This window comes from Hibiscus syriacus, unplaced genomic scaffold, assembly GCF_006381635.1.
Source record: "Hibiscus syriacus cultivar Baekdansim isolate YM2019G1 unplaced genomic scaffold, ASM638163v2 tig00110356_pilon, whole genome shotgun sequence".
Taxonomy (NCBI): domain Eukaryota; kingdom Viridiplantae; phylum Streptophyta; class Magnoliopsida; order Malvales; family Malvaceae; genus Hibiscus; species Hibiscus syriacus.
The window spans coordinates 605432-725437 of NW_024062700.1; the positions used below are offsets into that span (position 1 = coordinate 605432).

The window sequence follows — 120006 nt, forward strand, 5'->3', positions numbered from 1 at the left end:
AATACTATATTAAATAAAACCATGTTTATCTTCATTAATAATAAACTTTTAATTATTTGGTACCATAAATTAATTAGTATCAATTAAATTGGAAAAAATTAGCAAATAATAATAAATATTATTACAAGGAAAACACTAATTAAGAAATTACGGGTTAAATTGAAACCAACTCAACTTATAATTATTCTATAAAAAAAATCTAATCCCAAACATAAAATAATATTGTATTTGACGACCTAATGACCGATTATACTAATTATAAATAATATAAATAGGAGGATTAACGGCAATGAATAGTACTTATATAAATAATTAAAACAATAATTTAAAGTTAATTCTATTGAGTTTGTCTTTGCCTGCTGGTATTAGGCACCGCATCAACATTGAGCTAACGTCAATATATAATAAAATAAATAAACTATAATGTGTGATTGCTAAAGATGAACCGTTTTGGTATTTATAATTGTTATTTGATAGGATATGTTTGTAAATTTTATTTAAATTTTAAATTATTTTTTAAATGTTAAAGCTTAAAATATAAAACTTTAAACTTTAAATTATAAATATTAAAATAAATAAATTATAGTAAATAGATTTTATAAAGTTTTCATATAAAAAATATAAATTCACTATTTTACACGAATCATACTATCTCATTGGTTAATAAATTATTGTTATTTGTTGAGATTTTAAGTTAGAGCATGATATTTATAAGATCGTATGAATGTTTATTGTCAAATGATTCATATTTTTTGAATATATATTATTTTGTATTCACTCATATTAATAAAAAATAATTTAATAATCAAATAATAAAATTTAATCCAAATTTTATTTGATTAATATAATTATTATTCTAACATTTTAATAATATATTAATTAAATATTTTACGATTTCAATATCACATAAATGTTTTTTAATAGAAATGATAGAGTAGAACTAAAAACACATAATTTTAGAAAATGTTCTCAACATTTGAATAAATAATTATTTTAATTTAATTTTTAGAGTATTTTGACCTTTTATGTCTTATTTTGAGATAAGATGATCTACCCATAAACAAAAACAATTTATTAACAAATGATCGCGAGAATTTTTATTTTAAAATAAAATATTAAGAATATAAATATTTAAAAAAAATTAAAAAATAATATTTAATCAAACTTTATGACACTTGTTTTCTTGAAATTTTAGTGGCATGCTAAAGCTTAAAAGATAAGGATTAAAATTGACTTCAAATGTAGCATTTATTTATTTATTGAACTAGAATGTGAGGCATATTTTTAACACTGCATAAATTAAAACAAAAGGAAAATAAAAGGGTATGGTTGAGTGACGGGCAGTGAATTTATCAGAGCCCCAAGTGCCAGAAAGAAGCGGTAGAATATAGTGAAAAGGTAGAAAGTCCGACCGTTTAAATTGACCTAAAGTTGCGGGACGTAATTGTCGGAATCAACTGTCTGAATATCCCGTTTCGTTCCCTTTTTGATTATTTTTCAATCAATCAATAGTCCTTTTTTTTCTCCAATTTCCTATTTGCTTTGAAGCACTATGGGATGCGTGCGGACTAATTTATTAAGAATATAAAAAATAAATTAAAGAAAATATCTAAATAAAGTAATTGGAAAATTAAATATAATGGTAAGGAAAAACAAAACAAAAATCATTAATGAAGAAACATATTGAGAGAATTCAATTTAATTTTAAAACAGCCGACTTTTTTTTTCAATTCTAGGCGTTTTTATCAAAATATCATTTTCAAACTCATTAATTATCTGTAATAAGATAGTTTCTCTCGTAATATTACCGATATAATATTTTTTATGATAAAGCGTAGATCACCAATCATGCCTTTGCGATATTTTATTTGAGCTGACGTCACGTAAGAGAAGGTACGGATCATCATCCGCTCTTTCACTAAACTTCTGACATATACGAAAAGCACGGATCATGAAACGCGTCTTTTATAGGAAATATTGACATGACATCACATGAGAATGTGTGTTTCAAGGAGCATGCGTTTCAATGTCTACATCATCCCTTAAAGCATTTTAAAAAATATATATTTAAAAAAAACAAAAAAAAACTATAGGATTAAACATCGTAATTTTATACATATTAGTTCCATGAGTTGAAGAGTTTAATGAAGTTAGCTTATATATGCCTATTATAGTGTTTTTGTTATGTTTTTGATAATGTAGGATAAAAGTTAAAAATAGATAAATTTTTTAATACAAACAAGTATAAATAAGTCTAGATCATGTATTGTCGAGTTAGCTCAACTCAAAAAGTTTAAAGTTAAATTAGTTTTATTAATTTAAAAGTTTACGAATTTAAAATTATCAAGTTTGAATTTGACTCAAAATAAATTAAAAAATTGAAGCTTAGTTCCAACTAATAAATATTTAAACCCAAAATATTATCATATTTAACTCGATTGAAGTTCAAGCTCAAACTTAAACTTCAATCTAAACCTTAAGGTCATAAAAATCTTATAATGTTTTTTGAGCCACTTACGAATTTTTCGAGTATGATATCGAATAATTTATTTTGGTTCATTAAAAATTAAAATGGAATCCATTCGGTTAAAGTATTAACAAAATTTTGATGAAATAAAACTCACGAAATTTATGATAATTGTCATTTCATACACATGCCTAAACTATTAAGATTTCTTAAAAATATTAGGTCAATTATTAGCGAAAACATGATTTTAAATTATTAATAATAAAATTATTATGTTTAAATTTATTTTATATAAATTATTCACATTTGATCTTTAATTAATCTCTAACATATGAAATAAAGAACTATTAAATTTCAGATCAATGGGGTCATGGTAACATTTAACTGTGATAATTAAATTAAATTTTAAATTTTCTTAAATAAAACATAAATTATAATAAATTAGAGGCAGCATTTTCTTCTTACGTAGAATTAAATTCAAATTTAGAAAAAGAAAAGAAAAGTCCTTTCTTCCCCACCAAATACAAAACCCCCTCCGCCCTAAACAATGGCTCCACCACCATCAGCAGAATCTTAGCTGGATGCATTTCTTCGGTTAGAAATCAAAATTTATATCCACTGATTCGATTTTTTTTTTGGTTATAATTTATTTAACTTAAAAAATATTAAATTTGATATCAGTCTTCCTCCTACTGCTACTAGGGATGGCATGGGATCCGAATGAGACATGTTCTAATCCGATCCGATCTGATCTGATGAGATGAGATTGAATTTTTTTTAAAAAAATCGAATTTAAGTCGGGTTGGGTCGAATTTTTTTAAAAGTGATATTCGAATCAGATCGAATTTGAGTTTAAAGTAAAAAATACCCGACTCGACCTAAAAAAAATATAATTTTACTTTATATATTTAAAAATAATTATAATAATAATATTTTATATATTATTTTTTTAATTAAATTATTATTTTTATTAAATAAAAATAATATATTATTATTATTTCGGGTCGAATTTAAATTTATCTCAAAAAATTAAATAGAATTCAAATCAGATAAATGATATAAAATTTTCATATCAGGTGGGATTGGTTGGCCAAACCCGACGCATGCCCCCTGCTACTGCTACTGCTACTGCTACTGCTACTGCTACTAAAGTCTTCAACTACAACTATGCCCTGATTCTGATAAATCATTTTCTTGTATGTCTCCCTTCCCCTAAACCTCCAAAACCCACCATGTTTTCCTCTTCCGTCTTCTTCTTCTTCTCATGGTGCTTGTTGTCATCATGCGAAGCGCTTCACGTTTCTAGCCGTAGGATCCTCCACGAACCTTATTCCACCCTTTCCTCCGATCCACCGTCTTCCTCTCCCCCTTCTCCTCCCACTACCAAGTACCCTTTATCTTCTTCATCCGTCACTTCTCCTCCCGGTTCCCCTTTCTTCCCTACCTTTCCTTCAGCTCCTCCTCCTCCTCCTCCTTCTACTTTCGCTTCCTTCCCCGCCAACATCTCCTCCCTTGTCATTCCCCACACTCCTGCCCCCAAGCATAATTCCCAAAAGCTCCTCGTCGTTGTCGTTTTTGCCGTCTTATCTGTCTCCATTGTCGCCGGCGTTATCGCCTTTGTCTTCTGCAGACATCGTAGGCGAGGGCATAATTGCTTTGACGATAACAAGACCGTGACATCCGACAACAGCGGCGGATTAAATATTTACCACAATGATGATAACAATAACAATGGCAGTATTGGTGTTCGGAAGCAAAGAACGACTTCCACGACTAGTTCAGAATTCCTCTATTTGGGGACAGTTGTAAATTCACAAAGCCGGTTCGACGACGTTTCTAATGATTCTCCGGACAATGCCGGGTTGGATCCGGGAAAATTGTACTCTCCGGAGCTTCATCCATTACCGCCTCTGTCTCGACAGAACACGGGTCGGAACTTTCGAGACGTTGAAGTGGAATCGGTTACAGAAGACGATGGTGAAGAAGAAGAAAAGTTTTATTCTCCGAGAGGATCGTTGGGGGGTCGAGAGAGTTCGTGTGGAACTGGATCCGGGTCAAGAAGAGTATTTACGGCGATTGATGTGAAAACAATTGAGTCTGGCAGTAGTTGTTCCTGTTCATCTTTGAGTTCGGGTTCACCAGCCAGGTTTCAGTCGCTCAGTATTTCTCCCCCGGTTAGCTTGAGTCCCGGAAGACCCGACCCGAAATCTCCAGAGAGGATTTTAATTGATTCCCCACGAATTTCAAACATGTCCATTGATGAACACATACGATCACCGTCGTTGTCTATGACCTCCACATCACCAGATAGAGTGCTTGGAAAAGAATCAGATGATTTAAGCTTACGATCTCCTTCAGTATCTTCGCCAAACAGAGTATTGATCGAGAAGCTCGATGCATCCATTAAAAATTTCAAGGATTTCGTTCAAAACATGAAGGCTCCATTGATTTTAGCCTCAGCTGGTGGGATTAATTCACCGGTTAAAGACTCTCCGATTAATGATTCTTCAGTTTGTTCAGCTTCTACTTCACCAGACAGAGCTTTGAATGAAGATAATCAGTCTCTTTTACTATCACCGGCTTCGCCATCGCCACCGTCACCAAACAGTATTTTCGAGGAAAGCCCAGAAATGTCTCCTTTGAAGGTTGGATTTTCGGATTACAGTAAGGCTCCTTCTTTGTCATCTTTAGCTTCTTCATCACCCGATAGGAGTTTGGAAAAATGTCCTGATGAATCTCCTTTAAGACTTAGCAAGGCTTTACGGAAGCCTATGTTGTCTCCACCGCCGCCGCCGCCACCGCCGCCACCGCCGCCACTTCCATCGCAACGACGGCTTTGGGAAAAAACTGTTCCATCAGTACCTTTTTCACAACAGATATCGATGTCACCTCCACCACCTCGACGACAATGGGAAAAACCTCCTCTTATACCATCTTCAACGCCGTTTAAGATTTCTCCACTCGAAGTTCCTACAAGGTCCGAGTCCGAGGCAGTGGAGGAGTCGGAGGAAGGCTCAAAACCCAAGTTAAAGCAATTACATTGGGATAAAGTGAGAGCCAACTCTGATCGTGAAATGGTGTGGGATCATCTCAGATCAAGCTCATTTAAGTACGATTGGGATCCTTCTTCAATTATGGACTTATTTTTTGGTTCTTTAATGCTATTCTTCTTCTGTGTTGAATAATTTGTTGAGTATTGTTTCTACAGGTTGAATGAGGAGATGATCGAAACATTATTCGTCGTAAATACTCCGAATTCTAAACCGAAGCAAACAACTCCGCGCTCGGTTGTTCCATCACCAAACCAAGAGAACAGAGTGTTGGATCCCAAAAAGGCACAGAACATTGCGATTTTGTTGAAGGCACTGATGTGGACCGTCTGCTTGAAAGTTTATTGAGAATGGCTCCAACAAAGGAAGAAGAATGTAAGCTGAAGGAGTACAAAGATGATTCGCCAGTTAAGCTTGGTCCTGCTGAGAAATTCTTGAAGACTGTTCTCGATGTACCCTTTGCCTTCAAAAGGGTGGATGCAATGCTGTACATAGCCAACTTCGAGTCTGAAGTTGAATACCTTAAGAACTCTTTCGAAACTCTAGAGGTAATTTGACTCGATTCCATCATTCTATCTGTTTTGCATGGAAGCAATGCTTCTTTCCTAGGAACACTGTCAATGTTTCATATATTTCATTGGTTTTTCCTTTCCACAGGCTGCTTGTGAGGAATTGAGAAATAGTAGGATGTTTTTGAAACTTCTAGAGGCTGTCCTCAAGACCGGGAACCGCATGAATTGCGGGACAAATCGAGGCGATGCGCAAGCCTTTAAACTTGATACACTTCTTAAGCTTGTTGATGTCAAGGGTGCTGATGGTAAGACCACACTCCTGCATTTTGTTGTACAAGAAATCATAAGAAGTGAGGGTGCTCGTCTTTCGAATACCAACCAAACACCAAACTCTGCTTCAACCGAAGACGCCCGGTGCAGAAAGCTTGGTTTACAAGTTGTTTCAGGTCTCAGTTCAGAGCTCACCAACGTTAAAAAAGCTGCCGCAATGGATTCCGAGGTACTCGGTGGTGAGGTCTCTAAGCTTTCTAGAGGCCTTGAACACATCAGTGAGGTTCTAAGGTTAAATGAAACAATGGGGTCATACGAGAGCAAAGAGAAATTTTCGGAATCGATGAACAGATTTATGAAAATGGCTGAGCAGGAGATTCCAAGGATTCAAGCCCATGAGAACGTGGCATTATCTCTAGTGAAGGAGATTACTGAATACTTCCATGGGAACTCAGCAAAGGAAGAAGCTCATCCATTTAGAATCTTCTTGGTGGTGAGGGATTTCCTTACGGTTCTCAATCTAGTCTGCAAGGAAGTCAGCATGATAAACGAACGAACCATTGTTAGTTCGGCGCATAAATTCCCAGTTCCAGTGAACCCAATGATGCAACAATCTTTCCCAGTTCCGGTGAATCCGATGATGCCGCAATCTTTCCCCGGATTTCAGGGGAACCCACACGATGGTTCTGATGACGAAACTGCATCACCTTAGTTGTTTTGAAGCTTGCAACATGTCAAAACATATGCGTGCTAGGTCCTAGTATTCTTTCTTCTTAATTTTCATATCTGTACAGTCACATATCCTTGTACAATATTTGGGGAGTACTTGTGTTCTATAAATGTAGTCTGGGAGAGGCTATTTTATTGGAAAGAACTAAGGCAGCCCTGCTGAATTGATTGGGACTTTATGAAGCCTATTGGTCACTAAAGCAGATTTTCTATTATATAGATGCCATATGTAACATAACCCATAATCTATATATCTTTTAAGGCTATTTTTCATATATTTTACAATGACCAAAGGTCATTTTTCAAATATTATTTGGTGAAGAATATAAAACGTAACTTAGTGGTTAGGCCCATCTTCACTATGGGTTCTAGATTTGAAATTTCACCCCACCTAACTTAGTGATTTTGTATATTTTGTGAAGAATATTTTAATGATTAAAATGAAAATTTTCCTGAGTTGGAAGATTGATTCGAAAAATAAGATGAGAACTACGTTGATTCATTTAAAGTTAAAGGACTTTAAATGCCTTTTGTGTAAAATAATTAAATGATGAACAGTAATATTTGTGATGGTAATTTTGCCTTAGAAAGCCGCCCTTGGAAGCGCTTATAGATGGCTTTATCTGCAACTCAACATCAAGAGAGAATTCTAAGTCAATTTGTTATTTTTAGCCATTTTCCAATACGTAAAAATTTTAAATATCGAGTGATTATAATATATATATATATGACATAATAGTTACACCGTTCATAGTTATCTATCTATATATTCAGACACCAGGGGACAGGACAGCAAGCAAAACTGATACTGAGTGAATAGAGATGACAATGGGAGATGAGAATAAACCCAGAAAACCCCAAGTTTCAGTATTTCCTTTCCCACTCCAAGGTCACATAAACCCCGTGCTCCAATTTGCAAAACGCTTAGCCTCCAAAGGCGTCAAAGCCACCCTTGTCACAACAGTCTTCCTCTCCAAGTCCTGGTTTTCCGACGCCTATATCGACCTTCAGACTGTCTCCGATGCTTCGATGAATGCGGCTATAATGGTCTCCCAGCGGCGAGGTTTACCTGCAGACGTTCTGGTCGGTGGGTCCTAAGAGTTTGGCGAGTTTAATAAAGAGACTCGTTGATGCCGGTGACCATCCTATTGGAGCTATCGTCTATGACGGGTTCTTGAGTTGGGCACTCGATGTTACAAAGCAGTTTGGAGTTGCATCAGCTGTGGTTTTTACTCAAACTTGTTCTGTCGACTCCGCGTATTACCATGTCAATAGGGGACTTATTCAGCTGCCACGCAACTGCCACTGAACAGTACTGTCTCTCTCCCTGGATTGCCACCGCTTCAAGTTTCGGAGCTGCCGTCTTTTATTTCGGATAATGGATCGTCCCCGGCTTGGTTTGATGTTATTGTGAATCAGTTCTCCAACGTAGATGGAGCTGATTGGGTGTTTTTCAACACCTTTTACGAATTAGAGAAAGAGGTGCTGGATTGTATGTCAAGTTTCTGGAACGTGTGGACAATAGGACCAACGGTTCCATCAATGTACTTGGACAAACGACTCGATGGCGACATAGGCTACGGCGTGAATCTCTTCGAGCCAGAAACTAGTGCTTGCCTAAGTTTGCTTGGCTAGACGGCAAGCCGAAGGGCTCAGTCGTGTACGTCCATTCGGAAGCCTTGCATCGCTTGAAGTCGAGCAAATGGAAGAGCTGGTTTGGGGTTTGAAAGCTGCAGGCTGCAACTTCCTGTGGGAAACAGCAGAGAAGGCCAAACTTCCAAGCCGTTTCATTGAGGAGACTAGGGAGAAAGGCTTGGTGGTGACTTGGTGCCATCAATTGGAGGTGCTGTCTCAGGAGTCAATAAGTTGCTTTCTAAGCCACTGCGGCCTTAATTCCATTCTCGAAACGTTGAGCCTCGGAGTCCCGGTGCTGGCGATGCCGCTGTGGACCGATCAGAATCAGATCATGAACGCAAAGCAAGTGGATGATGTATGGGGCATTGGGATTAAGGCTCGCCAAAATGCGAAAGGTTTAGTGATAAGAGACATGATCGAGCAGTGCTTAATGGAACTAGTAAAAGGAGAAAAGGGCAAAGAGGCTAAGAAGAACGCAATAAAGTGGAAGAATTTGGCCAAAAATGAAAAATGCAATGGAAGAAGATGGAAGTTCAGATAAAAACGGAGATGAATTTGTCAAACATGTTATCATCCACATCGTTATATGCATTTTTATGTTAATATTGATGATGTTTATTCATTGACAATAATGATGTTTGTATATATCATTTTTTCGAGTTATTTTATTAGATTTTCATTTTTTATTATATGATTCTATCTTTTTTTAGTGACATGGTTATGTATTTAAATAATTTAAAAAATTAATCAAAGATATAATTAATCTACTCTAATTTTTATAAACTCATCTCGCAATTTTATTATATTTCTTTATTATTCAAACAAACCATTTATTATTCCGCAAATGTTCTTTTTATTACACTAATTTAAAATTCAAAATTCATTATACTCTATAACTATTTTGTTAATGGGCCAAGCCCAGGACGTTCAGTATATTCCGACAGGACAGATAATGTTATCTTCGGTGTAAGAAAACAGGGGTCAATATCTTTGCCTGAATCAAACTTGAAGAGCACCCCTCATTTTCACTGACACCAGTGCTTAATATAAAATCCTTGCCTTTTACCTCACTTTCCTCTCTTTAGGGATTGAAGAGTACTGGCATATCAGCCTCACCTATCCCTACTTTTTGAAGAAAACCCGCCCGAAATGAATTGATAATTCAAGTTTCCGTCGAGTTAGGTCACTTTGTTGCTCCATTTCGCTTCGGATTAGTCAGGTAGTTTCCTCTCTATTTCTCTGTTCCTTACGTTCTCACACTTCTCTCCGGATCGGCACTATTTTCATGGAATTTTCCTTTTCTTTTTAAGCTTTCAGGGTCCTTCGTTTTGAACTGCCGAATTTCGTGTTTTTATATGCTTTGTTTCTGCAGTGAAAAACTGAAACTTTTACACTGTTCTGGTCGTGTTTCTTTAGTTTTAGGGTTTGGTGGTTTTTTGTTGGTTTACTGTTTACGATCTCGGACACGGCGTTGTCTTTCTGTGAATTTGAAGCTTATAAAATCTCTGGTGAGAGCATCTACTTATTTATTGTAAAATTCTATACTTCCGAATTATTTTGCTGTTTAGTAAGTGATTTCTTTTTTAGGCTTTCTAGGGTTAAGCTGCAGATCTCTCTCTCCCTCTATATCTCTTTCTCTTTGTGTTGACAGCTTATTTATGGCATTTGATGTAGGGTTTAACTTTGGTGTTTCTAGAAAGGAATATTTACTTTGAACAATAACGCTCGATTGTTGAGTGGTAATTATATTATTTAAATTTGGAAACATGCTAATCTGTTTGATTATTATTGAGTGGTCCTTATTGAGTTAGGAGAAATTGAGAAATGTAGGACTTTGATTTGCTGCATGAAGTAACATTTTTTTGTTTGAAGAAGAAATTTCTTTCTGATTCAAGGTAAACTTGTGGCTTTCTGAATTAGTTATTGGTGATTAATCAAGGAATGGTTTCATGTTTGAGGACCAATTATGGAACACAGACATATAGAGAGAGAGAGAGTGAGAGCGAGAGGGGGAGGGGGGAGGGAGAGAATTGTAGAGAATGTCTATAAGAGTGCTACTATTCTTTTAGAAAATGGGTCCAGTGAAATTGTGATTGTAAATTTTTCTTGGCGACTTGCCTGTTGTGTGAATGGTATCTCTTTTTGTAGAAGGGTGACCAGTAACATTCTGATGGTAATTTTGTCTGGGTCTCTGCTTTATGATAGCTTGAGATGCATCTTTGTTCCTTTTTAAAAAAAAAAGATAGACTGAAGGATTGTCACTCATTTTATTGTAATTTTTTTATGTGCTGTGAGTAATATAAGTACAGCTTCTACAATGAATTAATTGATTTCAAGCAGCAGACTCTCCTTGATCCCTATCCCACCTTTTTTGTGAATATTAAATGCTGATATTTTTTAAGTATCTATGTAGTCTGCATACTGCAAAGTTTAGAAGGATGTGTACCTATGTCTTCATTGACTTTGTTATTTATCCTGAAGTGTGGGAAGTATATGTCAATAAAGGTAGAAAATGTCATTAAGGAGTAATCTTAAACTCTTGGGAATTAAGATGATTTGAAGAGTTCCTTAGTGTCTGCATCTTGGGTTTCACCATGTTTTCTGAAGTTATCTTATTCCCACCAATTGTTGTTGTTGCATTGTTGGTGAACATTCTTGTTGCGAATATTCCTCTCACTTTAAGGGCAACATCTAGTACCATGGCTGCTGGCGTGCTTTGTGCAGTCTTTATTCATTTTATTGGGGTGTTAGTTCATAGTTAACATAAAATAGTATGTATCCATGACTTTATTTTTGGATTCTAGAAGGAAAAAATGCATTCTTCTGTACCAGTATTTCCTTGGACAGATGCTCAGTGAGATATCCTTTTGGGGACTGCTATGGAATCTATATACGGTTCTTAAAATGGATTATAATTGTAGCTGTTGACAACTTGACGTTTTCTTGATATACATGTGTTCAAGTTGTGGTATTTTCCGATAGTTATGGATATAACTAAGTCCTTAATTTTGTTGCTTTTTATTTCATTTTGATCAGTTGATTAACTTATTATTGGTGTACGGAGGCAATGTTCAATTTTTTGAACAAGAAAATGGGTTTGGTTATGCTGAATTTTATCTTCCATGTTATTCTGTTTCTTAATTTATATTGCGTTCATCTTTCCTTTTGGTTCAAAGGATTGTGATCTTTAGAGAATCTGTTTGGTTATACATCCTTTCTCTCATACTGCATTGGGGGATCTGACGCCTAGTCGCCTACTGATTTCTTTCTCCTTCAGTTTTTATGTCATGGAAGATACACAGTCAGTTGTGACACTTATAGACTCGACAGCCTCTAAGATACAGCAGCTTCAGAAAGCATTTGCTGAACTTGAAAGTCAGCGTGCTTTAACACTTAATCTGAAATGGAAAGAACTTGAGGAACATTTCAGTGGTCTTGAGAAGTCCTTGAAGAGACGCTTCCATGAGTTGGAAGACCAAGAAAAGAAGTTCGAGACAAAAACAAGGAAAGCTTGTGAAATGTTGCAGAAGCGTGAAGCTGCTGTAGTAGCCAAAGAACAAACTACATTGGTCAGGCTACAAGAGAAGAGAGATGCAGCTGTTTTTGCCATTACGAATGCTCTAGAGAAGCAAAAGAAATTATCATCTGAGCAACCTGCTGATGTTGACTGTAATGGAGGCAGTGGTGAACTCTCAGTTGAGGAGAAACCACTTGATTCAGTAGCTACTGAAAATAACTCCGAGGATATTAAAAGTTCTTTTGAAAATGGAAATTTCGAGGTGAAATCTTATCCTCAATTAGTTAAACTATGTGAAGAGATGGATTATGAAGGACTGCAGAAGTTTATTTCAGATAACCGTAAGAACCTTGCTGCACTGAAGGAGGAAATTCCTTGGGCATTGAAAGCTGCAGCAAACCCAGCTCGATTGGTCCTGCAATCTTTGAAAGGATTTTACCTTTCAGAAGTGCCAAATGCAGATGGAAAAAAAGACTCAAATCTACTGGGGCTTAGGCGAACCTGTATTATGTTGATGGAATGTCTTAGCTTCTTGCTATCTAATCTGGATATTGTTTCTGTTTCTTTTCTGATATCAGAAGATATTAAGGACCAAGCAAAATTAATTGCCGAGGAATGGAAACCGAAGTTGGATTCTCTTGACATGGATGCTAGTAATGGTAACTCATTGGAAGCTCATGCTTTTCTGCAGCTTCTTGCCACTTTTGCTATTGCTTCCAACTTCAATGAAGAAGAACTTTCAAGGCTGATACCAATGGTCTCCCGTCGTCGACAAGCAGCCGATCTATGTCGTTCCCTTGGCTTGTCTGAGAAAATGCCAGGTGTAATTGAAGTTCTGGTGAATAGCGGAAGACAGATTGACGCAGTTAACCTGGCTTTTGCATTTGAGCTGACACAGCAGTTTTCACCTGTACCTTTGCTGAAATCCTACTTGAAGGATGCAAGAAAAGCTGCTTCACCTGTCAAGCTTGGAAATGCCTCTCCCACTGCCCAGGTGTGTTCTTTATCCCACTTCTTCTAGGTGATTGGTTTGCCTAGTATTGATTGAATATATTTCAGTTGAACATTAACTGAATGTTTGACAATCAACACTTATTTTTGTTTCAATTGTTTTTCTGCTGCATTATTGAAAATGAATGAACTACTTTCTTCTGAGTTTTCAGACTGAAGTTAGTGAGCGAGAGTTGCCTGCTCTAAAGGCTGTGATCAAGTGCATTGAGGAGCATAATCTTGAAGAGCAATACCCTGTCGATCCACTTCAGAAGCGGGTTCTCCTTTTAGAGAAGGCTAAGGCAGACAATAGGAGGGCAACTGAAGCTGCCAAGCCTCAACCGAAGAGGCCTCGTGCCAATGGTGCTGGGTATGGTCCTCGAATCGCTAACGTAGCTGTTGACAAAACATTCTATCCTAGAGTTACTGATAGATACATGCAGTACGTGTATGACAGACCCTATGTTTATCCTGGACCTGTTGACAACTACAGCCACTCTCTTGTTGGTTCTGCCACCTACAACTTCTCTCCCAACCATGGCAACTACTTCGGAAATACCGGTATCAGGTTTCGGTTCTTCACTAATTAACAACAAAAAAGGTAGCCCCTCTCACTTTAGCTGTTAGCCTTAACCTTTCAGGTGCAGTGTATGAATGAATTTAGTATTTAAAAAGAAACAACAAAAAATGAAAAAAAAATGCGTTGTTAATTTTAATATGGTGTAGACCAAGATATTTTGATCCTCTAATATATGCAGTCTGTTTTATATGTATACCCCTGTTTTATGCTTTTTCTCCAAATTTCGTATGGACTCTGTTTGGATTGCCAGATGGAGGAGATGATATTCCTGAAGGAGGAATGGACCAAGGGGTGTAACACTCTAATCCGATCCTACTCGAAATTTGAAGGATTAGAATATTATACGGAACCACCGAAGTAGGTAATATTTTTTATTTATTTAAAAATCATATATTTGTGAAAAGAAATTAATAATAGTAATAATTTTTTTTTTATATTCCATGACATTTTAAACCAATTAATACAACACAAAGTTTACAAATTATAATAAATAAGGATCCTATGAATACATATGCTCGATAAAAGTAATCAAACAATATTCTGTGAGGAATGTTGGAAATCCAACGATGACAGTGCTCCTCGAACGACTCAATATATTAGCATGCGAACAGAAACATCCGAACGTTGAGCTTACAAAATCCAGTAATATAATCACTAATTTGAAGCAGTATATGAATCTCATAAATAAAAGCATGCATATGGTGATAAGTAGTAAGTACATGTAAGATCTTATTCAAGTGTCAACTACTTAAAGTTTAACAATTTTATTGCTATGGTTGGAGCCTCATGCTTCCCTTAGTCTTCTACTAAGAGCCTTGCCATGAGTATTCATATGTTAGGTCTCTAATCGAAATATCAAACAATGACAAAATGAAATAAGCATGATACATATCAAAACATCGAATATATATATATATATATATATATATATATATATCATCGATTAAAAGAAATGACTTAGCACTAGTATTAAAGTACCTCAACACTGATATAGAAGTACATTAACATTGATACTAAAGTGTCTTAGCATTGTCGGGGATATATCCAGATATTTCACATACATATACTTTAGACTTTCGTCATGCATACAGATAGCTCGGGTGTCTCTATCGTTTTTCAAGTGTCAAATAAAGGTACAAGTCTTATGGTTATTACACCTATATCATTATTATCAATTGCAACACAAATAGATGAGATCGTCCCCTCACTATTATTTCGTTCATTCTCTCTCTTAAAACGTTATGAAAGGGCTTTCTGGGCAATGTTTTAGGCCTATTTCGACTTAGGCAGGGGTTTCGAAATTATCCTAAGGGATTTCGAAGATAGGGAGATTGGAGACCACTATTGTAGATTACCTTGTTTCTCATGAGTGAAGCTCTCCAATCACTCCTAAGACCATCCCAAGGTCCCCAAATGTTATGTAAAGCTTATAGAAGTTACTTAGGATCATCAAGCACCCTAAAAACACAATCTTTACAACAAAAACTTCATCTAATCAAAGAATCAAACAAAAACACCAAATATGCTCAAATACCCAAATCACCAACAAAACATACTTTCTCTTGCCATAACATGAAACTATAGCTTTTGCAATACCAACCAAGTTTGTGGGAAAGCATAAGATCTACTTAAAGGCTGAATGGAACCTAGAAGAAATTCTTGCCTCAATCTTAAATCTTAAAGAAGAAGATGAAATGAGAAGATGTAGAATAAAGAAGGAAGAGAAGATTAGTAATATAGAGAAGAAGAATATGAAGAGAACGAGGAGAGAAGAAAATGATAAAAGCTCAGCTTTTTCCCTTCAATTTCCAAGTCCCAAAAAACCATACCAATGGGCTAATTGCATTTTTTGTTCTCCCTCTTTTGTCTCTAATGCAAAAATTCCCTCTTTATGGCAATCAGGCCCAATGCACATCCAAATAAACTCACACTTGATCCAACGACTTTAATTACAAATTTTGTGTGGTTCATATACCTCTCGAGTTTATCCGAAACTACAAATTTGAGGTATTACAAGGGGAGTGGGTGAGGATAATTTTCTCCTAAAAATTTCAAATTCTTATATACTTTTAAATATTTTCTTTATATTTTTAATTGAAAATCTGTTTTCATCTTCCTCCCTTAAAATTTTATAAATTTCTTTCCCTCCAACATAAAATATCGTGTGTTTTTCTATACTCATCGCATATTAAGTGATGAGTTTATTTTCGAAGTTCGGCACGAATCCTTTGAAAGTAATTATAGGTTGGGATTATTTTTGTTTTTAAAATTTTAGGTTAATTTTGGATTTGAGTAGATTGACGTATTTGGGTTGAAATGAATAGAGCTAGATATCATATGGCTAGCTCCTACAAACAACAAATGAAATGGAATCATGGATGATGATCGGTATCACACATAACGGCTATTGAGGTTTATCAAATATTTTGTCAAAATATTGGTTTTAAACTAGCATTTATATTTGATTTTTTTTTAATGCAGTAAAGTTTAGATCAGGGGTGGCTCTCCCAGTCCAGTGTCAGGGCATACCTAAGACCCAATTGGGATTTACATATGACTTTACAGATTACCCACCAAGAATAACGATGATGGGATTCGAACTTGATCTTACAAACTCAAATTCTTGAATCTCAACCACTTGTGTCAATACTCATTGACAACATTTATATTTGATATATTAATGGGTGTACTGCCATCACCGAAGTGAAACAAATTATGATACATTATCAAAACGATTATAATTTTTTATTTTTTAATAATTTTTTTTATAATCATTGGTATCTAATTTATTGATCGATTAATTCATATCAGATACTGTAGAGACAGAGACGACCATAGATTCACATATGATATTACTTAAGAGATCTAATATCACTATACTAATTGAGATGGTTTATTTTTTAATATTTTTCTGAGTTGGTATATGATAGATGGATTGACAACGGATAAGATTCTCACATTCCCCCTCCAATTAAAAATCTGCAAAGGGAACACATCATCTTTATTGACCACAATTTTTCCCATGCATCCATACTCTTTGGCCTCGTCTTCTTCTACAAATTTGAAGTTTCTCAAGTCCCTTCGTTCTTTTGATTTTGATTAAACTTATGGCTACCACTTGCTCTCCAATGGCAACTCAGCTCAAGAGCAGCTTTACGTCATCTGTTACAAGAGCAGTCCTAGTTCCCAAGGGCATTTCCGGAGCCCCATTCAGAGTCTCACCCGGCCGCAAGACCCGGACTCCATGCTTAACTGTCAAAGCTGGTCAATAAGACAAGGAAAAGCAAAAGCTCCTTAAACCCATCAATGGCGAGAAGTTAAGCAACTGAATAAATTTCTTTCTTTTTTAACCATCTGCAGCGAACATTCCAAGTGATTCAGCCCATCAACGGTGACCCTTTCATCGGAAGCCTCGAAACTCCGAATCACATCAAGCCCTTTGATCGCTTGGTACCTCTCCAACCTTCCGGCCTACAGGACGGCAGTGAACCCACTTCTCAGAGGCGTCGAAGTGGGTCTAGCCCACGGCTTCCTCCTGGTGGATCCATTCGTTAAGGCCGGTCCTTTAAGGAACACAGCCGTTGCAGGTCAAGCCGGTTCATTGGCAGCTGCAGGTCTGGTCGTGATGCTCAGCATTTGCTTTACAATGTATGGCGTTGCATCGTTCAACGAAGGAGAGCCCTCGACGGCCCCAAGCCTAACCCTGACTGGGAGGAAGAAGGAGCCCGACCAGTTGCAAACGGCTGATGGATGGGCTAAGTTCACCGGAGGATTCTTCTTCGGTGGAATCTCCGGTGTCGTTTGGGCTTACTTCCTTCTCTACGTCCTCGACCTTCCTTACTACATTAAGTAGATCGTATCTATTCTTTTAACTTTGTTACTTAATGTATATGTATTTTGGACGAACCATCACTTGTTGTCATTCGTTTGTCTTATGTTTGGGATCATTCGTTGGAATTCAAATTTATATAGGCTACTTCTCTACATTTGGCTTACATCGATAGTAGACGACGAGGTATGATGAATCCTTTTCCTCAATCTCAACGAAGAGTTTTATAATGAATTTTATTATCAACGTCAAACTTAGGGTTATGATTATTACTGATAAGATGACGGGTTGAATAAATATAAATATATAATTTGATTTAGATAAATCATTTGAAAATATAAGAAATCATGTTAAGAAAAAGTGATCGAATGAATGATATAAGATGTCGCACGAGGTTAACCCTAGATCATATAACAACTTAGTAGGTGGTCTATTGAAAATCTTTTAACGTTTCAAAAGTCTACAAAAATTATTAAATGTGGACAGCAAGAATCATCTGCATTTAGTACAACATAGAAAGGTCTATCAACATCTGCAAAACTCCATTGATGTTTAAAAGAAAACCTTCAAGTAGAAATACCCATTAACCAGACAGTATTTCCATTACCAAGGCAGGATGATAAAAACAAAAAGACTAGTAGCATTTAAGGAGAGAGTAGGGGTTGAACCATAGGCGTAGGTCATAATGAGAAGAAACAGCAGCAGAAGCAGGGGGGCTCGAGGCAACTTGTGGCCAACATCACGACGAAGAAAGTTGAACTTGTTTTTGTAAGTGCTAACGGAGGAGGGTAAGCCGTCCTGGATTCGGGTGAGGATGAAAAGGACAAGCAAAGGCAATACAGCGAAGATCAAATGCAACTTCATGGCCCATTTCTCCGACTCAGACTTGTAGTTGGAAGCTGATGGAATCAATAACAAGACCAAAAGGATGCACCAAACTTTGATCAATGGCCAAGGAAGTTCCATCCACTTTTTAGCTTGGGTTTTTGGTTTTGCTTACCTATATTCTATATAACAAATAAAAGGGTAAACTTCACTCATCATCATTTTTATTTTTGGCCCATTTTATTTTGGTCAATAATTTAAAAAAATAATGTTTTGATCACTTATGTTATCTTTTTATTACACTTTTATCATTAGGTCGCTAATTCATATGAGTATGATGAAGTGATATGTTAGCAAAAATAGTTCAAATATAATTTTATCCCTAAACCATAGACACGATACAAATTTGACTTTAAATTTTAGATAAAATTACTATTTTAACAAATAAATTTTATGTAAAATATCAATTAATTTGACCATCGAATTCAATCTAAGTTCCTACACTCGGGTTGTCGCTCATCACTATCATTTTCCACCGTAAATTGTCGTTACTGATCACCATCGACCCTCGTTATCGATGATAGTTAGATCCCAATTTTTTTTCATTTACATATTTTATCATATTAACTTAAATCTAGTGTCTATTTCATGAAAAATCTATTGACCTCCATAAATCTAATCTATAACTCTGCACATTCCTTTAAAATAAAACATGATAATAAATTTAGCATTATATTATTAAAAATAGAGATAATAAAAATTTAAATCTATATTAGAATACATTCACATTATAACTATAATAATTTAATTTATATAAATTTTGACAAATTATATATTACAACTGTTTTTTGTCTTTATTTTGTTAATATGTAAGGTACTTCAGGTGTCATATTTTTCATTAAATTAAAATATAAATTTATAAATTAAGTTGTATTTCATAATTTATATTAATCAATAAATAATATTTGTTTCAATCATTGAATTTAGGGTTAAACGTGAGAATTTATTTCAAAGATGTGGACTTTTATGAAGTTGCTTTAAAAATTAATAACAATTTATAAAAATTTAAGAGGTGTGAAATCATATCATTAATAGAAAATACAAAGAAAATTCTTATATGAGATGTAACATCCTCAATACCGGGTTAGTGACCAAATTAAAATATTTCGGAATTTGTTGGTCAAAGTAAAATAGTTGAATAGTTCAATGATTTATTTGAGGATATTTTCTGAAAGTTTTTAGTAATTATCTAAAGAATTTAAGGGCAAAATGGTCATTTGACAATAAAGATATTTTCCCCCTTAATAAATATGAATCACGTGGGGTGGGGGAAAAAGTTATCTGAAAACTCTTTCTTCTTCTTCCTATCCTCCCGTGGAGGCTCCAAGGCAAAGGTGAGTTTTCTAATTAATCAATTATGTGTTGATTTTATGAGTTAGTTTCGATCATTAGATGATAACTAAGCTTAAGGAAAGCTTAATTTGTTCTAAAACAATAAGATGAAAGATATAGTAGAGATTAAAGATTTTGAGTTCTTGAATGAAATTTTGATATAGAGTTGATAAGTTGAATTTGAAGTTAAATTTGACTTGTCATCATGCTGATTAAGGAATATATGAAGTGTTAGAATTGTATTTAGAACATATTAAAATTTGAGTATGATTCTTGAATTACATATGAGGGATAGGATTTTGAGGTTAAAGATGAGTTCCATGGATTAAGTTGGTTTAAGTAATGGTGGTTGGGTTTAATGACATGATAGGGGTTTAAAATAGAAGAATTGAGTGAAGAATTGATGATTTTCGGGCTTAAAATACAATTTCTGGGCATAGGGAATCGGTACCCTATGAAGGGGTATCGATACCCCCTTTTGAACGACAATTTCAGTATGTGCAGGGGGAACAGATTCCCCCTGGGGAGGTATCGATTCCCCCCTAAATGAAAAAAATGGAATTTGATTCATTAAACGGTTTAAGTTATTAACATCAAGTTTAAAGTTTAGGCTTCTGATAGTTGTTTTGAAATGATATATTTATGTAGATATTGAGCCTAAACAAGTTCCGGAATAATCAAAGGATTAGGATCGAATAAAAGTAAGGCTAAGGTGAGTGCAATTTATTTTGTACTTAAGTTCTTGAACAAACATTGGCTTGCGATGAGCCAATAATGGAGTTACTATAGTAAGAAGTAACTTTTATACATAGAAATGGATATATATATATATATATATTATATATATATGCTACATGATTTACATGTTTACATGAAATTGCACTAGTGATATATGATGTATTGGAAACATATGAGAACAGAGATGACATGATTTGTAGGATGTATGAATTCATGAGTAAAGGCATATTTGAATATAATTTGTATGCATTAAATGTCATGTGAACATAAGAGGATAGAGACTGTTATATGATATGAGAATAAGTGATGAAACACAAATGATATATATGTTTATATGAATCCATGCAAAATGATATGAGCTATGTGACATATGAATATGAATTCATATGAAAAGTGATATGAATTACATGAAAGAAACTACATGATTACAAACATATATGCAGAAGCTATGAGCTTATATGCGTATGTGAAATGATAAATAATAATGCTCATGTTATATGATACGATAGCTATACGTATAGTTGGCATGCCAAGAGTCGAGGGTTTCATAGGTCTTTCGGGACAATACAGTGGTCCTTCGGGACAATACAGTGGTCCTTCGGGACAAATTTCATATGCCACTCAGTAGAACTTATACGAGCTGTGGTGACAACATTAGTGCACAACCTCAATGTACTTACATACCTTCAGTTCTCACCAATGTACCATGGGCTAATAAAGAGACAATAACAAATACAATATATAAGATGCATATGCTTGTTGTGATATGAACGGTATTGCATGGATTATAGGATGCTTTGTGTTATAAGACATGTATAGAAATGTTCAACACATGCTTATATGATCACAAGGAATTAGTAACAATAATATGAGTATCGAAAAGCATATTAATGATATATGTTTTTATATGATATGATAATATTGGCATATGTATACCTTTTGTTTATATGAAATGATAGATGGTTATAGTTTATGTTTTGCATGCCTCACTAAGTCAGCGACTTAGCGTGTGATTGTTTCACGCGTAGGTTCCGAGAAGAGGAAGATTGATAAAAGTTATGCAAGACAAGTCAGTTTCTCATTTCCAAAGATCAGATCAGAAAATAAATGTATAATATGTATTTTGTAACAATGATAGTGGTTGGCATGTAAATAAAGGTTTAAATCCGATATGTTTTAATCGGTTTTGTAAAATCATATAATTAAGTTTTGTAATGGTTATATGTAAATAGAGATTTTATACGAATTTATAAGTTTTTTGCCGAAAGTACTGTAGCAGGTACTGTTCATACCGTATTTTACTGTTCATAAATATGTTTTTACCTCAAAATTTTATACAAAACACAATTGAACAATACATGATCGTATTTTTCTTAATATAAGTTCAAATGTTTTGATATTTTGTAAGGAAAAACGTTTTAAAAAGGCAATGTGACATCTCAGACTCGTATTCGGGTCGGATACGGGTTGGGGTGTTACATGAGAAATTGAATTTTTCAAGTGTACATCGTCCTCGAACACTTTACTCAGTTCATCCAAAATTAAATTTAATTAACTTACTAGTAGTTGAAATATAAAAAAAAAATCATAAAATTTAAATATCATTTAAACTTGTGTTTAAAAAAATCAAGAACCAAGTGGCCTCTATAGTAAATGAATTATTGTTATTCCTTGAAGTCTTTGATTCCGAGTGTGAGACTTCAATGTCGAATGGTTGAGAGTCATCTTTGAACATATATTATCTTGTATTTATCTCAATTTTTTTTAATTTTAATTAAAATATATTTTTAAAATGAAATAAATTTTAGATGAAACCATTTGAAAAACTTAATAATGAATTAAAAAAAACTAAATTTAAAATAAATCTAACCTGAAATACTTAATCTTAATTGAATTTATATGTTTTAATTCTATCAACTATCAACCTATAATAATTGAATATAAACAAATGAGTTATGATTTATTTAAATTCCGTAAAACTCTTTTAGTTTTACATTTTTTAAGACCATTAGATTAAAGATAATTAAAAGTTGAAATTAATTTATTATTTTTTCAATGAATATCTTTCTTATTTTCTACCGTTAATTTTAACATTTAATTTTTTTCATCCAATGATCCTACGAAAAATATAAAACTATAAGATTTTTACACATTATAATTAGATTATGCTCATTCATATATATATGATAAGAAGAAGCAGTCAATTCAACCCACTATGATCCAACTATATAATAAATGTTGTTGCATCAACTCATAATAATTGAGTATAAGTAGGGATATAGAATTCGAATCTGACGAGTTTTGATCCGATTCGACTTATATTTATCCCTAAATATAAGCAACTCACTCTTTTATTTTTTTTCTTTTATTTTTTTTGGGAATGAAATATCATTGTTTTCCATTAAGAAAACCTTTAGTTATACTTTTAAACAATATCTACACTTAAGTGAAGTTTAATTGGAGTACGCATGTTAATGGATAATGTCGTAATCCAACCGTTTGAGGTGCAACTTCTTTTCAGCCCCACCTCACTCACCACCACGTGCCTCTCACATTCACATTTGTCTTCTCACCAACCCCGGAAAATGACCCTTCCATCGTCCTCTCCTCACGTTTACATCACCCGCCTTGAACCCAGAGTGGCATTTAGAGCAGCAGCGAAAATATATATTTTGGTCTTCTACTATATATTGGTTGTCTGGTCTCTTTAATCCTATAACTAGAATTGTACCGCCCGAAGAACGTGTCGATATACTGACCGTTGGGTCAAACGGCGTTTATCTCGATCCCAGAAAACGAGGCGGATTTCGAAACGGTACCTTCAAAATCTCATCCTTTAAGCAAAACCCTTAATTAATATATCGCTAATTAATCCTTTTTAATATTTATCTTTTTCTGGGAACTGTACTGGAAAGCCATTGGAATTCTCCTTTTATATATTGCCCGAAAAATCTCTCTCCTTTTCACTTTTTTTCTTTGGAAGTATTGCTCTTGACCATGCTGCAGTGCAAGTGGCCAAGTGGGTGTTTTCTGTCTTATCTGCTTCAATTTTTCTGGGTTTTATTCGTGCTTTAATTTGAAACTTTTTTAAGGTTCTTTGGTGGTTGATAAATTGGTTCTGGATCTGGGAATTAAGTTCAAGGTTGTTCTTCATAATTGTTTCTCTGAATTTTTTTTTCTTAAAGCCTCTTTTCTAAGTGAATTCTAAGATTAGGGTTGTTTATTGCTGTTAGGTTTTTAGCCTATGTTAACTATTTGTGCTTTGAAAAAACTTTGATTTTTGGCTTTGTTTCTTCTAGAAATCTTGTGCAAAAAGTACAATCTATACAAAATTTTGGGTTGTTTCCCTTGTTGGTTAAGAATATGTGGTTGAAACTTGAAACAAACCCTTGATTTGTTTTCCTTTGCTTTATCTTCTTTAAGCTTTTATTTGTCAAATTCAGCTCTTCAATGTACTTTTGAAATATAATGAAACGATATTGTTGACTTTTGAAGTTCTAAGTATAAAAAATTGCAGATAACAAGAAGTTTGATAAGTTTCTAGAATAGTTTTGTCTTTAATCATTAAGGCTTTGTAATATGCATGATCATCACTCATATGAGTCCCCTCTTGCTTGTCCAGTCAGCTAGAAAGATTCCAGAATCTTCGGTGAGCTTCTGGTGAGGAATTTGCTTACCAAGTTATCATCTGTCATTGCATGTGACATGGATGTTACATACAGTCATGTTGTCCTAGGTACGAGTTTCTTTAGGAACTTGGATTTCAAAAAATGATTTTGGATACTTGTAACATACATGTTACATGCATGATTATAAACAAAAGTTTTTGAAGAAAATGTGATTTTTTATAAATAAAAAAATTCACTCCCATGACAATAGTTAATGAAATTCTTGAACTATGCTGGTACTATTCATGGACATGAAGATTGTTTTGCTTGGACTGACATAGTTAATTATGTTCATGAAATGTAAGACATTGATGGCTTTAGGGAAATGTTATTAGATGTCACTATGTCTATAGAGTACAGAGATATCGTGCATAGAGAGGATAATGTTGTTTTGAATGGTTTCTGCTTGTAATTACATGAGTATTGGATGTATTTCTATTGCATTGGCGTCAATGGTAACGCAATCTATGACATTCTATGGTAAGAAACCATTGTGATTAGAGTGTCTTTTCTATCAAGTAATAGCTACCCTGCAATATCTTCTTATTATGTCCCTTCTTTTTTGCAGATTTTACTTTGAGATATGATACATTATCAATTGACAACGAGAGAGAGCACGCTCGTAGCCATTCATGCTAGGTCATGGATGCATACAAGCGTGCTCTCTATCGTTGTCATGTGATTTGTACAGATCTTTTTGCGGTATCTATTTGTTGCAATAGCTAGCAGCCAACAGGTGGTTTCGACTTTCTTATTCATCTTGAGTTCCTTTATTTAATCAAACATTAATAATGAAGTAATTATTATTCTGAATATTAGGAATGGATACATGCACGTAACCTCGGAACCTTGTGAGATTTCCGATATTAATGCTCGAGTGTGAATTTAAGGGATTGAAAAGTTTTAAATCAAAGCATCTATTATGTCTTAGGATGCATTGATTAAAGTTATGTTCTTAGGATTTTGCGGTGTATCTTCTATATAAGGAGAGTATATATGTTCCTTTCCTCATGTATACTAGATTTTGTTTGTTGTTTGTGGTTTATTTCACAATGAAGTTAAACCATTTTGCTATTTCTGATCCATTATGACAACTTTAAGCATATGGAATTATTGTTTAAGGAAATTTCTCGGTTTATAAAATCAATTTGTCCTAGATTCCTATTGTAGTAATCCTTCATGTCTGCTTTTCAATTTCTATTCTTGTTTAGACCTTATTGTTTCTTTGATTCAATGTTCTTTGTAAGCTGTACAGGTATCAGATCTATATGTTATTCCGTTGTACAAGAACTTCCTCAATGATGTCAAAGAGAAGTTTGCGTAGGTAAATTCTTTGCCATGCTTATTGGATGTAGCTTATAGTGTCCTATACCTTTTACTTGTTTTTCTTGAACAACTGAAATATAACCCCCGGCTCGATTTTGATACTATAGTCTCGATGTTTTGAATTTGATCTTTTTTGATGGGCAGTTATATAATGATACTTTTGTGAAAATGAATAGTTAGGGTGACAATAAATAAGATATGACAACTTAAAGTTTGGTTTTGAACAATAACAATTGAATATAATTTCCATGACCATTAATTGAGAGACAAACAAGTATATTTTTATGCAAAAATGGCCTATGCTCGAGGGCAGGAGTATTCTAGTGATTTCCCCCTGGAATAGGCCTTGTTGTAGTCTACTAGGCATCATTTTCGGTTTCTTAAGTTTTTAGGGCTTTAATTTACCTAAATTTAGTCTTGTTAAAACTATAACGAATTGGGGATTGTATTGTAAAACTTTGAAAGGAAATTAAAGTTTCTACTTTCTAGTGATTTTATACGTTTAGCTTTGCATAAAAAAATATTGCTTGTTTTTTTTAACTTGCCGTTGACATTGCCGAAGTTGGTTGCAGCTGCCGACAAGTTCAGGTTGGTTACAATTGCATTTTCCTTCACTGTGACCAAAACTGAAACGAAATTACAGATACCAAAATAAAAAATTTAAACATTTTCCAGAAAATTAAGTGTATCAAATTCTTATAAAATAATGATATTTTTTGTGAAAATTTTGAACTTTTAAGTCAGACGGGTTAAAAAAGAATGAAGTCAAAGGTTTAAAATTATTGATAAAACTTAAATATTCAAAATTAAATGCTAAAACAATGCTTTTGGGGATGAAAGCGGTGTTGCCAGCATGTAGGTTTTGAAAAGTTATGCGGATTTAAAAAAAATTGTCTCAATCGGACATTGGAACATAAAGTTATGACCTTTCAAACTTATGTAGTATACTAAGCACACTTTCCTCCAGCATGTGTGCTTAGTAGTACCTTTTGTTGTCTTTGCTCTTTGGTTCTCTCTTTATTGCTAGGGCATTCGACATACAGTTCATAACACAAAACAGACAAGAGGGGGTATGTTTTTCCAAATTTCTTCTGCATAATGTGAAGTTTAGCCTATAAGGTATTAATTACATGCGTTAGATAATAACTCATGTTTTTTATCTGTTGGAAATTGCAGGTTTCAATGGGTATTTTAACTTCTGCCTTGTAGAGCATTTTCTAAATGTTTAGGATTTTTTTTTGTAATTGTGTTGCATTTTTATTGAAGTCCTTATTTGACTAAGAATGATAGCATTCTACATTTATACCTATGTTCTTTTATTTTCCTTGCAAATATGAACAAGTTTATGAGATTTGATCAGCTGTTATGTTTTCAAGGACTTGTCATCTACCAAATTCTAACTAGCCCTAACCCTACTTCAAAAACGACCATCAGATTTCAATCCTAACCCTAATTTTTTGTTTACAGTCCTAGCATGATGCCTAAATAGTTTTCTAAGTTTTGATATTTTCACAAGGATCCATCCTTTTAAATTACCTCAATTAAGAACCTAGAAGCTATAGAAATCTTTTGTTCATCAAAAGGAAGCAATAATGCTGGAGTACCTATTATAAATATAACAAAAGCTGTGGAAAATCACTTAAGCAATAGCAACCAACAGATGAAATAATTAAGATAAAGAGGCCCTCGTGAAATAGCAAATCAGAAGATTAACTCGACTAATATTCCCTAAAAAGATCCCAGCTTTTACATAGAGATTTGGCCTTTGGTTAGGGCTTGTTAGTTGTTAGCTATATTCAAGAGGCAGTTGAATGTATCAAAATACCTGAACTAGAACCGGTTCTTGTATCCTGCTTCAATCTAAAGGCTGCGGCTTCCTTTGCACAATTTTTTTTTGATAGAATAAGGCCTCATTAAAACCCCCTTCATATCCTACATGTTATAAACATAACATGAAGGACCTAGGAAGGAGGAAAAGAGTGCTTTATTAATGTGAACAATAATACACCTCCACACCTAAATCCTAACTACTAACAACATAACCTTTAAACCAGAACTCTGAATACATAACACACCCTAAACTCCCTTAATAAAAACAACCAAGGCAGAAACACCTTTAACCACTACACAAACCCAAAAATCAACCTATACCAGCTTTTGCTAATTCATCCGCTTCCCAATTTGCAGCTCTCGAAATATGCCTTGTGATAATACCCTTCCTTTCCACACGAGTAGCTATATCCCTCACCAAGGATTTAAACAAAGAGGGAATGGAAATCCAAAGATTCTTGTTTGTCATGATTACATATTTTTAGGCTTTGGAATGAGAGTTTGTATGCTCTTTTGTGGCTGCTTTCTTACAAGGCAACATGATCAAGAAACCTCCCATCGTTGTAGTGTTTCATTCTCAAATCTCTTACTGATAAACACGGTAGTAGTAAATGCCTTTGTTTCATCTCTTTATTTAACCCCATTTTCTCTTGGGGAATTCAACTCCAGTAGTAGCTGAAACCATTTTTTATAGTGTTTATTGTTGCTTGAGAATTGGTTTATTGATTTTGAACTTTTAGGTTTACTACGCAATGTGTGGAACCGAAGCGAACATTTATTAGTGAAACATCCTGGTTAAACTAAATCTAAAGATTTTAGAGCAATCCCATGGTTCTCTACTTGAATGTATGTAGATGACCATTTAGAAGTTAAAGTTCTTTGCTGAGAATTGTTGAGTAGGTTCCTACAATTGAATGACATGACCCGTCTGCAATCATCTTGGTTTATGCGTGGACATGGAGGCTTTTTGATAAGCAGCTGAAACCATGCTTGATAGTCTTTTGCAGCCCTAAATCTTCTACGTGCCATATTTGTATATTCTTTAGCTGTTCAGCTTGAACTGCCTTTGGGAGTATGTTTTTGTAGTTCTCGGTGACTGAGATTTTGTTGATATGTTACCGGTTCATGCATATAAAGGCTGTTGGAGGTCATTAATCAGTGTTTTCTTCTATATTTATGATAACATTAAAACTTGATACTTTCTGAATAGCATTGGATTCAGCGTCTTTCGGTTTATACTTCAACATATTAATATTTTGTTTGTCCTGTACAGATACCTCGGGTTTCTGCAAAGAGGACAGTATAATTGATTTATATCAGATGGAAGAAGGATTCTTAATCCGTTGTACTTGGGAATTTAGATTAAGCATGTGATTTGATTGTGTTACACATGATAACAAGTTAATGCAGCAGTTTCATTTGTTTGAGTAGCCTGGCAAATTTTGACAAGCGAAATGCTTTGATTTTAATTAATTTATGTCATCTGATGTGATGCAGATATGCAGTATACATCTTTCAAGAGTCTAATTGAAACTGCTACTGTTTTCTTTTTTAAAGGTCATTATAGTTTTAATTCCTCTATTGAAATTAAATTAAGAATTTAGCCAATATATAATGTTTTAGTAAAATGTGCGGGTTCATGGATTTTTTTCTCAGGAGACAATGATATTAAAGAGCAGAAAGATCTAATATGTTAAAGATATACAAGAGTAAATCCAGAATTTTAGTATAATAAAAGGACCAAATCCAGAATTTGACATTTGTAAATTAAATGGACAGAATAATCATTACAGAAGTAACAACGATAAGGTCAACCTCGTTCTAGTTTATATCTTCTTGTCTTAATCTACTTATCTTCAAGGACATTGATTTGATCCCTGTTAGGATCATCGACACTGTAAATTCATCTGTTTTCCAGATCCGATCAGCAACTGAAAGACCATCGCATGAACGACAGTTACTCCAGAAGACCGACTTCAGCATCCTCAACTTCTTCATCTTCCCCATCACCATCTTTGTTGGCCTTTTTCTTACGACCCCAGGCCAGCATAGCCTTGAGAATGAGCCCCCTTTCAACACCGACATCGATGTAGCTAAAAAGCTCCTTGTCTTTGAGGTTGTCTCCTTTTCTCGTCCCTCGTAGCTCAGGGTCTAATGCTTGCCATCAACATGTTGAGCAGCAAAGATGCTGAAGTATCAGGGATCGCATTAGCCTCAGAAATTTGAGGGTTGGGATAATGTGATCGAGATCTGGTTGGGGATATTGTTCATGCGATGGCGGCGCTGGTCATCCTGGTTTCTTCGGCTCTCTTGTTTATATTTCCACTGGTGTTTATGCTTTCTGGCACTGAAATAATGTGGTTTTGTTGGGATGGGGTGGGGGGGATGGTGGCCAATATAAACCTAGCATTCTCAGTTCTCATAACACGTACAATTTCCTTTACGGTCAATTGCTCATATAAACTTTTACAATGTACCTATTTCAATGGTATAACACAGTTCTTACACAATGTGGAATGATAACAAGTTCACTAGAAATGATACAAGGTTTTCCAGGAAACAATGCCATATGCTGCTCCTGATCATAATTTTCTCTCCAACCAAGCAAAGGCCATCTGATTGATCTCTGATCTACTATGTACCTATTTCAATGGTATAACACAGTTCTTACACAATGTGGAATGATAACAAGTTCACTAGAAATGATACAAGGTTTTCCAGGAAACAATGCCATATGCTGCTCCTGATCATAATTTTCTCTCCAACCAAGGAAAGGCCATCTGATTGATCTCTGATCTACTATTTGCCAGTGACAGAGACTTTGAATTGCAGATTCATTCACCAAATCATGGAGCTTACTTCATTCTTTTCCCCCCCACCATGTTTACCTGGATGAATAAGGCTATGCTTAACATAAAGAATACTATTTTACTTGAATAGTAAATCGATGTTGCACCAGAGAAATTAACTCCCTGAGCCTGATCCCTGCAGGGCAAAGAAAATTAGAGACGTCGTTAACAACAATACAAAGCAAATTACAGAAGATACTAAACTGTGTTACTTTGATATCTTACTTCTGTAACGATGATAGGATGCCACAATATATAGAATTTTCTGGTAACGGAACCTTCGAATTATCGATCTCAGGATTCACAACGCTTACATAGGCTTCTTGGCCTAGATACCATGAATCGAGATTCTGAGCACGGAGATTCCAAATGCCTGCATTGTCGAGAGAAACTAAAATTGCTGTCCAGGCTCCAGGAAAGACCTGCAACCAGATATAATGTTAGAAGTGGTTGTCCATACATCATATTTTGAACATATAGAACTGTTCTGCAAGTTCCATTGAATTTGTGTTTTCTTCTTCCTCAAGCTTTTTGCCAGAGTATTTTCACTTGAAAGCATTTGAGATCAGCACCACAAGGTAGGGATATACCTGTGTAGTAGAGCGTGCAACGCCATCCCATTTGTTGTACGTGCCTCTGCTATTCTCAGTCCATACCCCGAAATCCATACTATGAAAGAGTAAGAAAATTGTCAATTTCATGTATCCCCGGCATCCATGGATAAAGAAAGATATCAGAAGCTAAAAGCTCACCCTACAACAAAGAATGCATAGCCATCCAGATGGTAACTTTGAACACTAGTGTCATTGTTCTATAAACTCCGCAGGCCTATTGAGGACCACATACACCTCTGTCACAGTAATGTCGCCATACTTGAAAGATCCTTGTGGGTTTGGACGTGCAGCACCAGCAGAGACATTCCACCTATAAATACACCAGGAAGACTATAATAAAGTGATATTTTCAACTACTTTATATTTTAATCAAGGGTTTCTAAAGCATACATTCTTTATAACAGCTAAAATAAAAAGATACAAAATGGGCTAAAACCTTATCGATCGTGCTTGATTCATTGAGAAATATGTGTCGTAATCATTAGGAGGATCGGGAAGAGGACCTGTAGCAAGTCCCTGAGAGTTAGAGTAGTGCAAGATAGAGACTCCGTTAAGTTTAGCCCAGTCAGACGAGTTGACAAACCGAGGACTGGCTACAATGTAATAATCACTGCTAGCATTCTGATCCATGGTAACCAAGAATGAGTACGATTGACCCACATGAATATCCATGTTCGAGTAGTTTTGCTGAACCGTGTATGATCCTTCAGTCTCAACGAGAAGTAGGTTGTGGTTTTGAATTCTGAAATTCAAGCTAGTTGAAATCCCCACATTGTGGACCCTAAAGCGGTACGTTTTTCCTGTCTCAGATTAAATAAAAAACATAAGGCTATAACAATAAAAATTTATTCCTCCAAGCAAGATAATGTTCTAAGAACCTTAACTACAGCAAACCAAGTATTTATGTACCTGGTTCGACATTTATGATCTGGTAAACAATCCCGTCTTTAACAAGGGCCGGATCATAACGGTACGGACCCAGTCCATTAATTAGGATGCCATCAGGAACACCAAGGTCAACTCCTTTCTCGACATCTTTCCTTAATCCCTGTTTTTCCACGAGAAATTGTTTAGTACCAGAGAAAAGGTAAACAAGATTATGACAGACACCAGACGCATTGAGAATTTTTTTTTGCAGACCTTGTGACTCTTAGTATACCAGTCACTAATAAAGATAGTAATATCACCGTCAGGCATCCCAAATGGTAGCGGAATGACATCTCTGTTGTTTATAATGATTCCTCCGTAGCCGCCTGCTGCTCTTTGGAAGTTTAAGGAAGGGAAGTAAAAGAAACTCCCTATCTGATCTTTGACCTGAAACTCGTACGTCCAGTTCCAACCAGCAGGAATAGGACAATTAGTCCCTAAAACACCATCTTGCCAAGAGTTTTTCCTATGTTGTATACCATTCCTACATTAGAATAAACAAATATTAAGATTAATATCACCTTTTTTTGTTCCTTTTTGACATTTTTCTCCTTTATTCGATCCTTCTTAATCGTACCATGTTAGCAAAAGTGGCTCATCTAGATCATTCTTGACATTGACAACAACATTCCAATTTGTAGTGATGTTGAGGATTGGTCCAGGAAACTGCCCATCGATCCCTATCACCTGGAGTAATGGTATTAATTTATATATACATACATATATAGGTCATAACTCATGGCATGATTCGAAGTTCTACACAGGCAAGATACCGACATTATTGACAATAACTACCAAAAGCTAAGGCTCCCTATATATCAAAGATAGAAGCAGAAAGCAACATGTTAAATTCAAATGTATTACTATGGAAATAATTATGCATGCATACTAGAAATTTTAAATTTTGATTCTAGAGAAGGTTTTCTTGCCATAATTTAACTGCAACTCTAAAAAAAACCCAATAATTTCAGTCCTTGTAGTTACAACCCATACATTCAGCAGAGAAAAATGGAAATCCGCAGACAAATCAACATATAATTCACAACATGCATGATTCATCCAAAACATTAACACTCATCAAGCTTTATGGTTTAAGCAAACTAAACAAAATTCCGACCAAACCTTTAAAGAGAAAAAAAGATCAAATGTTTAAACAAGTACATCAATTCAACAAGCAAAAACAAAGGTGCAAGAGAAGATAAGGAGGAAAGAACCTGTTGTTTATCACCAAGAGGAGAAGTTGTGAGGTAAGAGACAGTCCAATCATAGAAGACATAAGGGTCACCTGCCAAAGAACCACACACCAAATATCCCAGCACAAAGAAGAAGAAAGAAACCTGAAACCCAGAAACCATTGGATCTCTATCTCCAAAAAGAATAGAAAAAAATTACAGCTTCTCAGGGTATCTTATCTTCTTTGCAGTAAAGACAGAAAAAAATGGGTTTTCTTTCTTTTCCCTGGGAGTTGAGGAGCTGTAGTAATATATAGGGTTAACCAAATTTCTGAAGCTTTTGTAACAAGGGAAAGTGGCAATGGCAACGGCAGGAGGCCATGTTTAGAATTGGAGACAGCTCGGTGGCGCTTGAGGTCTCAATTAATTCTTTTTCTGGTTCTGGGTCCCATTTTTTTTCTTTTGTCTAATGATTAGACAAGCGACTCACCATGAACAAGTACTGCTACAAAGCATAGATTATGCATTATTGATTCATAAAAAAAAAAGATGGAGATTTGATCGTTGTCTTAAACCATTTAGCAATTTCAAGATGTGGGCCAATAAAGCGGCAATAAATGAAAAAAGTTGGGATTCCAAATTCTTCTAACCCACAGATGAGGGAGCTTTTCCATTGCAGTTTGATCTTTGGGTTCAACAGTAATGAATCTGGAGGCTTCATCTTCCTAAAGTAATATTGTTTCCTGTCACTTCTCTATAGGGGTGAGTAAAAACTCGAAAAATTAATTTTTTTTTAATTTTAAGTTTTTTTGAATTGAGTCTAGTTATTTATAAATTAAAAATTTGACTAAATACTTTTACAATTTTACGATTTAATCCCTAATTTTATTATTCTTTCAATTCATCCTTTATTTTAAGTAATTTTTTTTATCAAATTTGAACAGTACGCTTCTAAACTATCATAGAATACATATGTATTGTCAACTCTTCTTTTTGATAATTTTTTTTCTATTGTCCAATTTAGCCTCTCAATTTTTTATAATTTTTTTATTTCTTTAATTCATTTTTTATTTTAAATTCATTTTTATTAAATTTGAACCACGTGCTCTTCAATCATTGTAGAATACATATATACTTCCAATTTCTCTTTTTGATAACAATTTTTCTATTTTTCAATTTAACCCCTCAATTTTTCATAATTTTCTTATTTCTTCAATTCATCCTTACTTTAAGTATGTTTTTACCAAATTTGAACCACCTGCTCATATACCACAATAGATTACATATGTAACTTCAATTCTTATTTTTTACTAAAAATATAATTTCTCTTTCTTTTTATTTAGTCCCTTAACTTTGTATTTTACTCAATTTGGTCTTTGACTACAATTGTTCACAGATTCTTTCCTTTCATCAATTAATTTGATTGGTTAATTCAATTGAAATTGAAGTTTAAAAACTTATAAGGCTAAATAATATATAAATATATGTCATAGATTAAATATTTAATAATATCAATTAATTCGGTTAACTAATCAATTTTGAATTGAATTAACTGATAATCAAAATTTGAAAATCATTAATCGTAAAGTGATTATACTTAAAATTAATGACTGATTAACTGATTTTTTTTTTATTTTGATCGATTAGTTTAGTTAAAATTGAAGTATGAGCACACCTAGCAATGAGATAATTTTTCTTAAGTATTTATGAAATGTGAGAGTTGGAATTTAAATAAATTATTGATGGTTTTGAATAATATAAAATTTTAAGATCAATAAGGTAATTTTACAAAAATATTTATAAAATATGAAAGTTTTAATTAAAATAAAGAGTAAATTATGTGTTATTTAAACTATTAATTTTGGTTTGTTTTAGTACACAAACTTTCATTTTTTTAAAATTATATCTAAAGTTTTGTTTTTGTTTCATTTTAGTATCTTGTTCAAAATTTAACGCTAAATTTTGAGAAAATTTGAAAGTTTAGGTACTAAACGAGTTAAGTTTTTAACTGTACGGTATAAAAATGAAACAAAAATTAAACACGAGATATGATTTTGAAAAAAGATAAAAAATTAAGTGCTAAAATAAACAAAAACTGATAATTTAAGTACTAAATGTATAACTTACCCTAAAATAAATCATTGATAACTGATAACAAGTTGATTTAGTGGGAAGAAAAAAGATATCGTATCTATTAAGTGAGGGTAGAGATTTGATTCAAAAATTCATTACAAATCGATTTATATTTTAAATCTTAATAAAAAATATAAGTTCTCAAGTTATGTATCGAAAATCGATTTATTGTCTAAAAAATTTTCGCTAAAAATATTTGTTTAACATTTTTTGGGTTATACTTTTAGGTTCCTACCATTTATTTTTTAATAATAAAAATATTTTTTTAATTAAAAAAGTAAAAAAAATATTTTATTTATAAAAACCCAATTTTTTTTACTGAAATTATAAAAAAAGACTAGAAAACTAAAATCTTTCATTTCAAACCCATTAGCAACCATCGTCAGCCATTTCCGGCCACCATCGTCATCCTCGAATGATCACCCACCCGTTGCCACCCACCTATTGATCAATCGTCGTCCTTACCGTCACCCAAAATCCCTAAATATAGAATCTCCAATATCCAAATCCCTAATCCCCAATTTTAATTTTTTAACCCAAACAGTAGTCGACCATCATTATCATCGTCGAAGGGGTATGTTTTGATCGAAATTACATGGTGGTTCGAATAGTGGCGGCGGTATGGCTTATGAATGTTAGAATCGGCAAGAATCGACGAAGAACGATGAAGTTATCCAACAAACCTTTGAACGTTTCTCCACGGTAAACAGTGGCATATCATGATAAAAGGTCAATGGGAGTTTGATCGGGGATCGACGTCTGCGTTGATGATGGGGCGATGACGATGGTTAACGTTCGGGGGTTGTTGAGGTAGTTTTTTTAAAAACAATTTTTTAAATAAATTCTTAAAAATTACTAGAACATGACATATGTCACTTAACGAAGATATTTAATGGTTGTTAACGTTCAGACACTTAAAAGTATAACGTTTGAAACATTAGACACCTATTTTTAGCAAAAGATTCTTTAAGCACTAAAACGTTTTTTGAGTCATAATTTGACCACTTATTTTTATATTAAACCTATTTTAAATTTAAAAAATAAGTTAAGTTCTTATTCAAAATAAATTACTTAACCCCTATTGTATTATTGTATTGTATGAGTTTACTTTTTCCACGAATGATTGATCTCAAGGGACAGCCATTTTATTGATCTCAAATAAATTCCTCAAATTTTAACCAAATTTAATAGTAAAATCCCCTCTTCTGAAAATTAATTATAAAATTCTAAAAATATGGTTTTTTAAAAATGATAAAAAAATACAATATTTTTATAAGAAAAATATATAATGTTATTCTAACAAAATTAAGTTTTTAAATATGGGTTAGGTATAATATATGAAATGAAGATATAAAACCACTGACGGACAGGATGAGTTCATTTCAACATTATAACATGACAAAGGAACAAGATAGGATACCATAAAAATGTTGCCTGAAGACCTGGCTGTCATACTCATCACGAAGCATCACCATTTTATAATTTAGAAAAAAATATTTTTTTTTGCATCCAAGTAAATTTATTTATTTGCCTCAACAAGATAGGAAAATGTTGTCTGGAATGTTTTTTTTATAATAGAGGAATTAAAATTAACTTTTAGATATAGTAGAGGGGCTTGTAAAAGAATTGAACCGTTATATGAATGTAGTATGGAATAACGAGGTCTACAGCAGCCACTTACCAATAATTGATCATTCTCCTAATCCTCTCTGTACTCAAGCTGGCAACACTGTCTCCTTCTACGTCTCTTCTCATCTCTTCTTCTTATCCCAGTTCTCCCTTAATTCCTACCCCTAAATTTCTATTCTAAAAGCTCCCCCAATCTTCATGCTCTAACACACAAAAATGGTTCCTTCAAATTTTTCAGCCATGTTTCTTCACTTCATTTTCTTCGTCACGGTTGTCAATGGCGAGCAGGATACTATTTACGGGATCCTAAAAGCCCATGGACTGCCCAAAGGACTTCTTCCCAAAGGAATTACCCGTTTCGACTTTGACGATTCGGGTCGGTTCGAGGTTCATTTGGATCAGCCCTGCAAGACCAAGTTCGAAAGCGAGATGCATTACGACAGGAACGTGTCGGGGACTCTGAGTTACGGGCAGATCGGGGAGTTGTCGGGTATTTCCGCTCAAGAGTTGTTTATTTGGCTCCCGGTTAAAGGGATTCGGGTCGACGTTCCGAACTCGGGTCTTATTTATTTTGACGTCGGTGTTGTTTTCAAGCAGTTCCCTTTGTCGTTGTTCGAATCACCGAAGGATTGCTTGGCGGTTCAGGATTCTGAATCTGGTGATTCGATTGCTGAAGCAATATCCAAGGTTCAATTCTACTTCCATTACTCTTAATTGATTAACACTCTCTGAAATATAAGCTAATTGAATAGCGTAATTCATTTTTTTTAATCAACCACTTGTAGAATCGATATGAACATGGTGAAGAAATTTTTGGGAGGAACGAAATGTAGAAAGGCGGGAAAAGGGAGTGGTGCAATAGCTCAATCAGTTCAGCAATCAAATCAATGGTGTTTTGGGGTATGTTCATTGTTCCCCACAGGTTGTAAATTTGTGCGCTTCCATCATGTGTGCTCTGCTTGTGTTTTCTTTCTTTATTCTATATAGTGCAGTCATCGGCCATTGAGGAAGAAAGGAAGATTTGGGAAGCTGTATTTAAGATGATTGTCATGGATGGTTTGCCCTATGGAAAGATGAAACTGATATGGGAATGGCGATTTCAGGTGATAAAATCCGGCAAAATTTTATTCATCTGTTAGTTTGTTCATTGTGTTATTCATATGGTTGTTAAATTGAGTCTCTTTTTGTTGAAGTAGAGAAGCTTTAGATTGATGAGACAGATAAGAACACATCGATCAATGTTCAATAATAAAACTGTCTTGGTTCATTTCATTACCTTTGTGTGCTTGAATATTGTGTTTGTTGCTTTATTGATTTTCCGGTTCATTGTATGCCATGAGTTCTATGAGTGAAATGGATGGGAAAAAGAACTCTAAGGGACTTATGCTCAGGTTTAAACCTCGATGGGACCGGGTTTCATTATCAGAGTTTGAACTGGGGTCTGTGACTTTGTGTCCATCATGGGAGTATATCTCTCCCAAGGATTTTCGAATTAACACTCGCGTTTCCATGAAAACTTCGAGTTTTATGGCCTTTTCCGTTTATTTACTTCATCTTTGGGAATAATTGGGCTGTGAAGCCATTGCCATAATGCTTATTTTATAGGCATGAGATACTTTTGAAAATAGCATGTTGTAGTATCTAAGTAATTGGCTTTTGTATTGTCTAACACTGCCTTCACTTGATCATCCTCAATGAATCATTTTCCTCCCTCTCCCTGAATGTAAAAGACCAAAGATATGCTGCAAGCTAGCACTTTTTTGCCTTGAGCAGCTTGTGAAATGTTGAAAAGAAATTGGATGTGCATATTCTTTAAGCACTCAAGCTTTGTGAATGTTTGAATTGGCAAACACTGTTTATAAATAATAGTGAAAAATTGGTCTGATTTGTATGTAAAATTGGTGTTTGCTGTTAGGCCTCATGTGCTCCGGCGAGCCTTCAGTAGGCCAATGGAGCATCATTTAATTTGTTTCGTTAGTAGAATTTGGTCCCTCCACTGCCCCACTTGTGTCAATATTAGATGTAGATTCTTCCTTTGCTGACTGACCCACTTTGAAATGGACACACCAAAAAGCTTGCCTTCTTTCTCATTTTCTGATGACTGGGACATGCATAGGTTTTATGTACAATGCTAACCCTTTATTTTAGATTTAGATTCACTGAGCACCATAACTGTGTTATTTTTTTTTTGGAGGAGGAAGGGGTTGTTTAGGATTAAATTCGATATTTAATGTCAACTAAAGCTTCATTTTATATTGTTACTCAATAATTAATCTATTAATTATTAAAATAATTTTTCAAGGGTTTTAACAAACTGCCAATACCGACTTTTTACCCTCTTGAAATTATAGCATCTCATGTGAAAATGCCATTTTTTTTTTATAATTCTAGTCGGTTAATATGGTTTATTATTTTAAAAATTAATATTTTGTTTAAATTCAATTATGTGAAAGTATTATATATATAATATAACGAGATATTTGTTGGACGAAAGAAAAGGTACTTAACCGACAATCTTACGTGATACTTAGGGGTGTTTAGATGGGAGAATGTGGGATTCTCATGGGAATGTAATCCACATTTCCTACATTCCCCGTTTGGTTAGTCCGGGAATTTCATTCCCGGTAATATAAGATTACCAATAGTGGAATTTTTGGGGTATATTACCGGGAATGTCATTACCTCTATTTCCTTAGGTATTGTTGGATTCTCGGCATTTTGGATTAAAATGCCCTTAATTTTTTTTAAATATTTTTTTCATTGAATAATAAAAATTCTACGAAGGTTAAATTATAATTTATCCTTAAACTATTTTAGGTTTACAAAAAAAAAATCTATAATTAAATTTTATATGAAGTTCAGGGGTTAAAATAAAATTTTATCCTTTCATTAAACCTTTTATATTTTCAATTTTGTAAAAAAAATTATATAAATTTTATTTAAAAATTTTTAAATAAAATATATAAATTTTTCCAACTTGTTAAAAAAACAAATATATAATAAGACAATTTGGTCAAATATACATTCCAATATCTTTTATTCCTTTAACCAAACGGTAATCTTACATTCCTGCTAAGCCAACCAACACAAAATACAACATTCCCAGTAATCCTATTCTCTGATAATCTTACATTCCCACTGATAATCTTTCATTCCATGAACCAAACACATCATTACGGTAATATCCCACTATATTTAAAACTTAGGAGCTTGTTTAATGAATTGTCTTTTTTATTAATACTAGTAAATATAAGGAAGATCTGTTCAAAGATTACATTAATTATAACCTAAAATTTTAAAGAATAATAATAATTCTTTTATCATCAAAATCGATTCGTTAGTACTTATTTATAACATTGAAATACCCTAATTCGGTCCATTCAATAAATTAAACTATTCGAGTTTAACTAAGATGACCAAAATAATCTTTATTTTTTAGAAAATAAATAAAATGAAATCCAAATATCTTTTATGTCTCGGCCGAAAAACAGACGACCGCTTCGGTATATAATTCAATCATTTGAGAAGTCTACGTAATGTGACAACCATAAATCCAATCAGAGAGGTGGTACACACCACTAAGATATTTATGCACCTTTCTTTAGATACAGACAATAAATCGTATGTACGAATTAAGCGAAATTAATAGTAAATAAATTATTATTATTTTTTGAGGTTATGAGTTTAAATATTAAAAATATTCAATATCAAAGGATTGAAAATTATCTTTAAATAGAGACTACATCGTACTTATCATATATTAATAAAAAATAAAAGAAATGATAAATCCTATACAATGTATATTTATTTTTTACTTTTTTAATATTTTACAATTGTATATAAAATAATGATATAAAAGTTATTTATAGGTCGTATCATGTAAAATATATGTAGTTTTCATGGTCAACGTTCCGGATGACTCAAAAGAGGCGAATGGGTATGTTATTTTCCTGAAATTTTTAATTTTTTTATATTTTATATTTTCCTGTTTTTTTATTGATATTTTCTAAAATTTTATAAACTTATTCTCCGTACAGTTATGCATTTGTTCTTGTTCGGGACTTCTTCGACGATGACGTAAAACATGATTTGTTTCGGAATCTTCACCTCCCTCTAGACACAGGAAGCTTACCCTACGGACTCATCAACTAATCCAGATCATAGCTATGGCCTGGTACACCATAAATAAGGAGTTGTGAATCTCCACGATTCTAGGGTAGAATTGGCATAGGCTGGGATGGACCAATGGGTGCTAGAATGCGATCCTGTAAACGAATCTATCTTCGTAGATTCATGTTCCCTTGTTTAACTTTAATTAAATAAACGATCGAACACAAATAATTAAACAAACGAAATTTTTTGTTCATGTTCATTTATTAAGAAATTTAACTTGTTCGTATTTGTTCATGTTCATTAGAATGATAAACAAACACAAATGAACGAACGTAAAGGAACACAAACGAATGTAAATTAACATAAACGAATGAATGTAAAAGAACACAAACGAATGTAAATTAACATAAACGAATGAATGTAAAAGAACACAAACGAACGTAAATTAATTAGATTTATATTTAAGAAGCGTTTTTTGTTTCCAAATAATTTTAGGATTTATATTTTCTTTAATTGATTTGAATATTTTTTTATTTGGGTTTAAATTTAATTGAATTTCAAAAGATTAATGGGTTTAAGGTTAAAATTTCTTTAAGTCTTAATATTTCAAAAGGGTCTGGAGAACAAAAACGAACATAAATGAACAAACGAGCTTTTTGTGTTCATTCATTTAATTAAACGAAAAAATTCTTATTCACGTTTGTTTAATAAATAAACGAACTTCCCGTCGAACGACTCACGAACGGTTCGCTAAACGCTCGTTCGTTTACATGCATAAGTCACACCCCTGGGAAGTTTTAGATCCCCATATAGTTTAGGTATTTTGTATTGATGATCTAATTTCACACCACTAAATTTCTAATATAACTCCCTAAGTTTGTATCCCTAACATAAAATCTTATGTCCTTCGATGAACATAGGTTAATACCTATTAATCACAAACCACCACCATGTAACATTCAACAGTAACATGTACACATGAACGTCCGAGGGTGGATTTGTACCCAAATCCTCGTGTTATTTGCAAGAATGAACAACATTTTTTCTCAGAATGACTCCATTTTCGGCAACCCTATAAGTTGTAACATTTGTATTATCCAAAGCAAGTTATTGTTCAATGATCATAACCCTAAGCCCTAGCGCTTAACCCTAATTACAACTATAGGATCCACCTATTTAGGTCACCTATTCCATAAGAAAACGGTGCTCAGCAAAAAATTAGAACGAATGACATCAAATACGCAATTCGATGAGCATTAAGTACCACTTCCGTGGTAAGGGCAGTCATGAAGATAGCAACAAGGGAATTACATGTTTCACTAGCTCGAGTCAAAATTTAGTCTAATGGCATTAGCATCATAACCGATTGTATTTCATTGTGCATGGAATCGATGAAATTATTGGAAGGGGTTATTTGTTTACTTCAGAATGATTAAACGCTGAATGATTCAGAAGCTCTGTATGAATTAATTATGAATGTGACATACTATTTGATAATGACTCTGAATAATTCGGAATGTACTTCTGTGCTGAATCATTCAGAGGTGCGAAATAAACGCGTTGAATGTTGAACGGTTCAACATTCAACGCTGAATGATTCCATTAAGAGGCAAACAAACAGCCCCGAAATTTTTTTCTTCTGAATAATCTCGGATGATTACAAGATAAGATCTCTTTAAAATTTTATCAGTCAATTGACAACTTATCCACACTATACTATACAAAGGCAGTTGTTCGAACCCAAATAGAACAACATTCTCTTGATTCAATAGGTTCGCTATTGGCAAGTTACCTAGTCTAACACGAGCCATTTTTTATATTCAAATTTGCAAAGCCATCAAATGATTCTAAATCCCAATCACATAAAACCAAATATATATTTTCTCATGCTAACAATCCTAAGAAGAGTTATAGTGCATTCCTCCATAAAAGTTCATCAAAACGACACAAAAACAGGGTACCAAAATTTGTAAATGTATCTGCAGAATATCAAAATTATACCATGACATAATCTAAGAACAACGCATTTAATAATAATAAAAAGGTAGGAATCTAACGTTATAATGCATTCCTCCATAAAAATTCATCAAAACGACACAAAAACAGGGTACCAAAATTTAAATGTATCTGCAGAATATCAAAATTATACCATGACATAATCTAAGAACAAACGCATTTAATAATAATAAAAAGGTAGGAATCTAACGTTATAATGCATTCCTCCATAAAAATTCATCAAAACGACACAAAAACAGGGTACCAAAATTTGTAAATGTATCTGCAGAATATCAAAATTATACCATGACATAATCTAAGAACAAACGCATTTAATAATAATAAAAAGGTAGGAATCTAACGTTAATGCATTCCTCCATAAAAATTCATCAAAACGACACAAAAACAGGGTACCAAAATTTGTAAATGTATCTGCAGAATATCAAAATTATACCATGACATAATCTAAGAACAAACGCATTTAATAATAATAAAAAGGTAGGAATCTAACGATGGAACTTGAATAATCCTCTCTTATTCACTTTCCTTGCGGCTTGAGCAATCAATAAATGCGGCTACTGCTGCTGAGAATCGACCCCAGAGTTCCCAACACGGCAAAGGCGAGAAGTGGACTAACATCCAAGGTATCAAAAATGGGGGGAATTATATTCCTAAACAGATTCAAATAAGGATCACAAAGATCCCTAATAGCCGAGAGGGGCTGCCGGTCCCAAGGAATGTTCGGAAACCAACTGAGCAAAACCCGGACCATCAAAACCCCGCTGTAAATATCAAGCCACTTTGCTAAACCCGCAGCCACCACTGTTAACGGCGTGTTGAGGTATCCGTTAGGGCGGTCCTTTAAGGAAGCGAAGAAGAGCGGACCCATGGTGGAAAGTGCGTTAGGGTTGTGGTTGATTGTTTTGATGGCGACATTTTGGATCATTTTGGTCAAGAGAATGGTGGCAGAGAGGGCCAAGGAGAAAAGGGTCTTAAGGGTTCGTGTTGAATCGCTGAGTGGGTACTGAGTTCGGATTTGGGGGCGTTTTCTGGGTATTTTCGTGGAAGGAGAAACGGAAGCTAGAGGTATAAATATGGTGGTTTTGGTGTTGGGGTTTGGGGGTTTGATGGGGAGAGAAAAGTGAGGCAAGCTGGCTTTGGAGGTGAAGATCGGGGAATTGAAATTTCGTGTGGGAAGGATTGTTGAAGGTCGAAGAAGGACGGATTGGCTGAGAAACATTTTCCTTTCCTTTTTCTCGAGAAACAAACGGAAGAATAGAGAAGGATTTAAGGTTGAGGAAGGGAAGGGAAGTGGATTGTAACTGGATGAAGGATTTCCTAATTCTTATCTATTTTTTCCGAGTCGACTCTCGAGTTAGAAAGCCTTTTCCGCCAACTCCGACCCGTACCCGTTAACCATTTTGCTATGGATGTAGAATTAAAAACTTTGGAGTTTTTTTAGGTTAATTTTCTTTTTCGTTTTCTACTTTCTTCAATGATTTTAAATAGTTAATAAATTGACATATTGATTTATGTTATGAATATTTATTATTTGTTGATGTTTAATGTAATTTATTATTAAGAATTTACAAACGAAGAAATAACCATAATGCAATCAACATAAAATAAGATATGCACACGATACGAGATCTTATGTAATTCAACTTTGTCTAATTCCACCAATAAAAAGAATAATAATTCACTATAGTCGTAGAGATCACGAAGGATATAAATACATCATATCACATGCATCCTAAAATATATTATTTTTTTATGAAATTCACTCATAAACGACAAAACTTCATTTAAAGTGATGCGCTAATATTATGATTTCCTACAATGAACGTCTGACGATGCTAGTTTTGAGGAATGTTTCTCGTCTTCTTGAAATAATGCTTCTCACCATTTGATTTTTCAAACAAACTTCCAAACCTCCTCAAATATTATAGGACCTCAAAACCCTAAAATTTGTGACTTTTTTATTTAATTTTATTGACGCACCCCTAAAGTTTACTACCTAAAACAATGATGTTTTAGGCATCAATAGCCACACTAAAATGATGTTGTTTTGCCCATGTCATCATACTATTTAGATTTTAACAGTCCAATGACATAATTAATTTGAGCAATTGAAAGTTAGTACTATAAACAGTACACCGTCTAAAATTTAGTGTTATTTGATGTGGTTTACCATTATGATTTTATGACAAAAGTAAGATTGTTTTAATATTTGTGATAATTCACACGATAACAATCATGATAATGTTAGAAAATATAACAATCCAAGATAAAATAAATAAATAAATAATATCTTATTAATAATTGAAGAGAATGGTTTAGAATAAAAAAATGATTGTTGACAACTTAATGAACAAGAAACAAGTTGAGACCTATAGTCACAAAGTTTTCTTAAGACAAATTTTCAACCACTCTTAGGGTGCTTGAGATCGTTGATCATCTGTCTCTCGCGATACAACAACTAGATAATCAACTATAGTTACAGATACACTACTGTAGAGACCATGAACTATTTCTTGTCTTCGTCTATCACCAAAAATTAAAGGAGAATAAAAGAATTCTTTTAAATTGAATTTGAGTTATTTTAATTGTGTTTAACCTAGTAGGTTTACATGGTATTTATATGAATTTCATAATATGAACTATTAGACATTTTTTACCTAAAGAAGCATTAATGAGAATAAAGCAATTTTCAAGATTAATGTTTTGAATAAATGAACCTTTTAATATTTATCATTTTAATTCCAAAATAAAATTTTTGAAAAGGTATCCTCCATTTGAGGATTTTTTTTTAAATTTAGGTTGAAATATCTGCAAGCCCACAGATGACTCGACTGATTCAGGCATTCACGTTATTGTCATCGTGCATGTCTGCACATTTACTGACCAACAATTGATTCCACATTTTCAATAATGTTTGGATCAATTTCTCATTCAAAGCTTTAAAATATCAGTTTTTCCCAACAATCCTCCACATGAATGAAATTGATCATTTTATTAAAATATTTTGACTTGATGTGGTGATAGACTCTATGATCGATAGTTGCATAAGATAGATAGGTGTCCTCCTTTGAACCTTCTCTTGTGACGACATATTTTTTTACTGGCTGACTAGTAGGTGATGTCCTTGAACTGTTCTGTCGTTTGTGTAGACGATGATCTTCACACAACTACCCATCTGATAAAAATCCTAGTTCTCATGGGTATGTCTATATAGTCTTGAACATCTCCTGGTTCTACAAGAGTTTGAAAGAACTATGTTCAATTGTCTCCTTGAAGCATCCTCACTCCACTTTCACATAGATGACTTATGTTTCTCGATTCATCCAAGCATACAATGGTCATTAAAAGTTTTGCTTAACCTATAACAGTTTTATCACTGTTTACATCATAACATACTTGAGATAAGAAACTCTCATAGTGATCGCACAGTTTATACAATTAGGTTGTCTCTTTGAACCTATATCTTAGGATCACTAGTCAATTATATAGGGGTTTTATTCTTATAACAACTTTAATTTTCCATGGGCATTGGTCTTATACATTTAGATGTTTTTTTTCAAATTGATCTTGATTTAACCCTTTGGCTAACATATTCACATTGTTATCATTTGATCTTACAAAATCAATAGTGATAATTCCATTTCAATCAGTTGTCTACCGATATTATGTCGACGATGCATATTTCTCAATTTACCGTTATTCATAAATTTTGTGCTAATCACAATATATGCATACCGTGGGCACAATTTTCAACCATTCATAAATATCCTCCAAAAAATTCTAAAGCCATTTAGCTTACTCTTCATACTTCTCTAGAGCTACAAACTCATATTCCATTGTGAATATGGTTATATCAATTTTCTTGATGATTTCTATGACATGACTCCTCTTCTCAATGTGAAACATATTCACGTGTCTTTGATATCTTGAATATCAGATATTCAACTAGCATCGGAGTATCCTTCTAAGAAAGTAGGATTTTCGGAATAACGCAATCCATAACCTTGAGCATATATGTGATATCTTAATTCTCTCATAATCGTTTTTTCAGAAGTTTAGCCCTGAATTATTTATAAATATGCTTAAACTGCTCACAATGAAAGCAATATCCAATCTAGTACAATTTATTATACGTTTTATGATGCTTGCATATTCCATTTGGTTAATGTTTTAACCTTTTTTTGGACAAATGTTGACTCGTATTCATTGTAGTTTTGACTATGCTAGAAATGGCATTGTCAAACTTCTCTTGTCCAGCGTGACTTCATCAATATGAGACCATCATAAAGGTGTTAGATTTTGGATGTCATAATCATATCAATCAGCGTCATATTTTCATATTAAATCTTTAATTCAACATATTTTTTGTACATTTTTACTGTTTCATTGTTACTTATAACAATGAATGTCAACAACTTAGATTTGATATCGTAATGTCACACACGTTTTCACACTCATTTCTCATCATGACAATATTTATATTTCAACCTCTTATTGAATATCTAAACTTATCTTTATTGATAATCTTTGATCAATTTCTTCAGTTTTATAAATACTATATTTTCAAAGAATGAAAAATTCTTTGGGTTTTTATCACGTTCTTGTGAATCTCAAATTTCTTTTATTCATACACAAGATATTGATATGTCTTGCTATAATCTACATAGCTAATACAATACATCGATTTGATATTTCAATTCTTTCAATAATGAGGTCATTACCTTTGCAAGACATTCCACCCCATATTTTAAGTAGTTGTAGGGAAGTTTTATCTTTCTATAACTCATATGATGTCTTGTCTTTTTTTCTTTTCGGAGAATTTTATTTAAAGTTAATTAGCTGAAAGAACAACTTTCCTCTATATGTTTTATGATAACTTAGAATTTTTGAGTATTGTGTTTATCGTTTCCTTTTAAGGTCTGCTTCCGTTTTACTACTCCATTTAGTTTATGAGAGTATGATGGTGTCACTTTCATGAATAATATCATGTTATGCACAATATTGATCAAATGGTTCAATTTATTTACCACTATAATCACTTATTACCATATTAATATTTTTATTAAGTTGATTTTCAACTTCATGTTTACAGAGAATAAATTTCTCTATAGATGAGTTATTTTAATAGTGTTTAACTTATTAGGTTTATACGGTATTATAGGATTTCACAATGTGAATTATTATAAATTTTTGACCTAATAAAGCATTAATGAGAATCAAGTAATTTCTAAAATTATTGTTTTAATTAAAGGAACGTTTTAATATTTTGATTAAAATATCCGCAAGCCCACAAAGGGCTCGACCGGTTCGGACATTCACGTTACCCACATCGTGCACGTTTGAACATTTATGAACCAACAATTAGTTTCATGTTTTTCTCTATAATGTTTGGATCAATTCCTCATTCAAAGCTTTAAAATATCGCTTTTTTCCAATAGATAATAATGACATTATTAACATCCTTCGCTTACATTTACTATAATTTATTTTAATATAACATATACTATATATTTTGATCATGATAGATTAATCGTGCTGAAATTTATTAATCTGGTACTGTTTCTTATGTTTAAGTACATATGATAAACTTTACTCGTCTTAAATGTTCTCTCCATATGTCACTTTATTTGTGGAAGCGGTAATATTATCACGGTTTAGCTCATACTCTATTAAATAGATTGGATCGTAATAAAAAAAATTATTTAAAATTTAGAATACAAATTTTCACAATAACAAAATCTGTGAGAATAAATTCCAAACAAACAATTTCCATGCAATGTATAGCTATGTAAAGCTAGCTCTCAGACCTATCAAAGTCACCCCCAAAAACCCTAAAGAAGCAACAAACTGAACACCAAAACATGTTTATTAAACCATGGGTGTTTTCACCGAAGCTTTCGAAATATGAAAAGATAAAGAAGAGAATGTTAGCAGATCATCAATCAAACATCTCCCACACTACGACTGTTGGTGATGGTGGTGGCGGCGTATTGCTTTGAAGCTGGGTACTTGATAGCATTGAGTTCAACTTTACGAAGAGCAGCTTTCCCCAGATCAACGCCACAGATATCAGATAGCCTCACCAGGTAAAGCAGAACATCAGAAAGCTCCTCGCCCAGGTGAACTTTTTCTTCTTTTTCCAATCGCCCAATCTCTCGGGACCTCACCTTTCCACTGAAATATCTCAGACAGCTCCCCCTTCACCAACCTATCATGAATAATCACCGCCGTGAGAGATGAACTCGTGATTTTATGTTAAGAAGTGAACTAGATACGATTATCGATAAAAAATATAAAAAATATATGAATATATATAATATATATTATACCAGGGCCAAGAGGAGATTCCTAGGGCTGTGGAACTGATCCCAGTCTCTTTCCTTGGCGAAATCAGCCATTTTCTGCTTGAGAAGATCGAGGCTCACGCTTCGATGATCACCTTCAGTCATGTTTGTCTTGAGATCAAAGGATGGGATCCTGTGTTAGGCTGCCTTTTGCGCTAATGATTGGTAAATCATATACAGGGTAATGAATCAACAGCCGGGATGGACCTGTGTGATTGGATTTACTTCCTTCAATGGATGAATAGAAATTAACATACCATAAAATTCTATTCCATTTTTGGAATACAACTAATAAAATTTATTTCCATAATTTATGGTTTCCTTTCCATGGATGATTGTACAATCCAACTAATAAAATTTCTCTAGTGGATAAATATAAATTAAATACCATAAAATTTCTTTTTCTTTTAGGGAAAACCCGATTATCCAAATATGTGATGATTATAAGATAGTATATGTTTAGAATTTGCGTACAATATTACAATAACACCTATATTAAGTAGATTAATACTAAATCGTCAATCCAATCTAAATTTTTGGACGTTGAACTTGTGGCCGTGGCTGGTGCGAAACAAAACTCGTGGGTCAAACACAACTCTTTGTGTAAAAGACATAAGATTAGGTGAAGAAGCTGTTAATGGAGGGAAGATAAGAAATTATGTTCAACTGCGATCAAAGCCGATTGCCTTTATTTTATTACATGTACATACGGCGTTTAGGGATTTAGTCACGGGCTGGATATGAAAAAATGATATCAACGGTCTATCTTATGTTTCCCAAATCTCAATGGGATTCGAGTTTTAAAGGTTTATATGGATGAGTTTTGAGATTGCTTACTGAAATTAAAAATAGACCGTTGAGATTACGTCTTCATTTAAGAGGTTCAATATTATGAAAATTGCGTTTAACTACGATTGGATCCTAAGTCGATCAGTATAAAAAAGATTTACAAAAATTATGCTATATGTGTCCAAATAATTGTTTCGGTTGAAGGATGTAATGAGAAGAACTCACCTAACAAGCCAAAGAGTTAACTCATTCAAAAGAAACATCCAACATACAATATTTAAATTAAAAATTAGAAGAAACAAAGATCTTGTTTGACTAATATTTAAATTAAAACTTAAAATATTATTCTTAAAAGAATTAGAAGACCACAGTTTATCCCACTGAACAAATGACTCGGTCCTTGCATATATATGTGTGTGTCATCAGTCATGTATATAATAAATCAAAAACTTATCAATTTTTATAAAAAGTTATATCTTAAAATTATTAAAATACATTTGATAAGAATACACAATTCATGTTTGGAAAAGCAAATTAATTCCCCATTTGCCTGCTACATTTTCCCTCCTCCCGGTTCCAAAAGCTTTGCCCTGAATAATCTTGATCGACCAGCGCGCACACTTGGTTTTGCCCAGTAGAGATTTTCTGCATACACAATGACTTAAACTGAGACCTTACTTAAACGAAATCAAGCTACTTATCATTTGATTCATAATTTATAAATAATTTCATTATGTTATATATTGATCCGTAATTTAATTATAAACATATTAAAAATCTTAAAGACGAATATTACACAGATATTAGTAAACTTGTTCTTGGTATGTATTATCACGAAAGCTTCCATTACGTTATATACGTTTTAAAAAGTTCGGGGTTTAGAAACTCCCGCGAAAACCCAACATTACAAATATACCTAACGTTGCCGCCAACCCTTTCTCTCCTCTTTCTTTCTCCATAATCTGTGACTTGGCCACTTTCATTCACCTATCCAAATGAAACCATCATGTCAATCCATCCAAACTATCCCTTTCCTTTCCTTCCCATTCTCAGAAAAGCACCTTTCCCCCTTCCTTATCTTCACCCCTTTCCAATATTCTTCATTTCAAACCTTGATTTTATCTCACGAACTCCCTTTCCTGTTTCGACTCTCTTCTCTTCTATTTAAATTTCATAACAAATGATGGATTCACAAAAGATGGAATCTCAAGAGAAAAGGTTACCAGCAGTTCTCCTTTGCTGCCTTGATTTACTCTAATCGGGTGGCGTTGAAAGCCATATTGGAATGTGGCCACGATGAGATTGAGTTGTTTGGTAAGACTGTGGTGCTTGGAGGGTGGGTGAAATCTTCCAGGGAGGTGAAAAGGGAGCCTCTGGCGGTAGCATCAAAGCCACATGCGGTGACCCGTGCCTTCCCGGCTTCTCCGGGGCCTAAAGACGTTAGCTGTGTCGAAATGGTTCAATCTCGAATCCCTTTTTCAGGTCTATCATAGAGTTTTTGGTGGTTCGGTTAGTTCCTCATCCATCCGAGAAAAGTTGGAGCCTTCTATCCCAAACCACCTCCGCCTTCTATATTCTATCTGCAAATTAATGATGGCTCTTGTGTTTCAAGTCTTACGGTACTCTAAAACCCTGAATCGTTTTAAACTGTTCTTATAAATTGATTGATTTCATGCAAATCCTGATAGATATTTGAAAATTTCTCAGGTTGATAGATTCAGACATAGTTCCAGTTTCGGCAAGCCAGGTTCTACCTACTGGAACATGTGTATTAGTTCAAGGTGTGCTGGAAAAACCATCAACGCATGGAAAACAAACAATCGAGCTTAAAGTCGAGAAAGTTCTTTATATCGGGACAGTAGAGTCGGATACATATCCTTTGTCAAGGAAAAAAATACCCCTTGATTCTTTAAGGGATTTTTCTCATATTCGTCCTAGGACAACCACGGTATTCTCTACATACTTTCCTAAAAACTTTACCTTAAAAACTGAACATAACATACTAAGGTTTAAATTGCAGGTGGCATCTGTCTCACGAATTCGCAGTGCCCTCGATATTGCGATCCACACATTCTTCCAGAACCATAGCTTTTACATGTGCAAGTGCCGATAATCACAACGACAGACTCTGAAGGTTTCAGTGAAAAGTTTCAGGTGACAACTCTTTTAGGCAATACAAGCAAGAAGGGGGAGCCAGTAACAGTACTGAAGCCTGACTACAATGAAGATTTCTTTGGTCGCCAGAGTTCTTAACTGTTTCGGGTCGCTTCATTAGAGAGCTATGCTTGTGCTCTTGGGAATGTTTACTCATTCGGACCCAGATTTCGAGCTGAGAAAACAGTGTACCTCAAGCAAGTGGCTGAAATGTGGATTGTTGAGGTCGAAATGGCGTTTACACAATTAAAGGTAATACTTTGAACCTTCTAGGATCAAGCATCTTATGTAAGTAATTCCATGGTCATGTTAGATTAGATTAGATAATTCTGAAGCAAAAGAAAAAAGACATAATATGATAAAGAAGAACGATTTATTAAAATATCGTTGATATCTTTGATTGGAATTTCCAGGACTCCATGAAATGTGCAGAGGACTGTTTCAAATTTCTCTGCAGATGGATACTGGATAACTGTTCACAAGACATGAAGTTTGTTTCAAAAAGAATAGACAAGACTGTGGTTCACCGTCTTGAATATGATATCAAGTTCTTATGAAAAGATTTCCTATAGAGAGGCAGTGGAAATTTTGAGAAAGGTAAGACCTTGACAACATATACTTCCTATCTATGTTACTCTCACTCTTCATCTTTCTTGAAGAATCCGTGTTAGACGACCATAGCCGATACTTAATCATATGAGTTTCGGAGTACGGTCCTCCAAATACTCAAGTCCAAGTAACATAGCTTCCGAACCAACACATCAGACTTATGTTTAGCAACTTAATCTGACAGATTTTTTTCATTCTTCAACACCAGGTAACAGATAGGGCTTTCGAACAAAACTTCGATGGGGCGTCCCTTTAACAGCTGAACATCTAAGGTACGTATAATGTGGCTAACCAAAAAGGCAAAAACTGTCAAATGCAAATATCCTAAAGAATATGAGACTTCCCTCATAAGACGTTTACCATCCATTAACTCTATGGCAGCTACTTGGCTGATGATCACTATAAGAAGCCAGTGATTATTATGATTTTCCGAAAGCAGTTAAGCCATTTTATGTACGCATGAATGATGATGAAAAAACAGTGGCGGCTTTTGATCTTGTTGTACCCAAGGTAAGTCTAAAACTTGAAATAAATATATTGAACAAAGTGGCAGCTTTAGATTGCTATAAAGATAATAAATGGTATGCAGATTGGAAGAGTGATTACAGGCAGCCAAAGTGAAGAGCGCCTTGGCATGCTAACTACAAGGTAATGATGGCCTTTCTTATTCAACTGTAATTTCATTGCACCATTAAGTAGTGATCCTGCTTCAAATGATTTGCCAATAAAATATTGGATTCAAATGAAATGGTTGATAGTGCAAAAGACTAACCTGTTTACATAATTAGTGCTCCCACTTGAGAATTTTTTCTGGATTCAAATCCCGAGCTTTCTAAATGCCACCTGTTAAAGATAACTGCAAGAACCAACTGATGTGAACTTGAAATTAGCCCAGTTATTCTAATAATGATTTTAAATCCATTGGATTTATTCTTGTGGAATGAACTATTCTCAATATATCCTTGTTGATTTGATACAAAAATAATAATTTCCCCTTGTCTGCTATGGTTTTCTGATTTCAGAATCAAGGAATTTGACTTGTCAAGAGATCAATATGAATGGTACCAAGATCTTCGCAGGCATGGAACTGTTAAGCACTCTGGATTCAGCCTAGGGTTCGACCTTATGGTTCTTCTGACCACTGGCCTCACCGATGTCAGAGATGCAATTCCTTTCCACGAAGTCATGGCAAAGCCAACAACTAAGAAAGAGCCTCCATAAAGTTTATAAAAATAGAGAGACCAGGTTTCAACTTGATTGTGTTTCAAATACAGAGGAACATGTATAAAAACATATTCTAAATGCAATACACCTTAATCTTATAGCTAAAAATGCTTTAAACAAACTGCTCAAGGATTACCTGTTCAATAGTACAATGCTTCTCTACAGTAGACTAGCAGCTGAACCTGATAAATCAGCGACAAGTTCTGATAAATGTACATCTATATAACGAAAAAAAGTCCATCACCCAGAGATGACATATTAGTATCTCGTTCAAAATTTAAAATTAAATTTTGAAAAAAATATAAAAGTTTAAGTATTAAAACAGACCAAAATTGATAGTTAAGTACTAAATGCGTTAAATTTTTAACGTGTGAGGTATTAAAATTAAATGAAAATTGAACATTAGGTATGATTTTAAAAGAAATAAAATTTAGATACTAAAACGGATCAAAATTGATGGTTTAAATACTAATCGTGAGTTTACCCTAACTTTTATTACAACATTACAATCAGCTACTATATTTTACACAGAAAATTATAGTCACCATCACCTTTTTATAATTATCATATGTTGAATTTGATTAATGATTATAAACAATCAAATTTAAAATATATTCATTACAATTAAGAATTTTAGTATCATGAACTTAATGTGTCTTCGTACAGACAAATGTTGTTATTTTAAAATTATGTATTCGAATGTTGTATTTATATATATATGTATATTATTGATTAAAAATAATATATAATTATTTCAAAGTGTTATAAAATTTATATTTTGTATATAAATTCCATCAATAATTTAAAACTAATTAGTTTAATTCAAAATGTTGAAAATTGTTCATTATCGTATTTCCAATCATTTTTTTTATAAATAGTTGAAATTATTAATAATATTATTCTTTTTTTCCATCAAATTCATCTATTATTGATTTTTAGTTAATTTTAAAATTTTGACTCGTTATTTAAAATTTATTATTGATAAATAAAAAATTTTAAAAAACTTCAAACAAATAATTTTAAATATATATTTTATAAAATTTAATTATTTAAAAATTTAAATAATAATGGTTAAATTTTTAAATTTTTATTTTTTAAAAAATCATTACTAAACTGATTTAATGGGACGGTGTATGTGAGCATTGCGGACCGCACGCACCGATAGTGGTGATTGAGATGACTTTGAAACGAGAACAATTGGCGCTACTCTGTAACTGAAACACCAGAACACTCCTCTTCTTATATATACACACAAATCCGCCTTAAAGTATCTCCCTTGCTTCTTCATCCTAGGGTTTACAGCAAGAGCCGCATACAGCAAACAGGTAACAATTTTCATTCGATATACTACATGATTTCTATATGGTGATTCATTTCTCGTTTGAATATTTTTATATATTCTAATTGCATATTGACTATTGTTAGATTAATTGATTGCTAGGAAGAAATGGCGGTTCCTTTGCTGTCGAAGAAGATTGTGAAGAAGCGCGTTAAGAAGTTCAAGAGGCCTCAAAGTGACCGCAAGATCTCCGTCAAGGTTATAACAAAACCAACATCTGCTCTTCTTATCTTATAAGTTTTGCCTTTTTAATTTTTAGCTGTAATTTGGTTTTACTGGGTTCATTTACTGTGATTAGCCAAAGTAGGTTGATCTCCCTAGTGAAGAATGCTTTTCTGTTTCCTTTCAAATGCTTTGGAGAACTGAGTTTATATGGAACAAATATATCCGATTGTTTGAATTCATAAATTTAAAGATGATTCGATGAGACAATCTTAGCAGAATTAGCATTATTACAGCTAGACCGCCTGATTCATCAGTTGGTTTAAGAGTATTGCAAACTTCCTTTTTTGTTTCTGCATCATCAGGTCACTATTAAGATCATGAAGATTAGGTGTGGCTTCTTTGGTGTGCATAGTGCAATTGCCGAATCAATAGGTTGTTCTTAGTTTATTGATTTTTGTGGAATAAAATTTGTGTGGAAGCAATCCCTACTGTTCAGTAGTTCACTATTAATATTTGTCTTAGTTCACGCCCCATGAGCTAGCTTCAATATCATTTTACTCAATACTACTTTGTTTTTCTAGTGTTAGATTCATGATGGGTAGAGTTTCTGGATATGTGCTATACAGCTTTTCAATTAGCCAGGAATGTCTATCGGATCCTAGAATTTTTTCTGCTCTAGTTTTTGAGATGCAACTGTGAAGGTTGATTGTTCTTTTTTCATTACTGTTTCGAAGCAAGTCTCTTACTTCAGTATTTCTCCTATTTGGATCTCTGATGTTGCCCTTCTGCTAATATGTCCTGTGGTCTTTAGATGTTTATGCAATTTTTTTATGCATCTTGGCCGCCTGATTTGTCATTTAGGGGGCAAAATTGCACAACATGCCTCTCAATATTGTTAAAAGCTGTTTGCATATTCACAGACAAACTGGAGAAGGCCTAAGGGTATCGACTCCCGTGTTAGGAGAAAGTTCAAGGGATTGCACTTTGATGCCCAACATCGGTTATGGCTCAGACAGGAAGACTCGCCACTATCTTCCCAACGGGTTTAAGAAATTTGTTGTGCACAATGTCAAGAGCTGGAGCTTTCATGATGCACAACAGGTTATAATTCTATAATGTGGTGTTCGACCCCTCAGATTTTGTTGATGAGCATTTTCTAGCTTGTTGCTGATTGTTACTGCATTCTCAGGACATACTGTGCTGAGATAGCTCATGATGTTTCGACGAAGAAGAGGAAGGAAATTGTCGAGCTAGCGGCGCAGTTGGATGTCGTTGTTACCAACAAATTGGCTAGGTGCGCAGCCAGGAGGACGAGTGAAGGTCGGTCCACCGTCATGAATGTTGATTTGCTTTTAATATAATATTTCTTGTTTATGAAAGACGACGCACCTTCGGTTGATGTTTTCAAGTATTATTTTGACTTGAGTTTTAAAACCTAAATTTGGCTAATTAGTGCATGATTAAGATGTTATCAACTTTATCATGTCATTTTACAACTTACAAGTGCAATAAAAAAGGTTAAATTATTTAATATTAAATATTAAACTTAAAAATTGAATGATAAAGTTTAATTAGATATGATTTAAATTAACCGAGTTTAGAAATATATTATTAAATCGAAGAATTAGAAACTAAATTTGTTTCAGTATCAACATAAGTTGGTCAAAGATTACGATATGATATTGAAATCTTTTTCATTTTATGGATAATCGGGCGATTAATTTTTTTATTAATATATATTAAAGGTATACCTTTGACATGAATCACGTGTTTATTGTAAAAGTTATTACTTGGCAGCGTTTTAAATTTCATTTTGATAATTTTAACAATAAATACAAAGAGACTGAAAGAGGCATAGATAAAAAAAACTTATAATATCCTATGTTTTTTTAGTACACGAAGGGAAAGATCTAAAGCTAGTTTATATGTTTCCTCTTCATCAATAGGTTTTCTTTCCATCGGAGGGTCTTCAAGTTGTGGAGTCCGAATGGTAGGTTCCCATCTTTGTCAATCTGTCGGCATCCAGTGGCAGATGCACTAAGCCCTTATAGGGCCAAGTGCATCCCATTATTTTGAAAATATGGTTAAATTTAACTTAATGTGTTAAGTAAAAAAGAAAAAAAATTATAATTTTTACATACCCATTATTTTAACAAAATAAAATTAAAATTTAGACCCGTTCTTATATTCTAGATCCCCATTGTCGGTAACTCTTCGTTCTCTCGAAATATGATCAAAATGATGAAGATTTAACGCATGTGAAGCTTCCATTTGGAGTCGTATAACGATTGCAGCACGCTCATCAGTCTCGATAAATTCAGGGTCGAATATGAACTTGTTTTGACTAACCAAATACATATAATATTCACGCTCTCACTCTTATAGCTATTGCAGCACGCTCTCAGTCTCAGTATTCCTCTGGCTTTTAATATTCACTTTCGTGAAAAATGTGTTTTTGAATGATCATCTCGTACGGACAACAAACTGCCGTGGACAGCGTCGTCGAAGCCAACGTAGCGGCATTGGACGACGCGACTGGATGGACCGTAGCTCCGTTCAGTGAACTGGCGTTCGCCGGGGTTTGACTCGTCGTCCTTAGGTACGGACCGAACACCATTCTTTTGCATGTAACGATTTTTTTCTCCAAGGAGGAAGGGATAACTTCCGGCTCTTCAACTATCTTTTCGCCGAATCGATCATGGCTCTCACGATCTTTTTCAATTCCTCGCTTCCCACGAAAAACTCTAGGACGATACTGCAACAGCCTCGAGTACTAGCTCGTCGGCATCGCGATCTCGAACTCGGACGCAAGATCGAGGTCAACGAAGTATCTGTTCTGCCACGTGGACGATACCGATTGCATTACGTCGATGAACTCGTAGCTCCCGGCCGTTATGCCTCCCGAGGAACTCCATTTCGTCTTGCAGATCGCCGCGTTGTAGCCCGCCTCGCGAAGACAAACCATCACTTGTAAAATCCATGTTGTGAAGAGCAATAGACTTGACGATGATCTCCAACGACGCCGCATCATCAAGGTCTGAATCGACTACATCGGCCGTCGGTGGTGTGACTATCATTACCAGCCTGTTGATCGGCAGCGTCGTGGTCATCTTGGAGGAAACTATGAACGGCAAGGACAGTCATCTCCGACGACGGTGGAAGAGGTGGAGTGTTCGCTTCCGCTGCTGAAATAACCGGCGCCGACGAGTTGAGGACCCTGTCATCGAGCGGGAGAATGACTCGTTTTACTCTTGTATGAAAACTAGCCATTGGAGTTTCGAATGTGACAGTGGTTTTGTCTGTGTTAGTTGGGGTTTTAGGTTCAGAATATATCAAGTGACCAGTTTAAAGATAAAATAACTTCAGTTGCTAAAAAACACATATAATATACGATTTTAATTAATTTTTTTCGGATTTGTCAAAATGACCAACAAAATCGCAATGCGATCGCTAATTCGCAACACGATCTCCATTATCGCAAATCAGTTTCCAGATTATACGATTTTAATTAATTTTTTCGGATTTGTCAAAATGACCAACAAAATCGCAATGCGATCGCTAATTCGCAACACGATCTCCATTATCGCAAATCAGTTTCCAGATTCGCAACGCGATTATTACTATCGCAATGCGATTTTCCAATTTCGCGTTGCGATTTTCCCAATTCGCAATGCGAATAAGTAAATCGCAATGCGAATTTGGAAAATCGCAATGCGATACTGACTATTGCAATGTAATTTTCTTAATTCGCATTGCGATTTACGTATTCGCGTTGCGATTTTCATAATTCGCAATGCGAATACGTAAATCGCAACGCGATTAAGTAAATCGCAATGCGAATTAGGAAAATCGCAATGCGAATACGTAAATCGCAATACGAATCTGACTATCGTAATGCGATTTACATAGCGCCATTCGTATTAATGCGTTTTTTTTTTCAAATTCCAAACACGAATTTTTTCTTAATATATCGGAAACTGAACCGTCCACAGTAATCGCAACTCATAACCTCAAACCTAAAATCACACACTCAGTCTCATCTCCATCTCTCACTCTCTACGGCGAAATCCGTCCCCATCTCCGAAGATTTACGTCCCTATCGCCGGCGAAATCCCTCACAACCATTCACGGTCAGAAATCTCTCACAATCATTCAGAAATGGAAAATCAACCTCCGAGTGTTAGTTTTTTTAATTATTTTTATTTTGAAATTTTTGCATTATTTTATGTTTTTCATATTGAAATTGATGATAAGTTTACTGGTAATTTCAATAATAGATTAACCATTTCACTTAGATTTCTTATTAAATTCATTCGATTGCTGCCAATATTGCTAAACTGTTTAGTATTTAACCATGTGAAGTTAGTATTTGTCTTTGTTTTGTCTTTTGGTTGAAGTAATGCAGAAGAAGAATAGTTTCGAGAATGAAAATCGCAACGCGGAAATGACTATCGCAACGAGAGAATCACAAAGCGAAATGAAAATCGCAACGCGAAACCAAAATCGCATTGCGATTTTCATTTCGCGTTGCGATTCTCTCGTTGCGATTTTCATTTCGCGTTGCGATAGTCATTTCCGCGTTGCGATTTCATTTCAACCAAAGACAAAACAGTGTTGCAAATTTTAGTTTCAAGAATAAACTACTATTTATGTTTATTGTTTTTGGTATATCTTCACTGTGTAGTTTTTGGATATCTAACTTGGTATGTTTATTGTTTTTGTAGAAATTTTTTCGGCTTCATTGACATTAAGGAATAAAGTTAGCCTAGACACTACCATCTTCGAAGCTTCACCTGCACAAAGAAAAATTGTTGAGGAAACCTGCTTTGGGCCATGGCTGAGAGTACAGCATCCGGGTGGAGATGCTAATTTGACCCATTTGTGGCTTCAGACCATGACTAGCGATCTACCCGACAGTATACAACGTGGTGAGGAAGAGATATGGTTTCATTTTCCACCGGCATATACTTGTTTTGGGCGGAAGGAGTTCTGTTTAATCACTGGTCTACGATTCGGACACGATGATGTAGGTCGGTACACTCGTCATATCACCCGCCCATCATGGTTATCCAGGATTTTTCCTGATGAGTCAATAGAGAAGCCGAACTTACACGTCGACGACATGAAGAAATTGTTTAATAAGAAAGATGGTTTTACTCGGATGAATGACGTCGATGTTGTCCGAGTATGCCTTCTACTACTTTTGTATGCCGGCGTTTTAGGCAGAGAGGCCAGACAACCTATTCCTTAGGAGCTAATATTATTGGTAGAGGACCTAAATGCATGGAATCTGTTTCCGTGGGGTTCGTATATATGGAAAGCTACCTGGACTAAGTTGTCGTCTGCCTTTGATGACCGCAAAAGTTTGCGGGGCAATGGGTCGAAATACACTTTGTCAGCTTTGTTTGGGCCTTTAAGATAAGAATTTCTATATAATGTTTTCAAAATTATAATTAATTATTTAACAATTACTAATGTTTGTTATTATATTGTTTGTAGATTTGAATATTCGATGCTTTCCCCAGCATGCGGATATATGTATTAAAACCTCAAATGATATTCCTAGGGCTATTTCCTGGAAGAGGAAACGTCTGTTGGATTGGGAAGACTTAATACCATATGCGACATAAATAATGTAAGTTAACACAAATACTATCATATAATAAACAAGTTATTAATAGTAGACGTTTAACTTTGTTGAGTTTTTATATTTTTAGGAGGCCAACACTCCATTAATGAGACTGACACCCACGGAGGCTGAGCTTGCCACTGATTGTGGCAAGCTAGTCACGTTTTCTTGATGGCACGAATGATGCAGCCTCCACTTCCTCCATTTCGAGAGCCATCACCTCACCCAGAGCCATCACCTGATCGACCGACTATACACCTCTACAACGAGAGCCATCACCTATCCCGTCACATCATCGAGCTCTCTCCACCATCACCTCATGATAGGCGACCGACAAAGATGCCACGACTTCTATCTCCCTGTTCTCCACCTCCACCTCCACGGGATGAGTCAAGGGAGTTACGTGATGAGGTCAATGCATTGCGTGAGGAGATCGGTACTCTACGCGATAACGATGGTGCATGGCGTGTGGAGGTGTCTACTTTACGTGGTGAGGTTGCGCTACGTGAGATGGTAGTATCGTTGCAGAATGAGGTTCATACTCTACGCACGAGGTAAGTTTAAGATTTTCATATTTAACTTGATGAAAATTTACTCGTAATTTCACTTAGATTAACCATTTCACTTAGATTGTTTAGTAAATTTATTCGGTTGCTGCCATACTGCTAAACTATTTATTAACACTGGAAGTTAGTATTTGTCTTTTGTTTTGTCTTTTGGTTGAAGTAAATTATTCGGTTGCTGCCAATTATGCTAAACTGTGTATTCTTTAACACTGTGAAGTTAGTATTTGAAGTAAATTTGTTCGGTTGCTGCCAATTCTGCTAAACTGTGTATTCTTTAACACTGTGAAGTTAGTATTTGTCTTTGTTTTGTCTTTTGGTTGAAAGTAAATTTGTTCGTTTGCTGCCAATTGAAACTATTCTTCTTCTGCAAATTGAAACTTGAATGAATTGCATTACTTCAACCAATAGACAAAGACAAATACTAAGTTGACAGTGTTGCAAGTTTGAAACATATTTGCCTTTGTTATCTGATGCATTTGTGAACTATGATAGAAAATGACTTGGGTGAATTCAATGCAAGTTTGAAACATATTTGTCTTTGTTTTCACTGTTTAAATATCATGTCTGTTTATTTACTGATATTTGTATTTAATTATTTAGCGGACCGATAAGGTGGATGCTTTACGTCGAGTTTTTCTTGCACGACAGAGTTCACGCATCAGACGGTGTGCACGTGCTATTAAGTCTCCGTACACCCCAATAGTGCGAAGACACCGTAAGAAGAAGCCCGACTCACCTGTCATCCCTCAAGAGTCCACTCCTATCGTTGAAGAGGCCCATATCATGAAGAGGTCCCTCCCACCATTCAAGAGCCCTATTCACATGGCGTATATGTAGGATTCTTGATAAAACCCTCTGACGTGCCGGACATGATGGATTAAAGTTGGCTCTCGTATGAGTTACCGGCCAGTACCATACCGGTATCTGAAGTTGAGATGAGACAACTACCAGACACAATTCTGGATAACACCCTTTGGGCTAAGACCGCAGTTGATTTTTATCTACATGAGCGGAGCCAGGGGTGTTTCACTGACATATGCAAGCTCAACGATGATATCTATTTGTTGCTTGATCGTCTTGGTGGGGCGTATTATTAGGGGTCGAAGACAATGGCTATTTCGATGGAGGGTAAGTCTTATATTTTTCTTATATTTTAATTTGATTTTTTTTTAAATTTATGTAAGTTACTAATATATGTCTTTTTTTGTAAAACAGCATATCGATGCGTGGGTGTCACGTCTTCTAATAATTAGGAAACTTAAGGAAAATAAAGAAATACCGATATACAATTATGCCGACGTCTTTTAATGCCGTTCACTTGAAGAATCAACGAGATGAATCATTTGTGTTGGGCAATGGACAAGCTAAACTTTATCCTGCATGGTGGGAGGTTGATAAAGTTAGTATTTATTTTAGATTGAGTTTAAAGGTATTCATAAATAAGTGTGCAATAAATGAATTATTACTTATGATTGCAGGTGTTTATCCCTGTTTTAACGTAAACATTGGCTTCTCGTCGAGCTTCAGCTCCCATCCCTTAAGGCAATAGTATGACAGCATGATAAATTACATATCATGGCTGATTTAAGAGATTCTCTCATTTGGAAATTCTTGGATGCGATAAATTATTGGACTCGTTCTGGAAACAAGAAGCCAAAGAAGCTCAATATTACAGTTAGCAGAGACGAGACCGCACCACAACAAACGAAAGGACCCAGGGGGGATTGTGGTCCTCTCGTATGCTTGGCGTTGGAGCGTTTGATCACATGAAGTATAAAGTATCTACCTCCCACCGATAGAGATAGAGCTGCAGTAGGCTTGTGGTTTCGGCATTATATGGCTAGATCGATATATACGAGACGCTGCCTACCTGCATCCGCGTTATAAAAATGTCCATAAACAATTGGTAAGTTTATAGGCTTGTGGTTTGAAAATGTTTGGTTAAGTACCTAGAATTCAATAATTTGCTGTTTGTAGGTTTTAGATGTGTAGAAAGTGTTGTTTGAGAAAATGTTTGGTTTATGCAAGTTAATCTCAGAAGTGAGCTGCGTGAAAATGATGTATGGCTGCAAAAGTTGATTCAATAGTAGATGAGGAAATAAGAATTATTGCTTATTTTTTTATTGTTTAATTGATTTGTAAAAGATGATTTGTAAAAGTTGATTTGTTTAATTGATGTGAACATAAATCTTATTTGTGCTTGTTTAATTGATTGAAATGTAATGGTTGATTTTGTTGATTTCAATCTGCATTATGTTGAAGGCAAAAATGACTATCGCAATGCGAAATGAAAATCGCAACGCGAAATGAAAATCGCAACGACAAAATCGCAATGCGATTTTAATTTCGCTTTGCGATTCCCTCGTTGCGATTTTCATTTCGCATTGCGATTCTCTCGTTGCGATTTTCATTTCGTATTGCGATTCTCTCGTTGCGATTTTCATTTCGCATTGCGATAGTCATTTCCGCGTTGCGATAGACATTAAGATGATTGCGAACGTCATTTCCGTGTTGCGATAGTCAAATGATTGCCTAATAAGTGATAACAACTGAACAGATCATAGCAATTTTCAAACTCAAGTTACTAATACATGTCTAACTGAAAATGTTAAAAGTTCACACATAAAATCTACATAATACAACGTTTGCATTTAAAAATCACCTAAGTTAACAGTCCCAAAAGGTGAAGCCAGTTGTGATTGGGATTTTAAAGATGATTGCGATTTTGATTGCCTTTTTCTTGACACCATATGAGCTTTGGATTTTGATGAGGATCCATATTTTGGTAGAGGAAAAGATGATTGTGATGGCACTGGTAATCCACATGTCAACCTTGTATGACCACTTTCCTTGCACCGACTACATGTCGATCTCTTCTTATCTTCACCCTTAGACGGTATACGATCGTGACTTTTTGGTCGGCCAGGTAGCCTTTTGTCCATGGCTGGTGGCAAAACTGTTTGTAAGTCATCTGGTATGTCTCACTCAGAAGGATGTGGAATAGGGTAGACAATCTCGCCATAAGTCTGTCGATATACTTCTGTAGTAGCAATCCATAGCGTATGCGCTTGAATCATCTTGGTTTAGATGAAGAGAAACTTTATAACATGGCCACACGGATAACCAGATGTTTGCCATTTCATACAACTACACGTCTTTGCATTTAGATCGACAGCCCATTTAAGTATTATCCAGTACTTCAAACAAGTGTTTGAACATGGTTCAACTCTCCATGACGTTGACTTCACAACACGTTTCGTTATCTTTTTTTCTGTCCATGGTGTAACACGATGTTCCAATGTTCCTGTAAATTTAAATAAATAATACTTAGTAAAATATATGATAAGTTACGAATTTAAAGAAATAATACCTGCATGGTTTCTTTTCTTGTAGTACCACTGTTGAATAGAGGCTCGAAAAAACTCCATTAACATAGTAATGGGTAATTTCCGGGAATGACGACTTAGAGCGTTGATTGATTCTGCACTATTAGACGTCATGAAACCATATCTTGCTCCAAGTTGATGTACTCTTGACCATCTTTCAAACCCGACATCTTCTAGTGTTTGAGCACATTGAGGCAAAACACGTCTTAAACAGTTTATATGCTTATTAAAATCCACTTCCCGATAAGCTTTTACAGCCTTCCAGTATGTCAATTTGTGATTTTTTATACCAGCAGACCTTGATTTTAGATTTCTATACAAATGAACACCACAAAGTCCATGAAAAGCATCTGGGAAACACCTTCTAACAACGTTGTCAATTGAGTTTGCCCTATCGGATATGATTGTCAGATTGCTAATAGGACCTATGCAATCCCTAAGATACCCCATAAACCATATCCATGAATAAGAGGTTTCAGATTTGCCAACCCCGTAAGCTATTGGCAATATCCCATTGTTAGCATCCATGGCTACTGCTAATAAGTTTACTCCAAGGTATCGACCTTTCAAATGTGCTCCATCAACTATAATAACTGGGCGCATGCAAGTAATAAACGAACGAATCTACAAAATAATATACACAAGAAATATAATCATTTAAATGCGAAATGCATGTAACTAACAAAAATGAGTCAACATAATTATATTGATTTACTAACCGCATCACCAATGGCGATAAACAGTAACTCAAAGCGTCCATCTCTATCTGTTTTGATATGAGTTACCGACCCAGGATTTTTCAGCTTTAAATTGTGACAATAAGCCGGCAGTTAGGCAAACGATGCTTCTGGCGACCCCCTCAACAATTCCAAGGCATAACATTTGGCTCTCCAAGCTTAAGAATATGATATACTAATCTTGAACCGAGCATTCATGTCAGTCATAATTTCATGTCCCCGATATACCCTGCCATTCAAAAATATTAACTCAGCCAGAAAACCACCCAACACCTTTTTGTTTGCCTGTCTATGGTGAGGAAAAACTTGGGTTCTTGAACATGTATGTTTATCAATAAAAGTCCTAACTTGAAACATTTCGCAATCTTTTATCCTCTTTGCAATCATACGCCACGTACAGTTTTTGTCAATCATACACCTTGTTTCGAAACGATCTTTGCTTGATTTGTTAACTTTTAGTTGATAGCCATCTTCCACACATTTCCTATACAAAGCTATCTTCAAGTCTTCCTTTGTATCAAAACAATCATCTTTCTTGATACGAATAACTTTTGTGTAACAATCAACTGCTTTCTTTACCAACTCTTCTTCTGGTAGCTGAAGTAATTCTGGCATATTCTAGTTATACTCTCGTGGCATTTTCTTTTCTTCGGGAACTTTTTCTTTTTCTTCTTCAGGATTATATGAATTACATAATGGATGTTCAACATGTTCATTCACAGTCGTAACTTCCTCCTCATTATCATCAACAACATCTTCCTCGGCAACGGGTGTTTCATCATCAAAATTTGGTATTGACCAATATCAAAATCATTACACGCAGGGTCTGTTTCTTCTTCTGAAACATCATCAAAATCCGAGTATTGACCATATCAAAGTCCGGGTATTGACCAAGATCAAATTTCGAATACTGACTAGTACTCACAATTTTTTCTCTTGGCTCATCATCGTCTAATTGGTCAATACGAAACCGGAATTTGGTGCTGAAATTTGATTGGGATTTGGATTAGATAAAGGTTGTGGGTTTTTGAGAAAAACTTAGTTTGATTACTACCCGCTACTGACCCAACAATACTACTTCTAGTTCAACAACATACAATGTAACATCATCACTTGAAACACTAATGTAAGCAATGAATCGTTCAACATCTTCATTGTCGGTTAACAAATAAACTTTACCATTTCTCTGATAAGATAGCCTAAATCCACTTAGGGGCCCTAAATTCAATTTCTTTGAAACACGTAACATTAGAGTTTCATAAGTTAACTTTTTTAATGACAGTTTTAGTTGAAGATTCATGGGTAAAGGCATATATTGTAAAACACCATGAACATTCTCCCATGACCCTCCAAAACACAAATCTATCCAAACATGATCAACATTAGATGATTTCATGGTTGTAAATTAATTTACTAAACAAACGAGCTGCGAAACTAAGACCTGTTGTCGGATGGGGAAGGATGTCGTTGGATATAGGCACGGATGTCGTCGGAGAGAGTGATAGATGGAGATGGAATGAGTTGCGATTTAGGGATTTAGGTTATGAGTTGTTGCTGCTGCGTAGATATATACACACAAAATTTGTGTTGTGAAACTAAAACCTGTTGCGAACTTTGAAAATCGCATTGCGATTCTGTATTACCTCGTTGCGATAGTCAGAATCTCGTTACGAAAGTCAGAATCGCGTTGTGAAAGTCAGAATCGCGTTGCGAAAGTCAGTATCACGTTGCGATTTTGTATTATCGCGTTGCGATAGTCAGTATCGCATTGCGATTTTCCAAATTCGCATTGCGATTTACTTATTCGCATTGCGAAATTGGAAAATCGCATTGCGATAGTAATAATCGCATTGCGAATCTGGAAACTGATTTGTGATAATGGAGATCGCGTTGCGAATTAGCGATCGCATTGCGATTTTGTTGGTCATTTTGGTAAATCCGGAAAAAGTTGGTTAAAATCGTATATTATATAGGATTTTTGGTCACTGAGGTTATTTTCTCCCAGCTTAAATTATAGTAGTTAGTATTTGGGGGATTAAAAGTGGAATATTCCCATGTAGATGCGGCCTTTAAGGTCTACAGATTGCCGCATATCCAACGTTGCATTTGGTTTATTCGGTTAAGAGCAGAAGTTATTTGATTTGATTCCAATTGTTGGATGTACTATTATTAGGTATAAGTTATTTTTATTTTATTTTTTCAAACCAACACTATACTTAGGATGTAAATGAACACAACGAACACGAACATGAACAAAAAAATGTATGTTCATTTAATAAAAGAACGAACACGAACATAGGTGTGTTTGGTTCGTTTATGTTCACGAACAAACTCGTTTATAAACTCGTTTATGAGCTTGTTTATGAGTTCGTTTATCAATTCGTTCATTTATGTCCATGAACAAACTCGTTTATCTGATTCTCCTTTTCCTTTTATTCTTTTACGTTTTAAATAGTGGTGAAGATAATGATTAAATAGAACATATGATAAAAATTGTATTTTAAACTATGAATTTTAAAGAGTTTAAGCATCAGTGCGTAATTTTATCATTTTTCTTTAGCTTGCAAATAAAATTAAAAATCGAATATATAAACAAACATTAAAACAACGCTAAATGAACATATAAATGAATATGTTCATGAACATTAAATGAACATGTTCGTGAACAATAAATAAACGAATACAAACACCTTCAAAAATAAATAAACGAACATGAACACGATATTGAAAATTTAAATGAACATGAACACCTTCAAAAATAAATAAACGAACACGAACATAACCTTATTCGTTCAAATTCGGTTCATTTACACCCTTAACTATACTCCAATAAACAAACTCCTCATCTTTGATGATTTTATTCCTCCTACCATTGTGCAACCATACTAAATAAAATTAACTGTTATTTTTATTCTTTAAATATGTTTCTTTGTTATTTTATAATATTTTATTTTAAATATTTATATTTATTGTATTGATTGTGAATAAATCATGCTGATGAGGATTGGTAAATGGGTTAAGATTTAGGAATTTAAATTTGAATCCTATCACTGTTACTTTTTGCGAACAATCTATAAATTCTTATATAAATCTCTATTAGATTTTATGTATGTCATGACCCTAAATTGGCTACCCGACCTAAACTTTATTATACAAAAAAAAATGTTGCACGGTTGTCATGTGTTATTAAATTATATTAAAGAATAAATGTTGAAAATCACGTGTGACAGTCATACAATCTCATTTGTTGATTTTTTTTTCAATGTCATTGTATGAAATGCTAATCTTTTTATATTTAATTGAATGTCTATGGCTATAGATATAATATTAATTTTTTGTGGTAAACTATATAAATGGTCACCAAATTTTTAGAGTACGACTGTATTCGTAGGCTCCCTCTAACCATCCTGTGCTTAAATATTTCGAAGCTGTCGGGGCTGCCAAAAACGCTGACGACCGATTATATATATATTACAAAGAAACAAAATTAACATACAAGGATAGAATAGAATCCTCAGCAATCTTCAAACGAATTTGAATTCTCTTAACCTCTTTCTTATTTTTTTAATTGATTATCTTCATAGATTTCAATCTGAGGGTTTTATTTAATATTATTTTCGTAGGAATTTTCCTCAACGTGACTAATTGATCAGAAAATTGATCCTCACCAAATTGAAATTTAATAATCTCATTAGGAAATTTTGGTGGACCATCAGCAGATGGCTTTACATTATCTTCAAAATTAACATCAAGCTTTATTTTATCACAACGTTGCAATGGAGGAGCAGAATACTCGAGATAAATATTTATAAATGGAGAGTTACACACTTTTCTACTAGGTCTATCAATTTTCTCCTTCAAGGTTTAGTCGTGTGATTCACTAGATAACATTCATCCTTCAATGGACCTCAATATTGATATCTTCTGAATTCATATCGAGATGTTTTGTACGCTCCATTTTTGCTTGTTTTGAAGGAGTCAAATTAAGATTCATTAACTAGTCCAAATAGTTATAAAATTCAAGTTAAAATTTATTTGATCAAAATCAATTCTAAATCAAAAGAAATGATAAAAATGAATATCCAGTTAAAATTAAACATTGAAATTAAAATTAATGATCAATATCAAAATTTGCGTATCAAAATTAATATTATCTGATTCAAATAATTACAATTAATATGAAGTAAAATAAAGTATAAAATTGTTAAGATGAATGATAACAATTAATATCAAATGCTATGAAATTAGAACTAATAAAAATTAATGAATAAATAACGTAAAAATATTGTTAATTAAAATCAAACAGTAAATTCGAAATTAATTATCAAACTAAAAAAAGACAGAGTATAGAAGATTTAAAACCTAGAAGTTTAAAATCTAAATATTGAAAAGTTTTGAGGTTTACATGCAATTTGGCCATTTAAATTAAATCAAAAGTACGGGAGGATTCATGTAGTTTAACTCTTCGAAATTATAACGCTGAAAACTATGGGGTTTTCACGCAATTTAACCCTTCCAAATATATCACAAATAAATGGAGTTTGTAATGTAATTTTACCGTTAAAAAAATTCAGCCTAATCTAGTGCAAAACAGATAAGAGGATGGAGACAACCACCGACTTGCACGCGAACGGAAAAGAAAAAACAAGGGACGGCGGGCGGCCGAAGATCTCCTTCGGGACGGTCACTGCTGGGCGACGCGAAACTCCGCTATGGTCACCGGCGGTCAAAAAAAAGGAATAAATCGTAAATAGAGACAATCAATTTTGTTTTTTTTTAAAGATTATGCAATAATCTTTTTAAATTCAAATTTCAAAAATTAAATACAATATACTCTCGTTATAACAATTATCTTTATTTATGTTATTTAGTAGTTTTATTTGATTAAATATCTATTATAGAATAATAAATTATATTGTGAATAAAACATGTTGATTATTAATAAAATAAGCAAAGAACGATATTTCTAATAGCTTCTTAATTTTTCTTCCATAGTTCCATCATAATATCAAATATGAATCGTATATCACTGAATGCAGATAAGGTAGAGATGAATATGGGCATGAGAATGTAATAAATTAAGGTTTGAAAAATGTTGGCAAACCAGAGGAATTAAATGAGTAATGAATTTGCAGAATCAGAGTAGGGTTCTGGATCTGATTGGACGGCGGGGATTTTGCCTGCTCGCCCATGCATTACAGACACGTAAGCTTGATTTCTTTGACCACTGTTCAATCTTCAAAACCCTAACCCTACATGAATCATTTCCTAGACATATGAATTTAATGTTCAGTTTCCATTTCGTCACGTTCTTTTTTCAGTTGTTTCTCCTCGATTGAAATATCACGAATTAAACGATTTTAATAATTAAAAAATTATTATTATATTTTAAGATTTTAAAAAATCCTATTCATCACCGTTGAAAGTAAACATGGAGAAATTAATAAATTTTAGGTATATTTGAGGAAGGAGTGGAGATCAGCTTATATATATATATATATACATTGCAGGGATATAAATGATATGGCAGAGTTCATATTATTTCCCAGTCAAAGGTGAGTTATTCGTTTACCAAAGAGCATTAACGAGAGCACCGCGGCAGATGACGGGGGTTGGCGAAATTCCAACGTCAAATTCAACCCTAAAAGATTAAATAAAAACAAAGGTTAAACCACATACAAATATAAAAAAAAACGTATCACAAAGATAAAATTATAAAAATTTAAAATAAAAAAAATGCAATATAAGAAATATCATTAATAGTGATATTTGTTTGTATACATTATTTAGTTTTTAATTCTCTCATTATATGGTGATATTTCATTTCTTAGTGACTAATTTGTGTACTTTATTACTTATAAATAAAATAATTTATTAATTTATTATAATATATCCTAATTTTATGAAACTCTCCTTATAATTTTATAGTATTTTATACCTAAAATTTAAATTTCGAAACAAATAAATAAATAAACAAAATTTTACATAAAATGATTGATCCATAGAAACATCAACGTCCGTCGAAAAGTTTGAATAGTTAGAAGCTGCAGCAGCTCCTCTTATGATTATATTTTTAATAGTAAAACTGATCAAATCGAATATATATATATATATATATATATATATATATATAATTTAGAGTTGTCCTTGAATTTAAGAAATAAGATTCTTATAATATGCTGTCCAAACCCCACGACAAAAGCAGCTAATAATTCGGGAGTGGTTACAAGAAGCAGGCAAAATCAGTAGTTTTTGTTTTATTTTTAATTTAGAAAATGAAATTTGGATGTAGCCGACAAGATCCATCTCCTTAATAAGCCAAAAACGCTGCGTCTTCCGACATTCAACAAGGATGTAAAAAAATAAAAATAATGAATCATATTCCCTCTGTCTGCCTGGCTTTTTTTTTATCCTCCTCTTTCTAATGATTAAACCTCAAAGCTTCCGAGATCTTTCGTCTGGGAATCGTAATGGTGATATAGTATGAGTTAAAAAATAATTTAAGTGATCGATGCGCTAATGCATTCATTAGTTTGTATTAGGGTATGATTAACTTACGATTTACAACTCAAAATGGTTGAATAATTGAGTTCAGGTGGCTCATGCCGTCGTCCTTTCTTTGAACACAGACATGAGGGTTGCAATGAGTTCGTTTTGTTACTTAAATGGTTAAATTTAAGTACTTTTTATGTTAATTATATAAATGATTATGATCGGAGTTAGGATTGGGTTATGAGAGGATAAATTATTTAACTTTAAAATACTAAAAAGTAACAAACTCATAAAGATTAAGAGTTTACTTTTACTAATTTCAATTTAAAGGTCTAAAAAATAATTAAACCGGATAAGTTTGGGACCAAAGTTTAATTCTATCAATTTTAAACATGGGCTCGTCCATGTAAATGATTCTCGTACAAAATTACATCAGGGTAAAAGAAAATGAGAAATTGTCACAATTTTTTTAAAAAAAAGTTTATGAGTTATTGTTTTTCTCTTAAATGTTTTAATTTTTTCGTTTACAGTTTTAAAATTATAAAAATCATATTTATAAAGTATAAATAACTTTTTAAAATAATCTAGATTTATTCCTAAAATATATATGTTTATAATTTTTATTTATTTATTGATAACTTATATACATCAACAAGCATAATTAGTTGAAACTTAATTTCATATAATAAAATAAATTATTAGTAAAATAACTGTCAAAAATAAAAGTACTAACATTGACTATTAAAACTAATGATGAAAATAATAATAATAAAAGAAAAATTTTAATTATTGCACCGTGATAGAATTTATTTCCTTAGAATCAATTTTCTTTGGATTAGTGTAATTTTAAAAGTGAATGTTACCTCTCAAAAGGCAATACAATCTTTCAAATATCCTTGTCAAAGTAGAGAAATACACGATTTGAAAAGTGCTCTATTCGACCTATAAATAAAGATCTAAGAAACTATATTTTTTTTGTTAAGAGGGTTTATGCAATTGATTTAGATTTAAGAATTTAAATTTATAAGATCAAGTTCAAATCTTATCACTGTTACTCTTAATAGATAATTTGTAAATTTTTATGTAAACCCTAAGGTATTAGATATGTTCTAATCTTGGACGTAGAAACTACTCCTCACCTAATAAACTTTTCCAAAAAAAAAACCTATAACTTCTTTTTGTTGACAATTTCATTAAGTGATTATAATTTATATTTAATGCCACATATCATTTAAATTGAAGTTTATTTTTATAGAGATTAAATAATATATCATTTGGTTCATTTACATTACAATATATGTTTAAAGATAAATCTTAACCTCTTAACATTAAACGCTCATACACATTACATCTAGGATGCTCGAACCTAAGTTCTTAAGGAATAATAACAATTCTTTTATAAAATAAAATAAAATAAAATAAATTATATGAATAATTATTTAATTATGTAAATATACTTTTTTCTAATTATTGAAGTCTTAAAATTTATAAAATAATAATTTTATTTACCAAATTATTATAAATTAATTAAATTATTAGAAAATGATCCTTAAATTTATCATTATTTTGTAATATAAATGGTTATATAAATATTATAAGTTTATTGCCCAAAAGGATTAAATCAACATAATTTGATGATCATTTACCGTAAAATATATATGATTGTTTTTTTTATTTTAAAAAAATAATATTTCAGTTAGATCTATATAAGTGCATTGAAGCCCAACTTAAGCCTTCCCATTTGTTTGCCTTATTCTCTCGTATTTTCTTGAGCATTTTCCTTGTATCCCTTGGAATCACCTTTTGCTTCTATAGAAAATTCAATCATTTCCTGGAAAATACAGAACCCAAACTTAAATACCAAACAATTAAACCGATTATTTATCTGGATTTTCACATTGAACTAGCTTTTTTAATCAAATGGAGAACCAGTTCTTTGTCAGTGCTCAAGGAATTCCACCGCTCGGACCGCCATTTCACTTCGGGCAGTCCCTATCTTCAGCCATGGAAATTCAAGCTCCGGAGCTGATTTCATCAGATTACGGTCTACAGTTCGAGTCGGGTTCCAGTACCTCCAACGACATATTCATGTTCAGGGAACTGCTGGGCAAGCCGGGGAGCATCGATAACTCCGGCGACATCTCCCCACACCCCTTAATGGCTTCTTCTTCTTCTTACATCAATGGAAACGACAGCACCAACACTTCTTGTTACAGCACCCCGTTGAATTCTCCTCCTAAATTGAACTTGCCGGTGATGGACGGTACGGTCACGGAGAAGCTTCCCGGTTTGGGAAAATCAATGGGGATGAATTCCAGTGTGGCGGATTTCTCGGCCGATCCTGGATTTGCAGAGAGAGCGGCGAAATTCTCTTGTTTCGGAAGCCGGAGTTTCAACGGCCGGACTAGTCAACTCGGACTCAACAACAATTATAATGAAATCTCTGGTTACAGATCTAATCCATCTTCGTCAAATGCCAAGCTACCTCGTGTTTCCAGTAGTCCCTCTTTAAAGGCAATGGCGGCGTCTCATATTGGTTACAAGAGTAATACCCCATTGCAGGATCGATCCGAGTTAGCCAGTTCTCAAGAGGAATCCTCCATTACTAATGGCGATCCTGGTTTCAAAGCTTCGAAAAGGACGAATTCAAGGAAAAGAAAAACGGTTCCCGAAGCAAAAGCAAATCAGAATTCAACATCTCCATCGAAGGTAAACAGATTTCATACAAAAATTGTTTTAGAACTTCCAGTAATCACTAATGTGTCAAATTTCCAGATGACTGAACAAAACGAAGAATCAAAGGAGAAGCGATGCAAGTCAACAGAAAGCAATGGGAACCAAAATGGTTCAGTCAAAACAGAGGAAGAATCAAAAGGAAATGCAAACACAAAACCTCCCGAGCCTCCCAAAGACTACATTCACGTTAGAGCAAGAAGGGGCCAAGCCACTGACAACCATAGTTTAGCTGAACGAGTAAGAATCGTAAAAACCCAGATTTTTTTTGTCCCCTCAATTCAAAGCATTTCGCATCGACTCTATAATCTTTCACTTTATCAGGTCCGTAGAGAGAAAATCAGTGAGAGAATGAAGCTTCTGCAAAATCTTGTTCCTGGGTGCAACAAGGTCTGGAATTTATTAAAAAACGCAGTAAAATAAAATTCATCAATGTAATTCTAAAATATGATGGTGTTTGAATTTTCCAACTTGTAGGTAACCGGAAAAGCCTTAATGCTGGATGAAATCATAAACTACGTTCAATCATTCCAGCGTCAAGTTGAGGTAAAAAAAAAGATTAAACATTTATGGATGAACGTGAGGAGCTTCAATTTCTTAGGATGGAAGTTATTCTTTTTTAAAGGTTTTTGACTTAGTGGTTTTATGAATAATATTTTATTGGCAGTTCCTTTCAATGAAGCTAGCTTCAGTGAATACCGGGGTGGATTTTAAAGTGGATGGTTTAATGCCAAAGGGTGTAAGTCATCAAAATTTATATATAAATGAGTTCAGATCTTTGAAATGTTGAGGATTTACCTTTTTTTTGTTGCAGGTATTTCAATCAAACAACAACAGTTTGACACATCAGATATTCCCAATAGATTCCTCGGCATCACCCATTTTTGGACACCCGACCCACCCAAATCCAGCACCGCATGGGACAGCGACCCATTCCTTAGGGGACCCAAATCAGACTCTACCTCCGGTTATTTCTTTTTATTTGAATTTCACAGTTTTTTTAAACTATAATGTTTAAGCATGTTTGATCCTTTAATTCAACAGTAAAAGATCTAAAGCTTTGCACAATTATGTTTGCAGTACCTAACATTCTGTGAGGGTGACCTGCAAACCATAGTTGAGACGGGGATTGGCCAAAATCAAAGCAGGGCAGAGAATTTCCAGGGTAAGAACAAGTAATTACCTTAAGCGGTAAAATATTTTTTAACATTATTTTTGTATTGAACTGTTGTTTTAAACACAGGGTCAGGTCAGATGAAACTTGAGCTCTAGTAGTGACCATTCGTTCTCCAATCCAAGGCTGCTGTACATACAAAAAAATTTAAAATGGAGCAGGTGCATGAACCACCACGATGCTTAGGTTAAAAAAAGGGGGAGGATTCTTTGCTCTCTTTTTTTATTACCTTTTTTGGGGTTTTGTCAATGGTTTTGTCTTCTTTCTAATTTTCTAATTATCCGATGTAAATTTTGGGTATTTCTGGTCTTATGAGCAAAAAGCACCCACATTTGTAAGATATAATATATTAATTGATGCTAATTTTAATATTTCGTAGCCTACAATTATGATTATGATGAATATATTATAAGAATCTAATCTGAAATTCCAAAAGTATCATTGAACAAAAACTGTAGTGTTAACCAACTCTAATTGTTCGTTGGAGGGCCACCATTTTCATTTTTGGTTAAACTACATATTTAATCACCCATATATTCTTGTAGTTATGTTCTGGTCATCTAACTATTTTGTTTCTTAAATTGTATCTAACGTTTTAATTCTATTTTTTTAAATATCTTTAAAATTTTAACAGTGATATTGACGTATCACCATAAAGTAATGTCATATTCATCTCATATTTATTATTAAATAGTTGATAGTCTTAAAATATATATTACTTATCATGTTCATCTCATATTTATAAAAAAAGAGTTAAACTAAATATTTATGATACAGTAATTTTCAATTTTTCTTTGATATAAAAATAATAATAAAGAAGGTTCTGTGCCTTTTTCATATCTTTTTACAGTGACAAAAATAAAAACAATTGAAGTCAAGACAGTGCTCAGATTCTCGGGTGAATTCACGAGATAATGTTCTCGATTTTTTTTTCACGATATGGTGCACATCCCAGATTAATTGCTGGGATGGGGTGAATTCTACAGTGATGCCATAGGACGCCATGCAATCCAGGCGATCTTGTAGGACGCCATGCAATCCAGGCGACATACGGGAACGTACGAGCCAATGCCAATGGTTCTGGTTCTCCCCATGCATACGAGCCATACGAGTGCGAGCCATGCGAGGTGGCCATGCAGTGGAATAGAGAGGTCGTTCTCCCCATGCGAGGTCCCCATGCATACGAGCCATACGAGTGCGAGCCATGCGAGGTGGCCATGCAGTGGAATAGATGCATACGAGCCATACGAGTGCGAGCCATGCGAGGTGGCCATGCAGTGGAATAGAGAGGTCGTTCTCCCCATGCGAGGTCCCCATGCATACGAGCCATACGAGTGCGAGCCATGCGAGGTGGCCATGCAGTGGAATGGTGGCCATGCAGTGGAATAGGAGAGAGGTCGCCATGCAGCCTAGGCGACCTTGTAGGTCGCCATGTAGTCCCGGCGACCTTATAGGTCGCCATGTAGTCCCGGCGACCTTATAGGTCGCCATGTAGTCCCGGCGCCATTCCCATCGTCCATTCACATGCAGCCCCATCATCCATTCACATGCAGCCCCATCATCCATTCCTTCACGTGTGCATGCTGCATGCCTACGGCTCCCAATGAAACCATGTGAACCATTGCTGCATGCATGTGAAATAATTGGTACAATAATTGAAGCTGCAATTGTACAATTATTGGTGAAATAATTAAGGCAGTCGGTTGGTGAAATAATTGAGGCAGCCGGTTATAAAAGAAAGAAAGAAAGGGAGAAGAGATTGTAGAAGAAAGGGAGAAGTGATTGCAGCCGAGAAAGAAAGAAAGGGAGAAAGGAAAGAAAGAAAGAAAGGGAGAAAGGAAAGTAAGAAGAATTCGAAAGGGAGATAAGGTAAATTTTTTGTATTTAAATTAGTTTATTATTATAAATGTTTAATTTGTTAGTTTAGGGTTTAGGGTAAACAAAAAGCAGCTAATTAGTTTGTTAGTTTAGGGTTATATGATTGTTAGTTTAAGTTATAGTATACATAAATTAAAAAATATTTAATTAGTATATGTTTGATAGTTATATAGTTAAAAAATAATTAATTAGTTTGTATTGTTAATAGTTAGTTATATAAAAAATTATTTAATTAGTTTGTGTTAGTTAAATAGTTAAGTTATATTTGTTTGTTGAATTTATTATATAAAAATTAGGTAGTAAGTTTATTAGTAGTATATTATAATGAAAAAATAGTTTATTAGTTAGTTTTAGTTATATAGAAGAATATTTTATTAGTTGTTTAAGGGTTTAGCGTTTACGTTTAACTTATATTTTAAAAAGTTTAGTTTGTTAGTTTATTAGTTTATTATATTATAATCTATTATTAAAGTTTAGTGTTGTAAATTAGTTAGTTAGTTTATATTAGATTATATTAAATGATTTTTTAAATATTGTTGTTTAATTTTTTTTACAGATTCATTCCAATGGCTGACCAAATTCCACTGTTGAGGCTTGACAATGAACATATTTCAAGTCATTTGGGAATAATGGTGAATAAAATATTTGTTTAATGAATTATAATTAATAAATATTTGAATATTATTTTATGATTGTGATAATTTTTTTGAAATATTTAATTGTAGGAGGACGAGCAGCGAGTCCTTCGTCTTCGACTACATAAAGTGCCCAAGCCACACCCACTAATAGAAGAAAATTTGCAAGAGGCTGGATTTTGGTATATCACATTTGTGCGAGATTACAAGTTGGTCCCAGGTTTGATCAGTGCGTTGATTGAACGTTGGAGACCAGAAACGCACACGTTTCATTTGCCGTGTGGCGAATGCACGATAACTTTGGAGGATGTGGCAATGCAACTCGGGGTCCAAACTAATGGGATGCCGGTGGTAATGTCACATGAGTTTAATAAGGTGGAACAACTTTGCAACTTGTTTCTTGGGAAAGCGCCCGTACCACCAGAGTGTAAAGGGTGGCGGGTGAGGTTGTCATGGTTGAAGAATGAATTTCAACTTCAATCAAATAGTACGGAGCACGAAATTATATATGCAACACGAGCGTATATATTACAATTGATTGGGGGAATTTTGATGCCTGATAAATCCGGTAGTTATGTTCACACTCAGTATCTTCTTTTTTTAACAAATTTTGAGAATTGTAGGCAATATAGCTGGGGTTCAGCGATATTGGCGTTCTTGTATCGTGAGATGTGCAAGGCGTCATTAGTCGTGAATGATAATAATACAGTAGAAATCGGTGGATGTCTATTGCTGCTACAATCATGGGCTTGGCATAGACTTCCGTTTTTGACACCGATTAGTCGGACTGCGGTTGACTTTCCACTTGCCGGAAGGTAATATGAATCCTCTATTTTAATATAAAATATTAATTAAAAAATATTTATTTTGATTAAAATTATTGAACAAAATGTCTCTATTTTTGTTTTGATTGATATACAGATGGAGGCATAAAATTGAAGGCACAGGGTTGGTGCACAACAACATTAAAGAGTTCAGGTTGAAGATCGACATTAAGGCCAAAAAGGAGGTATGCATAATTTGTATTTTTTAATTATTATTTAAATTAACTATATTATCTGATTTAAATAAATTTTATTGTTTTTGTAATTTTACAGTTTAATTGGAGACCATACATGAATGAAGAATTATTTGCGTTGATACCGCACGATATTTTAGATGGGTTTCAATATTGGTGTGCTGTTACACCATTGATCAATTTTGCTTTTGTTGAGATCCAATTTGGGGATAGAGTGCTGAGGCAATTCCACTTCCACCAACCTATTCCGCGGAGTCCATGGGATCATGACCTCCTCCAAACTTAGATGGTCGTCGTCCAGTGAATTGGGTTGAGACGCATGACGAACTGCACAGATTTGATGGTCGTCGTAAAGAAAGCGTTAATTGGGTTGAGAAGCATGCAACCTACATTAATGCTTGGAACAATAGGGCTTCATTCATGCCAACTCTTGACGCCATTCAAGACGACGACTTTAATTTTGAGACTTCGGCTTACCTTGCTTATTTTTTGGATAATGGAAAGCCGTTCCTCACAACAATAGTAGAGAGGCGACAATTTTTGAGGTTTAAGAAAAGATTTGGTAAAGCTGAATACTCTCTACCGAGTGGGAGTGGGAGTTCATCTCTACAAACTGAAGCGGAAATGACCGATGTGGATAATAGCGCACCACAATCGTTGCATCACGCAGTTGATGATTCTACTGGCCCGGCATACATACCAGAGTTTGTGCAGCCTGAGGCACCCATCTATTCTCCTACGTTTTCGTCGACGTATGACTTTGAACACATGACAGTTCAAATACCCCCAATGAATGAGGGGGATGGGTACAATACTCCTGAGCCACAACGGCCACAACGTATCAGACGTCCGCCCCGACATTATCATTCAACAACACCCCGACATCGACAACAATTGTAAACTCGTTTGCTATTTATTACAAATTATTTATTGAAATTAGACTACTTTTTTTACCTTAACAATGATTTTTAGTATCAAATCATTACTAGTATCATCAATTGCACCTCCACCAAAAATATTTTCGTCGCCGCCCAAAACGGGTTCTTCAGTTTCTTCATCTTCGCTTGAATCATCATGAATTTCTCCCCATCGATTTTCAGCGTCAATATCAACAACCAATTCCGGTATGTTTCTCGTCTCATACTCTGCTGCTATAGATGTCCCCCCGACTTCATTTACACTTTCCAATAGTGCCATAAAACTGTTCGGGAACCTGTATGTCGGCTCCTCAAACTGACTATATAAAGCCATTTCAGATGGATTTTGAGCCACACCTCTTGATGACCCAGGAACATCACATATGTTACGCACATCAACAAATAATTCAATAACTGCTATATTGGTTGACTCATGTAATCCAACCATGGTTCCAATATCATCATCTTCTTCAAGTGGAACTGCAGCATATCTGACTGGGTTAGAGCATATCATAAACCTATACCTCAAACCATCCACTGCAGCTCGAATTTTTCTTTCTATCTTATGCTTCATTTCTATAAATGTGATGTCTTTTTTGAACATCATATTTATTGGTTTTTCAGACTGAAAAACTACTCCGACCTCATTTTCCATAATCTGTCCATTATAATGGACAATCGTGAAAAAGTTGTTGCTCATTTTCTCTACAAATAAAAAAATAAATTAATTTAGATTAAAAAATTAGATAAGATAATTTCATAAATTATTAAATATAATATAATATACTATTATATTAATGATCAAATAAAAGTTATTATTTAACTTGATTGATTGCTTACTAATAAACCTAATAATGATTTGATAATTACTATTAATCTAATGATTTGATATTTAATGATTTAATAATATATGATTTAGTCATAATCACTAATAATTATTTATTATAAATATTTAATGATTTAGATTTGATACTAATCATTTAGTAATTATTACTAATAATAATGATTAGTTTGATAATATTTTTTTTTTTAAAATATCAAACAAATTTGTTAGGCAAAACTGTCGAGATAATGTTCTCAAAATAATTATTTCGCGAGATAATGCGTTGTCCGGATTATTTCATTCAATTAATTTTACTTCTTACTAATATACACATACAATGTAAATTAAACAAAATATTTTTTAAACAACACTAAATATTTTAAACACAATATTTTTTAAAACGGAAATTATCTCGCACAAATTAGTTTTATAAATCTAATATAAACTTACTAACTAACTAATTTACACATACACAACAACAAAAAATGGACAACAAAAATAATAAATTACTCACGTCTTTATGCCTTCTTCCTTTACTTTCTTTTCCTGCCTTGTTTCTTTCTTCGAATCAATCTGTACGTGGGCAAATATTGTAAAATAATGTCATGTATGTGTAAACAAAATATTTATTTAAACAACAATAGCTCCCACAAATTAATTTTATATAATCTAATATATTATATACCTTAAAGTAATAAACTATTTCTTTATTATAATATAACTTAGTTAAAATAACAAACTAATTAAGCACTAATTAATTTTATTATAATATAACTTCAACTTCAACGAACAACCTAATATACGTTTAAAGACACTAACAAATTAATTAATATTTTTTATATTTAATAACTTAAACTAAGAAACTAATTAACTAATTTTTTATATAATATAATATATAACTTAAACTAATAAACTAATATAATATAACTTAAACTTACAAACTAATAATTTATACTAACAAACTAATTAACTAGATTTTAGTTTTAAGTTGCACCCGAAACTAACAAACTAATAATTTCATATAATAAACTAAATTAAACAATAAAAAAATTACCTCAACTATGTTTGAGCCTTTATCTTCTTTTCTTCTTCTTCCTTTTATTTCTCTCGGCAAAATTTATATGTGCTGGTTCTGCTTGTGCTTCTACCCTATACCCCATATCCTTTATAAAACAACTGAGCGTTAACTATTGAGCATTGAAAGGCTCACAGCTAAATTAACGCTGCAATAACGTAATTATAGATGCAACACATACAGGTACGGGTGCAGGAATCTCTGAGCTATGAGCTATGATGCAACGCATACATGCAAGCTATGAGCTATGATGCAACGCATGCATGCAGCAGGACCTTGGTCGCCGAGACTCCATGGCGACCACCGTGACCATCCCCTCCCCATGCATTCCCACCCCATGCATTCCCACGTCCAATGCACCATCCCCTCCCCCATGCATTCCCACCCCATGCATTCCCACGTCCCATGCATCCCCTCCCCCATGCATTCCCACATCCCATGTTGATCCCTCCCCCATGCATTCCCACCCCATGCATCCCCTCCCCCATGCATTCCCACGTCCCATGTTGATTGCATGCATCCCCTCCCCCATGCACGTCCCATGTTGATTGCATGTCCCACCCATGTTGATTGCATGGCCCTATTCTGTAATACACACAGGTCGCCCGGATGCCATGGCGACCTCCAAGGTCGCCCGGATGCCATGGCGACCTCCAAGGTCGCCCGGATGCCATGGCGACCTCCAAGACCACTGTAGAATTCACCCCATCCCAGCAATTAATCTGGGATGTGCACCATATCGTGAAAAAAAAAATCGAGAACATTATCTCGTGAATTCACCCCAGATTCTCACTAATTTATTTATTTAAATGTCCCATCTTTGAAATTTATGAAAAATAATTAAAAGGATAAACTACATCAATAGTCACTAATGTTTGGGATAGTGATTATTTTCACTATTGATGTTTTAAAAATCATAAATCAATCACTAACGTTATCGTTTATTATAAATTGATCCCTCGACGTTATCGGTCGTTGTTGTAAGTGATGGAAAATTGACATGTACCGTTAAATGTTTACCTGGCCGGTTAACTGCTTACGACCAATCACTAATTCAATGAAAGTTGTTGACCTTTTTTATAGAAATTACTTATTCTTCCCCTTTCCTTCTTCACAACTCATTCTTCACTCTTTCTTCTACTTCTTCACAACCCATTCTTTACTCTCCCGTTTCTCCTTCACTGCATTCATCATTTGTCTTAGTTTCAGATCCCAAAACAAATAATTATTTTTGTTTAATTTACACATTTATCACCAAAAACACAAAGGGTAAAAAATTATAATGATATCTTCTCCTTCACCGCCATAGCTTTATCATCATCTTTTCGGCGGCGTCATTACATGTCCACCGTCCGACCGAGAAACATTGTCGAGTTTAATGGTACAAATCGTCACCATCGCTGAGCTATAGAACCCTCGTTTGCTTACAGACAACTTTCTCATTAACTGACCAAGTTTCGTCGGCTGCCATTAAATACCCCCACGAAATCCATAGCTTTTCATCAACCCGTTCAAATTCTTCTTCCATTTTTCCAAATTCAATCACTTTCTCTCAAAACTAACTAACAATTTCCTTCAATGGAATCATCATTTGCACAAACCCCAAACCCAAATCACAGTCCCCTTCCTCGATTTAATTTTCTTGTCCCACGCTTTCACTTGTTTCACCACTTTTCTCTCAAAATATCGCAACCTAAAACCATAAGATCAAGGGAAAAATCTGGGTTTCGATCGTTTGATCGAGGAGAAAGAAGACAAGTTGAGAGTTCATAGAAAAGACGTGGAGAAATTGATGGAAAATCTGGGGATTTTCTGCACCAAAATAACTGAGAAACTGAGTGAATCATTTGGGCCAAATGAAAAATATGGGGAAGAAGAAGGGAGAGGAGAAGAAAAGTAATTTCCATAAAAGGCCAGTTTTCATTGAATTAGTGATTGATCAACGGGCCATGTAAGCATTTAACCGACCAAGTAAGCATTTAACGATACAGTTCAACTTTCTGTCACCAACAATGATATTGTTAACATTGAATGATTGATTTGTAATAACGGTAGTGATTGATTTATGATTTTTGAAATATCAATAATGAAAATAAATTCTAACTCAAATATTAGTGACTATTGATGTAGTTTACCCGAATTAAAATAAGTACAAATACCTCAAATTCAAATGACATAACTTTTACCACCTCTCAAAAATATAGTTTTAATTTGCAGCTTTAATTGTAATTTTCATTTTATTTAATTCAAGGACTCTATTATTGCTATGCAGATTAGTGGTTTTTTAATTACAAGTAAAGATGCTTTTGGAGTTGTGTTTTTGTTTTACGTGTTGGGTTCTGTAAAATAAAATAGCGATGGGAAGATGTTCATGTGACAGTTTTTGCCGCTGAAAAGTTTAAATTAGGGCGATAAATGAGACGAGATAGATCGCGAGTTACTCGAAATTGATTCGATTAAGGCTCGATAAATACTCGGATCGAATGGACTCGATTCGATCTCGACTCGAATTCTTAACGAGCCGAAACAAACTACTTGATACTCGACTCAAAAAGCTCGTGAGTAGCTCGAAAATATAATATATTAATATTTTGTTTTTTAAAAAATAAATTATTACTAATATTAACATTTATGTGTTGATTTTTTTTTAAAATACAATAAGATTTTCATGTATTTAAGGTTCAGGTTCGAGTTTAAGTTTGAAGATTCAATCTTGTTAAGTTTAAGAATTTTTTTCTTCATTTCGAGCTTTTTCGAACTGCTCACGAGCTTCAGTTCAGGATTTCGAGTTCGAGTCAAGCTTAAAAATTTTAAGCTCGCAAGTTTTCGAGTCGAGTTCCATTTCAAAATTTTCGAATCAAATCAAGTTCAGCAATACTCGAACTCTACTCGACTGTTGTACACCCCTAGTTCAAACCCAAATTGTTTGCGACGTGTGTACGGACTAGTTTTATTTTAGGTAAACTATATCAATAACCATTTAACTATTTATTCCTTTTACTTTAAGTACTATTCTTTTAATACTTTCAATCAGATCACTTAATTATTTAATGGATGTCAATCAAGTCACTTGCCATTAATATTTAATAAAAGTGTTGACGTGACAGTTAATAAAATTAATCATAAAAATATATAAATATATTTTGATTTGTACATTTAAACATTTTTAATTAAAATATAAATCTATTTTAAATACCAATTTATACAAAAAAAAAATTAAGATTATGTATAATCATTTGACAGAAATATTTTATTCATACATTTATATTTTTTGTATATTTTATTTTTGATAAAAATAAAATTATTAATTAAATTAAAAACCTTAATTTAAAATTTTATAAAAATCATTAAATTATATATATGAAAAAAAGTTAAATGTAGTTTAAAAGTTATAAAAATCTTAAATTTAATTTCTTTTAATCTTATATAAACTAATATTTAAAATATATAATATTTATTTAACTACTAACTAAATGTAAGATTACTTGAATTTTGTTGTTCTCCCATATATTTAATTATTAAACTTTAGTATAAAACATATACTATTGAGTATCACTTGCCACAAATGTTGAGTATGGCTCAATGGCATAAAATTGAATTTTATTAACAAAGAATGCTTTCGAACTTTGGCATATTGAAAGCAATGCCAGAATCAACAACCCCAACCAAGGATAGGTTTGTCATTTGGGTTTAATACATTTATTATATCGAAAAGCTTATTAAGGTTTTTAAAAAATAATTTTTAAAATTATGGTTAAAAGAATTTTTAAAAGTAATCTTTAAAAATATAGTCTAAAATTTAGCTGTTTGGATTATTGTTAGAAAACGAGTATAAAAAATATTCATTATATGTATTATGTTATAAATTAAAAACATTAAATTTAAATTATATTTACATTTATTAATACTACGAAATATAAAATATGTCACTTAAATTATAATAAAAATATAAAAAATATTTTAAGATAACTCATTAATTATATTTTTATAAATAAAATATTTTATTAAGAAAAAATATATTATCAATACTTTTTAATACATGGATATAAGATATTTTATTAATATTTTGAATTTTATTTACTTTAAATAATTAAAAAAAGTTATTATTTAATAAATTATTTTTAAGGAGGTTAATATTAAATAATTAAAATAAAATATAAATAAATAATTGAGTATAACTCATATATTAATAAAGGTAAAATTATAATTTGTTCTCAAATGTAAAGTTAAAAATAAAAAAATTACAAATTCTAACTTTTACTATTAGTTTGAAACCATCATTTTCATTGTATTTTATTTTATTTTTTATGTATTTGATATTAATTTTAGGGTTAAAATAAACTTTTTTTTAACTAAAATAACGTTTAAAATATTATGGAGGGTAAGTCCGTCATATTGTGAAAGTGGTCCCATTTGGATGTTTGGTGATCAGCGCTAGCGCTTAACAACAATATATAGATAGATCCAAAGTACGGTATCCAAGCAGCAAAGTACACTCTACCCTCTAATTTCCTTTAAACAAAGCTTTCTGTTTATCTTCTCCAATTCATGAACAAAATGGCTGAAAATCTGATTCATGCCCTTCAATATAGCGGCTATGGCGGAGGCGCTGCTGGTTTGAAGGTGATTCTACTTCATTCTCACCATATATTGTTCTTTAGCTTTTGGTAGTATTTATCTTATATTTTTCTGGATTGAGGTATTAGTTCGTTTTTATGTGGACGAAATTTTGGTCAAGGTTTGTTAATCTAGTGCTTAGATTGATATTCTCTCTTTGAATTCAAAATTCTATTGTTTAAATCTGTGATTGAAATGATTTGAATGAGGGTCGTGAGGCATTAGGAAAGTGGAAATTTCAAGAATGGAAAGAAATTCGGGATTCTCTTTTCGGAATTAAATTTCCAGAAAAGGGTTTGAAAATGAGAGGTTAATTTTTGACAGGGAAGCGTTAGCCCTTTATTTGGAAATGAAAATTTTTCTCCAGTATTTTTTTGATCGATATAAACTTGAAAATTTATTGCCAGTGACTTGGTGTTATAACGGCTGTGATTTTTTACGACTGTTACAGCATGTTGAAGTTCCAATCCCTACTCCAAGTCAAGGAGAAGTTTTGCTTAAACTGGAGGCAACTAGTCTAAACCCAGTTGACTGGAAAATTCAGAAAGGGATGCTGCGCCCATTTTTACCTAGAAAATTCCCCCACATACCTGGTACTTTATTTGTTTTCTCCTTTTGACTGTTTCCGTTTTGAAATATTCTTCCGACTCTTTCATTTTTACTTGGCTAGTGGTATTTGTATTTAATTAACATCATCTGTTAAGTATAAGTTGCACAATTCTATGAAATCTGGGTTTGTAGTAGTGATATGTCAAATTCCGGAAGAGTTTTTTTTTTTGAAAAATGATTTATTTAATGTTTTGCTGGATCATTCTATGTTGTAATCAAATTTGCGTTTATGTACATTTCCTGGTTTTGCTTTAGCGGCAATTGTTAATGGAAAAACGTGTCGATTTGTTAACCAAGTCTATCATTAAAGAACATAATTTGTCTATAAGTGAAGGGATATTGATACAGCCTTGAAGACTTATTATCATTTTTCTTTGTCATGAATTCAACGTTTTAAAACATGAGAATTTGGTATCCCAAAAGAAAAGTTGGCTAGTTATATACTGCATGCAAGTTATATTAAAAGAATCCAACTCTAAATTATCAGTAAGCTTTGCAATTTTCTTTCTGTTGATATTTGGATTCCCTGTTTTTAGTCATTGGCTAAAGTTTTTTTCCCCTTGTACAGCTACTGATGTAGCAGGAGAAGTCATAAAGGTTGGACCAGGAGTCACGAATTACAAAGATGGGGATAAGGTTGTGGGCATGCTTAATCATTTTGTAAGTTCTCATTCTCAACTAGCATGCCATTAATCATTCTGAGAACAATCAGAAATGATATTTCTTCATGATGAGTGGAGAAGCACTAGCTTTTACTAGAGTGATCGGTAACAATTTAGAAAGTTGTTGATGTTTTTGGGTATTAGCTCAAGCAATTAATTGTGTTTGGATTAATCAAAGCAAATGAAGCCAGCGTGTCATGTCATCACCAGAACTTGAAACCCTGAAGTAACCTTTTTAATGGTAAACCTTTCTTTGAAAACTTTTGGCTTTCCGTTTTTTGGTTATATTGATAGTGACGGTTGAGAGAAACATATGTATGTGTGATGTTTCACTGGCCTATTTGTTGGTTCAATCTGTAGGAACATCCTGAAATGCCAGATTTTATTACAACTAAATTTCCATATTGAGTCATATCATGTTTAGAATGCAACCATCCTTCGTCGGTATGACTCATTTCTGAGAAATGATTTATTCTTATCATTTGGCCATTTAGTGGGGGGAGAAACCTAGATATTGTTATTGCAGGCCAATGGTATGGTGAATTTACCACCAATTCAGTGTATCATGTCAGTTATTATGGTTATGATTATTTTTGCAATGATAGAGTGGAGGTGGACTAGCTGAATTTGCTGTGGTTAAGGAGAGTTTGGCAGTTGCAAGGCCTCCAGAAGTATCAGCTGCTGAAGGTGCAGGCTTGCTTGTTGCTGGTCTCACAGCTCACCAGGCACTCACCCAATCCGCTGGGATCAAGCTTGATGGAAGTGGCCAGCAAGTAAATCTTCTGATTACTGCTGCTTCAGGTGGTGTAGGTCAATATGCAGTTCAACTGGCAAAGCTTGGAAACACACATGTGACAGCCACTTGTGGGGCTCGTAATATGGATCTAGTCAAGAGCCTTGGAGCAGATGAGGTTCTTGACTACAAAACTCCTGAAGGGGCGGCTCTGAAGAGCCCCTCTGGTCGCAAATATGATGCAGTGATCCACTGTGCAATGGGCATTCCTTGGTCTACTTTTGAGCCTAATCTGAGTGCAAACGGAAAGGTAATAGATATAACACCTGGTCCTAGTGCTTTGCTAACTTTTGCTATGAAAAAGCTTACCTTGTCAAAGAAGCAGCTGGTTCCACTGCTTATGAAACCTAAGAAGGAAAACCTTGAGTATCTTGTAAACTTGGTGAAAGAAGGGAAGCTTAAAACAGTAATTGATTCAAAGTATCCCCTAGGTAAGGCTGAAGAAGCATGGGCTAAGATCATGGATGGTCATGCCACTGGTAAGATAATTGTGGAGCCTTAAATGTCACTTGTAAGCAATTAAACAATGATGCTTGGAGGTGATGTTGCCGGCAGTTGGTCGGGTTTCGGTATCGATTGCTGATAATGCTATGGATATTCAGGATTTGTGGACTTTGTTATTGAAAATTATGTTTACTAAATGTATGTTGAAGACTACACTTCAGACGTGGTTGCAATTATTTTTTTTCTTTTTTGTGTTGTAAGCTTTGTATCCACATATATTCCTACTTGTTTTCTGGATGACAATTTGCACAATGGTGTTGAAATGTCGAGGGGCCTGGACTTGTACACGTTTTCACTGTGCTCAGCAGTTGGCTCAAATGATAGGGGCCATAACTTGTACTAAGCCTAATCGTAATTATTTGGTAAGGCAAAAAATAATTATTTTATTATGATCTGTTATCTACAAAAACGTAAAACTTCATATTATTTTCCTTATAAAAATTATAAACATATAGAATTATATTATTTTATCAATAATAGTTTATTTATTTATTTTATAGATTACAGATCGAGTTATTTAAAAATCTAAAAAAGTTGTTTATAGTATTATACCCATAATTATAATAAAGTTGAACGAGAGTTGGAAGACACTAAAAACTTCAAATAAAAATGATGTAGAAATTTTGGTCTTTATAAATAAAATCTAAAATCTAAACTGAATATTAAAATAGTTGAAAGATTTCTTAAGTATTTAAACCTATGTTTACTCAACTTAATTAAAGTTGTCCATTGTTCGAACCAACTTACTTTAGCAATTAAAGGAATCTTTGTTATTCTTAGAGGTTACGGGTTCAAGCACCAGCAGCTACAGCAGGGTGATTGAGCGTTAATTGTCAAATGGTTGAGAACATTTAAAATACATACTACTTTGTAATCACGTTAGCTTAATAATTTTTTTAAAGTTTTCCGTTACCTTTCTTTTACCCTAACTTTGTTTTTGCCGTCAGTTGTTTACCCTAACTTTGTCTTTCAATAATCCAATTTCATGACTAATTCATTGCTTCAATTCATATTCATAAACGAAAACGTGAGTTATTCCACTAAATGAAGGTGAAGGAGGTAAACAATTGACGGTAAAAAAGTTTAGGGTAGAGCAAGTTGACAGAAAACTTTGGCTAAGTTGAGTAAAATTCATTGATACACGTGACATTAAATTATATAAGGGTACATAAAAGGGGTAAAAGATTTTTTTTTGGTCGAACCGTGGCCTAGTGAGGGTAAATCAAATGTTATTAGCAAAAACAAAGTATATTCGTTAATTTAAGCACGTGGGATGTCTAGTGTGGGGATATCAGAATAATGCCAAAGTGATTTCTCGAATTCCCAATGAGATTACACACATGGAACCTTCGTCCCACTGCGAATCATGGAGTTCCGCACCACCACCACCACTTCTCGATCCCCCACCATTTTGATTTTCTTGCTTGGTTTTTCAGATTTTGGTTAACAATTAGTGTTGTAAGAGCAAGAAGCGGAGTATGAAGAATTACAAGACTAAGAATTATCCACACTTTGTGCTTGCGAAGCTTAGTTTTATGATCATCACGTTAATTTTTTTTGTGTGATAACAGAGAAGAAGCAGGCTAAGAAGAAACATAAAAAATAAATTGTGGGAATACTTTATTCAACATGAGGCTGATGCAAAGATTCTTGGCTCCATCACCTTCACCATGGTTAAATCAACTTGTTTGTTACTCGAATAGCTTATGACTTGAACCACATATGTTTGATCTGCAATGATTGAATTCATAGTACTGAGATCGACTTTCTGGTCAAGTTTGAATCATGTTCGAATTCATATCGAAACTTGGGGTAATAAATCGATTAAAGTAATCAGTTTTGATTCAAGTTTCGATTAAAGTAATCATCGGTTATATTTACTTTACTTTTATGAAGATTCTTATCTCGAAAACCTATTAGTCTATCACACTACAGGCCTGCTTTAGACTCACTTGCAACTAGGATTCATCTCTCATGAACATCAATTTTGATCGAAGCATTCACTAGGATTTGTTAAACTTTGTAAATGAATTATCTTCTGAAATCCTACTTATATTGTTGTGTTCGTTTATCATAAGGAAACAATGATGTTTAATATCATCTTATTTTTTTCAATTATTTAGTTTCTTCCCTTAATATTGAAAAGATAATTCATTAAAATGACAGTCAACAAATTGCGAGCCAACGTCCCAACTACTAAAATAAAATATATTAAAAATAAAAGTGATTAAATTTTAATTTTTTTACAAATTGAAAATTAAAATAAGATAGATAAAAAAAATCACTAATTTAGTTTACCCGAAAATTATTTTAAAAAATTAAAACTTTATAATTTAAATTGTCACGGTGACCTAAAGAATATAATTGAAAATATATTGAGGCTATTTTACAATTATACCTTATATCATATTCGACTGTTGTTACCACACGCGTTTCAGGCTTCATTTGACCCTACCTTTGGAAATGAATATTGAACGAAAACTGTTTAATTTCTTCCAGTCGTGCGAGAGTTTACTGAATCACATGAAATTTTATCTAAAATAGATTTATTTATATATAAATATAGACTTATAAACAAACACATTGTCAATCTCTATCGAAACTTAGGGTAAATTATACGTTTAATATATAAATTATTATTTTTAGTCTATTTAAAATCTAAATTTTTAATTTTTAAAAATCATATCTAAAATTTAATTTTTGTTTCATTTAAGTACATAGTTAAAAAGTTAACGTTGTATTTTGAAAAATAAAAATTTTAGTTACTAAAACGAATCAAAATTGATAATTTAGGTACTAAATGCATTACATTTTTAACGACTGGTACTAAAATGAAACAAAACTAAAAAATAGGTCTAATTTTGAAACAAATTAAAGTTTAAATACTAAAACGGACCAAAACTAATAGTTAGATACTAAATGTGTAATTTATCCTAAAATTTATTATAGTTTGAGTTGATTTCCATAAACCTCCGATCTTCTATGAAACTATACTTGTTAATACTGTGAGCTCTCCACCACACAAAATCTTCAAACATAGCTCCCCGTCCACTAGAACGTTTGTTGAGATAAACAGATATTAGTTAGTTTGTTAGATAGGTTGTTAGAGGCAGTTAGTAACAGTTATATTTTAGTTATTGTGTAATTACTTGAACTGTGTACTATAAATTGAAGTTTAGATGGATAATAAAATAAACGAGGTATTATTTTTAACAACGTTCGTCTGATCTATGTCCCCGAATACCGGTTTATGGTAAACTATAGTGCATGAACAGGATTTCTAATATGCTTAGGTGATATGTCGGAACAAAATTCAATTATAATATATTTCTAACTTGTCAGTCTACAAATAGTCATAATATTCCTATTGTTGACACGTACACTGAATATCATTATAAATAATTTTAATCGAGACTGGAAAGGGGTCAACACATTACAAACCAGTGATACTCTTATCATCTCCTTCACCAATACATTTTTTCTCCTCTACACACTGGTCAACAGTCATTCTTTCACATATCACAATTCTCAAGTGAGAATGACTTGTTGTCATAAACAAAATTAAATTTCCAAATGAGTGAAAATAACAGTGCTTTGTAATAACTATTTAAGGAATTAAATGTTAAATGATATTTTTTTAACGACCAAGCTCGGTGGTGATTCAAATAGGCATAATGCAATAAAATAATCTTAATGTTTGACAGTAGTGTCAAATTTATCCGTATTATTTTTTTTGGAATATTTGTGTACTGAACGTTTAATTTTGGGTAAAAAATAACCCACGGTGGATGAAAACCTTCAGTCAACTGGCGATCAATGTCGGGAGCTGACGAGGCGTGCACACGTGGAGGGGAAGTTGATGTCCATATCATTGAGATCGCTGACGTGGCATTGCCACATCAATTTTTAAAAAAATTATTATTTATATTTCATATTATTAGTTCGTACCAATCAGAGAGCGTTATATAGTGGAACAATGAAAATGGTGAAATGCAAAAAAAGGGACTTGAACCTAGGTCCAAAGGGTGAAATGCAAGTCATTTTGCACCAAATCATGCTACTCGTTCAAGTAATGAATGAAACAAAACGTATTTAATAGATGCTTCCGTTTGAATTTCATAAAAAAAATTAAAACACGTGTTGCTATTCCATTTTCTAATAATAAACGTGATTTCCCCCTAAAAAAAATCTTAGTTTCCCTTTTACCCAGATTATTCCTCAAATATTAGGGTTTATATCCCTAATTTAACAAATCGTTTCCCTTTTGATTCTATCTCCGTCAAAATCAAACGAAACATTTCATCTTGAATCGATTACGCGGTTGACATTCATTGAAGGTGAGTTTTTTTAAACTGTTTGAATATTTTACTTAGTTAGGATAAATATCAATTTTTAGTGGGTTTGTGGGGTTTCCTTCTAATTATTTGTTAGATGTATGGGTTTAGGGTTGGGTTGTTCATAAGCCTATAATTTTATGCAATTTTGTGTTTTGTAATATTTTTGAATTAGTTTTTTGTTTGAGTTTTCTGTTAGGGTTTATATTTGGTTTATATAAACGAATTTTCTGCTTAAATGTTGGGTTTTCTGTTAGGGGTTATATTGAGACCCATTCGAAACTCATAGGAAAATCAACCCCAAACATTATAGAAAACTAATTTGAAAACCCATTCGAAAATATAGAAATAGTGCATTATTCCGTTCAACAAAATAAACTCACATTCGAAAATTATAATTTGAATGATGAAATGTTGTATTGGGTCGATTTAGAAAGTCAAATAATTCTTAGGGATCAATTTGCAAGTTTTGGGAGAATTAGTGGTGAAATTGCTAAAGTGCAATGTTAATGCATTAATTTGGGAGTATTGTGAAAAGTTAAGTGACCTAAGGTTGAGAATTATTATTTTCAAGTACTAGGGAGGTTATTTGGCAGGAGTTGAGTAGAATTGATTAAGTTATAAAATTAGCATTGAATATTTATTTATCGTATTTTATCATATTTTACATAGATACATGTTTAACAAGTTAGTTAGATATTAACATATGTTCGAAAATTGTTTATGTTGAATAATTAATTTTCAAGCAGATCGTGACTAGAATCAAGACCGAAACAAGCAAAAAGAAAAAGGAACGAAGTTCAAGAGGGAATTAATAGAAATAGTAAGTGTTAGTGAGACACCAGTGAGTGCAACTAACTTTTTTAACTAAATAATAAAAGGAAAACTTGCGATGATTCAACCTCGGTCGTTTTTATTTAAAAGGTTTTTTAAGTAATAATTGAGCATAGATTTTATCAAATTGTTTTATTTTATGGTGTATGATTATTTTGAGTATGAACTGCCTAATACAATGTTTATGAGATTTTATTCGAATTAAATAAATGATTAGCTTACATGCAAAATAGCATATGATTTTTAGTAAGCTCATTGTATGTAAGCGAGAGTTAATGGTACAATTGGCATGGCAAGAGGTGGAGTGAACGACTCGTGTGCTTTTGTGGTGCCGAGGTGGAGTAATCTAGTGCAATCTACATGATATTTTATATGTTATATGATACGACACTGTTATTCATATGACTTGTGTGCCTTAGTGATACACGAGGTGGAGTAACTCGGTGCATTTATTAGTAGCAGTTTTGACTGCATAATGAACCCTTACTCATATGACTCATAAAGCATATATTTCTCATGATAATACAATGGACAAATGTTTGATATGAATAAGAAAAGTATGTACTTGAAATGATCTGATTTCGAAAAGAAAAGTACAATTTTACAATGATATGATCTGAAATAGAAAAGTATAGATCTAAAATGGTACAGTACAGTCTGAATTACATATTTTTATAATATATTCTTATTACGAGTTGACATGATTTTTTACATGTTTTATTTTATTAATGTTTTTATACGATAATGTATGTTTTAGAAGTTAAATATTTTATTTATTTTACTTGGTTGTTTCACTAAGTGAAAATTTTAGCGTGCGAGTGTTTAACACGTAGGTGCAAGCTAAAAAGGAAAATAGGAAGCTCATCAACATCATTTTCGAGGAATCAGTTCTGCCACCGGAATTAATAAGGACATCTTGTGTGTTAATTTATTTGATAATAACATGTATATTAAAGAAGATTCTAGTTGCTATGATTCGGGTCTGATTAAGATATTTTTTTTAAATTATGAAGGTTTGGTTTTACAAAGGACATTATTAATTATGAATATTTGTTTATTAAATTGTAACTATTTATGATAGAAACGATTTTCAAATCAGACAGTTTTCTAACAGTTTTAATATAAAATATTTTACAATACAAAACTACCTAAAAGTGTTATTTGAATTGAATTTAGATACTGTTAATATAAAATATCTTACAATACAAAACTGCCTAAAAGTGTTATTTGAATTGAATTTAGATTTTAGTATTTAAATATTAAATTATGATTTTATGTGATTATTAGTTTTAAAATAAAGAAATATTTTTTGAGATTTTAAAGTAATAAACATTTACTGGTTTTCAAATAATAAATATTTCGTATAATTAATATGACACAACTTGTATACGAGTGTGTGTATATATATATATATATATATATATATATATATATATATGATAGATCATTTCAAAAGACAACCATACCTTTATCCCAAGGTAACTGTCGCTGATCCAATTCCAAAATCAAGAGGTAACTTCAACACACAGCGATACAAGTATTTTATCTACTTCCAATTTCCTCCGTAAATTAAATATTGTTCGGCATTCCTTCTATCAAGTGTTGAGGCTAGGGGTGTAAACGAGCCGAGTCGAATTCGAATATTACTGAATTCGACTCGACTCGAAAACTCTAAAATAAAATTTAACTCGACTCGAAAATTCGTGAGTTTAAAATTTTTAAGCTAGACTCGAACTCGAAATCCTGAACTGAATATCATGAGCAGCTCGAAATGAAAAAAAAAATCTTAAACTTAAACTCGATTGAAGCTTCAAACTCAAACTCGAACATCAACCTTAAATACATAAAAATCTTACTCTATTCGATCCGAGTATTTATTGAGCCTAAATCGAATCGATCTCGAGTAGCTCGCGATCTGTCTCGTCTCACTTACAGCCCTAGTTGAGGCTTCCAAGCCCTCTAAACCTCCAGAACTATATATATTCTTCGAAGTTCCTAAAAATATTCCAAAGTGTAAATATTATGGTCAGCTACAATCTTTTAATTGAAACTAAATCTTCTATCTGAAGTTAAAAATTAAATCTTTTATCTGAATATGTCTCAGACCTAACATCAATCCTAAAAATCAATATATAAGTTATCTGACAATCGTATCAACGTATCTGAGACCTCACATCAATCTCAAAAACCAATATATAAGACTTAAAAAAGAGGTTTTTCTTTCTCACGAGCTTTCTCTCTCGACGATTGTTTATTATCGTTTTCAACTCGTCTACTCTCTATTTTCACTTCATCGAGTAACAGATCACAACTATCTGTTCAACTAAAAGCGTTGAACCGTCAATGACCACAATCATAATTTTTTTCATCAACAAAAATATGAAAAATAAAAGCTCTAAATCTAATCAATTGACTTGTGACTCAATAAGAGCTTTAATATTCAGTATAGATAGGGCAAAAACAAACAACCAATCAATGGCTTAATACCAAAAACAAAAGAAGCGTCTCTGATAAGAATGAAACATCAAACATCTCTTGTTCTGTTTTCCCCAGCGTAGCATAATAACGCTATCGATTTTGGTTTCACTTCCAAATCAAATGATGCTTTCGGCAAACTATCAACAAAACTCTTTTCCATCATTTTATCATTGCAGGATAATTTGAACAGTTAAACATATGCAGAATATTTTTAAACAATAAATTCTAAAATTAATATGACAAGTGTGCTATAGTAAGAATATATACCAATTTTCTTCCACGCGGAATAAGGACGCTTGAATTAACGTGTAAGAAAACGCAGATGCTGAGATGAAATTCTTGTCGTAAAGCTAGATCTGTAGCATATTACCAGTACAGATGCTTCAAAGATGATGTTTTTATTTAGACACCGAAATTGCAGACCTGGACAAACTCCAAATCATAGTCCACATACTTGGTCCAAAGAGGCTTGAACTGGTTCATGGCAATATCAAGCCATGGCTTCATGTTACCATTGAAGTGCACCACCGCGGCAGTGCTGATCTCATCCATGCTAATGCTTGGATTGTAGCCGAGTCCAAGTACATGCCAAGACTTGTGCAACGGTTTCGTTGTGGAGTAAAATGTGATCAAACCGGGAGGCAATGTTCCCAATTTCCACAAGGTCCGATTCTCGTTCTGCAAAGCCCAAGTATCCATCAATTTCCACAGGAAGCCACAAAGAACAACATAATTCAACATCCTAAAGAACAACTACTGCTGGCATGTCCACAGTTTCATTCTCATTTCATATGCTTTAAGCTTTGAAAGAGGACAATCAAGCTACGAGCTAGACTATAAAAAAGGTTGCAGGCACAGCATCCAATAAGCATAAATCAAGCACCAAAAATAGCACAAGCATGGCATAATAAATCAATCAAACAGCTAAAGAGTGCGAATGAAGCATACGAGATTCTGCCAGTAATGATATTCCTCTGTACATTTTTCCCTCCTCCAAGCATCTAAATCAAAGAAATTCATCCCATAAGCCCAGGCACAAGCCTTGGGGTTGAACTTCTGCTTAATCAAAGGATGTGAGAAATTCATATACTGTGCATATCTATGGAAAGACCCAAAGCAAGTCTCCACCGCCCCATTCACTTTCCCATCCATATCAATCTTCCACAACCCTGTCAAATCCTTTTGCACAACAATATCATCATCCAAAAACAAGATCCTATGCAATGTGGGGTACATCTCGGGTAAATAAAACCTCAAGTGATTCAAGATAGACAAATACTTGGGGTTCCTAAACTTCATGTTAGTTGTATCTTTAGTCGCATTCTCAAGAGTGTTCTCGAAGTAAAACTTCTGCAAATTTGACGATTCTAGCTGTCTTAACACCGGAACATAAGATGAATTCAAAAACTTATAATCCTCAACTGCTTTAACTTCAATATGTGCCCCATTATAATCTTTCAATTTAAACATAACCTGCATTGCTCCGAGATTCATCTTGTCAGTCACCACATGGAAAACGTGTTTCCATGGCTCTTTGGCATTCTTCGTGGCTGAATTGACCACTACGGATGCTGCAAGTACATTATCGGAGAAAATGGCATAATGATAAAGCTTAGGGTCCTCGAATTCAGGAGGAATCGGCTTCCCTTCATCTGTATATTTCTCAGGATGTGCGATCCGTTCCTCCATCAATCTCATTGCCAAACAATGTAAGCTTTTAGGGATTGATTTGGCAGCGATGAGGCTGGAAAATGCGCCTTGCTTTTTCGCTTTTGTCAGCTGCTCATTGACGGCAAAGATCGTATCTTTCAATTTCTGGATCTTGAGTTGGTTATCAAAAGATTCCTTGGCTTCCGAGACCATTTGGCGGGTTGCTTTGATCCGCTCTTTGACTTCTTTCTCAAACTGCCGGAGCACCGTCTCGTCAATGGAGAGCGAATCGGCTTCAAAGAGAGCCCGATAAGATGGCTTGTTAATGAGATCCGAGTAGTTTCGTGATAGATCAGCGAAAACTCTGACGACCTTTGAGTTTTCGAGCTTTAATTTCCGAGCGTAAGAGGCGTAGGCAAGAACAAGAGAGCGGTGGTCGTCGGCTTGCTTCCGGATCTGATCCAGTCGGGGCTTTAGCGGATCCGATTTAAGTGCTAAAACGGACCTCCTCGTGGATCCAATTCCAGTGGGGAAACCCTAGAAACACAAAGGAACGACACCGTTCCATCAGTCATCCTGGCAATGTTCATTTCTCGTGTACTTTCCTTTTTTAATTAATCATTTAACAAAATGAGTGGGGAAAATCGAGTTAAATTTTCAGTTAAAATAAGGAGAAAGTCAGTTAGAACTTACAAAGTTGGTTTGGAGATGAGGAGAGTGAGTGTGGGAAGTGAAGAAGAACGATAGAGCAAAGAAGAAACAGATTGCAACCGTAATTGCAAAGGCCAATAATCTAACTGTAAATCCAAAACCTCCTCCGCTGCCGCTTCTTGCTGTACGGGGATTCGGCATCTCTCCGATCAGTCACCGGCGCATCAAACGGTCTAAAAAAAGGAAGTAAATGGAATTATGATGGCCGAAACACAACGGCACTCTCTCACTCACTGCCTTCGTTTGTGTTGGTTTTTGGCTGAGTTTCACTTTCTGATGATGCTAGTGAGATTGTTATGATAAGGGTGTCGTTTCGGGAGATCAACGGCTGTGATTTCGCTTTAGTGGGTCGGTGATAAGCGAAAGCTAGCTGTGCGCCACTTGGAATGTGGCGGCAACGCGGGATCCTGTGTGAGTGTGAACACTTGTATATATATACATTAATACATATACTACCACCGGCCAAAGTGGTTGAACAATGTAATGAAAAAAAATCATAACTTAATGTAATTGAAGAATTATTTACTTAAATAGGATGATTATTACTGTAACACTATAGGTCGACCTACCTAACGTGCATGGCCCATGCATGCGAGAGAAAAGCTGCAATAGCGAGAAAAAAGAAAGAAGAGTTATTGCAACATAATGACGCATTGTCGCAAAGAACACTTGGCGATCTATAGAGGTTATTCGGAGCACTTGGCGACTTATAGTGTCACTGTAACAATCACTTTACTTAAGCAAATAATTCTTCGACTGCATTATGTGAAGAATTTTTTCGTATTGCATTATTCAACCACTTTTGCCTACTACCACGTCCCTCTGAATGAAATTAAATAAAAAATCAAAATGCTTTTGTTTCTGTAAACTATTTTTCATTCAATTTTTAAAATTTAAAATTTAAAATTATTTCTGTTTTAATCATGTAGTGTTTAACAACAACCTTACCAAATCGTTGTGTTCGAGAAGAAAATCCGAAAGACTCTTTTGACAATAAATTATAAAAAAAAATTAAATAACGAAAACATGAATCAAAATAAGTGACAAAGGAAAGGGATCTACCCATAAACAATTTGCTGTTCAACTCAGAGGCTCGTAGACCCCGGCTAACCAAACAAAAGAAAATAACCAACCAAACCAAGTATCTTGCATTGAAGGTTATATTGCAATATAAATAAAAAAATGATTTAATATTTGGCTTTTAGAAACATTTAACAGCCATAATTAAATATGACAAAGTAAACTTTTAAGCATTTAAAGATGATAATCAGATTGAGAGACCAATGGTTGAAGAATGGTCAAATGTCAAAAACATTAATGATGTCTTTCTGTTAAAAAAAAAAATCATGTTAGTGTACCCCAATCAGGCAATTATGTAGAAGACTAGAAGCCGACTCAGAAACATGATATTTTAGGAGAGTTATCAATTGAAGAAACAAATGGTTGCATTTTGGCACACATGACCCGGGGAATGGTGCATTGTTTGAGAATAGAGAAATGTAGGACATATCATTCATTTTCGCGGAGACCATGCCTTCTTTATAACCACATGGTTCTTGTCAGATTTATTCAAGACACCAAGTTTAAGATAAAAGCGAAATGTTGTTAGGCCTATTTAGTAATGCTTACCCTTATTAATGACATGGCCTTTCAATTATATCTGCGATGATATGAATAGGGTCAAATTAGGTTTCTGCCGAATTCGTATAAAAGAGTTCATATCGTGTGTAATGCAAAAGTGGGGTAACTTTAGGGAGTGATTTACTTTGAGGAGTGGTTAAAGAGTTGTAATTTAACAATTTTACCTACTTATTATTTTTATAAAAGGGTTAGCCTTATTAATTAATGAAATGGCCTATTTAACCAGTTGGTCTAGTGGGATGAGACACTATGTCTCTTAAGCAAGGTCAGAGGTTCGAATCCTGACGTTTGTGAATAGAGCAAGTTAGGTTGGGAGGGTTGCCCTCGCCTCTGCAGTACCCGAACTGGATTAGTCGGTCAATAGATCGGATACTAGTGATTAATTCAAAAAAGAGAGTTGTAATTTAATAATTTTACCTATTTATTATTTTTATAAAAGGGTTAGCCTCTTTTCTTAATTAATATATGAAATGATTATTCTTTTTTCGAATACAATTATTGTCGAAGAGAGCAACACAAATGTATTTCACTTCTTTATTTTGAGCGTACAAGATTTAGAATATTGTGTTAACCTTTAGAAGCAATGTTCATTATAGTAGTTACCGATTTAAATCAATCCAAGTGAAATTTCTTCCAACAAAGCGACTTCTATTAAGGTACAATAAATCATTCTACTTAATTTATGATTGCTAGTTAGTCAATACTAATAACATTATTTTTGAAGCAATATTATTTACCAACATATAAACATTGGAGTAAGGAAAAGTTAATTTTGTTTTAATTTGTTCATATTGAAGTTAATTTAACAAAAAAAATAGTTCAAAGGCTGAAATAAACATTGTAGAAGCTTAAAGGGTTAAATTGATAAAGTTGGAGGTTAGAAAGATCCATAATTAAACAGTTGACATGCCTCGGATGCCCAGCAGCAAACCAAAGGACAAATGTGGAATATAAGAGATGAATGATATGTAATGTAGGTGAAATTAACTTCCATTCGACTGCCTGTAATAATATAGAATTCCATCATGCGAACTGAAGATGGGGTCTACAACAAGCTCGTTTTAATTAATCAATGATTTCAAGGATAAGCATAAAGCACACGGCCCAAACCCGCATTTCTAATCGTAGAGAACGCTCGTCCTCTTCAATAGGAGACCTATGACTCGTTCTGATGGGTGGATGAAGCGGCCGCATGGAACTATAAAAATCAACTTGAATGGCTGCTGCCATTGGTGAGTTCATCACAGTTTGGTTGTTGCTGGCCATGCACGATCCAGGTTTGGTTGACGCTAGGGCGTTTAACGATAGGTTAAATTTAACACCCAAACCCATGTTTACTAGTGATTTTAAGAAAATACTTCTAATCAAGCGTAAAATAAAAGCAAAATGTGAAGATTCAGTAGTAGGCTTTCTTGGCATGCTTGGTGGTACCAACATGGTGCAACCACCCAAACCCTTTCAGGGCTTTGGAGATCTTAACAAAGTTAGGCCTCCCCATCCCCAAATTCATCTTCCCTGTCGAGAACTTGAGTGCCTGTAAACAGCACAAATGACCATCCGACTCTTCCTCATAGTCATCGTCGTCATCATCATCATCAATGCCATTGCCACCTTTCTTTCCTTTCCATCCAACGCTTTTCAGCTTTGACTTATTGGAATCACTGCTTTCATATGCTTCCCATAGTAAATCCATCCCTTCACCACCTCCTCCATCCGTCGCCGCCGTCACCTTGTGTCTCTCCTCGAAAAGCTTGCATGCCAATGTCCTCTTCCATTCCTTTTCTTTCCTCATTGACCCCAAATAACTTAACCCCGTTGTTTCGCTGGTAACGCTTTGGGAATTCACCATTGCTTTGTCTTCAAGCTCCCCGCCTTTTTTAGTTCCCACCGTAGCCTCGGGATCATTTACTTTGCTCCCCATTGCCTCGGATTTCTCCTCTTTTTCTCCCTTTTCAGACGATAAGTTTTCGACCGCATCTTTTTCTTTCAAAAGCTCTTCAAAGATCTTCACTACGGCATTTACCTGAACAGTTTCCGGACGTGAAATCTCCCCTGATTCTTCATCAGAAGCACCAGTCGTCAATGTTTCAGGTTTGTGAACCGAAGCATCTTCAAGTTCATCAACAGCTTGTAAGCAATCAACAATGGCTTCCGACCCTAAAACCCCATCTGGGTTTTCTCTAATTTCTTCAATGGTTGAAGCTTCAAACACGATCTTATACGCTTCAAGCTCTTCCAAGCATGGTAAGCCATCACATTCATTGTCAACTACTTGGGACCTTAATACCGTAAATAATGCAAGAAACAAAAGGGAAGTGGTACCAAAGAGCGGCGAAAGAAAAGAGAAAATATTGAAGAGATAAGGAGAGAAGAAGACGAAGTAAGAGAAATAGAGAGGATTAGAAAGAATGTAAGAGCAGAAAAGCATGAAGTTTGAAAGCAAAAGGGTTGAAAACTGGGTTTTCTTCTCGGCAACAGCCAAAGAAAACTCGGTCATTTTTTTATGACGAAATCTAGCGAGCAAAAACACAGAGAATTCTGGGTTTTGTTTCGTTTGATCTAGTTAAGCAAATGGGCAATGAAAAAACTCCCGAAGTGCACGAAAACTGGGGAGTTAGAGCGGCGTGAATGACGGGAAGAGATGGATATTTTAAGTACAATCGACAAGAAAGGAAAGCTACTTTGGAAACTTTTATCGTGTCTATAACCACCAAGCATGATGAAAATTTTGTGCCTTTTCTATTTCTAATCAGCTATGATGTCGTGTATATAATCGGCAGGGGATATATATATATATATACACACTCACACGTAGAAGATGAACGTTAATTGAATTTTTTACCAGGAGATTCCCACTCCATTGAAATTACGCCTAAATTTGTTCTCATGAAAGTTTCTGGAGCCAATCTAGGAGAAATCCACATGGAATCATGATTTCATGTAACCAACTACTTCCATTTAGGTGACAATCGGATAGGTAAAAATCGTAAATTGTGAGGATTCGAACCGACGGGTGGGAAGTAACCGAAATTTTCATCCACGGGAATGGAGACGAGGGAAGTTTTATCTCTGAAGTTCAAATGAGAATGAGGACGAAGATTGCATATCCGAACTGTGGGATAACCAAATCGTACCGTGTGAATCATCGTGGAGATCCCTGAAAAATATCCGTAGGGATCCCTGCTATTTTACAAAAATTTAAAAATATATTTATAATTATTTACCAATATACCCTTATTATATATTTAAATATATATATATATATGATAAGATTGTGTTGTCACTATTACATCTTAAAAGAACTAAAATTGAAGTTTAGATATATTCTCATTTAGTATACATTGGTTTATTGAGATTTGAAAATTGTTAAGATTATACATATACATTGGGTGTTAGATGAATACTGACGTTTGAAACTTTTATATTATATATAGAGATCAATTTGAGACAGTCTGATATATCTTACAAGTTTTAAGTGTTGCATTGATTTCAAAAATGTTTATTTATTTTTTGAGAAGATGATTAATCGAAATCTGCAGGGATCATAAGGGATGTGTATGGGAAAAAAATTACCAAAACATATAATGATGATTTCCCAAAACTGTACCCGCAAGTGTTGGGTATAAATTGGATAATGTAAAACTGTCCCTACTCTGACCCGTTTCCACCCTACTTCCATTCATTACTGCCGGTCTGCAAATTGGTAAAATACGGGCGACGTAGTGGAGAATGAAGGACGTCGTTAATATGGATGAAGCCATTACGGTTAGGAATCAACATTTTATTTATAATACAAGCATCTGATTTTATTAAAAGAAAATATACTTAGAGTTACTATGAATCTAAACTAAAAGCATAATTAAGATATTTTATATATCCATTGATACGATAAATTAATCATTTGAGATCGAACAAAGATCAAAATATTAAAAACCAATCAAAAAACTCGAATAATATTGATACAAATAGATTTGATTGCATTTGTAACCGAATCACAAAAGAAAACCAAAACTACTGAAAAACCAAGGAAAAATTGCATATTAGAGTCGAGCGATGTGAGAAGACTATCCACGAATGCAATCGTGTATCCGTATCCAATCCGAGAGTTTAAAGTAGAAAATATCAGCTAGATAACAAATAAACGTCATCTTGATTTGTTGAGATATCATCAAATCAAAAGTTGAGAAAAAATTAAAATGAAACAAAGACCAAACAACCTTTAAAGCATGTCAAAAAGACATAAAAACATGTCAAAAGACATAAAAACATGTCAAAAGACATAATTATTAAAAACTAAAAAAATAAAGATAAATAAAAATGTAGTATTAGAAAATAAAAGAAAACAATGAATACCAATGATCGAATGTAAGAATAATTCCTAATGGTTTAGATTGAATGTAAGAATAATTCTAGGTGCTTGAAATGATGTTTGGAACCAAATTTGGAACTTTGCTAGGCTTTGAGGACATTTTCGCAAGCTTTGATAATTTAAAGGGTCAATGTACAATTGTGGAAAAATTGAGATCCTAGGCTGAAATTTAGTGTTAGAAGATTTGAGGAAGTTTACAAGTTAGGAACGTAATTGTAAGTTGAAGGAAATTTGGTGGTGAGTTAGTGAAGTTGTTGGGGACACTTTAGAAAGTTTAGGAAATTTAAAGGATTTAGATGCAAGTTTCGGAAATTTTGGATGCAATGCTGTAAATTTTAGTTAAAATATGGGAATATTAAATTTGGATTAAGATGAAAAGTTTCACAAGATTAAGGGAGAGAAATTAGTTTCAAATATGTGTCGATTGTTTTTTTAGAAAGTTGTTTGAATATAAATGAATACTATATTATTAGTTAAAGTACTAATTAGTATTCAAAATTGTTTATGTTGGAAAATTGATAATATGAAGATCGTGATGGAAAACAAGAAACAAATCGAACCAAAAAAAAGGATTAAGTTCGAGGGTGCAAGGAAGATAGGCAACATGTGAGTGTAACTAACTTTTTAACAAAAAAATTCAAGGACAACTTGCGATAAGTCAACCTAAATCAATATGAAAAGAAAATGTTTTTAAATAGTATTTTAAATACATACATATTATTTTTATTTTATTTCATAGCATCTGAATATTTTTAGGTACATGCTACCTAAAACTCTGATTTTTATGAGAACAATTTTATATTTGATTATCTAAATTGTTTTTTAATGCATATTAGTAATCGAATTTAAATGAAGCCCATTGTATGATAATGACGGTTAGTGGTACAATGACATGCCATGAGGTGGAGTGAATCTATATTTGTTTCAGATCTTGTACCAAATGGAACACTCATGCTCTGACTCGGCGTACTTTAGTGGTGCACGAGGTGGAGTGATTCGGTGCAACTCTTTGACGCTATACATATATGATGTGGCACCAAGATGGGTAACTCGTGCTCTGACTCGCGTATCTTAGAGATACACGAGGTAAAGTGACTCAGTGCAATATGTTATGATGATGAATTTGTATATAGTGCTCTCACCCGTTATTTGACTCGCGTACCATATATTCTCATGAAAAATACGGTGGGCAAAGTAAAGGATCTGATTTGAATAAAATATGAAAATTATATAATCTGAAATTAAAATAAGTACAATTTAGAATGACTCAATACAGTGACTTATTGAATTTTTATAATAATGTTTTATTTCGAATATTTGATTAGATGTAAAATATATATATGTTTTATTTTGATGATGTTTATATATGAAATGATTTACGGTATATGTTAATTATTTTAAGTATGTTTTTATGTTGCCTCACTAAGTGGAAAACTTAACGTGCGATTGATTCGCACGTAGGTAAAGAGAAGTCGGCTGAGTGAGGAGCCAAGCATGACATCTTACATATTTTGAAGACCAGTTCAGACAGCCAAAATCAGTATGACATTTTTTCGATGTTTTTGATGTTCCTTAGTCGGCATGTACATATTTTTATTTTGGGACTCTGATTCAAATATGCCTTAACTCTTTTTGATCATGTGATGAATGAATAATATTTTATATATTTTACATTATATATTTAAATTAAATATTTTTAATGTCGAATTTAAAAGAATAAAATTTTATCGATTTTCGGACCGTAAATATTTTATTCGACTGATGTGATATATTTGACTCATATACGGGACATATATGAGTTGAGGGGGTACATATCATGCCCAAGGAATCCCTCTGTTCAGGATGCCGACAGGAGAGGTAACCACTTCGTGAAAGACATAGTCATTTCTGACCTTCCAAAGATGCCAAATAATAGAAACAAAGAGGGTAGGCCATGGAATATTTCAATCAGTTACAGTGGCATTGGAATTAATACCCTCGTGAAACCATTCATGCAAAGGTAACAAATAAAACAAATGACGAAGGGCAGGCAGTAGCCGATTATGCCAAACAACCTGAGCTTCCTTGTAATCTCACAATATATGAATTGTTGATTCTTCGAAAGTAGCACATTAATAACAATAGAGAGAGTGCCCTACAGAGCGACAACATCTCTCTAGATTAGTCATTAAACGATTACGATAAGCAATCCATAAAAAAAGCTAGAGACGTCGGGGCACATGAATTTTCCAGATAGAATTCCAAAACTTATTTTTTGGATCCTAAGAGAAATTGGCTACACGAGAATAGTCCGATTAGATATCAAACTGGTGCATGGGATTCCATCACCAAATGATACGATCCTTATCGGTAAGAGGATTAGGACAATTGATGCAAAATATGCATGACAACTTCATGCGTAAAAATACTGGAAAGCTTACTATAATACCAATCCCCAATATTGTTTATGAAACCCTATAAAGAACAAGCAGGAAAGAGAAAGTCGGTATTGACCACATGCTCACTTAAAGGGCCAAGTGATGGCACCACTGACGTCATCCAAAGGTCGAACAGAATTGTCATCCCCTAAAGACCAGGCAATACTAAATTTTAGTTCATTCCGATACGTGGAAAGAGCCCGCCAAAGGGGAGTGCAGTTGGGGCGAGAGATTGACTTCGGACAAGGACCAACCATTTTATATTTTTGGCTCAAAAGATTTATCCAAAGAGCTCTAATATCCGTGAGCAAAGAGAAATCAATTTTAAGGATGAAGGCCGCATTGAAATCGTGGACCTTCCAAATACCAAGACCTCATTTTCAAGGAGTTGACAAAGAGTTTCCCAGTTAACAAGGGACATTTTGACTGTCAAATCACTGGAACTCCAAATGAATTTCCGGACAAGTTTTTCAATGTAAAGACATACTTTTTTTTATGGAACATTGTTGATTGCATGAAATAAACAGAATAGCCAGCAATGTGGACTTGGTCAGAGTGATACGTCCTGCCATGGATAAAGAACGGGCAGCCCAATTGCTAAGACGAGCTCGTGTTGTATATGATAAAATCATAGTCGGAACATTTGGCTCTCATGTGTAAGATTGGTACGCCAAAGTAATTTTCGAGATTTTCCACAATCCGAAAGCCAAGAAAAGAACTAATAATATCGGATTGAAGTAGCGGATCCGTGTTGGGCAAGAAATAAATATTAGTTTTTCTAGCATTTACACGATGTCTAGAGGAGCTTCCAAAGGCCGTAAGAACATCCTTGATAATTCTTGCCTGAGACATATCGACTCGAGCATAAAGGATAAGATCATCCGCAAAGAACAGATGAATTAGAGGAACACTATTTTTCACAAACCGGAAAAGGTCCCAACTAGCATTAGAGATAGAGTGATTAATCAGATGTCCTAAACATTCCATTGCAAGGATAAAAAGATAAGACGACAAGGGATCATCACGTCTTATACCTCGCTCAGGATAGAAAGTCCGAGTTAGAAAACCATTCCATTGAACCTGAAAACTGGAAGAAGCAATACTACCAATAATAATAATGAGATGAATACCCGGGGGAATCCAGAATCCAAGATCCAGGAGAGAATCTGCGATGAAGTTCCAATGGAGCCTATCAAACGTCTTTTCCAAATCAACTTTAATAGCCATCCACCCTTTCTTCAATTTGGAGGATCTCATTGAGTGAATAACTTCCTGGTTGATAATATTGTACTCCATAATGGAACGACCAGAGATAAACTAGTTTGGTTTCCATCGATAAGCAACGAGAAGAGAAATTTAACTCGACTAACAATGATCTTGGAGAGTAAGTTATAGAGAACTATACACAGACTGATAGGATGAAAGTCCAAGAAAGATTCACAAATATCCCCTTGGGGACAACGACAATGATGGTTTTATTTAGAGACCTCTTATTTATATCACCTTTCTTTTTCAAGTACTTAAAAGAAAAAGATGATATATTTTAGATTTTTTTTGTGATACAAACCTATTATTAATCATATATGTATAAAATAATTTGGTGATTAAAATAAATAATAATAATAATAATTGGATGACTAATGGGTATAGTTTATCCAGTTATTTATATCAAAATACATATGTAAATATAATGCAAATACGCTTTTGAAACAAGTGTAGTACTTATAAAAGAAAACTTATACGGGCATACGTTCCCCTCGTCACATTCAAAGACTTGGCCTTACTTCGTTCTTTGCCTGTTCAGCCTTTGGTTCACTTTGACTTTTTTCTTCCTCCTCTATTCCAATATATAAGGTTAAACAAAATTTGAATAACTGAAACTTTTTAATAATTATTAGATTAATATTTATGTTTGAATCAAAGTTTAAATTGAGTCTCTCGATTTTATATGGTATATATGAATCACATATGAAAAAAATATGTATTATATATCATTATAAAATAATATTTAAATTAAAATTAAATTATATCATAGTATTATAAATATTTATAATTAAATTTAAATAAAACTTAAAAATTTAAATAGACTCGACTCGAAATAATTTAAATTCAATTCGAGTTATGAAAATCTATTTAATTGCTCACCCCTACCAGCAGCTCCGCCACCCTTTGATAAAGAAAAATTATTTGTCAAAAAGGTCGTAAAGATAATGGATGCATGAGCCACCACCACCATCTTCTTGGAAACACTCTCTTCGTTCATTCTTTTCTTCTCTCCCCCATCTTCCTTCTTTCCCTTTACCAACAAAATCCTCAAAATTTACCAGATTTCAACATTGAGAAGTACCCGCCTTTCTATCTCTTCTTCTCATCGGTTTCTCTGTGTCTATTGTCGACCACTACCTTTTCTTTCCCTTTCTCAGGTACCAAATAACAATGACTATTTTATCTTTCTGTGATTTATCTTATCCTTTGTAATGGGTGATTTTTGCAGTTCCTGATAATGGGCTCATCACCATTTTTTGCTTTGATGGGTTTGGAAACTTTTGGTTTTCTGGGGGTTTTTTCCCCTTTGATTGTTCTGTGTTTTCTTTTTTGGGGTTTGGGGTTTTCCCCACTGTCTCTGCTTCCAAGAAGGTGGTAGGATGGTGGGGTTGACTTATTTTGCTGCAGAGATAGTTGGGACTTTTATCAGGCATACATATTGGGCAACTTTGTTAGTTTCAAACGATGGAATTTTTTGGCTTTAGATTAATTTATGTTATCTTTTAGTTTTACATAAAAAAAATTACTGCCGAACTTTATTTCACCTTGCTCCCTTATCCGGGGCCTGGTTAGCTTTAGGAACTGAGTACCATTTCTTTAGTTTCATTTGTGAATGATTTTTGTTTTTACCAGCCATCAACTCTGTTGTTCCTTTTTGCATCTAATCGGTACATGGGATTTAGCCCCATGCTTTTCTATGAGGCATTATCGAATCAAACTTTGAAGCTGAACATGCTCAAAAGAGCCTAAAGCACTTTGCTTTGATCATTCGAATGTTTGCCGAATGACACGGTCCCGTAGCTGTTAATGAGAAACGGGTTGGTTGTCAGCCAACGGATAGTGTAAGAAGTACTTGCAGATGCCATTAATTTTTTTGTAACAAAAAGGTTGACTAACATCTGGGAACTTCACCTGGCAATTTCATTTTCCCTTTAGTTATTTGTCTAGATTGCCTAGGTGCATCAGGTTAATTGGATGGACTCAGTTTTGATGGTCTTCCTTGTTCATTTTGACGATTGCTGTCTTATGGTGATGTTTCCTATATATATCTCTCAGCAACCTTCTGTTTTTATCTGCCATCTTGTTCATTTTCTATTTTGTTCTTCTTTAATGTTTGTATAAAATGGTTTGATCCTCTTCTAAGTTCTAACTCGCCCTTCCTTGGTAATCTTAGGAGCACATACACAAGGATAAATGCATAGGACGATAAATTAAACCATTGTTCACTAATTAAGGGATTGCCAACATGGTGAGCTTACGGAGACGGAACCTTCTTGGGCTCTGCTCTGGTAATGTTTAATTGGGATGTGCTTTATATTTTATAATTAATTGCTTCCATGGATAGCATTGGATATGATCTTTCACTATGTATTGTCATGTGAAATCTGTCTTTCAATTCTTTGCTTTTGTTTTTTAGGGTCAGTTTGTTTGAGTGAATTGAAGAGTACTTAAAATTTTAAACAACTCCGAAATTATTATTGATTAATGACCTTTTGTAGGGAAGAGTTCCTTTTTGACTCCACTCTCCAGATTCTTTTGTAATGGAAACGCTCTTGAAAATTCAAGTCAGAATGCAAAATCAATTAGCGTGCATCCTATGCCCTCATATTCCATCAACCAAATGCTCGGGGTAAGAATGCATATTAATCAACCGATTAGATATAGTATATCATGATTTCACAGTTTATATGAGTTGGCTTATCACTTTCTTTTACATTTTGTATAAACTTAGTAGCTTGTAGAGATTCTTTTATCTTTCTTCCCTTTGTTAGGGATGCTTGCCTTTGCCTTTAAAATGCTTCACAAATTTATGCATTCTTATTGTCCGCTTTGAAATATTTATCTGGGCCTTCAATCTTATTTCATTTTGTCTGTTCTTTTAATCCTGTGCCAATCTTGAACCGGTCTTGTAAATTGTAACTTTCCCATAATTATATATTTACTAGTTTGTCTTGCAAAATGTAACGATTCTAGGAGTGAGTCATTTCTTCCCCCTGTGTCCACAGAAAGGGAAAAAGGAAAGACCATCTTTCGTTATGGAAGAATCTCTCCTCCCTTATTGTGGATCTTCTTTAATACTATATTTCTGGAAGGATTAGTAATATCCAATGATGCAAACATGACAGAATGTATCCTTAGGTGATAGTTACAGACATTACATTTAATCTTCAACATTGTTTTTCTATTTGTACTTCCATGGTAGCCAGTTGTCACAAATGCATCTTTCAGATTGACCAGCGTTCTTGGTTGGTACGGTAGTTATGGTTATGTGAATATCATAGCCAACTGTTGGTGGTATGTATGGTTATGTTATGCAGCAGTGAACAAAAGGTGGATCCATGAGAAAAAGTAGGGCATGATACATGCTACTTGTTTGGACCCCTTTAACTGATCTGGATGAGAATCATCAAATGGAAAGACTCGTGTCTTCACTCACAACGCCAATGGTAATTTTTGTACTTTGTTCTGTGAATGCTAAGTATGCAAACCTAAGGATTCTTAGGCACCTCTGCCATTTGGGGGAGTAAAACCATTAACTCTTGATGCCTGGTCATTGCATTGCATCCCGGGGCACCCACTTATTATAGAATCTGTTTTCACTGTTCCTTTTGAGCAAGAATCTCAGGGTAAAAAAGCTAGTTGTCAATTAAATGGTACTTTTAGGTGCCCCTAGGTGCATCATACTGGTCATGATAGATAAATACTGAGTGGCATGTACTATTCAATTTCTGCTTATTACTAAGCAGTTCTGTATAACTATTTCATGCTGTTTCTCAGGAAAGCACTGCTGTGGTTGGCTCTGGATCACCAAACGTTTCTGCTTCTGGCTCTGGTTCATCAAAAGAGCCTCATTATCAACCTTTTCCAGGTTCGTCTCTTAGCCTGTGTTTGATATGTTTGTCAATATCAATACAGCTGGAAAACTTCTAGTTGTTTTGTTTATGGCTTGATGTTGGTCTTTCCTTCCTTTCTTCCTCTTCTCTCTGACTTCTTTTTTCTTCGTACTTCTGTTTTATGTTATCCTTAACAAGCAGGATAGAAAAATTAACCTAAAATATAGTGCCTTCATTTTTCTTTCTCTGGCTTTGATGGGCATATAAAATACATAAAAATGGGGGATTGATTAATGCAACCGGTTGCCTGTTGAATGATATTTATTTGGGACCTTTAACATCAGCAAGTCCAATTCAATCTACCTGAATCTGTTTTCAAATATTAGGTTCCGTTCCTGCATCATTAGTTTGAGCATGACCGCATGCTAAACTAATTTCTAGATAATAATTTTGGGGAAGGATGTTGTAAAATGGATTTTATCTGCAGATATATAATGTACAAAATTGAGGTGTTCTACCTTTAAGTATTAGAATCCTGTTGATGTGTGTTTTTGGCCTTTTCTCTTTTCTTTTCTTATTCTTTTGGGGATACCTAAGAGAGCGGCTTGTGATAAATGACATCTTTGACACAAATACAAAAGCAATTCGAGGAAGAGACAGTATATCACCCTGTTTGTTGGTTAGAATAAAGAGGAAAAATGATATATCTCGGAACTGAGTTCATGCCATTGCCCTTCTGGATAAAGCATGTCACTACTCATCAGCATCAAAAGTGGATGTTAGGAGCCATTTTAACTTCTACACTTGACTGATGCCAATGTACGATTTCATTATTTATAGGGCAACCAATCAAGCGCAGGAAGCAACATAGGAGGAAGCACGCTCAAAATCAAGAACCTTGTCTAATGAGGGGTGTATACTTCAAGAATATGAAATGGCAGGCCGCGATAAAAGTTGACAAGAAGCAGATTCACTTGGGGACTGTTGGTTCACAAGAAGAAGCTGCCCGTTTATATGACAGGTAACAACTTGTCTTTTTCCTTCTTACTTGTATTGCTTGCTACTACAAATTTTCTGCAAATTCTGATCTCCTTGAGGTTTACTCTAGTATTCTGATAAAAACAAGAGAACAAGTTTGATTCCTTTATTTTCACACTTACCATGGGTCGAGGTAAAATTATTCTCTTCATTTTGTTAACGAGTTTGTTTAAAAATGTTCATGTACTACTGATGATAAATACGATAGAAGTGGTATATTTACAGTTTAATGATCAGAGAAAAACGTGGGAGGGGTATTTATCAGAAAGCTGTGAAAATCATGTGATTCCTAACTTCTCAGAAAGGATTTGGAACTCATTGGTTGATATTTTTATCTATAGAGCCGCTTTCATGTGTGGAAGGGAGCCGAACTTTGAGCTGTCGTCGGAGGAAAAGCAAGAGCTTAGTAGATTCAAGTGGGATGAGTTTTTGGCATATACTCGCCGTTCAATCACCAATAAAAGTAACCCTTTCTTTATGCTTAAGATCCTTATCATCTCGGCTCTTTTAATCTAATCGAACACTTAGATGTGCCTATTTTGAAATGAATACAACGTTACAGAATACAAGCAAAGGGTTGGGGCTGAACCCCAGAAGATGTCTGAACCTGCAATAGAGAACGGTTATCCAGACAGCAAACGAGTCGATAGCTCCTCAGCTTCAGAAGAGGCAGGGCCAGACTCTTCAGCCTCATGAAAGATTTTGAGAGCGAGGCTGATTAATCTGATGCGTAGGTAGTTGCTGGGTCTCCCTTTTTAGGGTTGAAATTCTATTCGAGAGCCGAGTAATATATATATATATATATATTATCATGTACCAAGCAGATATTATATTGCTAGTAGTTTTCATCAGTTAACGTACTGCATAATATGCTTGAACGCTCAAACAACTGTGTTTAAACAAGTGATGTATTAAGATCCTCTCTTCCTACACCTGCTGTTAATCCCTTTTTAACTCTTTTCTCTTCTCTCTATGATTTCATCTTACGTATTTGACTAAGGATATAGATTGTTCTCGTGATGGATTTATATAATATTTGATTCTGATTAATTTATTAAAATTAAATTCAGAAACCAATGGATCAAGGGTTTGTTTCTTTCATGTAATTTATTTTACCAGAAATATTTTCATTATTTGATTGGCATAAATTAAATTGGTCAACTTAATTCATTTTCAAAACTATGTAAACTGACTTGCAATTTTTATAAAATATAATGCGTCTAAATTTCAATTGTTTTTTTTACTTCATAAACATCCAAAATTGATATTATTAAACATTTAATAGTAAGTAATATTTTATAATATAATATTTTTATTTTAAAAATAATGTATTAATAATATTTATAATTTAACAAAATATACTACTTTTACTATTTTATTTACATAACTGTAAAAATAATATTTTGAAATAATAATAATATTTTTTTATAATAAATAATATTATTTATTAAATTTGATATCCATAATAAATAAATTATCAAAACTTTATCAAGCAACTAAAATGCTTTATAAGTTATTATTTAAACACTAAGGCACATATACTACAGACCCAACTACTCGAATTTAGAGCTTTTAAAAAGAATAACACTCCTTTTTACTACTAAATTTATTTATTAAATTCAATAAATAAGAACTTAAATACAAAATGATAACACATTCGTCTAATAAACACATATAAACCCAATAAAACTCTGGGTTTTGGGCCTTACTCATAAGTATACATGTCGGGCATTTTTAGCCCATTACAACAAATAGAAAATAGAATTAGAGTTTAAGGGAACATTGAATTTTAATTAGGGATATACGATATTTTATACAGTACAAAAGAAACTCGTCATCTCGAGGTGACAAGTTTCATGAGATATTATTTTTATAATACATGCATATTATTTTAATTTTTTAAGAAATGTGTCACCTCAAGGTGACAAATTCCTTTAAAATATTTTTTTTGCAGTAATATACTTAAAATTAGAATTGAAAAAAAAAAAGTTGTTGGAACTCGTCACCTCGAGGTGACGAGTTTGATGAAAACACTACTGATTACTTTAGTTTTTTTAAAAGTTTTTTTTTTGGTTTTTTTGTTTAATGTTATATTTAAATAAGAAAGTCGTAATGTTGAGGTTATGCGATTTGAGTGGTCATATTCAGTTACCTTTTTTTATCATCTTAATGTGAGGAGTTCGAACGGTTATACTGTAATATGGAGAGAGAAAAAACAAGCCATGAGAAATGCGCATTAAGAAGTAATATTACAACACAATTAATACATTACCTTAAGGACGTAAATAGGATAAACCTTACACACACTAAACAGTAAATCAAATCATAAATTCATAAACATTTGTTGCATTATTCGTTATGATGTTCTACTCTTCGTAATCAGTAGACTCGTCAGAAGTAATATTAAATTCTTCAATTCTCCATTCTTTTTCTTATTACCGTTCACGTACAAATTAGAACCATGCTTTTAGGTCTCCATCATCTATGTTTGTTGCTTCGTCATTTGTCTGAGTTGTTAGGATGTTCGAGTTGGAAGTAGCATCCTCAACCGTACAAACAAGGTCGATATCATCGAAGTCTACAAATAAATCGACATTAGACAAATAATAGTTGAAATATGTCACAATCATACCAACAAGGTCAATATCATCGCTTAGATGAAACCTCGTGCATGATAGTGAAATTCAATAATATAACAAAGATATTCTTCTACTGCTTCATAGTTAAACCCTTCTTTGTATATTAAACTTCGAGTTGTTTAGTTGAAATTTTTTTTGAAACACAAGGTTAAAGATTTGCAATCATAAAAAATAGTTGCACGAATAGTTGTCATGTTTGCAAAAAAAAAAAACTCAAGATTTGGAAGTGAAAAACTGAGGTTGTTCTAGACCGGTAAAATAGGTTTCACCATATATGTATTTATAGGTAAAAGTCTGTAAAATGGCAATTTTATGGCATGGTGCATTATTTTAGATAGCTGTTGAAATACAAGTTGGGCCTGATATGAAGTGATATATAAGTATTGAAAATTTTTAGAAATTAGTTGACATTTCACTGAAAAGTTGCTGAAGATGATTGATGGGGCACTGAAAAGTTGTTATCATTTTTTGGCCTCCTGTATTATTAATGGCCCATTGTAAAGATTATTAATGACTCATTTTGACATTTTCAGGCATGATGTATTATTAAATATGACATTTCACTGAAAAGTTGCTGAAGATGATTGATGGGGCATTGAAAAGTTGTTGGCATTTTTTGGCATCCTACATTATTAATGACCCGTTCTGAAGATTATTAATGGCCCATTTTGACATTTTCGGGCATAGTGCATTATTAGAGATAACATTTGACTGAAAAGTTGCTGAAGAGGAACATAATTGGCAGTTCTAAAGATTATTAATGTTCCGTTTTGACATTTTCGGGCATGTTGCATTATTAGAGATAACATTTCACTAAAAAGTTGTTGAAGATGAACATAATTGGCAGTTGGGTATGATGCATTATTAAAGATCAACAGAATTGACTGTTGGATCGCAATTTTAAACTGAGAAGGATGCTCAACTAGCAGTTAAGGAGTTTTGTCTAAAAGCTCATATGGAATTCACTGTTGCCAAGTCTGATCAGAAGATATACCTCATCAGGTGTATAAAAAACAATGTTGGATGTAAGTGGATGATATACGTGTCATATCTATATCAAAAGATGTTGTGGGAAGTCATCGGATTCCACAACCAACACAATTGTACGTTGACGTCCTTGACACAAGACCAAAAACACTTGGATTCTGATGTCATATGTGCATACATTAAGCTTTTGGTGGAGAAAAATACAAGGATCCCAGATTCAATGTTAGTTCCATCAATTCAGAATACATTTAATTATATTCCGTCTTACTATAAGATGTGGATGACAAAAAAGAAAGATGAAACTATTGTACGGTGATTGGGATCAATCGTGCAATGAGCTTCCACACCTGTTGCACACAATAGAATTCTTCATCCCATAAACCATTGTTTACTCTTATAATTATCATATGACCACGTTTGATGGACATGTTATCCCAAGAAAGAGAGTTTTAGAGGGCTTGTTCTAGGCTTTCAAGTCATCTATTGAAGAGTTTTGTTACTACAAACAAATGGTTCAAGTGGATGGTACTTTTCTATATGGCATATACAAACACATCATGATGATAGTTGTTGCACAAGCTGGTGACAGAAACATTTTCCTCATTGCCTTTGCCATTGTTAAAAATAAGTCAAAAGAAACATGAAATTTCTTTTTATCAAACTTGCGCTCTTGTGTTGTCACTCAAGATGGGGTTTGTATGATCTTTAACCGTTCACTTGGGTTGTTGGCCATGATTGAAAGACTGAGAAATATGTGGTCATCTCCCCATGCATTCCCAGTGTATTGCATATGTCATATTGCATCAAATGCTATGAATATGTTTAAGAATAAGAAGATAAAAAAAAGATTATCAACATGGGTAACTTATTATTTTTTCCTTCATTTATGTTCTTCATTTATTATTATAATTAAATTTAAGTTTTTTCATGATATGATTTACTTCAACAGAACTTCCGAGCAAGACTGAAAAATTTGAGGTAATATGGATAAGAGGTTTATAACTTCGCATCTGAAATATCTCGAGAAAGATGGTCACATGCATATGACGATCAGGGTCGACATTATGGTCATATGACAATCAATCTTATTGAATGTATCAATTCAATACTTAAAGGGACTAGACATCTTCCTGTGGCAAGTTTAGTTCGGGAGACTTGCTTTAGATTGGGTAAACTATGGGCAGACAAATATGCTTAAGTGGAGATAATGATCAACGAAGTTAGAAATTGGGCTCCAAATCTGGAGAAAGCAATGAACAAAAATCAAACACATGAAACTTCAATGTATCTTCATAATTTTGCCAAACTTGATTATGATTACATTTTCCAAGCACTTGTTCGACCACAAGATGGTGGGAATTCTACCACCCACACATGTAATTTGAATAGAAGATGATGTGACTGTGGTCGATTTTAAGCCTTCAGATACCCATGTGCTCACGCGATTGCTTCATGTATGCATGTCAATGTAGACTCATACTCATACGTTGATGATTATTATAGCTTGCATAATATGCACAACATATATAGTTGTGAATTTAAGTATCTCCCAAACGCTGCATACATGCACCAACTATTTATGAGGAACGGTTGCTCAATCCACAATTACAAATGAAGTTATAAGGTCGTCCTGAATCTAGTCGAATTCATATTGATATGGATGATCCACAACGAGAGCAAAGTCTACCAAAGTTCTGTTGTCACTGTAGAGGTGAAATCCACACCAGGAAGAAATGTCCACATCTTTCAAAATATTGATCGGGCCGATAAACATTCGTATTTCTATTGCTTCAAATGTTGTCTATTGTACCTGTTTTGGATAATTTATCTATATCAATAACCATATATTTAACTAAATTAAAATTCATACATATATTTGAAACATTTTTTCAACAAAAATAAACAATTTTTCCTCTTGTTCTTCCTCTCTATAAGTCTTTTGCTACGTCTGTTTTCTAAGTCTTCTTCTTCTTCTCCTCTGTTTTCATCTCCTTATGTTGATCAAGAATCAACTTACTCTTTCACCCATTCCTCATCTGAAGACAAGCTTAAATCTGAATCATCAATATCAGAGTAATCAGGCGCAAAATGATCTTTCATAAATTGCCTGAAATATTATTCTCAAT

General features: G+C 33.8%; 9 protein-coding genes, 1 long non-coding RNA gene and 6 pseudogenes across 14 annotated transcripts; 11 read left to right on the top strand and 5 right to left on the bottom strand.

The window, feature by feature from the left end:
- Positions 1 to 3575: 3575 nt before the first annotated feature.
- On the top strand, positions 3576 to 7211 carry LOC120120980 (annotated as a pseudogene).
- A 604-nt stretch (positions 7212 to 7815) lies between these two features.
- LOC120121108 lies at positions 7816 to 9289 on the top strand (annotated as a pseudogene).
- Positions 9290 to 9676: 387 nt separating this feature from the next.
- On the top strand, positions 9677 to 13944 carry LOC120120981 (FRIGIDA-like protein 3). Of its 3 annotated transcripts, XM_039140470.1 has the most exons (4): positions 9677 to 9882; positions 10080 to 10171; positions 11941 to 13174; positions 13344 to 13944. In XM_039140470.1, exons 3-4 carry the CDS (start codon positions 11951 to 11953, stop codon positions 13758 to 13760), a joined length of 1641 nt encoding a protein of 546 aa, XP_038996401.1. In that variant the 5' UTR covers positions 9677 to 9882; positions 10080 to 10171; positions 11941 to 11950; the 3' UTR covers positions 13761 to 13944. The 3 variants fall into 3 exon arrangements, with proteins under 3 accessions (XP_038996401.1, XP_038996403.1, XP_038996402.1); XM_039140472.1 differs by lacking the exon at positions 10080 to 10171; XM_039140471.1 differs by lacking the exon at positions 9677 to 9882 and having other exon boundaries at positions 9961 to 10171.
- Positions 13945 to 16822: 2878 nt separating this feature from the next.
- On the top strand, positions 16823 to 17630 carry LOC120120985 (annotated as a pseudogene).
- Positions 17631 to 24407: 6777 nt separating this feature from the next.
- Positions 24408 to 27083, top strand: LOC120120986. Its single transcript, XR_005515949.1, has 4 exons — positions 24408 to 24682; positions 24771 to 24941; positions 26871 to 26987; positions 27045 to 27083. It is a non-coding gene; the product is annotated as an uncharacterized LOC120120986 (long non-coding RNA).
- Positions 27084 to 30119: 3036 nt separating this feature from the next.
- LOC120120983 lies at positions 30120 to 33328 on the bottom strand (annotated as a pseudogene).
- A 3434-nt stretch (positions 33329 to 36762) lies between these two features.
- LOC120120982 lies at positions 36763 to 37954 on the top strand. Of its 2 annotated transcripts, XR_005515948.1 has the most exons (3): positions 36763 to 37369; positions 37468 to 37582; positions 37670 to 37954. XR_005515948.1 is itself a non-coding variant. In XM_039140473.1 (2 exons), exons 1-2 carry the CDS (start codon positions 36899 to 36901, stop codon positions 37513 to 37515), a joined length of 519 nt encoding a protein of 172 aa, XP_038996404.1. In that variant the 5' UTR covers positions 36763 to 36898; the 3' UTR covers positions 37516 to 37954. The 2 variants fall into 2 exon arrangements, 1 of the variants encoding a protein (XP_038996404.1); XM_039140473.1 differs by having other exon boundaries at positions 37468 to 37954.
- Positions 37955 to 43203: 5249 nt separating this feature from the next.
- Positions 43204 to 44127, bottom strand: LOC120120987 (ylmG homolog protein 1-2, chloroplastic-like). Its single transcript, XM_039140474.1, has one exon. It carries the CDS (start codon positions 44028 to 44030, stop codon positions 43353 to 43355), a length of 678 nt encoding a protein of 225 aa, XP_038996405.1. The 5' UTR covers positions 44031 to 44127; the 3' UTR covers positions 43204 to 43352.
- Positions 44128 to 51072: 6945 nt separating this feature from the next.
- On the top strand, positions 51073 to 54037 carry LOC120121109 (annotated as a pseudogene).
- Positions 54038 to 55201: 1164 nt separating this feature from the next.
- Positions 55202 to 56911, top strand: LOC120121059 (annotated as a pseudogene).
- A 17254-nt stretch (positions 56912 to 74165) lies between these two features.
- LOC120121110 (transcription factor bHLH62-like) lies at positions 74166 to 76250 on the top strand. The gene is made up of 8 exons (XM_039140567.1): positions 74166 to 74952; positions 75010 to 75218; positions 75303 to 75368; positions 75456 to 75524; positions 75646 to 75717; positions 75793 to 75945; positions 76059 to 76143; positions 76222 to 76250. Exons 1-8 carry the CDS (start codon positions 74166 to 74168, stop codon positions 76248 to 76250), a joined length of 1470 nt encoding a protein of 489 aa, XP_038996498.1.
- Positions 76251 to 86980: 10730 nt separating this feature from the next.
- On the top strand, positions 86981 to 89920 carry LOC120120989 (chloroplast envelope quinone oxidoreductase homolog). Its single transcript, XM_039140477.1, has 4 exons — positions 86981 to 87121; positions 87567 to 87708; positions 88293 to 88384; positions 88992 to 89920. Exons 1-4 carry the CDS (start codon positions 87047 to 87049, stop codon positions 89679 to 89681), a joined length of 999 nt encoding a protein of 332 aa, XP_038996408.1. The 5' UTR covers positions 86981 to 87046; the 3' UTR covers positions 89682 to 89920.
- A 7549-nt stretch (positions 89921 to 97469) lies between these two features.
- LOC120120988 (galacturonosyltransferase 8-like) lies at positions 97470 to 99932 on the bottom strand. Its single transcript, XM_039140476.1, has 3 exons — positions 99673 to 99932; positions 98278 to 99516; positions 97470 to 98007 (listed from the first exon to the last, which is right to left on the bottom strand). The coding sequence occupies exons 1-3, from the start codon at positions 99829 to 99831 to the stop codon at positions 97732 to 97734; spliced, it is 1674 nt and encodes a 557-aa protein (XP_038996407.1). The 5' UTR covers positions 99832 to 99932; the 3' UTR covers positions 97470 to 97731.
- Positions 99933 to 102727: 2795 nt separating this feature from the next.
- Positions 102728 to 103828, bottom strand: LOC120121111 (polyribonucleotide nucleotidyltransferase-like). The gene has a single exon (XM_039140568.1). The coding sequence runs from the start codon at positions 103826 to 103828 to the stop codon at positions 102728 to 102730; it is 1101 nt and encodes a 366-aa protein (XP_038996499.1).
- Positions 103829 to 108200: 4372 nt separating this feature from the next.
- On the bottom strand, positions 108201 to 109413 carry LOC120121112. The gene is made up of 2 exons (XM_039140569.1): positions 108907 to 109413; positions 108201 to 108473 (listed from the first exon to the last, which is right to left on the bottom strand). Exons 1-2 carry the CDS (start codon positions 109411 to 109413, stop codon positions 108201 to 108203), a joined length of 780 nt encoding a protein of 259 aa, XP_038996500.1.
- Positions 109414 to 110315: 902 nt separating this feature from the next.
- LOC120121062 (ethylene-responsive transcription factor-like protein At4g13040) lies at positions 110316 to 114954 on the top strand. Of its 2 annotated transcripts, XM_039140535.1 has the most exons (7): positions 110316 to 110540; positions 111557 to 111671; positions 111882 to 112012; positions 113161 to 113251; positions 114057 to 114237; positions 114596 to 114717; positions 114817 to 114954. In XM_039140535.1, the coding sequence occupies exons 2-7, from the start codon at positions 111629 to 111631 to the stop codon at positions 114948 to 114950; spliced, it is 702 nt and encodes a 233-aa protein (XP_038996466.1). In that variant the 5' UTR covers positions 110316 to 110540; positions 111557 to 111628; the 3' UTR covers positions 114951 to 114954. The 2 variants fall into 2 exon arrangements, with proteins under 2 accessions (XP_038996466.1, XP_038996467.1); XM_039140536.1 differs by lacking the exons at positions 110316 to 110540; positions 111557 to 111671 and adding an exon at positions 112701 to 112829 and having other exon boundaries at positions 111888 to 112012.
- Positions 114955 to 120006: the final 5052 nt, after the last annotated feature.

Bases quoted from the DNA above. Each gene is read 5' to 3' on its own strand.
- LOC120120981 (XM_039140470.1), top strand. From the start codon at position 11,951: ATGGAAGATACACAGTCAGTTGTGACACTTATAGACTCGACAGCCTCT. The intron at 13,175-13,343 runs GTGTGTTCTTTA...CTGAGTTTTCAG, and splicing joins ATGCCTCTCCCACTGCCCAG to ACTGAAGTTAGTGAGCGAGA.
- LOC120120982 (XM_039140473.1), top strand. From the start codon at position 36,899: ATGGTTCCTTCAAATTTTTCAGCCATGTTTCTTCACTTCATTTTCTTC. The intron at 37,370-37,467 runs GTTCAATTCTAC...AACCACTTGTAG, and splicing joins TTGCTGAAGCAATATCCAAG to AATCGATATGAACATGGTGA.
- LOC120120987 (XM_039140474.1), bottom strand. From the start codon at position 44,030: ATGTTTCTCAGCCAATCCGTCCTTCTTCGACCTTCAACAATCCTTCCC.
- LOC120121110 (XM_039140567.1), top strand. From the start codon at position 74,166: ATGGAGAACCAGTTCTTTGTCAGTGCTCAAGGAATTCCACCGCTCGGA. The intron at 75,219-75,302 runs GTAAGAATCGTA...TCACTTTATCAG, and splicing joins ACCATAGTTTAGCTGAACGA to GTCCGTAGAGAGAAAATCAG. The intron at 75,946-76,058 runs GTTATTTCTTTT...TTATGTTTGCAG, and splicing joins CAAATCAGACTCTACCTCCG to TACCTAACATTCTGTGAGGG.
- LOC120120989 (XM_039140477.1), top strand. From the start codon at position 87,047: ATGAACAAAATGGCTGAAAATCTGATTCATGCCCTTCAATATAGCGGC. The intron at 87,709-88,292 runs GTACTTTATTTG...CCCCTTGTACAG, and splicing joins AAAATTCCCCCACATACCTG to CTACTGATGTAGCAGGAGAA. The intron at 88,385-88,991 runs GTAAGTTCTCAT...TTGCAATGATAG, and splicing joins TGGGCATGCTTAATCATTTT to AGTGGAGGTGGACTAGCTGA.
- LOC120120988 (XM_039140476.1), bottom strand. From the start codon at position 99,831: ATGCCGAATCCCCGTACAGCAAGAAGCGGCAGCGGAGGAGGTTTTGGA. The intron at 99,517-99,672 runs GTAAGTTCTAAC...TTGTGTTTCTAG, and splicing joins CTCATCTCCAAACCAACTTT to GGTTTCCCCACTGGAATTGG. The intron at 98,008-98,277 runs GTATGCTTCATT...TGGGCTTTGCAG, and splicing joins ATCATTACTGGCAGAATCTC to AACGAGAATCGGACCTTGTG.
- LOC120121111 (XM_039140568.1), bottom strand. From the start codon at position 103,828: ATGACCGAGTTTTCTTTGGCTGTTGCCGAGAAGAAAACCCAGTTTTCA.
- LOC120121112 (XM_039140569.1), bottom strand. From the start codon at position 109,413: ATGGAGTACAATATTATCAACCAGGAAGTTATTCACTCAATGAGATCC. The intron at 108,474-108,906 runs GTAAATGCTAGA...GGTATTTGGAAG, and splicing joins GAAGCTCCTCTAGACATCGT to GTCCACGATTTCAATGCGGC.
- LOC120121062 (XM_039140535.1), top strand. From the start codon at position 111,629: ATGGTGAGCTTACGGAGACGGAACCTTCTTGGGCTCTGCTCTG. The intron at 112,013-113,160 runs GTAAGAATGCAT...GCTGTTTCTCAG, and splicing joins CCATCAACCAAATGCTCGGG to GAAAGCACTGCTGTGGTTGG. The intron at 114,718-114,816 runs GTAACCCTTTCT...ACAACGTTACAG, and splicing joins CCGTTCAATCACCAATAAAA to AATACAAGCAAAGGGTTGGG.